The sequence below is a fragment of the Phascolarctos cinereus genome, unplaced genomic scaffold, assembly GCF_003287225.1.
Source record: "Phascolarctos cinereus isolate Bilbo 61053 unplaced genomic scaffold, phaCin_HiC Scaffold_2;HRSCAF=192, whole genome shotgun sequence".
Taxonomy (NCBI): Eukaryota; Metazoa; Chordata; class Mammalia; order Diprotodontia; family Phascolarctidae; genus Phascolarctos; species Phascolarctos cinereus.
This window is the reverse complement of record NW_027555625.1, coordinates 226,967,619-227,111,797: the sequence shown is the minus strand read 5'-3', so window position 1 is coordinate 227,111,797 and position 144,179 is coordinate 226,967,619. Positions and strand designations below refer to the sequence as shown.

The 144,179-nt window shown below is 42.3% G+C and overlaps 3 protein-coding genes and 1 long non-coding RNA gene across 8 annotated transcripts; 2 read left to right on the top strand and 2 right to left on the bottom strand.

Annotated features, from left to right (window-relative positions):
• The first annotated feature begins 29,626 nt into the window (after positions 1-29,626).
• WFDC2 (WAP four-disulfide core domain 2) lies at positions 29,627-37,696 on the top strand. 3 transcript variants are annotated; one of them, XM_020984080.2, is made up of 6 exons: positions 29,627-29,827; positions 30,129-30,194; positions 30,492-30,595; positions 31,042-31,173; positions 34,782-34,934; positions 37,532-37,696. In XM_020984080.2, the coding sequence occupies exons 1-5, from the start codon at positions 29,808-29,810 to the stop codon at positions 34,931-34,933; spliced, it is 474 nt and encodes a 157-aa protein (XP_020839739.1). In that variant the 5' UTR covers positions 29,627-29,807; the 3' UTR covers position 34,934; positions 37,532-37,696. The 3 variants fall into 3 exon arrangements, with proteins under 3 accessions (XP_020839739.1, XP_020839738.1, XP_020839740.1); XM_020984079.2 differs by having other exon boundaries at positions 29,628-29,827; positions 37,354-37,696; XM_020984081.2 differs by having other exon boundaries at positions 29,633-29,827; positions 30,057-30,194; positions 37,354-37,696.
• A 33,368-nt stretch (positions 37,697-71,064) lies between these two features.
• On the bottom strand, positions 71,065-97,500 carry LOC144455862 (uncharacterized). Its single transcript, XR_013484674.1, has 2 exons — positions 97,334-97,500; positions 71,065-72,035 (listed from the first exon to the last, which is right to left on the bottom strand). It is a non-coding gene; the product is annotated as an uncharacterized LOC144455862 (long non-coding RNA).
• Positions 97,501-109,306: 11,806 nt separating this feature from the next.
• On the top strand, positions 109,307-129,158 carry AEBP1 (AE binding protein 1). Its single transcript, XM_020984076.2, is given in 22 exon segments — positions 109,307-109,995; positions 114,154-114,465; positions 117,576-117,650; positions 117,838-117,906; positions 118,211-118,330; positions 118,597-118,671; positions 119,767-119,835; positions 119,966-120,049; positions 120,254-120,310; positions 120,559-120,668; positions 120,919-121,058; positions 122,007-122,091; positions 122,303-122,447; positions 122,824-122,909; positions 123,625-123,733; positions 123,736-123,747; positions 125,302-125,498; positions 125,679-125,858; positions 126,205-126,556; positions 127,327-127,466; positions 127,726-127,825; positions 128,145-129,158. Coding segments are annotated over 22 exon segments (3,390 nt in total). The 5' UTR covers positions 109,307-109,703; the 3' UTR covers positions 128,726-129,158.
• Positions 129,159-129,364: 206 nt separating this feature from the next.
• On the bottom strand, positions 129,365-142,945 carry POLD2 (DNA polymerase delta 2, accessory subunit). 3 transcript variants are annotated; one of them, XM_020984077.2, is made up of 11 exons: positions 142,868-142,945; positions 139,339-139,601; positions 134,817-134,938; positions 134,274-134,397; positions 133,290-133,404; positions 132,804-133,002; positions 131,826-131,906; positions 131,515-131,669; positions 131,086-131,213; positions 130,627-130,728; positions 129,365-129,765 (listed from the first exon to the last, which is right to left on the bottom strand). In XM_020984077.2, the coding sequence occupies exons 2-11, from the start codon at positions 139,556-139,558 to the stop codon at positions 129,599-129,601; spliced, it is 1,413 nt and encodes a 470-aa protein (XP_020839736.1). In that variant the 5' UTR covers positions 139,559-139,601; positions 142,868-142,945; the 3' UTR covers positions 129,365-129,598. The 3 variants fall into 3 exon arrangements, with proteins under 3 accessions (XP_020839736.1, XP_020839737.1, XP_078005969.1); XM_020984078.2 differs by lacking the exon at positions 142,868-142,945 and adding an exon at positions 142,602-142,829; XM_078149843.1 differs by lacking the exon at positions 142,868-142,945 and having other exon boundaries at positions 139,301-139,376.
• Positions 142,946-144,179: the final 1,234 nt, after the last annotated feature.

The following is a 144,179-nucleotide window of genomic DNA, read 5'->3' as shown; positions in this document are numbered from 1 at the left end:
AAAGCGAAAAAGGCCTCTGGTAGGTTAGGAGGACCCCCAGTGGGGAACTTTAGTACAGGCATGGATAAAAATTCCTAGAGTGAGAAGGCATGGATGGTTTGTGATCTGTATAAGTCCATGTATAGTCCAAATACGTCCACAGGTATATGTGAGGATTTACTTATACTTCAGCATATGGATATTTATAGTCACATATAAATAGCTAAAAGGCCATAGGGGTTCACATTCCCATCTGGAAAATGGATCGCATGGCCAATGGGGTCACCTCCCTGTCTGTGGCCAGAACTGCTTTTGCACCTTCCCAGAGAGTTTGCCTTCTTGTATTCAGGAACATTGGAGTGGAAGGGGCTTTGGATATCATCTAGGCCAGGGATTCTTAGCCCTTTTTGTATTATGGGCCCCCTTGGCAATCTAGTGAAGAAGCCTATAGACTCCTTTTCAGAATAATGTTTTTAAATACATAAAATAAAATACATAGGATTACAAAGGAAACAAATTTTATGTTGAAATACAGCTGTCAAACTATTTTAAAAAGCAAGTTCACAGACTTCAGCTTAAGAATTCGTGAACAGAGTTTTCCCGAACTATGTCCAGAGAAATCCTGTTGCCCTTTATAAGTGGGTCATTTGTGAAAAGTGATTAGTTAGTCAGGGTGCCATAGTACTTCAAGGTAATTTTGATTTCTTCAGGGAAGATGCTTCCTCTTCTTATGCCTTAGGAGATGGTTTGAGGAGTTGCTTTGGCTAAAACAAAACAAAACAAAGCAAAACAAAAAAACCAAAAATTTTCCCTCCTGCCAGCCATGCTCTTAGCTAACCTGGCCCTCAGATAATATATAAACCATCACTGGCCTGTATTCAAGTTCTTATCAGCTCAGTAGAATCTGTCAGTCCGAGCTATCACGCCACTGGCATAGTCTTTAAGAGCTTATGGTCCCCTTGGTGTCTCAATGAACCAAAATGCGGATAATGATGAGAGTAACATCGCTATCACCACTATCATCACCAACTGACATTTGTTTTGGAATAACACTTTAGGGTTTACATAACTCTTTCTTTTCCCATAAACAATCTGATGAGGTAGTTAGCATAAATATTATTATCCTCATTTTACAGATAGGGAAACTGAGTCTCAAGAGAAATTCAATGATGTTATAGAATGTCTTTAGTGGAAGATTAAGCATTAACAAATATGTATTACACACAATAACATTTAAGCATGCAAAATACAATAAATTTCTCTTATTTTGCTCCAAAATACCCACATAATTTCTTTCTAGGATATTTCACATCTCTAGGTGCCCCACCTATTCTTGTACTTATGATTATATCAAATCCAAAAGTGTTCTTTGATCAATTAGTCTAGAAAAGGTGATCCATCTGACTCCTTCATTTGACAGATGAGGAAACTGAGGTTCCAAGAAGAGCAGTAAGTACCCAAAGTCAAAGAGTAGTGAAGTTGGGACAAGAACTCTGATTTTTCCCTATACTCTTTCCCCAGCACAACCATTTTCTAATGGTTGGAATAGTTGGATTGGTCTAACCATTGGTTGGAAATGTGAGACAGTCTTCCTAGTGACTAGCCTCAAATTTCTCTTCCAGTAACTTACACTTCTCCCTTTCTCCAGCTGTGCACATTGTTTTACAACATTCTTTTTATACCATGCAGGTTACAGAGAAAATTTACTCCAACCTCTCCTCTATCTCCCCTCATTTTGCTTCTAAGACAGGGGTGGGGAATCTGTGACCTCTAGGTCTTCAAGTGCGGCCCTTTGACTGAATCCAAACTTCACAAAACAAATCCTCTTAATAAAAGTATTTGTTCTGTAAAACTTGGACTCAGTCAAAAGGCCACATCCGAGGACCTAGAAGGTCACATTTGGCCTCGAGGTCATGATTCCCCACCCCTGTTCTAAGAGAAAGGGTCAGAGAAACGTTTCAGTCCCTGGGGTCTCTGCCCTTGGTCACTGAGTTCTTCTCAGCTGGGACTTACTTCATCTTTAAATCCCAAAGCAGACAGTCCATTTGTGTCTCTTTCTGTCTCTGTCTCTGAGGCTGTATTTTGACTTGGGTCTTGTCTGATATGGTGGAATAAGAGCAATGCTGCAGTTCAGCTGTGGAAGTTGTGAGCTCTTAGTCCCGTATTTCTGCCCAAGGAAAATAATACATTCATAGGACATGAGAGCTGGAAGAGACTTAGCAGCAAAACAAAAAGCAGACAACAACAAAAAAACATGGCACATGGAATGTTCAAACTGGAAGGAGCTTACAATACAAAACGCCAGAGCCTAAAGGGACTTTACAACCTAGAAGGCTGGAATTAGAAAGGACCTTAGAACAGAGAATGTCAGAGCTGGAAGGGACTTTACTTAACTGGAAAGTTAGAATTTAAAGGCCCTTAGAACATCGGACATTGGAGCTAGACAGAGCCTTAGGACATTGGACATCAGAACTGGAAAGAGCCTTAGGACATGGGACATTGGAGTTGGAAAGGACCTTAAAGATTACCTAGTCAGGCCCCCTCCTTACTTTATGAGAAGAAAGACAGCCTACAGAGGGAAAGTGACTTGCTTAAGCACACAGAAAGTCAATGTCAGAGCTGGGAAAAGAACCCAGGCCTGCTATCCCTCTAGAGTCTAGTTCTCTTTCCACAGGATGACAAGGCTCTGCTTCCTCAGACCCCAAATTAACGAGACCTGAACAGACAAAGTCAGCACTATGGACTATGCTGAATGAGTAGTCTCACAGATTTGGTACTTTCTTCAAAAGTATAACCCAGGAATGGGGCACTTGTGGCCTCGAGCCACATGTGGCCCTCTAGGTCCTCAAGTGTGGCCCTTTCACTGAATGCAAACTTCACAAAACAAATCCTCTTAATAAAAGGATTTGTTCTGTAAAACTTGGTCTCAGTCAAAAGGCTGCACCCAAGGAACTAGAAAGTCACATGTGGCTTTGAGGTCACAGGTTCCCTACCCCTGGCATAACCCATTCATGCCTTCTTACCTGGTAGGACCGACCCTTAAATCCTCCATGGAAGTCCATACACCTTGGACTTTGCACTATCTCTCTGTCTCTGTTTCTCTCCCTCTCTCTGTCTGTCTCTCTGTGTCTCTCTGTGTTTTTGTCTCTGTTTCTCTCTCTCTCTCTCTCTCTCTCTCTCTCTCTCTCTCTCTCTCTCTCTCTCTCTCTCTCTCCCCCTCCCAACAGAGTGGGTATTAATAGCAACAGAGAGCTCCAGAAAACTGGGCATCTCTGAGCGCATGTAGAAGCATGAGTTGCTGGCCCTGTAGGCAGTTGCAAGCTGGGAGTCAGATGTGGGAGAAGAATCAGGCCTCTGAGAGGGAATTAGTCTTGTGGGGGGGAGTGAGGGAGAAACAGGAAGATTTCTCTTTTTTTCACCAATCCCACCCACATCATTCATATAGCTTTAAACCAGAGCTACTGGGCCAATAGGAGACACTGCATTCATTAGGATGGACATAAACTGGATACGAAGAGACGTGAGGAAACAATTTCAAGAAACGACAGAAAAGAGAGCAGGTAATGGAGAGAAGCAGACTCTGGGATGGGAACCCCGCTGAACCCTGCAGAGATGCTGCGCCTCAGGGATGTGATGACTTTGTGAAGAGAGAATGGACTTCCAGACCCCAAAGAACCAAGGATTATGAGTTGCCTTTGCCACATGTATATCCTACAGATGAATCTCTCTACCATTTTACTCAAAGTTTGAGACCATTCTTCTCAAGGATTCTATATATATTCGTGGGATGGAGGGACTCAGGCTTATGGGCAGCTAGGAGCACAGTGGATAGAGTGTCGGGTCTGGAGTTAGGAAGATCTGAATTCAAATCCAGCCTCAGAAATTTAATAATTGTGTGACTCTTGACACTTAACCTCTGTTTAGTTTCTTCATCTGCAAAATAAGGCTAAGTATTAATAATTGTAATTATGCAATATATAATATAATATAATAATGATGATAATGATAAATAAGGACAATCATTCCTCCCAGGGTTGTTATGAGGATTGAATGAGATACTAACTGTAAAGTTCTTAGCACAGCGCCTGGCACATAGTAGTATGGGGTTCAAAATTGTCCAACCTACAATAAAAGAAACTGAGGCAGAGCTCTGTGCCAATAACACTTTATTAAAGGGTCCCTTGCTCCCTCTAATGAAGTAGACCCCAGATTTTCCTGACAATCTGAGATGCCCTCTTCCCCAGGGCCTTAGTTTTATAGTGCTTGATGCCCAGATGATACAGAAGAGGCATAATAAAATAAGAGCTTCATTGGTTGATAGATCTTGACCTTGATCCTCCAGGAGGGTCTGCACAAAATACAGAATTCCATTGGTTGACAAATGAGCTGAGGAGCAGACATATTTTGACTTTTTAGGAGGTCCTGCTGAACAGATGAGCAGACCTATGGGCTGAGCTGATAAACAGATAAACATCCACATGGGTCAATGGGAAGGTAGGCCACAGGTCGGCAAACAGGGCCACTTGTTGGTCAAGTGCTCGTGGCCATCTCTCCATGTTGGGTAGTAGAGGGATGACAAGTACTGAGGGGCAACAAAAATATCTGGAGGACTTTCCATGTCATTGAGTCCCCTCTGCCATGCTGGGCTTGGTCACCACAACAAGGCAAAAACAAGAGTGGAGGTCTTCTAGTTAGCTTCCTGTGGTTATGCAAGTGACCTTACGATCTGCAGTTCATAGCTCAGGGGCCTAATATACAGAACTTATAATTACTACCCCTATGGAACCACATCAAACTGATTAATACTGATTGGAATAAAACGGGGGTCTAATTGCTCATCTATCACTTCCCCTCCTCAATCCATAGAAATATAGGGATGGGGAACCTGCAGCCTCGAGGCCACATGTGGCCTTCCAGGTTCTTGGGTGCAGTCCTTTGACTGAGTCCAAGTTTTATAGAACAAATTCTTATATTAAGGGGATTTGTTCTGTGAAGCTTGGATTCAGTCAATCAAAGGGCTGCACTTGAGGACCAAGAGGGCTACATGTGGCCTTGAGGCCACAGGTTCCCCTTCCCGGGACTAGTCTTTCTATGGATTGCCATAATCTAGGTACATAGAGGGCAGTCCCCTATGGGTGATACAAAATCAGAAGGGGCAATTAACAGTGTAAAGGGTAAAAGGGAGAGAGATTTGAGTGATGCATTGACAGGAGCCATTGGGGGTTGACAAGTGGGACTTACAGAGGATAATGACACAATCCCTTTCTCAGTAACCCATTCCCTTTGTTCCATTTCATCAGCCCATCATATCTTAAGGTTCAGACGCCTCATTTCATGCAGTTGCCTGGTTTCCAAAACTGATGCAGTTTTCTAGTCCTCTGGAGATCTCTCCTCTTAGGCACACTGAAATGGGTGGGGCTTCAGAACAGCTTCTAGCAAATTTCCTTCTCTGGTTCAGGTCACTTGCAGAGATCTCCTTTTCTGTTAAAATTTCTTACAAAGTAGATCTTAATACAAGTTTGCAGTGACAATAACAAGGTCAGTTAGTGAGAGCTAGCTTAAACCTCATAGCAGTAATATGAACAACAAATTAGTAACCTCTAGACCAGAGAATTTATACTTTTTTGCATATATAATTATCCAATCTTTGTTATTATTATTATCTTTTGTTAAAAAAATAATTTTCAAAACTCATTTACTTCTTAGGAGGATGAGACTCTGCTAAGGAACTAATAACAGAATACTTTTTATAAAAAAAGACCTCTAATATACAACTGAATTCATTTAAAAGTTGCCAAAATAACTACAATTATAATAAAAAGTTCTGGGATGGGCTGTATAAATACACTGGATAAAAAATTTCAAGACAATGCATATTGTGCCGGGAGTGCCTGCGTCCCCGGCTGTGGTCTGATGCCGGCAGAGTGTGAAGAGAGAAAGAATCAAGGGCCAGGTGAGAGCAGTGAAGAACAAACTCTGTTTATTGATCTGAGGGCTCAGGCTTATATAGTACCGGGTCAAGCAATAGTAACATTATTATTCATGAAAAGTACAAATCTAATTAAGTGATTTCCTTACTTCCTTGTACTTTGTCTGTTACATTCTTTCCTGCGTCCTGTCCTGTACCCCATCCATTTCCTCCTTTCCTGCGTCCTGTTCTCAAGAGATGGAACAGGGGGGTGGTGAGCCGACATCCTGAGTTTCACAGCTGTTAGGCTTAGTACAATCTACAGGTAAGACCCGGGCTGGCCTAAGCCCTCCAACTCCCCAAAGCCATCCCTCTACAATATTGAATAAGTTGTTTATAATAAAACATGATTGTACTTCAAGACACAGTCAATGTCCAGGTGGTAATAATAAACCCAAATAAAACTGGCTTTTCCCATTTAGGTAACAGAATATTACATAAATTACTCTCTTCTAAGGAAATTGATCGCACTAAAATTCTTTTCTTCAAACATAACTGAAGATGTTTCTCTTTTAGGCCTAATGATTAATTGGACAATAGCTTAGTCCCATAAACTATTCCATCAATACCCAATTATTCTCACATTAATTTTTAGAAAAGACAAAAATTGCAGCCTAAATAGCTCAAATCTTTTACTTGTATCTTACTATAGTAGCTCAGATATGCTACAGCATTAGCCCATAAGATAAAGATTTAATATTATTTTTATACTGATCACCTGCCATGAATATAGAAATTCTCCATAGAAAGAAAAAGAGGGACACAGCTATAGTAAGTGGGAAAAATACTTTTGTAACTTAATGTCAATTCCAGGTAAGAGTCATATAGATAGCCAATTGTACTGACAAAATGGTATAACTAGGCTTAGAATTTTAGCCAGGTGAAGAAATTATCCATTCAAGAAGAAATACTACATTAAGGAAATTACATCAGAAGAGTCCTAACTCAGCTCATGCTAAAAGTCACTCTCCTCTCCTATTTTTGAGACAAAACTCCACCTAATGTAGCTTGCAGATCTCATTCTTGTTGTCTGCTGGTCTCATAAATAATTGGCGCAATAGCATTTCTTGATGATTATTCTTGGAATCAAACTCAGAAAAATATCAGTTACAATCTCATAAGGTCTAACAGCCAGTTCCAATAATCATAGCTTTGGATGAAATTCAGGTATTAAGGATCACATATCCTTGACGTAGATGAAAAAATTTAAGGGTTTATATTGTACTGAGCTCCCAAACCATGGAATTCTTTTAGCCTGCTTTGTAATTGTATATTGTTGGAATAAACCATGTTCTTAGGTCAACTCTATAAAACAACATGTATTTATTAAATGACTACTACACATGATAAGGAATAAGCTAGACAATGGAGTTATAAAAATAAAAATTTAAAAAAAATCCTTTTCCCTAAGGAGCTTACATTCTATACAAGGAGACAAAATGTACAAGTATATACAAAATATAGGAAAGAAATTTTGATAGAGTATTATTACTAGGTATGTTAAGATCATAACTGTGCTTTGCAAATATTACTCTGGTAGCTTTATGGAGATTGGAAAGGGGAAAGAATCCCAGACAAAATACACCAGAGAAGCAGGATCAAAAGAAGCTTAGTGCATTTCATTCATGCATTTTGCTTTTATTTAGTAACTGTGATGTGTAAGGCATTGAGGTAGGCACTGACAGAGATACAAGGAAGAAGATGTCACATAGTAAAAGGGCAAAGATCAAAGACACAAGAGATGAAGAAGCAAAAGAAAGACCTTGATTTATCTCTCTCTCTCTCTCTTTTTTTTTTTTTACAGATTGAAGAATACTTTTTTTTAAAATTACTTTCCTTGTTTTTTTTTCAGGTTATGTATGTGTAGTCATGCAAAACACTTCCATAGTAGTCATGTTATGAAAAACTAAGTATATTTCCCTTAATCCTATCCCCCCCCATTTATTCTACTCTCTTTTTTTCACTCTGTCCCTCCTTAGAAGTGTTTGCTTCTGATTACCCCCTCCACCAATCTGCCCTCCCCTCTATCATCCTCCTGCTCTATTGTCCCCTTCCCCCCTATTTGCCTGTAGGGTAAGATACATTTCCATACCCAATGGAATGTGTATATTATTCCCTCCTTAAGCCAAATCCAATGAGTATAAGATTCACTCATTCTCTCTCACCTTCCCCCTCCATTGTAAAAGTCTTTTCTTGTCTGTTTTATGTGAGATAATTTATCCCATTCTACCTCTCCCTTTCTCCTTCTCCCAGTATAATCCTCTCACCCTTTAATTTTATTCTCCAGATATTGCCCCTCCATCTTCAACTCGCCCTGTGCCCTCTATTTATCTAGCTATCTCTATATACATACATATAATTTTTTCCCTCCAAATATTGGGTCAACTCTAAAGGGGCTTCTTCCTTCTAAATCTGCTTCTCAGGGTCTAAGACTTGAAACAAATTCAATATAAAATAGATCTATAAGAAGAATCATTATATTAAGAACATGTAATTCACCTGAAACTTCAGAGAATTTCAATTGTTACATCATGAGGGCTCAAATTGGAAAATGAGTCTGTGTTTCTCTCAAGATTATTAGAGGTTTCAAATAATTTTTTACATGTAAAATTCTTAATCTGATCTTAAAAGTTGTGTCACATTTCTCACTAATTCATCCTTATGAGGATATCATTATCATATTAGCACAATGAAAGGATGTTATTTTCTCTATTATTTGTGGTTCTAATGACAACTCAAAATTATCCCTCGCTATTGTGGTACTATATTAGGTACTATATTAATCAAAAGTCACCAATATGATTCATCTCTTTTACACTACCAATGGAATTTACTATGTGAGGAGAATGGCAAGGACATAGGAGCATTAGTTCTGTTTGATTTCAGGTATGCATCATAGGCAACCAATTGTAAGATAAGATGCCATATCCAGGCTCAAAATTAACCAGGTGGGAAAATGTCTTGTATGGTAAACTGAGTCAGAAAGGTCCTTACTTTAGTCGTCTTAAGGTTCCCCCCAAACTATACCCAAGGAAAAGAGATTTAATGGTATGAGTTCACAGATGCCACTCTCATTAAGCTGCTGATATTTTCCTTAATAATGAAGTAGTGCCTTATGAGAGGTTAGAAATTTACATCTGAAATCAAAACATAGTAGTGTGAAAAATTAAAATCCCACAAGAGTCTGCCTCAAATAGAAAAACTTCTTTAATTACAGCTTTGGGCTAGACTGTTATTTTTCTTGTATCCTCAAAATTTCATCTACTCACAACGTCCCACCTTAGTCTGCAGATAAAGCCAAAAGGAGAACATCAGTGCATTTCTAGAATACCATAAGATGAGAACGCACCTCTCACCCCCAGGGTCCACATAAGCAAGTGGGTCATACGTGGACACAATTTCTTTGGTGAAAGCTATGGTATCAGAGGAGCTATAGCTTTAGAAGTAGGGAATAGTTCGACGTTGGTCAAGGACTGCCTTAGACACAATAATAATCTTTTTCTGTAAGTTCTCAAAGAGGGGTGCAAGCTAACAGATGGCCACCAGCAGATGTAGCTTGAAATGCAAGCTGATTAAAAGCTACACAAGTTGGACAAGTGGTTGTTATACAAGTTGCTCCTGGGGTGGTGCCTGGAACAATCCACCCTTGCTTCATTGAATTTATTATCCTTTGTGTGCCACAATGACCTCCCCCCCCCTTATGAACTAAGCAGTAAACCAGTGACAGACTCTCTGGGGAGAAGTGGCTTACTACTTCAGTCACCCAGACCTAAGATACCTGTTTAGCCATATTTTAACTGCTGTTTCCACTTCTTCAGCAGGGGACAGGATGCTATTGTCTTAAAAAGTGTCAAGAATTGTATCCATATACAGTAACATAAGTTCACACACACACAGTAAATAGTTGGATTCAAGGTACAATTTCACAATTCTCTAAATAATCTTAGCCATACATTTCTCCATTTTGGCTGGGAGAGATCCTAGTTCCTTCAAACAGCAATGCTTCAGAGTTTCACAATACCTTGTTAAAAATCTTTGTTAAAAACAAAGAACTTGGAAGGGCACTCTGCCACTCTCTTCTCCCAATGATGAGTTATTATCATTTTCTAACTTATTAAAACAAAATATACTAGGTGATATTAATTTAGTCAAATGCATTTCAAATTCATCAATTCATAGAAAGTCATTTATCTTATAACCTCTGGTATTTTCACAGAATAGTAGTTTAGATAGTGCTTTTCACATGACAGGCCTTTTCTAGGTCTTAAGAATTGCTTTACAGAATTTCAAAAGCCTGTTTTCAGAAGTGCTTTAAATGTTTAGTCTACGATTTTTCAGTTATAATTTGAATTCCTGAAATATATCAGCAAGTTTGTTAACATTCCATGCCAATTAGGAAAAATATCTATGTCCAGTTGAATTCCTACACAATACAGGCACCATGTTATGCACTTCACCATCATATGCTTTCCCCAACAACCCCGGGAATTAGGTGGAAATATTGATTATCCCCTTGTACATACAAAGAGTGATTAAATCTTCTAAATTTACTACAGTTACAATATTTTCAGCCCAATTAATTTTTACTTATAATGGGTAGTGACAATAACTAAACCTCATTTTTCACAAGGGTCCATTGTTTTTAGTTGGCTTATATTAAAAAAAAATCATGGTGACATTCCCAGCCCCCATTGCTGCTTCTTTATTTCTTAGAAACACCTAAAGAGCTAAATCTATTCCTTTAAATTTCCTAAATTAATAATTCTTTAGTATAACTATTTAAACCAGTGCAAAGAAATCATCTTTTCTCTATCAATCAGTTAGTTAACAGGAATTTGTTAAACTTCAACTTATCCTTTCAAAGTCATAAGAAACTAATTTTGTGATCTTGTACTGATTGGGGAAGGGAGACATGCAGCAACTGTCAAAGAGACATTGCTTTAAAAAATTTTAAATCTTTTTTAGTTCAGTGGGATCAAAAATTCTTTCTCAAATCTTCTTTTCAGAACTCCAAATCATTTACTTTCAAATCCTTCATTCACAGTGTTAGGGCAAGCAGATGCCTTTCTTTAAGCTTTCTACCCATTCCTCTCTAGTTCCTACTTACTTACGTTGCCACCTTTTGTCTCATTTAATATTCCTCCTTGATGACAGGCTTCCAAAATTGGACTTTTCTTGTTTCCTTATCCAACATTTCTCTTATTGTCTTCTACTTGCTTGATTCCTCTAGTTTATACTTCCCATCATATAGATTTACTCTTCACTCTACCAAATTTCGCTTTACACTTTAGCACATATTTTTATTACAAAAAAAATTTTTATTGCATACACAAAAATTTTTATCACACACAAAACTTTGTGATACTGTTGCCCTTTTTTGTTTTCTTTGTGGTTATAAATGCACAGATCATTTCAATTTCTTTGAGGTTTATAGTTTATGGCAAATAAATCTTCAGTGAGTTGAATTTGGGCTTAAAGTTCCTCCTAGTTCATCACTGCTGACCTTGGAGAAGAAATCATCTATCTCCTTCTCAAAGTTAACTTATTTTATGCTGGAAAACTATTCATCCAACTATTTCACAAGGGAGTTCACTTAGCAATGAACAAGGAGATTGGCCAGAGCCCAACTATGGTACAGGAATATTACGGTTATTGGTACATTAAAGGGTCTCTGCTACTCCTCTCATTACAGTAAGTTATTATTACTATCTACTTTATTATTCACTCCAAGTGAAACAGTTTTCTACACATTTAAAATGCCCTCCCCTCTCAATACACAGTTCAATAGCAGTGGTCATTGTCAAGTTCCCCTTTTATGGAGTAATTGAATTTTTTGTTCTTATTAAACTCTCCAAAGTTCGCTAGTACCCCCTAAGCTTGCCAAAGTTCTTTTGAAAGTTAGTTTTTTATAGCCTGTTTCTGTTTATGCCAAAAGAAAAGGCATAGGTAAAACATCTATTGACTACGAGTTAGCACACAGCATGGATAGCATAGTACAGACAAAACCAACCCTTTTGTGAGTGGGCCATTTAAAGAGCAGTGGACCAGTTAAAGGGCAGTTCTATTCTTAGTTTAAAAAAAGGAGAAGTCACAGCTGCCAAGCTAACTTACTTTCTAGCATTACAAATTATTCTTCAATCCTTACTTTCTTTATGAATTTTTTCTTTTTCTTTGGCTAAAAATCTTATGTACACAGTTAATTTTTAAATCCATGTGGAAATAGGTGTGCTTTAGCAAAATCTTCCTTCCTAGTTTCCACTAAAAGTTAGGTCCCAAGTGAGACTGAATAAAGCTGAAAAGTTTCAAATATTGTGAAGATGAAGGATTTAGCAATATCAATAGTTCATTTGCTCTCAACTGGATTTGGGAGATTCCCTAATAAAATTCCATAACTTTCTAAGGGTAGAGTAACCAAAAGTCCCATTCTTTGGCTCCAAAACAATTCCCTTGAATCCTTTGTATTCTCAAACCACATCTTAGCAGTTTAGCAACTCTCCCTTTGGTCATCCTCTGCTGCCCAATGGGGATCCTGTAGGATGCATTTATCCTCTTATGCCTGATCCCATCTCTCCTGTGAGCATCCTCAACCAGGAACTTCCCCACTAATGTGAGATTCCCACTAAAAAGGCCTTAACTAAAAGGTTCTTTTCTTCCCCACTAATGTGGAAGTTCCCACTAAAAAAGCCTTTTCTAAAAGGTCATTTTTCTTCCTTCTTATGGAGTTTCCTTCTTATGTGGGTCCTCTCCTACAGCTGACACTCAAATATTTTGGGACATATCTTGGTATAGTTTCCAACACTTTCAATTCTTAATTGAGGTCCTAAGACCAGTGAACTAAGGCCCAAAGGTCCTTTATGAATGAATATTCAGCAAAATTTATACCAGCTTTACTTTAAAACTTCTTAAAACAATTAGCTCTGATTGTCAATAATTGATTTAATCCTAAGAATGTAAGTGAAAATAGCCTTCCTCCCTAACTTTCCTTATATTTGTAAAACTAAAATGAGCCTTCTTTTCAGGTCAGAAGAGGGTGGGATTGTTCCCAGGATGGTCACCCACCTTGACAACTTACCACTGAAGTGGGGAATCTCTTCCCTAAGGCTATCGACTCAGTCTGAATTATTGCTCCCTCAAGGTAATATCAGAGCACTTGAGTGGGGAATCACTCCCCCAAGACCCATCCATCCAAGGACAGGTCATAGGGTCCTTGAGATGGGTTCCTCACCCCACTGTGAGCCACTGCTTGAGTTCTCTCTCAGTTTGAGAGATTGCTCTACTAATGACAAAGATGATTTAATTATTCCTTATTGAAAAATATTCTTTAAAAGGCAAAAACCTGTTTTGATCAGGAATTTTTTTCTAGCTGCTCACTAGCTGGCTAAAAATGAGGAATAACAGTTTCACTGCTCAGTGAATCTCCATAGTCTTTCCTATTTAATGGAATGAAAGTAAAGAAAATGGAGGGAAAAAATATTAGTTTCTGCTTTAAGAATTAAAAAATCATGGCCATATAATTTTTACAAATAATTTATTTAAGTGCTCTAGGGATTATAAGTCCAAATAGTTCCTTTTTTTATTTTGTTTTGTTTTGTTTCTATGGAACATCATTTTTTTTAACTTGAAAGAATTCTTGATAAACAAACTAATGCAATCCTGGACTATGTTAAGAGGGGAAGTTATAGGGAGTTTATAATAATTCTATTGCACCCCACCCTGATCAGTTAGTCAATTATTCGATAAGCATTTATTAAGTGCCTACAAGGAAAGGTAAACAGTCCCTGTGCTTCAGGAGTTCACAATCTCATGGAGGAGACAAGATGCAAACAACTATGTACAAATAGGCTATTTATAGGATAAATTGGAAATAAATAAAAAAAAGGAAGGAATTAGAGCTAAGAGGATCGGGAAAAGCTTCCTGTAAAATGTGAGATTTTAGTTGGGACTTAAAGGAAGCCAGGAAGATAATAGTCAGTCATGAGGAAGGAGAGCATTCCAGGCACAGAGGACAGCCAGTGAAAAATGTCTGTCCAGAGCTAAGAGATGGAGTGTCTGGTTCAAGGAACAACAAGAAGTCACTGTGTTGAGGCCTAGAGATTTAGGGGTGCTGGGACCCCAGAATCTTAACACATGAGTCCTGCCCAAATGAATTCCACCCAAGCCTTCTTTTAGCCAAAGACAAGGTTTATTAAAGATCCATCATATTGGCCAGACTCTTAAGAAATCTGAACATTTGTGAGCTATTGGCTAGATTATAAAGATCTGAGCCCTTGGATAAACTCTTAAAGAATCTGAGCCTGAATAGTTCCTCTTAGCTGAATTGGGGACCTTCCTTTAAGAGAAAGAATTTTAGGCGGTAAACTAAGGCACACTTACTCATCTTGGAGAGACTTACCTCAGGATTGGAGAATATGGATGCAGATGGCAAGAGAAGTCCAATCTCCTAGGGCCAGTGCCTGTGGGGGAGCCATCAGTGAAAATTCATACAGGTGTGCACTTTCATTTTGGGTCCCTTGTGAGGGCTGGCCTAAAAAGATGTGTGTGTGGTAGAGTGTGGTGTGATGTGGTGTGGTATGGTGTGGTGTGTATGTGTGTGTGTGTGCATGCATACATCACTATCCCATCTGAGATGCCATAATGTGGGGTCCAACCTACAATAAAAGAAACTGAGATAGAGCTCTAAGCCAATAGCACTTTATTAAAGGGTCCTTTGTTCCCTCTAATGTAGTGGACTTCAGATCTTCCTCACAATCTGAAATGTCCCCTTCCTCCAAGGCCTTAGTTTTATGGCACTTAATGCCCAGAATCAGGGGTGGCGAACCTGTGGCTTCGAGGCCACATATGGCCTTCTAGGTCCTGGGGTGCAGCTTTTTGATTGAGTTCAAGTTTCACAGAACAAATCCTTTGCTAAGGGGATTTGTTCTGTGAAGTTTGGATTCAATCAAAGGGTCACACATGAGGACCTAGAGGGCCACATGTGACCTCGAAGTCACAGGTTCCCCACCCCTGGCCCAGATGATGTAGAAGAGGCACAATAAAAGAAGAGCTCTTGACCTTTATCCTTCAGGTGGGACTGCATAAAACACAGAATTCCATTGGTTAACAAATGAGCTGAGGAGCAAACCTATCTTGACCTTTTAGGAGGTCCTACTGAGCCAATGAGCAGACCCATGGGCTGAGCTGGTAAACAGATGGCAAAACATCCACACAGGTCAATGGGCCAGCAGACAGGTAGGCCACAGGTCGGCAAACAGGGCCACTTGTCAGTCATCTCCCCATGTTGGCAATAGGGGTGTGACAAGGGCTGAGGGGACTTTCCATGTCATTGAGGCACCTCTGCCATGCTGGGCTTGGTCCTCCTGTTGTAAGAAATGATCTCCCAGTTTGAGTGATTCCATAGGGATAGTGATTATAAGTTCTGTATATTAGATCTGAGAACTATGAATTGCAGATTATAAATTCACTTGCTTAACCCCAGGAGCTAACTAGAAGACCTCCACCCTCATTTTTGCTTTGATTGGTGACCTGTGGCCTCGAGGCTCCCCACCCCTGTTCTAGATCATTTCTTACAGCAGAGTAATATTCCATTATATTAATGCTGCACAATTTGTTTAGCAAGTCTCCTGTTAACTGGACTGGAACCGGCCTCTAATCTGTGAATGCCTGGAGGTGAACAAGGTAGGCCAGAGGCAGGCGTGTCAGGAATCAAGTAGCAACTTAATTAATTTCTGAGTGAGGAAAAATGCTTGCAAGTGAAGCTCCCCTAAATAGAAGGACTTAACTTGCTGGGGCAGGGGTAGGGCCTATATACATAAAAACCACAAGGGGGCCAGAGCACAACACAATCATTATTAGGTCTCCAATAGCAGTTCCTATGGCTGACATTTCCTGGGATAATACAGGTATTTTGGGGTCCCCTGGGAACAGTCTCTAAGTTATATAAGGGCTGTTGAGCCTTATGATCATTCAGCGGGGTACAGAGCCAGAGTTAGCATGGCAGGAACAGCAGTGCAGTACCTGGTTTGGTTCAGTTGGCATTTACAAGAAACAAGGATTGAGAACATGTCAAGAGATGTAAAGAATGGCTTTAGGCTGTAGTACGTCACCTACTTCTGGCTCTCAGGTCTCTGGGAAATAAGGGGAGCTGCAACAAATCTAAAGAGTTATTAATGTGAAAATCATAAATCTCTCAGTGAACATCTGGTTCTAGTCAAAGAATACACTCTGCTAGAGGGTGAGATCATATAGACCACAAAAGTTATGCCAAGCTCAGGGCACAGTCTGCTTGTTGGGGCCTTAGCTCTGGGAAACAGGGTGTCTCCAAATATCTTGACATTTCCCCTTTTGGCCAAAGGGAGGAGGTCTGAAAGAACCCCTACCCTTATGGCCAATAAAGAAGAGGCAGATATAAGCCAAAATGCTACAAGAGGCCAGCTGGGCCAGGACGAGATTTTGCCCAGGTGGTTAGTTCCCTAAGGGGACCTATCGGGAGTGTATGTTCCAGGTTATCATTGCTAGAGCCACTATTTGTTTGCAAGCGGAAAAGAGAGAATGGCCAAGAATGGAGAGGAAGAAAATGCCAACATATGCTTGAATCAGGGCCTTGGTGGTTGGGCACATAACTACATACCCAGAAGCTTGGGAGCTATGAGAGTAGTCAGAAGGACCTGGTAGAGGCCCATAAAAACAATGATTGATTGCTAGTTTTATAACACATATGGGTTGCTTGAGATGTACAGTTGTGCACATAGAGATGGTCCAGTTTCCCAGCCATACAGGGCTAGGCTCAAAGTTTTTCATACAATTTCCATAATTTCATAATTACATTATCAGGTACAGATCAAATTACTTAGAGGGCTCACTAGTTCTGAGAAGAGAGATTTAAATGTCACCAAGGTAAAACATTAACATGCTTGAAACAAAAGACCAAAGCAACATAATAGTTATCACCAATATTAATTAACATAGTCTCCTTGTATCCTGGTAACCCATTCTCAATATTCTTTTAATCAGCACATTTTCAGTTTCAGATGTCTCATGTAGCCATTTGGTCCCTAGATATCTTTTCTTGGACAATAGGCTTTATTCCTGGGACAGCTTTAAAAGGGGTTTTGCCTCTCTGATTCCAAATCTAGAGGTTCCTAGACAGTTCTGATTCTCCAATTTTGAAACTTCAGAGAATTTCAGCTTATATGTAATTTGTTATTTCTATCCTTACCTAAATCCTTTACCTGATATTGTTTTTGTCCTTCATTCTTGATGAGGACCAAATGACATCACTATGCTAGAGTCAAGTTTTAGTGTGTCCAGCTGTGGCTGATCAGACCAATATGAGCTTGAAATGTTCACTCACAGGTTGGGCACAAATACTCCATGTGAACCTTTGGGGTGGATTCTCTTAAGTCTGCTCATCTTGTGTTTCTCTTGAGCTATTTCAATTCTGCTTTGCTCATAGAGCAATTGGGCAAACCATGCTGAGCAGTCCTATGCTAGTGTCTCCTATGTCACAAATCAATTCCAAAGTTTTTAAGAGAGACCTTGATAGTGTCCTTGTATTGCTTCTTCTGACCACCATGTGAACGCTTGCCCTGTATGCATTCTCCATAAAATAGTCTTTTTGGCAAGCGTACATTTTGCATTTAAACAATGTGGCCAGCCCATCAGAGCTGTGCTCTCTGAAGCAGAGTTTGAATGCTTGGCAGTTTAGTTCGAGAAACAACCTCAGTGTCTGGTATCTTATCCTGCTAGGTGATCTTCAGAATCTTCCTAAGACAATTCAAACGGAAGCAATTCAGTTTCCTGGCATAGTGCTGGTATACTGTCCAGGTTTCACAGGCATACAACAATGAGGTCAGCACAACGGCACTATAGACAGTGGTCAATCTAATACCTCTTCTTTCCCATATTTTCCTTTGGAGCCTCCCAAACACTGAGCTAGCTCTGGAAATGCATATGTCAGCCTCGTTATCAATGTATACATCCCTGGAAAGTACACTACCAAGGTAGGTGAACTTTTTCATAGCATTCAAAACTTCTCCATTTGCTGTAACTGATGGTTCCACCTATGGGTAGTGTAGTGGTGGCTGATGGAGTACCTGCATTTTCTTGGTGTTAATTGTTAGGTCAAAATTAGCAGAAGCAGCAGAGAATCGATCCATACTTTGTTGCATCTCAGCTTCAGAGGCTGCACTGAGCGCACAATCATCTGCAAACAGAAAATCATGCACCAACACTCCCTCCACTTTGGTCTTAGCTTGTAGTCTTTTCAAGTTGAAGAATTTACCATCAGTGTGGTAGCTGACTTTGATGCCATGTTCATCCTCCTTGAAAGCATTTGACAACATGGCTGAAAACATCATTTAAAAAGCATGGGAGCAAGCACAGAACCTTGTTTCACTCCATTGGTGACTGGGAAAGCACGAGAGCATTGTCCATCATCCAGAACCTGGGCAATAATACCATCATGAAATTGACATACAATGCTGATGAACTTCTCTGGGCAACCAAATTTTGACATAATTTCCATAAGCCCTCATGACTGACAATATCAAAGATCTTGGTCAGATCTATAAACATTGTATACAGATCTCTGTTCTGCTCCTGGTATTTCTCCTGGAGTTATCGGACAGCAAACACCATATTGACCATTCCTCAGCCCTCTCTGAAGCCACACTGGCTCTCAGGTAGATGACCATCTTCCAAGTGAAGGATCAACCTATTAAGGAGGACTCTGGCAACGACTAAGAGAAAGACCCCCACCGTGATTGTCACAGGACAATTTAGTTCCTTTACCTTACAGAGATGGACAACAAAGGCATCCTTGAACTCCTGGGGGATATCCTCCACTTGCCATGTAACCTGGAAAAATCAATCAGCTTTTGTGTGAGCAATGGACCCCCTACCTTGTAAATCTCAGCTGCAGTAGAATCAGCACCAGGTGCTTTGCCACATGAAAGGAGCCTAATGGCATTCAAAACCTGTTCTTCAGTTAGAAATTCAGCTAGGGAGGGATTGACTTCAACTTGAGGTAAACAGTCCATGGCTTCAGCATTGATTGATGATGGTGTGTTGAGAGCATTATGGAAGTGTTCAGCCCATCTCTCCAGGATCATATCCTTATCACTAATCAATGTGGCTCTATCAGCACTGAGTAGTTGAGATGCACCATAGGTCTTTGGCCCATAAAGAGCCTTCAGGGCATCATAAAAGTGCTTTGAATTGTTACTATCAACATAAAACTGAATTTCATCTGCCTTCTTACTGAGCCATGAATCCAGCATGTCTCTAAGCTTTGCTTGCACTTTACTTTTGATGGAATTAAATGCTGCCTTCTTAGAGATGGATGAACTATCTTGCTGGTAAAACCTGTGGAGTTCTCATTTTTCATTTACCAGTTTCTGAATTTCCCCATATTTTCATCAAACTAGTCTTGATGTTTATGAGTGTTCTGACCTAGATGAGCAACTGCAGTGCTATACATCAAATCTCTGAGAGCTGCCCACTACTTTTGCCAACTGTGTGTTAGCTCAACTTTCCCTCCAAGTTAGCAACAAACTATTCCCTCTCAGAGAAACACTCTAATCTGTTGACATTAATTCTTCTGGTAGTCATTTTGCACTGGGGACGCCGCTTTTGTTGAATGCGAATTTTAGCTTGGAGAGGATAAGTCTATGATCAGTCCAGCACTGAGCCACATATTGCTTCATCACTCTCACATCCTCTCTGTCTCTTCTTACAATCACATAGGCTATTAAATGGCAATGTTTGCTGCAAGGGTGCATCCACGAAGTTTTATTGCATTTAGGTAAACGGAAGACAGTGTTGGTGATGAGAAGGTCATGAGATGCATAAGTCTTCAGTAGTAAGTGATCATTGCTTGTTACTGTTTCCGACTCCACTCCTCCATAGAACTCCCTGCCAAATCTGGTACTCTGTGTCTACTCTAGCATTAAAGTCACCCAGAATTATAAGCCTGTCCTGTTTTGGCATATTGATGATAAGGGCCTCCAGGTCTTCATAAAATTTTTCTTTGGCCTCATCAGGGTTTGTCATGGTGGGAGCATAGGCACTGATGATGGGGGCGTGACATTTTCCTGCAAGTGGCAATGGCATTGTCATGAGCCTGTCATTTACTCCTTTTGGTGGGCATACAAGCTTGTTGACTAGATTAGTTTTCATTGCAAAACCTATATCAGCTTCATGGTGCTACCCTTCACTGCAGCCACTTCAGTAAAATGTGTATACTGCTCCAACTTTAGCAAGCTGGCCTTCATCTGCCAGCCTTGTTCCTGGTTGCTGTTTGGATGCGATAGCTGCTGAGTCCTCTTGCAACAAGAGCTGTTCATCCTTCAGGTCTGCTGGATTTTCTGTTGTCTCTAAGTGTGTGCACGTTCCATGTTCCGATGGCAAGTGGAATCGTCTTTGTAGAAGTTTTCATACATTTTTTGTGTGTTTCAACTGCAGAGTGGGATGCCCTGCCTGCCATGATAATCAGGCCAGGGTTGAGTAAGCAGACAATTTTTAGGGCACCTTTTCTAGACCCTTCTTCACACCAGGAGGTGAGCAGTGCAATACTTAATAGGCTGCTCAGACACCAGGGGGCTGCCGAATCCCACTGCTGCTTCCAGTAAGAAACAACCCTATGGCCTGGGCCGCCTGTGTGCAGGGTTGTGCCTACAGCTTCCACTGCATCTTCACCTGCCACTTTGTCACTTGCCTGTCATGACAGGACTTTGAGATAGGTAAAATGGTAAAATGGTATGGATGATGTCCTTTGGTTCATGTGTAAATTGGATTTAAAATCTTAGAATCTTAAACCTGATATAAGAATCCTTTTAAAAAAGCAAAACTTATGAGCTACTTTTCTATTTCTTTGCCAGCACCAGATAGGTTTGGTACTTCTCTCATTGCTATTGCTAGGATTTCCAATACCATACTGAATAATTTTGGTGACAGTGGGCATCTTTTTTCACACCTGATCTTACTTCCGGCTTATCCCCATTACAAATAATGCTTGCTAATAGTTCTAGATCAGGGTTGGGGAACCTATGGCCTCGAGGCCCCATGTAGCCCTCTAGGTCCTCAAGTGTGGCCCTTTGGCTGAATCCAAACTTCACAGAACAAATCCCCTTCATAAAAGGATTTGTTTTATAAAACTTGGACTCAGCCAAAAGGCCACACCCAAGGACCTAGAAAGTGGGCACGTGGCTTTGAGGCTGCAGGTTCTCCACCCCTGTTCTAGACAAACATGATTTTTATCAGTCTGAGTAAAAACTCATTTATTTCTATATTTTCAAATTTTTTAAAATAGAAATGAGTGTTGTACTTTAGTCAAAGCTTTTTTTTTCTCTTTTGATTTTAGGTATCAGTATTATATTTATTTCATAAAAGGAGTTTGGTAGGATCCCTTCTTTGCCTATTATTCCAAATAATTTATTTAATATTGAAATTAGTTGATCTTTAAATGTTTGGTAGAATTCATTTGTAAATCTCTCTGGTCCTAGTGCTTTTTCTTAGGAAGCTCATTATTATAGACTGTTCTGTCTTTTAAAATTATCAGATACTTTAAAAATGGGAAAAATAATTTCACTTTCTATACCATTATCAATATAATTTATGTGTAAAATCCAATCAATCCTTAATTAATAAAACCTTAGAACTTATTACCAAAACATACTTAAAGCCTGAATTTCCATGATAGATAAATTTGGAAGCCAATCATATACATATGTATATGGATTTCTTAGAGAAAACAGTCTAGTCCTGTTGCTTTTCTTAAAATGGATTATTCCACTTATTTAGAAAATTTTTTACATCACATCTTTTTCTTATTACCTTATCTAATCATTTCCCTCATTTGGAGGATATCATCCCTATATTACAATTGGACCACAAATATAGGTTAAAATTGTTGAGATGTTCATGCTTGAATCCTATTATAGTAACTCAGAGATGTTCCATTGTCAATCTATTATTTAATAACTTTAGTGTTGTACTTACAAAACTTCTTGATTATAGAAATTTGCTATAAAAGGAAAAAGAATAACATAGTTATAACAATGTCATATATCATAACAGGAAGGAAAAACTTCCTTAGCTCTGTTTGATTCCAGGCATGAGTCATATCTGACAACCAATCATAGTCACAGAGTATTGAAGGCAAGGCTCAGGATTAACCAGGTGGGGAATTTCCCTTTTCAGCAAGGAGATAGAACAATGGGGAAATAGAGTCAGGAGGATCCTACTTAAGCCATGTCCGAGATTGTCCCCAAAACTTTTCCCAGGCATAGACATCCACCTTTAGCAATTTGCAGACGGCAACACATGCCATTTACTACTATTGGCTTCATGACAATTCAGACAACTATCCTAGTAATCAAAGTTCAAAACAATGGTAAATTACAATTCCAGGAATTTGTACCTTAAATAGTAAAATTTCACTTACCTCAACTAAGGGTTTGAATATCTTTCCTGATATTTTCCTAACAGTTAATATTTCAGTTATCCTTTACTTATAAATTAAAACTACTGATATTCTGGGGCTTCAGACATAAAGCAAATACCTGATAGTTGACTCATCATTAATATGTTGAAGCTACATTTTAAACCATCATATATACTTTCATAATAGCCAAGATTTTCAAAAGAAAATTTGCTGTTCTGGTAAATATTACTATTATTATTATTAGTATAATTATTATTATTAGTACCTGTTTTATAACTAAATATACCTCATTAAATATTTAACAGTTTTCAAATATCTTTTTTTTTGGTCATGTACTTTTAAAAGCCCAATTCATGTGTAATAGCATCCAGATTGAAAGGGAAGTTTTGTCTAACAGCATTTCTGATTTGCAATGGTCTCTTAAATTTCACAATATAGATTTACAAATACAACACAATTTAGAAATACAATAATAACACAAACAACAAACTTCAGTGACATCAACTGCATTTCCAAATTATCACATATAAAGATCATTGATCTTATTACCTTTGGCATTTTAAAACCACTTTAGAGTTATCAAGTACAGAACCCACATTCAATTAAAGAAATAATAACGTAGCATTTAGCATGTGAAAGTGACTGTGTTAAGCACTTTACAATCATTATATTGATGGAATCCTAATAAAGGTGCCCCCAGATCCAATATTCTAACTTTCTTATAGGCCCCACTGAACAGCAGGCCCACAGCCCCTAACTTCTTCATATATGCCTTACTGCTCACTACAACAGCAGGCGTGTCCATGTAATAGGATCACAGCCACTGCCTCTAGCTAATCACTGTCGCCAGACCCATTCTTCATATTTCCTACAGAAACAGCAGGTGTGTCCATGCACTCAACCACAGTCACATTCATCTAGTCTTAGACAAGACCACACTACTCAGCCAACCAGAAAGCAGCACCACCAGGACGCTTGAGCAGGATGTAGACCCCAAAACAATAGAAGGGATTTTCCCTAAGTAGACACCTGCACAGTAATAGCAAAAGCTGTCTTTTAGGTAAACTTATGATGTAGAAAGGCTTATTATAATATCATTATCATACATACATACCCCCCAAATGGGTTTTTCTGTATGCATTGTGGGAAATTGCATGCACAGTTCCACTGAGGCTGGGACCCCTCTTCTATTACCCAATCCTTTAACAAACCCCTCCTGCCTTTTTAATATTCATAATTTCTGCTATGTAATTGCATCTTTACCCTATAAAAATCTGTCTTGCTTTCACTAAAGTTGCTTATTCCTCTTGGAACTTAGCTCACTTCATGAGAGGCTAATAAATGCCTATACTTGGGTTAGAGGAGGTCTGACTCCGAATTTTTTGAGATGGTTCCATCACAAAACTGTAACAATACCATTTTGATCTCACAACAACAACCCTGGGAAGTGGGTACCATTATTATTTTTCTCTTTACAGATCAGGAAACAGGGGCAAACACAAATAACTTCCCTAAGATTACACAGCTAATATATTTCTGCAACCAAATGGAGAAGGGTAGGCTCACTAAGGGCAGAGGCTCCCTCAGTTCATATTGCCATACTAGGCACTGCCAGGGGTACCTGGACCCTCCCAGGCAGCAGCTGGTAGGGACCTGCCAAGGGCTAGACCCACCTTGGAGACATTGACTGGGCTTTGGGGATGTGTGGCAGAGGTCACTGCCCAGGGTCTGGGGTGCCTGGTGCCAGGACCTTCCCATTGGTGGTAGTTCCTGGCGGCAGGACAAAGTGTATGCTGGCCGTGGGGGCCTGACTCCTCCTCCTCCACCACCCACCCCTGACAGCTACGGATGCTGGGGCCACTTGCTGCTGCTGGGGCAGTGTGGGCAGGATATATTGCACCTTGATGATACCCCCAGGCTTGCCTAGAGGGGCAGGCTGGAGGATGCTGGGGATGGCGGCTGCACATCACCTATTTCTGGCTCTCAGGTTCCTGGGAAATGGGGGGAGCTCCAACAAACCTAAAGTTATTGATTACTATGAAAATCATAAATCCCTCAGTGAACACCTGGTGCTGGTCAAAGCAATACATTTGTGAGATCATCCAGAACACAAAGGATTGCCGTTATGCCAAGCTCAGGGTACAGCTTGCTTGTTGGGCCTTAGCTCTGGTGAACAGGGTGTCTCCAAATATCTGACACTCCCATTGATGGGCATCTGCTTTTTAGTTCTTTGCTGCCACAAAAAAGTGCCATAAAACTATTTTGGTATATATAGAGCCTTGGTTGATTGTTTGTTAATGAGAAACACACCAGTGGGGCTCATGAGCGAGCCAACTTCTGGGTACCTAACCCTCAATATTGAGAGCACATTGGAGACATAGCTTAGAGGGGGTTCTATATATAGAATAATAGCGCTGTTTTAGATTAGAGAAAGGTTGTGTGGCTTACAGCTGTCCTTGGAGTCAGGAAATCTCCAAGGGTTCAAGTTCTGCTTCTGGTACATACTAGTTTTGTGACCACGGATGATTCACATCACTTCTCAATGTCCCAAGGCATTTCACTAAGAAGAGTTGCTGATACATATCAGTGGAGGCAGTTTCCATAATCGCAGGTCCAGACCAACCAGGGGAAAAAGACCATGGGAAAAAAGAAATAGAACAATGCAGAACTCCTCTCCCCTACTTATCCCTTTTAACCATTGAGCTGCATATCTGTGCTTGGCTCTTCTCTTGAACTCTTGCCCCTCCCCCTCGCTGACCTTGGTTTCCCTGGCAGGACTCTGAGATGAGGTCTTGGCTGCTACCATGCTGCCAGGCTTCAAACCCATTTGTGAGTTAGGAGGATGTCTACCTCAAGCATGTGAAGACTTCCCTTTGTGGGATGGGCAGATAAGGATAATTTGCTCCAAATGTCCACAAAGGCAGCTGAAACAGACTGAAGCAAATTGTAGAGCACTTAGAGCTTGGTCAGATATCAAAGACACCAAGGTCATCTGCTATATCTTGGGCTGTTGCCAGTCAGCTTGACTTTTGTATTGCCACTAGATTTCAATGACTCTGGAAGAGAGAGTGAAGTTGAGGACTTTATGCAACTTTGCCTCATTTAAATCCAATTCATAAACAAGTCAAGACGTAATCCTGTAATGTCACTGGTCTCCTTTGAAGATGAAGGATGAACAGTAACAGCATTCTTCAGCACCCTGGGCCTCTGGAATCTTGACTGGTCATCGTGTTGATCAGAATTCTTATGTCTTTCAAAGCTATTGGTCTTTATAATATTGTTATTATTATATAAACTATTCTTCTGATTCTTATCACTTTATTCTGCATCACTTTATAGGCCTTCCCAGCTTTCTCTGGAGCTGCTCCTTTTATAATTTCTTACGGTATTCTATTCTGTGACTATACCATCATGTGTTCAGCCACATCCCCTTTGCATGTATTTTGGAATGAGATATGATAGAATAATAATGAGAGTTGGTCTCAGTGTTGGGTTTAAGTCTCCCCTCTGGAATATACTAGTTGTGTGACCCTGGACAAGTGACAACCTCTTAGTACTTCAAGCAGAGCAGTCATCTAGACCTGTGGTGGAGCTCAGTAGTCTCATTAGTCACAGTCGGACACACTATACCTTGACCCCAACATAGTGATGTCATTTTGGTCCTCTTAGTGAACGAAGGACAACAACCCATCTAGAGGGAGCTCCTTATACCAATACGATGACAGGGCTAGTTTAAAAACAAAACAAAACAAAACATTTGGGGAACGTAAGCTATGTTTCAGAGTTTAAGAAGATAACTTTCCTGAGGAGGATTTTGGTGCCTTCCAAAGTTTAACATGATTTTTTGGATTGGCCGTATCATTTTCATCTGGGCTCATAAGGACAATTGAGAGCTGACAACCTCAGGCAGAGCCCACTGGATAAGGAAGTATTTGAATATACCACCTAGATCCGAAGACTGTCCATTTACTAGATAATTTCAAAGGAAGCAGAAGCAGTGGAGATCCTTTTGGAATCCAGAGAGAAGGGGCCTCTGGTCCCAAGAAAATCCTTAGTAAAAACAGAGAAAATCTAGGTACCAATCACATGAAATGGTCTAGAGAGAGCAAGCGGCTCTATTTTCTCCCTTCAGGGTTCTGTCCTAGAGCAGAGGTTTTTAAACTTTGCTTCATGGACCCCTTTGGCAATCTGGGGAAGGCTATGTACCCTATCTCAGAAAGTTGTTTTTAAATGTGTAAAATAAGATTCACAGGATTCCAAAAGGGAGGGAATTATGTAGAAAAACATTGTAAAAAAATATTTTTTAATGTTTCCACATGCTCAGTGGATAGAACACCGGCCCTGAAGTCAGGAGGACCTGAGTTCAAATCTGGCCTCAGACCAAACACCTGACACTTACTAGCTGTGTGACCCTGGGCAAGTCACTTAACCCCAATTGACTAAAAAAAAAATTTTAAAAAAAGAATACCTGTAACTAGAAGGACAATATCTCTCAGGCTCCAGTTACTCTGAAGCTCCTGGCTTGTTTTTGATTTTGTTTCTTCTAATGTGGCTTGAGGTCTGAAGAGCACTGGTTCTAGATCATGCCTGGAGCAGAGCCTTAAAGAAAATTCACTGTCTTCCCTGCCTTTGTCTTGTAGCTCATGGTCCTTCTACCATTCAGAGGACTCTTTTTGAATTGCAGTGGCTGAAAAAAGGAATGGCCAGCCCTCTAATGATAAGCTCTTCTGCACTCAACTCTCCCTCAAGTCATTTAACCTCTGCCTTGGTTTCCTCAACTGTAAAATGGAGACAATAAATAACACTTATCCCACAGGGTTGTTGTGAGGATCAAATGAGATATTTGTAAAGTATTTAGCACAGTGCCTAGTACATAGCAGGTGCATAATAAATGCTTGTTTCCTTTCTTCCTCAGACATTCCCTCCCCATTTCTTTGCTTTTGCTCAGGCTTTCGTACAGGTTCCATGTCCCTGCCTCCTCCTGCACTCCCCCCCCCCCATTGCTAGTGCCCTCTCCACAGAAATTACTTTGCATACATTTGGTATAATTTTTCTATTTATAAGTCATTTCTCCCCAATAGAAGGTAAGTTCCTTGAGAGCAGGGCCTATTCTGTTTTGTCTTTGTATCTCCAGAGCCTAGCACAGTGACAAGCACTGAGCTTGTAGGTGCTTAATAAGTGCTGGACAAGCAAATTGAATTAACAGAAAGAATTTCCTCATCTACAAAATGATGGCTTGCACTAGAAGGTCTCTGTCAGAACTTTCCAGCTATAGATCTATGACCCTAAATTGGGGAGAGGAAATGAGTTGAGTTTTAGGTAAAAGATTTTAGAGCTGGAAGGGCTCTCCGAGGCCATTTAATCAGATCTGATCACTCTGACCTTAGGGGCACCCTATGGATCTATTTATCTAGGATAAACTATATGCTCCCCTGTTTAGCTTTTAAAATCCTATGTTTGCTGCTGTGTTCAGTCATGTCCAACTCTTCATGACCTCATTGGGAGTTTTCTTGGCAAAGATCCTGGGCAAAGACTTAAAAAATGGTTTTGCCATTTCCTTCTCCAGCTCATTTTACAGATGAGGAAACTGAGGCAGAGTCAGGTGACTTGCCCAAGTCGCGCAGTTAGTAACTGAGACCTAGCACTCTATCTACTGTGTCATCTAGCTGCCCACATAACCTGGCCCCAAACTATCATTTCCAGTCTCACTGGATGTTACTCTCCTTTCCCCTCTCTGCGATCCAGCCAAATATGCCTTCACTCACACACCATCTCCTGTCTTCTCTCTGGTCATCCTCCGTGCCTGGAAAGCTCGGCCTCCTTACCCCTGCTTCACAGAGTAACTCTCTTCCTTTAAGATGCACCTCAGGAACCGTCTTCTGCACAATATTTTTGTTAATTCTGCCAACTGCTAGTGTCCTCCCTCCCTTACTGTTTCATATGTGTGTAAAGTTTGTGTGTACATATGTATATATTTTTCAAATTTTATATTTATGCTGTATATATTTTATATGCACTTGCAGTCCCTCCATTAGAAAGTAAGCTCTTAGAGAATAGAAATTGTTTCACTCTTTGTATTTATGTTTCTAGTGCTTAGCACAGTGTAGCACATTGTAGGCGCCTTGATAAATGCTTTTTGTCTTGGTGACCAGTTTGCTTGATGCTTTCCAGTTTATTAGTCTTTCCTAAAATGTGCTTAGAACTGATAAAACACTTCAGATCTGTTCTGACCAGGACAGAGTATAACAAGATTATCACCTCAAAGGGGTAGCTGGGTGGAGTGGTGGATAGAACTCTGGCCTTGGAATCAGGAGGACCTGAGTTCAAATATAGCCTCAGACACTTGACATTTACTAGCTGTGTGACCCTGGGCAAGTCACTTAACCCCAATTGCCTCAGCATTTAAATAAACAAAAAAGATTATCACCTCACTAGTCCTGGGCTGGAAACTGAATCCCGTCGTTTTAATGCCAACATTCTACTGATCTTGTATGACACAATCTGAAGAACCAAAACGAAGTATTGCACAAAGGGTAATGGAGAAGTGCATGATGGGTATCCTCAAGCTGCACTAGAAAGCCTGGAAGGAACTTCCAAGAAGAAAATGAGTAAAACAGTTCACATAAATTCTTTAAGGAATTTATCATGTGACATGCATTATATTGTCTCTTTGCATCTTATCCCTCATTAGACAAAAGGCATTATGAAGGAAAGGCATGGAGTATGGTAGCCTGAACAAAACAGGCAATAAAGGTTTGTCAGAGAAGGAAGGAATGGCCTCTTTGCTCAAAGATCCTTTCCAAGATGGAGCTATTCGAGGAGAGTAAACGTTGGGACTGCTACCAAGTGGCATAAATTTGTTAAAATTGAAAAAAAAAATGCGAGATGGAGTTCAGAGAGGGATGGGTTGTGCAGAGAGTTTCCTGCTCTTCCCTGTAAACTATTTCTTTGGGGTTTTGCACCCCAAACACACATTAAATGGATTCCATTCTCTCTTCGTTGTCCCCCGACCCCTCGCCCCCATCTTGGAGGGGTGTGGTTGGGTAAGACAAGACTGGGGATATAATACTAGTTTCCTCTGGCCCGGTCTGGTTTCCGGGTTCTGGAGTTAGGGGGAACGAATCCCGAAATTCCGGGATTCTGCAGAAGGGAGAGGTGAACAATAGGGCCCCTGTGACAGAGGCTTCTTGCACCACTAGGTCAGTGCCCACAGAACGGAACCTACCAGCGAGAACCGGCCGCCGCCGGAGGCTCGGTGCCTGTCCTCTGTGTGCCTCTGCCCCGGAGCTGAAAGCCTGCCTTGGGCTTGTCGCTCCCTCCCCCCAATAGATGTTGACTGTTCCCTGACCTCAGAACAAACAGAAGCCTAGCTTGGTCACCTCTTCGCTGCCGTGGGAACGGCCCCTCCCCTGAGCTGGCATGTCCTGGCGTCCCTGGCGGTAATCAGGGGCCAAGCACACCTGATCGGGAAGTGGGGGTGGGGAGGAGCTTCTGAGCTCCTGGTTGATCCCCCACCTTGTCCTGCAGGACCACGTGATAGTGTCCCCTCTCCCCACAAATACTAAACCAAACCACTGGGAGCCAGAATCTCTACTCTCCCCACTGGGGTTCTTTTCTATCTCCTGCCCTATTCTAGTTATTTCCCTAGTGTTCCCCTTTTTTTCCTAGCCCACAGGGGTCCTGGGAATGGGGGAAATGAGGCCCACGAGTGCTTTGGCCCTCAATTCAATTCAATCCCAGCCAAAGTCCAGGACCTGTGCCTCGGCATCTCCTCTACCCTCAAAGGATGGAGTTCGTCATCCCAGGGTGAGTAGGGTGGATACAGGGACCAGGGACTTGGGGGTGGGCCCCAAGTCCAGCTGGGCTTGAGACCGCTCGGCCAAAGAACTGCATTTCCTGGTTCCTACCTGGGCCAAGAACGACACCTGATCTTGGGGGATTGTGAAATGGAATGAGGTGGCAGCCGGACCACACCATCCCCTTGCCCCCACCCAGTACCCCTCCCCTCAGCTAGCTCCCTCCCCGCCCTCGCCTCCGCCCCGGGCCTCAAGCTCTCACTGTTTAAAGCCCTCACTAGGAAGTTCAAATCTAAATCCCTTGCAGCACCACAATGGCCAGCAAGCTCTCCCCTTTCTCAACGTTATTCGGCTGCTTCTTCCTCTTGTTCTTCCTGAGCATGGACCCTGCCAGCCGTCAGACCCACGCTCGTAAGTACTAAGCCTGGGAGAGTGGCAGGGGTGACTAGGGGACAGGATCCAGCACGACTTCGGTCGGTGGGAGGTGAGGGGGCCTACAAGTCTGCGGGGTCGGTGGGAGGTGGGGGGAGCCCCTGGATCTGATGTGGGGAAGGGAGCAGGAGCCTTTGGGATCATCCCCTGGCCCAGAGACTCAGGGACCTCCCAAGGAGACGGAAGTGGGGGACAGGGACTTAGATTTGTCCCATGGGTGTTGATAGAAAGAAATTGGGGGCCGGAGATGGGGGACTCCAGAGACAGCAGGTGAAGTACCTGGGAGCTGGAGATATAATGGGACTCCTGGGTCACCGGGAACCAGAGAGAGATGAAGGGAATCCTGGACCTCGAGCCAGAGATCGAGGATTTTATTCTGTAGGTGGGTGGGGCCCTCCCTGACCTTCCTTTGCTCGGCGGAGCAGAAAAGGTGGGCTTGTGCCCAGAGGTACAGGAGAGCCAGGACTGCCAGGTTGAATGTCAGACCGACGAAGACTGTCCTGACGTCCTCAAGTGCTGCACGGCTGGCTGCACGTCGGTCTGCGCAATCCCCAACGGTAACCTTCCCGTTCCCCCTTCCTTGCCCCCCAGGGCTGTGGAGTCCGACAAGCCCACTGGCCTCCCTAGCCAGGGCTCATGCCCAGCCGTTCCTCAGTCGGGGGGGGGGATACCCTGAGAGAAGCAGGGGCAGGACTTCAGGAGATTTGTCTCCTCAACCCCTCAGGATCCAGAGTGGGGAAGAACACAAAGTTCCTAAACACCTCCCCTCCCCTACCCCCAGTTTGGCTTCCCTCAGCAAGCCTTGCACAGCCCTCCCTAGTCTTTGGTGCGTGACAGTTTCCTGGCTCACGTAGCTGGGACATTGTTTCCAGGAAGCCTGAGGTGGGTGGCGAAGACGACACACCTGGGGAGAAGCCGGGGGGGGGGGGAGCGGTTCGGGAGGTATCTGGGCCGGCTGGAAACGACAGGTTCTGCCTACTCCTATCCCAAATCACCACAGCAAAGTATTTAGTTCCCAGCCTGACCCTCGGGAAGAAAAAGAATCACCCTAACCACCTGGCGGCTCTGGATCAGAATCCGCTTGTAGGGAGGGAAAGACAAAAGGATGGGATTGTATAATTTCCCTTGTACAGATTGTGTAGTCTAACCCCTAATTTTTCAGAGGAAGAAACTGAGAGGGGATGACTGGTCCAAAATCAGTAAGAGAATTGAAGTTAGAAGACCTGGTTTCAAATGAGAGCTCTGGGATTACCAGATTGCCTTGTTTCCATCCAGAATTGTTTATTTTCTGTATCTGTATTCACCAGAGTTTACCTCAGCGCCTGGTTCATAAGCATTCAATAAATGCTTGCTGGATTGAATTGAATGCTCAGTACCATGGGACTTTTGGTTCCCATCCTTTGTTCTGGAGCTTCATTTTCCCCAAGCTTTCAGTCCCCACTCTGAGGCTTCCAGAAGGGCTGAAACTGGGGCATGCTAGGAAAAGAGCTAAAATACTCAAGAGTTAGGGAAGGGCTCCCTGAAGGAGGGTAAAGATACCTGGGGGCAAGTCACTTAGCCTCTTAGGTTAGGAAAGCCTTCTCCTCCTCCTTCTAGGGAGAGTAGAGCGACACCTGTAGGACCTCCCCCCCTCACCCTACAAGACCCCTAACCTCTTTGGGTCTTCCTTTTCTCTTCCATTAAGAAAAAAGGCTGGACTAGTGAACCTCCTAAGATCCCTTCCAACTCTAAATCTATGGTCTCAAGTAATGGCAGAGTTGACATTACAGCCCATTCAAGTCCATTTTTTCTTTCCATTCCATCAAGCTGTCTTCTAGAAGCTAAATAATTAGGGACAGTTATAGGTTAACTAGAAACTGGGGGTGAGATTGAAACCAACAGAAAACTAGACCTGAGACATAGGGGAGAGATGAAAGAAAGAAAGTGGTTCTGAAGCTCCTCTGCAGTCAGAGGTAATGACTGTTGTCTCTAAGGCAAAAATGGATTAACTAAAGCATGAAGAAGAAGTCAGGAAAGTCAACCTAGGGAAGGAACCTGGTATTAAGTAGGCTCCTGCATTAGGGCCAGTAGCCTTTTTCCCATCCCAGATTAGGTCTCCTCACTTCCTGAGGTGAGTGGGATCTTCTTCCCCCTGGTTGATGGTGGTTCTGGGGAATGTAAAGGGCATCCTGTCACCTAGCTGGGGAAAATTTACTCATTTGTGCTGGTAAGGCAAGGAGTTTTTTTAATGACTTGTACGTATATTAATGAATGGTGGAAGAGATATACAGATGAGTGGGTGGGAGTGTTTAGGTGTGTTTAAGGATGTGTGTGTGTGTGTGTGTGTGTGTGTGTGTGTGTGAATGGTTGTGGGGCTCTGTACAAGTTTAGATGAATGGCTTTATCTATGTAGGTTGTATTGGGTATAGTTTAGGGTTACTGGGGCTGTGTATGGGTGAACTTAGAATGTGTAAGAGAATGTAGGTGAACTTAGTGTTGGTAAGTGTTGTGTTGATAAACATGGGTGTGTGAATATGTGTGGTGAAGATGTTGGTGGGGGGTAAGCACAGATATCAGAGTGAGGGTCTTAGAAGGCTCTTTGCCAACCTTAATGTTCAAAGCAACTCCACCTCTGAGTTCCTATACTGGGGAGAGGAAAGCCCTAGCCAGGAAATGGGTTTGTTGGGAACTAGCAAGCATTTTATAAAATGAAACGTTTGGACCAGATGACCTCTCAGGTCTGTTCCAGCTCTAAAGCTGTTATTTCATCTATGCCCTGCTTAGTGCTATGAGGAGATAAGAAAAGACCACCGAGCACAGGGTTTGCAAACTGAGTGCTAAAAATTATTCAGTGAATGAAGATAGGGTTAAGTCATAGCAGCCCTGTGAAGGAGCCAGAGGTTGTCTTTGGCACCCTCTTTTGATGCCTCTCCCGAATACCTGAGGTGCTCATTGTCCCATCTTGACAACTCTCAATAGTTGGATAAAGTGTTTATTACTATGGTCCAGGAATTGTTTTAAGTACTGAGGTACAGAAAGCAGAAAAGAGAATCCCTACCCTCAAGGATGTTATAGTCTGATGGGGGAAGACAATATCTGAAGGATGGTTGGGGAGTGGAGGGTGGGGAGGAAAAGGAGGGTAAGACTCCTGGAGAAAGGCCAGAGAGTAAGGAGTGGAACCAGGAGTGAAGCAGCCATGCCCTAGACATCTTATAAATGATGGTCCTAGATCCTAGAATGTTGGAGGGTAGAAAAGAGTAGACTGTAAAGCATAGAATGGCAGAACTGGAAGGGATTTTAGAGATTGTTTGGTCCAGTCTTCTCATTTTACAAAAGTCCAGAGAAGGAAAATGACTTGTTCAAGGTCACTCAGTTGCTTAATAGCCTAGCTGGACAAGAATTTGTCTCTGGATTCCCAGTTGAGAATTCTGTTTATAAACCCTATACCTATACCTGTTTATAAACCTGTACCTTCCTCTACCCAAATCTGTACTAAGAAAGGCTTTGCTATCAGGTCATCTGTTGATAACCCTTTATGTGCTGACTTCCCCCATTAGACTGTAACTTCTTTGAGGGTAGGGATTCTCTTTCTGCTTTTCTGTGACAATGTCCATCAGTGGGTCTCCTTTCCTGAGGAACTGACCTTCTCAGTTTCATTTCAACTTGTGGGATAAAAGTACTAACTCCTGGGAAAGGGGGTCAGTCATCAGGGTATAGGTAGAATTGGAATTTCCTAGATACCTTAGAATCATACCAAGAAGGCATCGTGACTGTGAGGAAAGCAAGCTCTGATGAAAATATTCATGGTTATTATTTTTTTAACATTCATTTTAAAATGTTGAGTTCCAGATTCTCCCCCTCCCTGCAGCTTCTTCCCCACCCACTGAGAAGGCAAGAATATGATATCCGTTATACATGTGAAAAATGTATTTTAATATTAGACGTGTTGCCAAAAAGATTAGTTTTTTAATAATTTCACATTTCTGTGATGCCTTTCATTTTCAGAGTGCTTTTTTCACAATAGACTCTAAGTGGTAGAAAGTTCAGATATTTAACCCCCTCATTTTCCCACTAGACCCTTCCACTTTTAATACTAAATTGGGGGATTTAAGGCCACATATCTGCCAGGGAGCCTTGTTTAGACTCCAGGTTTCAGGAGCTCTTCTCCCTCTCATTCTTTCCCCAGAGAAGAAGGGTAAATGCCCTATTAATGACAGTAGAATCTCTTTGCTGGGGATTTGCAAGGACGAGTGTTATGAAGATTCTGATTGCTCTGGCTCACTCAAATGCTGTATCAATGGCTGTGGAAACCAATCCTGCCTCACACCTGAGCAATGAGGTGGGTGGGGGTATGAGGGGAAGGGGGCTGGGGAAAGAGCTAGGTCCTTAAAGGGAAAATCCAATGGGGGAAGGGAGGAGGGAATGGACATTTTTTTCCAGGGTCTACTATGTGTCAGGCACTGCATTAAAATGCTTTTACAAATATCTCATTTGATTCTACAGCTCTCAGGGTGGCAGGAAGGCCTTGAGGCAATGCTGGGAGAATTCAAATGGGAACAAAGAATTGGACCCTTTTTGGAAAAGTCCCATTTTCCATCCTCATATATTTTTCTATAGAAAGAGCAAAGGGGGAATCCTTGTCTGGAGGACCCTGGGAACATTTGTGAGCTGAGAGAGCCAGACAGCATGGTATGGTAGAAAATATCTAATGGGATATGAAGTGAGAGCACCTGTATTCAGACCCAGGTTTTGGGGTTTGTAATTCTTGGGTTTGAATCACTACCTCATGATGTGACTGTCAGAAGTCCCTTCACTTCCCTGGGCCTCAGTTTCCTAATGGAGGATGTTTTCGATGACCCTTAAATTCTCTCTGACTCAAGGGTCTGTGATCTCTGGTCCTTTGGAGGTGGTGCTGGAAGGAATTTATTCAGAGTGGTCTGTGTGAGCAGGCAGGTGGTTGATGGTAAGAAGTAACAAGGAAGGGTCTTGGCTTTGCTGCTTCCCAAGGATGGGAGCTGTAGCAAACTAAATCTTTATCTTTCTCTGGGCTTCTATTTCCATTTCTTTCTCTGAAAAAAAAAGATGAGGCTAAACAGAACTCACAGCCTTTATTGCCTCAGTATCTGATATATGGCCTCACCTTCAAATGGGCTTCCCTGAACTGGTCTTGTAGCCAGAAGGACTTATTTCAAAATCTGTCACTGCCCCTGTCTTGCCCTGGGACTCTGAGCAAGTCACTTAAGCAAACTGGGCCTCAGTGTCTTCGTCTGTAAAATGAAGATAACAATACCTGCATTACCTGCCTTCCAGGGTGCTAATGAAAATGCTTTGTAAAAACCCAAAGTGCCAAATTAATGGGGACTCTTTTTACTAACTTTACCCAAAAATTGTTTTTGCACCCACAAATTAGTCACTTTTGTTCAGTCTTGTCTGAAGCTTCGTAACCCCATGTGGAGTTTTCTTGGCAAAGATACTGGAGTGATTTGCCACTTCCTTCTCCAGCGGATTAAGGCAAACAGAGGTTAAGTAACACAGCCAGTAAGTCTGAGGCCAGATTTGAACTCAGATCTTCTTGACTTCCTGCAGTGAAGTGGTACAATGGATAGAGTGCTGAGTCTGGAGTCAAATCCAGCTCAAATCTGACCTCAGACACTTCCTAACTATGTGATCCTGGGCAAGTCACTTAACCCTGTTAGCCTCAGCTCCCTCATCTAGTAAAATGAGCTGGAGAAGGAAATGGCAAACCACTCTAGTACCTTTGCCAAGAAAACCCCAATGAGGTCAGGAAGAGTCGGACAGGACTGAAAAATGACTAAACGAGAACAACTTTCTGACTCCAGGCCCAGCACTTTATCCACTGAGCCCTCCAGCTGCCTCTGCTAGGTCACTAGATTTGTAAGTCACCAAATCTCTTGGGGCCCTTCATTCTGTATCTATAAAATGCCTTGGGCTCTCATGCTTCCAGCTCTGAATCTCATTGATCCTGGGACAGGGCAGAGCTGAGAACTCAAAATCAAGTCCCTTCACTCTGCTGCCTCTCCACCCAAAAATAATCCTGTTTCAATTTCAGTGATGCTCTTCAGTTCTTAAAGTGTGAACCTGTGAGGTCAGTAGTGCAAAGTAAGCATAGATTTCAGAGCTGGAAGGCAACCTCAGTCTAGGCCCACACCTTCACCTTACAGAAGAGAAAACTGAAGCCCAGAGAAGATGTGATTTTTCTACAGCCTACACGGGTATAATAAGTAGCAGAGCTACCATTTGAACCCACGTATTCTGACTCCAAATCCAGTGTACTCTTCTGTACCATACTATCCCCACTTTACTGAGGAGTAAACTGAGGCCTAGAGAGGGGAAAGGACTTGACCAAAGGTATCATTGTTGTCGTTCACTTGTTTTAGTCGTGTCTGACTCTTCATGACCTGTTCTGGGATTTTCTTGGCAAAAATACTGGAATGGTTTTGCCATTTCCTTCTGCAACTCATTGTATAGATGAGGAAACTGAGGTAAACAAGGTTAAGTGACTTGCTCAGGGTCACACAACTCGTAAGTGTCTGAGGCCATATTTGAACTCAAGAAGTTGAATCTTCCTGACTCCAGGCCTGGCACTGAGGCCATCTTGGTGTCTCCTCCACCACATCCCCCAAAAGATGTGTTCATTGAGTGACTTCTCTTGAATGCTTTCAATGAGTAGGAAACTCATTCCTGAGGCAGCCCATGCCACTTTTGGATAATTGGAAGGATATTTGCTCTCACCTTAGGTCTGACATGAGTCGTTAAGTTGGAACAAAGGTCACCCTGATCCTGGGAGCTCCTGGACTCTTTAAAGTTGTACTGAAAGTCACACTGATCCTGCAGCACTCCCTGATGAGCTGCTGGAGCGCAAGGCTTCTGGACCAGCTGTCCATGGATCTTATTATTACCTTTCTTTCCTACCAGCACCTGGACAAACCCAAGAGAGAAAGCTGCTCACTGACCTATCCTCTGCTCTTCCATCTTCTGGGTCCTGGGACCCCATCTCTCCCTCCCCTGCTGGGCTTCAGGCTTCCTTTCTGGGGCTGACCGTGCCTAGCCAGTGCATCAATAAAAAGATCGGTTCCTGTACTAGCAGCTCTGTGGCCTTCTGTCTTGGCAGCCTCCAGGGATGTGGGTGGGTTGTTGTTGGAATTTTGGAGGTGTGCGTTGGGGAGGTGGGGAATTAGGAGCAGTTGGAGAAATTGGGTTGAGTCCTGGGCTGTACCTTGGGCAAGACTGCAAAACCCCAGAACCACAGAAAGAGTAGAAACCTTACAAGTTACCCTGTCCAGGCCACCCCTTAGAAAGAAGCTCCTCTATAACTTCCATGTCAAGTGGTCATCCAGCCTCCATGTGAAGATGATTAGTGGCTGTTTTCCCAGGCAAATCGAGCCCAATATTAGAAAGCTCTAACTGGAAGTTATTACATCTAGCCAAAACAGGCCTCTCTGCAACTCTCCCAACTGCCACCCCATTCATCGCAGAATACAACTAATCTCTCTTTTAGGATAGCCCTTCAAAAACTTGAGGACATCAATCAAAACTCCCTTAGGTCTTCTCTTTTCCAGGATAAACACCTCCAGTTCCTCTTGGTGATTCTCCTATGCACTGAGCATAAAGCATGGAACAGAGAGTGCTGGCACACTTGGGCATATCCAGCCCAGGGTCTATGCACCCTTAGGCACATGGCGGCTTTTCTAGGCCTATCATCATTCTGGTTGCCTTTCTCTGGACTCCTTCCAGTTTGTTAATGGCCTCCCTAAAATGTGGTGCTCAGAACTGAACACAATACTCCACATATAATTTGTATAGGATAGAGGACAGTGGGACCATCAATGAGAATCACTAGAGAACAGGTTAGCTTTTTGACTCGGGCTACTTATCTCTAAGGAAGGGAGACAGCCTGTGAAGGCAGGGGGTTATATAAAGTTTAGTTTAGGGATGGGTCCTGTAATTTAATCTCCCCCCTAATATCTTATAAAATTGAAGATGGTGAGGAAGAGCTGTCTAGATGAGGCCGATGTCTCAGCATCCCCTAAATCTAGCCTGAACAGGAGACTTGCCTGGGACTGCACAGGTGGAGATGGGATGGGATCTGGGCAAGTCACTGGGTCCCTAAGGGCTACCAGATTTTGGGGGATCACTGATTCGTCCTGCCAGAGCTCTTTGATGCCAGTCCTACTGCCCACTAATCAGACCCTGCCCTCTCCCAGGGCACAGGGTCAGAGAAATGAGGCCAAGCACTCAGGCTTCATGAAGTTGGGTGTGTTTCCAGTTGTGTTCAAATGGTGGCAGCACAGACCCATTGAAACCCTACATGAAGGTGCTTTTCCTGGTTTGTTATCTTTTCACTTGACCCAGCTTGAAATGAGGTGACCCTCACCTCCCTTTTTTGTTCAAAATGTGCACACATGTTTTATTAATACAAAACAACAGTGCCAAGTTAAACAAGGCAAAGTTACTGACTTTTCATAGTTCACAAGGTTTAGTTCCCATAGCTCACAGAGGAGTATATTTATACCTCCAAAAAGCCTTTTGTTTCAGGATAGGCAGCTTACAGCATTTGTGGATAAATCTAAAAAGTGACTAACCCCTGATATGAAATTCCTTTACAAATTAGAAATTATTATTAAAACAATGAACAAATATGGAATTAAAAACTACTAAGATGTTCTATTTAATTTTCACTTTATAATAGACTTCATGAAGATGCTTACAAAGCACTCTTTTTTTGTTTTGAATATTTGTTTCATTACATGCCTTTAATGAATAGATTATTACGTGTGTCAACAACTTTTTTTTTGAGGAGAGTCAAGACCTGGGATTTCATTGGTTACTATTGAGGAAAGTCGCTCTGCCAACTTGGAATTGTTCTGGATTTTTACTGTTAAAGAGCCATCTGGGGCATTGAGAGATTGTTATTAGCCTAGCTATATCATAGCAAGTTTTTGAAATCTGCTTGTAAGAAACCAGGTATATTTCACATAGGTAATGCATGGTTCCAAACATTGAAGATATTTCACACAACAGTACCAACATAGCAGTAAGCTTTTGCCAAATGAAAACAAAACAAAAATATTTATCATCTATATATCATAATGCCCAATGGAAATTATATAAACTTAACAGAATCAATAACAGTAAATATAAGGGGGGGGGGAAGCTAGGTGATGCAGTGGAGAGAGCACCGGCCCTGGAGATAGGAGAACCTGAGTTCAAATCTGGCCTCAGACACATAATGCTCGCTAGCTGTGTGACTCTGGGCAAATCACTTAACCCCAATTGCCTCACACACACAAAAAAATTAAATTAAAAAACCGGTAAATATAAGGGAAATAGATTCAAAATGTTTTAGAAGTCATTGTTTTAAAATAGAACTTTTTTGTTTGATTTAGGAAAATAAAAATCAATATAATTTTATCATCCATCAATTGGTAGTACCTCCAAAACTACATTTGAAATAATCAATATTCTCAGCAAAAGGAAAGCAGGATATCTTCACTGATGTAGATGAAGTACAATTTCTTTAGCAAATTCAGCAAGAGTTGTTATGGGGCAAAATGGAGTTCCTTCAGCAGAAAAACATTAGAAAACAAATCCACAAAGTTTTATTGAATAAACAAAGGCTCTACAATTTTTTTTCATTGTTTTTTTTTAGGCAATTGGGGTTAAGTGACTTGCCCAGGGTCACATAGCTAGTAAGTGTCAAGTGTTTGGTCTGAGGTCGGATTTGAGCTCAGGTCCTCCTGACTTCAGGGCTGGTGCTCTATCCAAGAATCTACATTTTTAAAAATGGTATTTTTTCTCAATTACATGTCAAGACAATTTTTAGCATTCATTTTTTACAAGATTTTGAGTTTGAAGTTTTTCTCTCTCCTTTCCCCTCCTCTCTTCCTAAAATGGTAGGCAATTTGATATAGGTTATACATGTGCTATCATGTAAAACATATTTCTATATTAGTCACAGTTGTGAGAGAAGAAACAGATCAAAAGAAAAAAACAAAACAAGAATAAAGTAAGTGAAAAAAGTATGTTTTGATTTGCATTCAGAGTCCATCATTTCTTTACCTGGATATGGATAGCATTTTCTAGTATGGTTTGTAATTGTCTTGGATCATTGTGTTGCTGAGAAGAGCTGAATCATTCATACTTAATCATCACACAATGTTGCTGATACTGTGTACAATGTTCTCCTGGTTCTGCTCATTTCATTTATACAAGTCTTTCCAGGTTTTTCTAAAATATGCCTGCTCATCATTTCTTATTGCACAACAGTATTCTATCACATTTATGTATCACGGCTTGTTCAGCCATTCTCCAATTGATGGACATCCCCTCTATTTCCAATTTTTTGACACTGCGAAAAGGGCTGCTTTAAGTAATTTTACACATGTAGGTCCTTTCCCCTTTTTGTGATCTCTTTGGGATAGACTTAGTAGTAATATTGCTGGATCAAAGGGTATGCACAGTTTGGTTGCCCTTTGGATGTAGTTCCAAATTGCTCTCCAGAATGGTTGTATCAGTTCACAACTCCACTAACAGTATATTAGTGTCCCAATTTTCCCACATTTTCTGCAACATTTATCATTTTCATTTTTTTTCACATTAGCCAATCTGATGGGTGTGAGGTAGTACCTCAGAGTTGTTTTAATTTATATTTCTCTAACCAAAAGTGATTTAGAGCACTTCTTCAAATGCTTATAAATAGCGTTGATTTCTTCATCTGAAAACTGCCTGTTCACATCCTTTGACCATTTATCAATTGGAGAATGAATGGCTTGTATTCTTATAAATTCGACTCAGTTCTCTATATATTTGAGATATGAGGCCTTTATCAGAGACACTTGCTTCTTCCTAGCTTTCTGCTTTCCTTCTAATCTTGGTCTCTCCGGTTTTGTTTCTGCAAACACTTTTTGATTTAATATAATCAAAATTATCTATTTTACATTTCGTAATGCTCTCTATCTGGTCCTGAATCTGTAACTCACTTAACTTCTTTAAGAATTTGGATGCTATACCATTTGGTGCATATATGTTTAGTATTGATATTGCTTCATTATTTGTGGTACCAATGCACTTCCTACTGTACAATGCTGCTAAAGTAAAAAAGAAAACCTGAGATAAGTGAGAGGTATTTCCTTGCAATTCAGTAATGAGGTGAGGGATTAAAACCCATACATATCCTCAGTGGAGGAGGCAGGTAAGGCAGAGACTGCAGTGAGAACTGGGTGATAGGGACTCTTCTGCTGACCTTTGCTTCAAAGAGAAGAGAAAGTATGTGGATGTGAGGCTTATTCTCCCTAGGGGATAGTGACTCACCTGGACTTAAATGTCCCTTCCCTCCTAGCCTAGTGACATATGGAGCTTCAGGGTGATGGGAGAGTATGGTATTTAGTTCTCTCTCTGTCTCTCTCTTTGTCTTTGCTTCTGTCTCCATCTCCCCACTCCTCCACCTGTTCCCTGAATTACTCTTCAGTCCTTTGCTTTCTTTTCTTCCTGTCTGTTCCTCAGTGATTCCTGCAGGATAGAATCAAGAGGGAGGACTGTGGTCACAAGCAGCCCATAATCCATCGCTAGGAGAAGTGGCAGCAACCCTTGGCAGGAGCTCACTCTGTAGACCCCCAGGGGAAGGGCTCCTGGCCAGCCAAGAACCCAATCATCTGCTCTAGTCAGGGAGATTGGCAGACCATGGGCTTGGTGCCAGTCCAATGGAACAGATTTTCCACAGACTCAAGCCAGGAAATCTCTGCCCAGAGAGCAGCCACAACATTCATTTCATCCAAGGGCAGAATTCCCGCTGGCAAGAGAAGGGAATGGACTGGACTATATTGGATTAAGATCTGCTTAAGGAGAGTCCAGGGACAACTGCCTCCTATGGGGCTGAGAGGGGAAGGGATGCCTCTCCCCATCTTGTATTCACAGTGCTGAGGTCCTTCCATTCATGACCAACAGTTCCCCTCATCTCTAGGCTGGATAGCTTCCTATTTCTTAGTCTCTAAGGAAAAGAGTAGGAGAGATAAATGTGGTACAGTAGAAAGGGCTCTAGATTTGGACTCAGAGGATGAGGGTTCCAATCTTGACTCTGCTACTTACTGCCTGTGTGACCTTTGATAAGTTACTCAAAGTTTTGGGTTCTCAGTGTCCCCAAAGTTTTGGAATTGGACTAATGCAAACTCCAGCTTGAAATCTATAGTCCTTTTCAGAGCCTCTAAAGTCATGAACTCTAAGAAGCATGGATCTTGGAACCTAGAGGGTTTTTTTTCCTATGAAGGGGACGTATATCATCTGTGTTTGTTTCTTTCTTCTCTTCCTGTTGGAGCAGGGCTCCAGTCTAGCTTTCCTGATTTCTTTGCATATTATTCCCTTCACACTCTATACTTGAGCCAAACTGTCTTCCTCAAACTAGTCAGTCCATCTCCTAACTCCATGCCCAAGAGCCATTCCCTTCTTCCCTTTGCCTCTTAGTCAGGCAAGAAACATCTATTAAGCACCTACTATGTGCCAGGCTCTGTGCTAAGTGTTAGGGAATCAAAAAAAAGTAAAAGACAATCCCACTCTCAAGTAGTTCATAGTCTGATTGGGGAGAGGGCATGTAAACAGCTAAGTACAAACAAGATATAAGACAGGATAAATTAGAGATAATAAGCCTGAGGAAGGCACTAGAATGAAGGGGATTAGGAAAGTCCTCCTCTACAAGGTGGGATTTTAGCTGGTATTTGAAGGAAGCCAGGGAGGGCAGGAGGCAGAAACAAGGAGGGAGAGTATTCTAGGAAAAGGAGATAGCCAAGGAAAATGCCCAGAGTCAGGAAGGAACTGTCTGTAGGGTGTAAGGTGTAAGAAGACTGGAAAGGTATAGGGGGATGGGGGATGAGTACATAAAGGGCTTTGAATGCCAAACAGAGGGTTTTGTAAATGATCCTGGAGGTGACAGCAAGTTGATTAAGTGGGATGGGGCAGGTGGGGGAGGTTACATCCATACTTCAGGAAAATCCCGTTGACAGCTGAATGGAAGATGGACTGGAGTGGGGAGACACCTAAGGCAGGGAGACCCACCAGCAAGCTTGTGGGCATGAAGTGAGGACAGACTGGACCAGAGTGGTGACATGTCAAAGGAGAGAATGAGACATATAAGAGATGGTATGCAGGTAAAATTGACAGGCCTTGGCAATAGAACTGACATGTGCTAGGAGAGGGGATGGATGGTGAGGGGGAGTAAGGAGTCAAAGATGACAGATAGGTTTCAAGCCTGGGTGACTGGGATGATGGTGGTGTAATAGGGAAATTTGGAAGGGAAGGACTTGAGGGGAAAGCCAGTGAGTTGTTTTGGACATGTTGAGTTTAATCTGTCTCCATGATGTTCAATTGGAGGTGTCTGAAAGGCAGTTGAAAAGCGAGACTGGAGGTCAGCAGAGAGATCGAAGCAGGAAAGGTCAATTTGTCAATCCTCAGCATGGAGATGGTAATTCAATCCAAGGGAGGTGATGAGGTCACCAAGTGAAATAATATAGAAGATGAAGAGAAGAGGTCCCAGGACAGAGCTCTGTGGGACACCCATAATTGCAATCATTACCCACCTTCAAGGATCAACTCATACATTAGCACCATAGGAATCCTTTCCTGAGTCTCCCTCCACCCCCTAAAGGTTGCTAATGTTCTTTCCCTGCTCCTCCAACTGACCTGTTTATACTTCTTTCTTTTTAAATGTTTTGATTGCTGTTAATTTATTTTATAAATGTCTTGTAATTTCCCAGTGGTTTTTTTTAAAGTGGTGATTGGATTAGAATGGATTCATGAGCTGCTGTGACCTTTAAAATTTATCTGTACATGACCAACCTTCTGGTGATGAACTCCCTGGATTTAGAATGGTTGGTCCTTAATGTTCAGCCCCACAATCCATCACCAGGCTAAAGCCCTTTTATCTTGGCAGAACCTGCCAGGGCTTATGTTCTGCTGGCATAGCCTTTGAGAGCACAACCTCCCCAGCTGGTGGAGTATCTAATGGAGTCGAACTAATATTTACAATGTATGCTATAGAGAGCACAATTTGATGCTTATCAAAAGAAAGTAGTATTTTTTGTTCACTCATTTTCTGTCATGTCTGACTCTTCATGACCCCATTTGGAGTTTTCTTGGTGAGATACTTGAGAGGTTTGCCATTTCCTTCTCCAGCTCATTATTTTACAGATGGGGAAACTGAGGCAAACTGGGTTAAATGATTTGCTGAGGGTCACACAGCTAATCAGTGTCTGAGGCACGATGTGAACTCAGGAAAAGGAGTCTTCCTGCCTCCAGGTCTGGCACTCTATCCACCATGCCACCTAATTGCCCACCCCAACCATGCTCCATAGCCTAGGAAGCTGCTTGCACTATCTTCTACTACTACAGGCAGTGAGGTGGTGCAGTGGGTAGAACTCTGGGCCTGGAGTCAGACCTGAGTTCAACTCTGGCCTCAGATACTTCCTACCTGGGTGACCTTGGGCAAGTCACTTAACCTCTGTCTGCCTCAGTTTCCTCAACTGTACAATGGGGATAATAGCACCTACCTCCTAGAGTTGTTGTGAGAATCAAATGAGATAATATTTGTAAAGTGCTTAGCACAGTGCCTGACAGATAGTAGGTGCTTAACAAATGTTTATTCCCTTCCCTACTCCTAGTTTTGCTTCTGGTCTTAGGTCAGCCTTCTCAAAGACACCAGAAATGATTAATATTAGGGGTGAGGACATAGGTCATACATCTGGATCTGGAAAGGATTTCAGAGGTTACTGGCTTTCTCATTTTATACCTGAGAAAAATGAAGCTCAAAGTGACTCGTCCAATATCACAAAGATAGTAGCAGAGCTCAGGCCGTCTGACTACAGATTTAGGGTTCTCTCCATTGTACCATGTAGCTTCTCTACATATCTGGGTAAAAACCCAGTTTGCAATTCCAGGTGGATGGAGTAAAAAAAAATCCAACTTTATTGATAAATCTTACCTAGAGGTTATATATTCACATCTGCACAGTTATTCATTCACAAAACAACAACAACAAACAAAATAAAACAAACTACTTCCTGATCCGGAAGATGAAGAGACTGAGACTGTGAACATGAAATTACTTGTTCAATCTCACAGATAGTATCAGAGATAGAATGTGAACTCGGGCCTCTGATTACAAGGAAGGTGTGCTTTCTACCACATGAATCTGTCCTGTTCAGACTCCCAAAGGTCAGGGACTGGGCCTTAGAAGCAAAGCTTCAGAGAGAATCATAGATTTAGAACTCGAAGGGACTTTAGAAGCCATTGAGTCCAACATCTTTGTTTTTCAGATGAGGAAACCGAGGGATAGGAAAGTTAAATGAATTGACCAAAGTCTCACAGCTAGTAAATATAAATACAAATATAAATATTTGAGGTGGTATTTGAACCTAGGCCTTATTGAATCTAAGTCTAGTTTCTTAGCTACTGAGTACAAGTATCTCCTTCAGCACCTTCAGAATAGGTGCTTGGCAAATTTCCTCACCTATAAAATGAGGGGTTTGGAACACTCACTCCTACTCCTACTCTTACCACCACCAGCACCATTACTACTACTACTCTTACTCCTCCTCCTCCACCTCCTCCTCCTCCTCCTACTACTACCACCACCACCACCACTACTACTCTTACTACTACTGCTACTCCCACCACCACTACCACTACTATTACTACTCTTAACTACTACCACCACCTCTACTACTACTCTTACTACTACTGCTACTCTCACCACCACCACCACTTATTACTACTTTTACTACTACTACTACTACTCCCATCACCACCACCACAACCACCGTCACTACTACTACTACACTTACTACTACTCCTATGACCACCACTACTACTCCTACTCCCACCACCACCACCACCACCACCACTACTACTACTCTTCTTACTACTACTACCACACTACTACCACCATTCCTCCTCCTCTTCCTACTACTACTACTGTCACCTCCACCACTGCTACTATAACTACTACTACCACCACCACTATTTCCATTAGTACTGCTACCACTACTACCACTACCACCACCACCAATGGTAGTAGGAATAATAGTAGTAAGAGGAGTAGGAGTAGAGGAATAGTGATGGTGGTAGTAGTAGTGGTGGTGGTAGTAGTAGTAGTATCAGTATCTTTCTTGGGAGAAGCCTATTTTCTCTGCTGTTCTCCCTCTTCCTACTCAGACCCATGCAGGTTCCCTGGATCACAGGGAAGATACAGGCTTTACCAATTGACCAAGATCAGAAAGGTGGCCTTCAATTCACTTGCCCTGGCAGGCTTTGAAAAGAGTTGCTCTTTGGGTCACTTATGGCCCTGCCAGCTCTTCCCCAGGGGGAGCGATATAAGGGAGGTAGAAGGGGTGGGGGTGGGGCCTAGGAGTGTAAAGATATGCCAGAACTCAGGAGACTAAAGCTATGGGTCTTTTGATCTTTTGGGCAGAGAAAATCCTATAAATAGTTCCCTGTGTGAACAAAAGACATTCCCTGTATAAGAGAGAGAAAGGTCAAGACTCCCCTGGAGCTGGGCAGCTTCCAATAAACCCTTGGGGCCATAGACCCCTAACTCCCAAAGCTCTTTCCTTGTTCCCACCCAGGGAGACCCCCCACAGAAGGTCAGAGCTGCAGTCCCATTATAGCTCCAGGAAAAAAAAAAGAAGCCAGAACAAGGCTTGGAAGTTGAAAGGTCTTTCCAGGCAGCCCCTCTGGCTATCGCTGCTTCCCTTGGGTTCTTTCAACAGAGCTGTTGTGTTTTGTTACTAGTTGTTTCTGCCCATCAGATCCTTGTGTTTTGGATTATTCCTCCCACCCCTCTGCCCCAGATGCATGAGCTTGCATTTTTTCAAGATGAATCTCATCATGTTATTTCCTGCCCACATTTCTAACTTCTTGTGGTCCCTCCAGAACATTCCCCTGTCCTCACAGGCATTTAGGAAGCCTCTCAGGGTAGAGTCTTATGAAAATACTGTTTAATCCTCACGTCCTGGCTCTTAATGAGGACCCTGGAGAAGACGGGGCCTAACCCTGACCCTTGGAGCATCCAGCTCTTCTCCTGGCAGAATTGAAGCAGACCACTCTATTTCCTAGTTGCTAGGCCACGTAACCTTGGCTGGTCCCAGCCAAAGTAAAGGACTGTCTGTCAGTAACATTTCGGCAGAGCCTGATTCCAAATGACCGACGCAGAACATCTGGGCAGCATTCCCTCCCTGCCACAGGCTCCCTAGTTATAAGACAGAGTTCCTGAAAATAGCCACGCCTTTTCAGTCTAGGCTTCTGCTTCTGGCTGGGGTGAGGGGTGGAGGTGGGGGGTCTCCCAGCTAGCCTAGAAATATGAATGTTTCTTTTTCCCAGTTGCCTGGTCTAGTCCACCGCACTTGAAGTGCCTCCAAGAAATGTGCTACAGTAGAAAGATAACTGCTCTGGGAATTGGGAAATGAGGAAGGCTGTGTAGTGGAAAAAGCATGGGACAAGACTTGGAGGACCTGGCTTCACATTTTGGTTCTGCTGCTTATGCACCGAGTGACCTTGAACAAGACTTAAGCTCTCTGGGCTTCAGTTTCTTCATCTGTAAAATGGTCACCTCTGAAGATGATCCTGGTGCTGACAGTCTAGAGTTGATGTCCTTTCAACTCCTCCTTTCAGAGGTACTACCCAACCAGCTCTATTCTAACACTCCCAGCTTCCCCTGGCTCTTTCTTGAAAACCTTGAGTCCTTATTCCAGCCTGTGGCTCCCCCTGAGGCTGAGCTGTACTGTTTGATGGGCAAGGGAGTGAAAACTTCCCCAATTCACTGTATCTTGCTGGATTCAGACCATGCTTCACGTTGCATCTAGCCATCCACCACGAAACCAGGGCCTGCCTGGGCATCTTGCCATCTGCCTTATAGTGTGCCCTGCTGTCCTCTTCCCCCATCACCCCAAACTACTACTACTATTGAAAAGGCCAAAGCTACCAACTTTCTCGTGTCTCCAGTCATAATCCCTGTGACCACGAAGATCCAAATTTCCTTCCCCTAGGTTCCGTTCCTTTATCTGTGTTGTATCTCCCAATTAGAATGAGATTTCTTTGAGAGGAAGGACTGTCTTATCTTTGCATGTGGCTCCCTAGGGTTTAGTGTTATGTGTGTGTATGTGTGTGTGTTCAGTTGTTTCAGTCATGTCTGACTCTTTGTGGCCCCACTTGGAGTTTTCTTGGCAAAGATACTAGATGGTTTGCCATTTTCTTCTCCAGCTTATTATACAAGACAAACAAGGTAAAGTCCGGGTCACACAGCCAGTAAGTGTCTGAGGCCAGATTTGAACCCACAAAGATAGTCTTTCTGACTCTAACCCTGATACTCTATCTACTGTACTACCTAGCTGCCCAGGGTCTAGATTAGTAGATACTTAATGAATTCTTGTTCATTCATTAATGATAAAAAAGAAGGCTTGGTAAGGCTTTGCTGGTCTAGGCAGATAATATTAACTTTGCTTTATTTCCAAACATGGTTGCTGCATTTCTAGAGGGTTCTGATATTCATCTTTTTGTTTCCCATACCCAATCAATCTGCCCTGGGTCTCAGTTTCTTCATTAGTAAAATGGGAACGATAACTGTCTCCATAGGATGTTTTGAGAATTCATTAACTTCTAGAAAGCAGTGGGCAAAACTCTCCCAGACTAGAAAGTGGCATTTGAACAAATAGGTTTTTCCTCTTGGGCTGGACCTCTTCTCTTCTCAGAATACTCTTTCTCTCTCTCTCTCTCCCTCTCTCTCTCTCTCTCTCTCTCTCTCTCTCTCTCTCTCTCTCTCTCTCTCTCTGTCTCTCTCTCTCTCTCTCTGTCTCTCTCTCCTCTCTCTCTCTCCAACTCTTATGCCTTCAGTTATCACCTCTCAGCAGATGACTCCCCAATCTATATATTCAGACTGAACTGAAATCACACACCACTAACTACTTGTTCAGCATTTCTATCTGGATATCCTGTTAGCATCTCAAGCTAACATATCCAAAATGGAATTGATTATCTTTGCCTGCCCAATACCCCATCTTTCAGACTTCCCTATTTCTCTTGGTGTCACCACCATTTTTCTCAGGCCCCTAACCTAGGTGTCATTCCCTCTCACTCCACCCGCATATTCAATCAGTTGCCAAGCCTTATCGGTTCTACTTCTACAACCTCTATTCCATCTGTTTCTTCATCTCTATTCATTTAATCACCAATTTAGATCACTGGATTACCTCTCACACGGACTATTATAATAGTCTTATTCAAATCAATAAGGATTTACTAACCAACCTCCTATTATATGTCAGACACTGAACTAGACACTGAAGGTACTAAGACAAAAGTGAAATAGTCCCTGCCCTCAAGAAGCTTATGTTCTAATGGGGAGTTTATTTTTATGTACACAGATAGGTAAAGACAATAGATTGGTAGATAGATTGACAGATAGGTATACAAATATATATGTATATATGTATATGTGTGTGTATGTGTGTATGCAATACAAAAAAGTAATTTGGAGGAGGTGGAATACTAGCACCTGGAATAATCAGAAAAGGCATCTAACAGCAGATGTCGCTTAAGTTGAGTCTTAAAGGGAATGGGGGAGGGTCAAGCCAAGATGGCAGAGAAAAGGCAGCAGCTTTCCTGAGCTCTCCCCAACCCACCCCAACACCTTTAAATAAAGCCATAAAACAATTCCTGGAGCACCAGAACCCCCAAAAGGACAGGGTGAAAAAATTTTCCAGCCAAAGACAACTTAGAAGGTCAGCAGGAAAGGTCTATTGCACCTGGGTGAGAGTGGAGCACAGTCCAGCCCCAGCAAACCAGGAGCGGCTGCTTCCAGAGCTCTATATGGGAAGATGATACTTGTAACTCACAAGAACTTTCTCATAATTAGGGCAATTAGAAGGAGTACGTATAGACAGAGGGTTCAGGTGTGAGTTGAATATGAAGGGATGACATCTAAAAAAATAAAATTAAGGGGTGAGAAAGGAATGTACTGGGAGAAATAGAAAGGGAGAGGTAGAATGGGGTAAATTATCTCACATAAAAGAGGCAAGGCTCTTTTATGGAGGGGAGAAGGGGAGGGGAGGGGGAATGAATGAATCTTATTCTCATTAGAATTGGCTCAGAGAGGGAACAGCATACACACTCAACTGGGTGCAAAAAAAGTATCTTACCTTACAGGAAAATAGGAAGGGAAGGGCATAAGAGAAGGATGGGAGGGGTGATAGAAGGGAGGGCAGATTGGGAGAGGGGGTAGTCAAAAGCAAAACACTTTTGAGGAAGGACAGGGTGAAAGGAGAGAGAGAGAGAGAATAGAATAAACAGAAGGGCAAATAGGTTGGAGGGAAATACAGTTAGCAACAGTAACAATGAAAAAAAATTTTGAAACAAGTTTCTCTGATAAAGGCCTCATTTCTAAAACATATAGAGAACTGAGTCAAATATATAAAACTAAGAGCCATTCTCCAACTGATAAATGATCAAAAGATGTGAATAGTTTTCAGATGAAGTAATCAAAGCTATCTATAGCCATATGAAAAAATGTTCTAACTCACTATTGATTGGAGAAATGTGAATTAAAATAATTCTGAGGTACTACCTCATACCTATTAGATTGGCTAATAGGGCAGAAAAGGAAAATGACAAATGTTGGAGGGGATGTGGGGAAAATGAGACATTAGTGCACTGTTGGTGGAGTTGTAAGCTTATTCAACCATTCTGTAGAGCAATTTGGAACAATGCCCAAAGGCCTACAAACTATGCATACCCTTTGATCTAGTAATAACACTATTAGGTCTGTATCACAAAAGAGATTAAAAAAAGGAAAAGGACCTTTACGTGCAAAAATATTTATAGCAGCTCTTTTCTGGTGGCAAAGAATTAGAAATTGAGAGGATACCCATCAATTGGGGAATGATTGAACAAACTGTGTCCTATCATTATGATGGAATACTATCGTGCTATAAGAAATGACAAACAGGATGCTCTCAGAAAAACCTGGAAAGATTTACACAAGCTGACATAAAGTGAAATGTATTGTGTACAAAGTAACAGCAATATTGTGAGATTAACAACTGTGAATGACAGCCATTCTCAGCAATACAATGATCCAAGACAACTCTGAAGGACTCATGATGAAAAATAGTATCTATCCCCAGAAAAAGAATTGATGATATCTGAATGCTGATTGAAGTATACTTTCTTTTAGCTTTATTTTTCTTGAGGTTTTTTTTTTTGCCCTATGTTTTCTTTCACAACATAATATGGAAATGTTTTGCATGACTACACATGTATAACCTATATCAAATTGCTTGCCCTCTCAATGAGGGGGTGGTTAGGAGGAAAGGAGAGAATTTGGAACTCAGAGTTTTAAAAGATGAATATTAAAAATTGTTTCCCCATGATGCTGGGGAAAAATAAAATATTAAATAAAAAATACATTAAAAAGATGGCAGAAAAAAGAGTAAAATAAAAAAAGGGAGCCAGAGATTCCAAGGGCAGGGATAAAGAGAGAGAATATTCAGGTATGGTGGACAGTCTGTGGAAAAGCATGGAGTCAGAAGATTGTCTTATGTAAGGAACAGGAAGTTTGCCAGTTTGAACATACCACAGAGTAGATTAAGGGGAGTAATGTGCAATAATATTGTAAAGATAGACTGGAGCCAGATAATAGAGGGCTTTAAATGTCAGACAGAGGAGTCTGTGTTTGATCCTAGAAGCAATAAGGAATGACTGAAGCTTCCTCAACTGGGGCATTACATGGTGATACAATGCCAGTTTGGCAGGTATCTAGAAGATGAACTGAAGAGGGTAGAAACAGGAGGCAAAGAGATGTCATTAGGAATTTATTGCAAGGGATCTACGTGAGAGGGGATGAGGACCTGAATGAGGTGGTTTCCAAGAGAGCAGAGAGAAGGTAACAGATTCAAGAGACGTTATAAAGATACGATCAACAAGGCTTAGCAACTGGGACTGATATTTGGAGTTAAAGAGAGTAAAGAGACAAATATGAATTGGAGGTCACAAAGCAGGGTTGCTGGAAGAATGGCAATGCCCTCCACGGAAATAAGAATTTTAGGAAAAGGGATAAGTTTGGGGAGAAAAAGCATGATTTCTGTTTTGAACATGTTGAATTTGAGAGACCTTTGGGATTTCCATATCGAGATAACAGGCAGCTGGTAATGTGGGACTGAAGTTCAGGAGACAGGCTAAGATCAGATATTAATCTTGGAATCATCTATACATAGATGATATTTCAATGCATGGGTGCTAATGAGATCCCAAAGAGAGTAGGAAACCCAGGAAAGAATTCTGGGGTACTCCCAATGCATAAGGTGTGGAACCACAGGCTGGCATAGAGCCATGGGATGAGTAGGTCATGAGGGAAGGGGGAAGAACCAGTGAGAATGACCTCTTCAGGTGTTCTAGCACACCTGGCCAATGCTCCATAGAGGACTGTGGGTGGGAGATAGATAATGACCCTGCAAAGAAGAATTGGTTAAGCAGGTAGGAAGAGAACCAAGACAGAGGAGTAACAAAAAACCAGACTAGAGAAGGTATCCAGAAGGAAGAAGTAGCCAACTGTGGTAAACGATACAGATCTAGGCAGCTATGTCATGACTTGGGCAAGTCATTTAACCTCTTGGTCTCAGTTTCTTCATCTGTAAAATGGGGACAATAACACCATTCTAACAGGGTTGTTGTGAGAATCAAATGAGACAATAGATGTTATCTCTGCAAAACTTAATGTGCTATATAAATTCTAGTTATTTTTATTAGCTCTGATTTCCTTTTCTCATTCTTCTTCCTTTTTTGATGACCTGCAGCATTTCACATTGTTGGTCACCTTCTCCTGGTACTCTCTGATCTCTAGGTTTTTGTGATACTGGTCTCTCTTGGTTTTTCTCCTTCTTATGCAACATCTCCTCAGGCTCCATTGTTTGATCTTCTTCTATGTCATACCTACTAACCATGGCTGTTTCTTTAACTGTGGTTGGCTAATTGATAATCAAAAAGGAGCATACCAGATGGGGGCTTATAAGCAACAATATTATAAAAATCTCAACTTCCCAGAGTTGCCCCTAGAACTCTAAGGGGAACAATAATTAACTTCCCTTTGGGGACTCAACCTTCCAGTGTTGTCCTTGGGTGGTAATTGGGAAAGTAGGCCTGGAGAGGATTCCCAAATGCAGAGTTTTCTTTTCTCTCCATGCTATCTTGATTGATAATCTCAGCAGTTCCTATAGGTTCAATTATAATTTCTATGTATCTGGGTCCTATATTTATATATTTGTCCCCCATCCCCCTCCTCAGCTCTAGTCCCTCTAATATGCCAATTGCATATTAGACAGCCCTAAATCAAAATGTCTGAAACAGGACTCATCTTTTATCCCAAGCCCTCCCTTTGTCCAAACATCCCTATTAGGTCACCACCATTCTCACAGTCACTCAGGTTTACAACCTTGATGTCATCCTTAACTCCTCATTCTCACTCTCCTCACATAACCGATCTGTTGCTAAATCTTATTATTCTTCCTATTTTCACAGCATCTCTCAAATATATCCCCATCTCTCCTCTCCCATAGTCACCATTCTCGTTCAGGCCCTTATCACCTCTTATTTTGACTAATGTAATAGTGCTCTTCCTAGTTTCTGCCTTGTCTCTTCACCAGCCAACACATCCTGTTTTCAGCTGCCGAAGTGATTTTCCTAAAGCTTAGACCTGACCAAGTCATACATGCCCCATTCAGTAAACTCCAATGGTTACCTATTGCCTCTGGGATCCAATACAAAATCCTCTTTTTGCTTTTAATGCCCTTTCAAACCTGGCCCCCTTCCTACCTTTCCAGGCCTCTTATACTTTATGACTCTTCCACTACAATTCAGTTACACTGGCCTGCCTCATTTACCTTGCACAAGGTAAGTGCATTTTCTATCTTTGTACCAGCTGTTCCCATGTCTGGAATGCTCTCCCTCACCTCTGCCTCTTAGATTCCCTAACTTTCTTCAAGAAGTTAACCCAAATACAACCATCTACACAAGGTCTTTCCTGGCATCCTCAGCTAGTAGAGCTTTCCTTCAATCCACTCTTATTGGTCTTATATGTACCTAGTTATTTACATTTTCCCCTTTATCCCCAATTAGAATGTAAGCTCCTTGAGAGTAGGGGCTGTTTTTGCCTTTCTTTGTATCCTCAGCACTTGGCACAGTGGCTGGCATATAGGAAACATTTAATAGCTCCTTGTTGACTATGAGAGAAATCAAGAAAGATGAGGACTGAGAAAATGCCGTTTATCAGTAAAGAGATATAATTCAGGACCTTGGAAAGAGCAGTTTTGCTTAGTGGTGGGAACAGAAACCAGATTTTAAGGGGTAGGAGGTGAGAAAGTGGAGGCAGTGACTGTTGACAGCTTTTTCCCAGGAGTTTGGCTATGAATGGGAGGAGAGATATAGGAGAATAGCCTGAAGGGATGGTAAGGATTGTGGGAAGGGGTTTGTTTTAAGAATGAGGAGATCTGAGTATATTTGTAAGTAGCCAAGAAGGAACCAATGGATAGGGAGAGGTAAAAAATTAGGGAGGGTGGTGGAGATAATGAAAGAAATAAGCTCCTGTAGAACTGAGGAGGAGAATGAGATCAAAGGTGGAGGGTAGTTTTTGCACTGACAAGAAGGGCCATGTAGTCTTTGGAGGATGGAGCAAAGGAAGATAGAATGAGGGATGATGTTAAATGGATTTGGACTGTGTAATTAGTGAAGAGTAAGAGATCCCCATTGCTGTCCCCAATTTTTTCAGAGGTGGGGTTCCCTTCTGAGAGGGAAAATGAAAGTGGTAATGTGGCTGGAGAAGTCAAAGAGAATGTTTGGAAGAGCTGCAAAGAGGAGGTCTTGGGATTTCCCTTCCTCCTATTAAACGCACACACTTACACACACACACACACACACACACACACAACTGTTTTTATATAGTGTCAGCATAGTCTAACATGTAGAGAGCTGGGCTTACAGCCAGGAAAATCTGGGTTCAAAACCTGCTATTGCTACTTCCTAGCTGTGACCCTGGGCTAGTCATTCAGCCCTCTATCATATATGCTACTCCAAAGTTTTGTTTATAATCTTAAACAAGACAAAAAGCATAGTATGTATCAATAACATCATTATCATTATTTTCATTTACATCTTTACTATCATCACAGCCCTCATTGACTTCACCCATTGTCACCATCATCAGTATTTTGTTTAAATATCTACATCTATTTGATTTTAAGATGCTAGGAGAATTAAAGGGAAAGGCTATGATTGGGTAGTGGATAGTGCACTGGGTTGGGAATTAGGAGGACCTGAGTTCAAATCCAGCCCCAGACACTTACTAGCTGTGTAACCCTGTGCAAATCATTTAACCCTGTTTGCCTTGGTTTTCTCATCTGTAAAATAAGCTAGAGAAGGAAATGGCAAACTGCTCCTATATCTTTGCCAAGAAAACCCCAAATGGAGTCACCTAGCGCTGGACATGACTAAACAACAACAAAGCTATGGGGCTCTGTTCTTGGCCCCATTCTGCTCAGTGGATTTTAAAAAGTTTTATTTGTTTTTAGATCATAGTCATTTCTGGAAATATCTCCCTCCTCCTCCACAAGTTGAACTTTGCCTTGCAACAAAGAAAAACAGCTAAGTAAAAATAATAGTGACGAATTCTGACAATGTGTGCAACATTCTGGTCCCACAGTCCCCCTCCACTCCTACCAAGAGGAAGGGGGTATGTTTCATCATCTATTCCAGGGTCAAGATGGGTTATTATAGAACTTGATTTTTGCACTCATTTCTTTATTTTTAATTTCTTTATTAATTTATCTACCTATTTATGCATTTATGCTGTTTATTTATGTGTTTGTTCATTCATTTATTTAAGACTGGGCTTCCTTATCTCATCCAGACTGGAAATGGAGGGGCTGCTACAGGCCTGGTCCCACTTTGATCAGCTTTGACCTGTTCCATTTCTGACCTGGACAAGTTCTCCCCTCCTTAGGCAAACTGTCAGCCCCTCAGCTGCCATGGGCTCACTGTATCAATGCTTGATTTAGTGCAGGCACCTAAGCAGCATAGTCCACTGTTATCCGTAACTCCCCTACTCAGAGATCTCCAGTTAACATAACCCACAAGTGCTCACCCAGCTTCTGCTATAAAACCTCCAAGATTATGGGAGCTGAATCTAACACAGTAGATTTCAATTAGGATAAATGAAAAATCCTGAAGTTAAAAACAAAAACAAAAATCAAATGTGCAAAGACAGAACGATGAAGGTATGCTTTGATAGTTTATGTGAAACGGGTCTGGGGGTTTTAGTGAACTACGAGCTCAATGTGTGTGATAAAGCAGCTAAAAACAGCTAGAGCGATCTTTGGCCACGTTAAGAGAAATGTATGGTGTCCAGACCAGGAAGGTGGTAGTTCTGTTTTACTCTGCCCTGATTAGGTCACATCTAGAGAACTGTGTTCAATTCAGTTTAGAAAGGACAATGCCAAGTTAAAGTCTGACCAGAGGAGGGCAGAGAAAGCCATATGAGGATTCAAAGGAAGATCTGGGAATGTTTAGCCTGGAAAAGAGAAGACTGTAGGAGGAGGAAGAGAGGGGAGGAAGTTTGGGGCATGACATCTATCTTCAAGTATTTTAAGGGTTATAATGTGGAAGAGAAACTATATAGGTACCTCGAATCAGGAAGACCTGAGTTCAAAGGCAGCCTCAGACACATAACCAGTTGTGTAACCCTGGGCAAGTCATGTAATCTCAGTTTTCTCAACTGTAAAATGGAGATAATAATAGCTCCTCCTTCCCAGGGTCAAATGATATAATATTTGTGAAGTGCTTTTCAAACCGTCAAGAACCAATGAAATGCTAGCCGTTCTTCTGACTTATCCAGCTTGGCCCCAGAGGGCAAAACTAAGCATACAGGTAATAGATGAAATTGTAGAGGCAGATTTTGGCCTAAGATAAGGAAACTTTTCCTGAAGACCAGAAGTGTCTCAGAGTAGAAAGGGCTGCCTCAAGAGAAAGTGAGATGGTCTTTACAGGAAGTCTTCAGGTGCAGATCGGTTAAAGACTGATTAAACACTTAGAGAAAGTTGTTGAGGACATTTCAGCTGAAGGTTGGTTTGCCCTGTGAAGTCCCCTCCAATTCTGAAAGGCTATAGTTCTATGATAAGAAGACAGGTCCCTGACCTAATGTAGTTTACATTCATGCCTGGAAAATATGTAAATATATAAAAAAAATGCATAAACCAGCCCATGATTCATTGCAGTTGAAGGGTAGAGTATGCCAGGGTGGGGGGAGGGAGCATGTGATTGGGACTGGGTGGAGGAGGATTGAGAGCCAAGCCTGGAAGTAGAAAAGAGGGGGAGGGCAGCAGAGCTAAGGGACCAGGATAGGCAGGGCCAGTAGCTTGTCCAAAAATTCCAAGTGGGGTCCAGCAAATGATGGGAGGGAGATAGAGACATCTTTGCCTGGCTGGATTGGAGGGCAGGGGGCCAGGCTGTCATGGAGGATGAGGTCAGTCAGATGAGGGGCTGCCAAGCAGTGAAGGACCTTGAAGCACATGATAGGAACCTGGAGCCAAATCAGAGACAATCTGTCTCTTTAGCCTTTTGCCAAAGGATTCCTTGAACTAGTACGCCTCTAGCTTTCAGTTCCATAGGGGAAAGTTTTTCCCAGTTCCATGGACAGATCAGATCAGCTGGCTCCTAAGGCCATATATGTATCCCTAAGCTAATATTCTTACACCTAAACAGCCATTTCTGCTTCCCTTTGAGGACAATCTTTTGGCCCCAGATAACACTTCTGCTAATAATGATAAATATATAATAATAATAACAAAGAGTAATAATAGCTAGCATTTGTGTGTGTGTGTTGTGTGTGTGTATTGTATTGCCCCTGTAGAATGCAAGGTCTTTGAAGGTAGGCACTGGATAATTTTGTTCCAGTGTCTAAAACAAGGCCTTCTACTTTTTTTTTTTAGCTGACCTATGAGTTTGTGGTAAAGAGCTCCTTCTACCAATGAAAATTGCCACTTGCTCTGCAATCTACAACTCAAGAGAGTTGCCTGGTACATACTGAGAAGTTTGGTGATTTGCCCAGGGTCACACAGTCAGAATGTGTCAGAGGTGTGTGACTTGAAACAGGGGATTCCTGATTCTGAGGCTAGCTCTCCATTCCACAAAAAGTTTATTGAATTAAATTGAATGAGTGAATAAACTGCTAAAAAAAAGTAGTTTTCACAATGAATCTCTAAATCAGTTGATACAAATGGCTAGTCCCCAATTTTTTGAGCCCTTAGAATGGATTTTGTGGTCAGGAGGAGTTAATCAATGCTATACCCTTGAAGGGAGGGTTTGGCTCTTAAAACCAGGCTTCTCAAAATTAAATATAAGATAGGCCTTGGCTTCAGTGAGCTTATAATATCAATATGGGCATGTGTAAAAATGAGAGAACCAAGGCAGACATGAGCCATCTTTGTCATTCTGATCATCAGGAAAGTAATATCAGAGCAGAGAACGGCCACCTGGGAAGGCTTTCTGGAGCCTGTGGTTGCTTGTTGTTATTCAGTCAATTTAGTTGTGCCAGACTCTTCATGACCCCACTGGGGGTTTTCTCTGCAACGACACTAGAGCAATTTGTCATTTCTTTCTCCAGCTCATTTTGTAGATGAGGAAACTGAGGCAAACAGGGTTAAGTGCCTTGCCCAGGGTCACACAGCTAGGAAGTGTCTGAGGCCAGATTTGAACTCATAAAGATGAATCCTTCTGACTCCAGGCCCAGTGCTCTATCCACTGTGCCACACTAAATATGGCCTTGAAGCAAGGGTGGTTAGAATCGGAATCAGAGAAAGGAAGGAGGAAATAATGTGAACAGAGGTGTTGGAAGTAAGAATGAATATGTCATATTGAGTGGAAGTGAGGTGACCAAAAGGACCTGAATTAGAGGGCATTGGACACTTATCTGTGTCTAATAGTAGCCATATTGGGAAGAGGGGAAAGGAAGGAAGAAAAAAAAGGAAAACAAAGGAATTCACACAATAACTTTATTACATATGTAAAGGAATAGAAAGTTGTACACGATGGATTAGGAGATTCATGTGGAATCATCTTTTTTATTATACTGTGTTCTGGAAATGTCTGTTTTATTCCATAAATTTAAAAAAAAAATCAAAAATTTAAAAAATTCTACTGTACCACCCTGTAAGGGTTCAAGACTGAGGATTGGGAGAATGGTAGTGAATGGAGAAGTTGCACAATCTGAAGATGGAAAATGATAAAGCCACTTTGGAAGCTGGTAAGTTTGAGGAAAGTTTGGAGCATCCACTTGGAGATGGGGCTGGAACTGAAGTGAAAGGTTAGGGCTAGAGGTGTAAAATCCACATATAAGCCTGCTTTTATTTCTGATGGATAATTAATAATAACTCCTGATACCTTCCACTTCTGTGTTCATAGGATCAGATAGGATTGTAGATTAGAGCTGGAAAGACCCCAGGAACCTAATTTCTAATTGAGGAAACTGAGGCCCAGGGAGGTTAAATTACCTGCCCAAGGTCACTCAGGTAGTAAAAATTAGGATTTGAACCCATGTCTTCTGATTCCAAATTCTGTGCTGTATCTACCACAAAGTAGGAGAAGGGCATTTGCTGTAGGGAGAAGAGTAGTTTCCATGAGGTCTTTGATCTTTCCCACTTTGGAACTGAAAAAATGTAGATGATTGTAGCAGTCTCCCTGTTCTTCAGGGTAAGGGCCACCCATGAATCAGGGGTCCCCAAGTTAATTAAGCCTTGAGGGGGTGGGTCCCGGACTGTTTCTGTCCAATGGTCCTTTGGGTAGATCCTTTTTTCTTCTGACTAGCAGCCTACTTCCTGTTTTCCTTGGCACTGCTGCTGCCGCCGCTGCTTCTGCTGCTGCTGCTGGGGTGTGTGTGTGTGTGTGTGTGTGTGTGTGTGTGTGTGTGTGTGTGTTTTGTAGCCCCAGGGCAGCAAAGCCAGGAATCAGATCTGTTTCTAATCTTTGTAGCTATGCTGTCCAGGACTTTGGCCCCAGGAGTTTGTGACGTGTATACTCTCTGTTCTCTGCAGTTTTTCCCTTTCATGCTGGCAGGGGAACCAGTCCTGTGACTATAGAGAAGAGGAGGAGGAGGACCCTCCCTGCCTTCTTCCCACCTGCTAAGGGTCTGGGATCTCTCCTCTCTCCTCTGTATTGATGACACTGTTCCCACAGGGCAGTGAGGAGGCTGAAGGGGAGTACTTGGGTTGGGATTTGTCTTCTAATCCTTAATTATCACCACTACCATCTCCTCTTCCTCTTTGGGCTCCACTGTAGTTCAAGCCCTACTTGGCTCACTTTTCACCTGGATTATTGCAAGGGCCTCTTCATTCATTGGCCTTCCTACTTCAAGTCTCTTCCCTTTTCAATTCAACCTCCACACTGCTTACACATGAGCGTGAAAATGGTACTCCCTGATTAACAAACTCCAATTGTTCCTAATTGTTTCTAGGATCAATGTTCTCTATTACTCTCAGGATCTCTTTTTGACATTCAAAATCTTTAACAATCTGGTTCCAACTATATTGCTTCCTTTCCACACTCTACAAGGTGCCCTTACTCTTCTTCATCCATGACATCCCATCTCATTTCTGGGCTTGTTGTACACAGGCTCTTTCCATGCCTGAATGCCCTCTTTTCTCACCTCCACTCTTGGAACCTCTTTCATTAAAGGGGCCATCCCTTGACTCACTCCTTAAAGAGGCCTATTCACTGAATGGGCATTCCCTCACTCAAAGTGAGAACTTGAGAAAACCTTGGCTTAAAAAGGCCAAGGTCTCTCACTGCATCCAGGGCCATCTCCAGTCATCCTGATCTGTATCTGACCACTGGACCCAGATGGCTCTGGAGGAGAAAATGAGGCTGATGACCCTGCACAGCCCTCTCTCACCCAAATCAAAATCATTTGCTAGTCATGTCATCAACTCCCTGATGACATGTTCCTCTTCTAGAATGAAGGACAAACACAACAACTGAGGCCTTTCCTGACCTTCCCTCCAGCTACTAGTGCCTCCTGCCATTACCTTGTTTTTATTTTGTATATACCTATATGTGCATGTGTTGTTTCCTGTAAAGATATAAGCTCTTTGAGGGCACAAACTATTTTTATTAATCTTTATAATTCTAGTACCCAGTATAATGCTTGACGTATCTTTTTGGGGAAAGAAAGAGAACAAGATCTGTGATTTCACCGGTATAGGTAACTTCTGTGTGGAACTCTCTCAATTAATAAAGATTATCTTATAAAATTATATTTTGTTTTTAAAAAGTAGCCAACTATATAAAATGATGAGCCAGATGATTTCAGAAAAACCTGGAAAGACTTATACAAACTGATGCAAAGTGAAGTGAGCAGAACCAGGAGAACATTGTACATAGCAATATTATAAGATGATCAACCATGAATGATTTAGCTATTTTCAAAAATACAGTGATCCAAGATAATTCCAAAGGACTCATGAAGAAAAATGCTATCCACTTCCAAAGAAAGAAGTGAATGCAGATCAAAGAATACTATTTTTCAATTCTTTATTGTTTTCATGTTTTTTTGGGGGTCAGTCTTCTTTCACAACATGTGTAATATGGAAATATGTTTTCCATGATGGCACGTGTATAACCTATATCAATTTGCTTATTGTATCAGGAAGGTGGGAGGGGAAGGAGGGAAGGAGGGAGAGAATTTGTCAACATTTTAAAAAATGAATGTTTAAAATTATTTTACATGTAATTGGAAAAAATAAAATATTATTTAAAAAAATTAACCAAAATCCACCTCCCCCCAACCCCCCATGAAGAAGAAAGAAAAAGAAAGCCCTTGGAAGAAATATGTACAGTCAAGCAAACAAATATCTATTGGTAATATGTATGTATATATATATATATATGTGTGTGTGTGTGTGTGTGTGTGTGTGTGTATACACACACACACACACACACCATTTGACAGCTCATTGAAAGCATTTGACAACATTTGACAACATGGCTAAAAACATCATGCTAAAAAGCATGGGAACATGCACACAGCCTTGTTTCACTCCATTGGTGACTGGAAAAGCACGAGAGCATTGTCCACTATCCAGAACCCAGGCAAGCATGTTGTCACGAAATTGACGTACAATGCTGGTGAACTCTGGGCAGCCAAATTTTGACATAATTTTCCATAAGCCCTCATGACTGACAGTATCGAAGGCGTGGGTCAGATCTACAAACGTTGTATACAGACCTTTCTGTTCTGCTCCTAGTATGTCTCCTGGAGTTGTTGGGCAACAAACACTGTATCAACCATGTTATCAAATGTTTTCAATGAGGATGAACATGGCATCAAGGACGGCTACCATACTGATGGTAAATTCTTCAACTTGAAGAGACAAGCCAAGACCAAAGTAGAGGAAGTGTTGGTGCATGATTTTCTGTTTGCCAATGATTGTGCACTCAATGCAGCCTCTGAAGCTGAGATGCAACAAAGTATGGACTGATTCTCTGCTGCTTCTGCTAATTTTGCCCTAACAATTAACATCAAGAAAATACAGGTGCTCCATCAGCCACCACTACACACCCATGCATGGAACCATCAGTTATAGCAAATGAGAAGTTTTGAATGCTATGGATAAGTTCACTTACCTTGGTAGTGTACTTTCCAGGGATGTACACATTGATAATGAGGCTGATGTATGCATTTCCAGAGCTAGCTCAGTGTTTGGGAGGCTCTGAAGGAAAGTATGGGAAAAAAGAGTTATTAGACTGACTACTGTAGACTGAAGGTCTGCAGAGCCATTGTGCTGACCTTATTGTTGTATGCCTGTGAAACCTGGACAGTATACCAGCACCACGCCTGGAAACTGACTTGGTTCCATTTGAATTGTCTTAGGAAGATTCTGAAGATCACCTGGCAGGATAAGATACCAGATACTGAAGTTCTTTCTCGAACTAAACTGCCAAGCATTCGAACTCTGCTTCAGAGGGCACACCTCTGATGGACTGGCCACATTGTTTGAATGCAAAATGTACACTTGCCAAAAAGACTATTTTATGGAGAACTCACACAGGGCAAATGTTCACATGGTGATCAGAAGAAGAGATACAAGGACACTCAAGGTCTCTCTTAAGAACTTTGGAATTGATCATGTGACATAGGAGACACTAGCACAGGACTGCTCAGCATGGTGTGTCCACATCAGAAAAGGTGCTGTGCTGTATGAGCAAAGCAGAATTGAAATAGCTTAAGAGAAACACAAGATGTGCAAACTTACAGAATCCACCCCAAAAGTTCACATGAGCTATTTGTGCCCAGCCTGTGGTCGAATATTCCAAGCTCGTATTGGTCTGATCAGCCACAGTCGGACACACTAAAACTTGACTCTATCACAGTGATGTCATTTGGTCCTCTTCAAGAACAACCAACCAACCAGCCACACACACACACACACACACACACACACACACATACGTATGTATGTATGTATGTATGTATGTATGTATGTATGTGTGTGTGTGTGTACATATACACATACACATATATCTGCACTCTGAATCTATCACCTCTCTGTCCTGAGGTGGTTATCATGTTTCATCATGAATCCTCTGGAGTCATGGTTGCTCATTTCATTGATCAGAGTTAAGTCCTTCAGAGTTGTTTATTTTCATGAAATTGTTGTTATATAAATTGTTTTCCTGGTTCTGCTCAATCACTCTGCATCAGTTAATACAAGTCTTCTCTGAAACCATTCCCTTTATCATTTCTTACAGCACAATAGTATTCCATCACATTCCATCAATATATAGCTTGTTCAGCCATTCCCCAATTGATGGGCACTTCCTCAGTTTCCAGTTCTTAGCCACCACAAAAAGGTTTGTGATAAATAATTTTGTATATATGTATCCTTTTCCCCTTTCTTAAATGTCTTTAGGATAGAGAAGTAGAGGTGGTATCATTCAGTCAACAGTCATAGCTTAGTAACTTTTGAGGCATAGCTCCAAGTTGCCTTCCAGAATGACTGGAGCGACTCATAGCTCTACCAAGAGGGCATTGATGTACCAATTTTCCTTCTTTTTTGTAATTTTCTTTTTTTTTGTCAACTTTGTCAATCTGATGGACATGAAGTATAGCTTCAGTCAACCAATTCAGATAAGTACCTTCTCAGCAACTTATATATAGTTTTAGAAAGTTGCATGGAGTTTTATATTATATATATATATATATATATATATATATATATATATATATATATATATATATATATATATATATATATATATTATATATATATATATTTATATATATATATTTATATATATATATATATTTATATATATATATTTATATATATATATATTTATATAAGGTTATGACTTGCCCAGAGTCATTTGGCTAGTATTTTACAAAAACAAAACTTGAACCCAGCTTTTCATGACTCTGGAGCCACTCTTTATACAATGCTACATAGCCTCTCCTGCTGCTTAGCACATAATAGATGCTTTTAAAATTCTTTTTTCAATTTTATTATTTATTTTTAGCATTCTTTTCTTTATAAATTTTGAGTTCCAAATTCTGTCCCTCCCTCTCAGCCCTTTCTCCACCCACTGAGAATGCAAGCAATATGATATCAATTAAAAATGTGAAATTATTCAAAACATATTCCCATATTAGCCATATTTCACAAAAAAGCAAGAAAAATAGAGAAAGTGAGACAATTATACTTCAATTTACACTCAGAGTTCATCAGTTCTGTCTCTGGAGGTGTATAGCATTTTTTCATAATGAGTCTTTTCCAATTGTCTTAGAGCATTGTATTAATCAGAGTAGCCAATTCTTTCACAGTTGATCATCATTATAACATTGCTGTTACTGTGCACAATGATCTCCTGGTTCTTCTCACTTCATTTTGCATCAGTTCATTGTCTTGTCATGTTTTTTTTTTCTGAAACAACTTCTCTCTTCATTTTTTATAGCGCAGTAGTACACCATTATAATCATTTGTCACAACTTGTTCAGCCATCCTCTTGATTTCCAATTCTTTGCCACCACAAAAAGAGCTGCTATAAGTATTTTTGTATGTATAGGTCCTTTTCCTTTTTCTTTGATCTCTTTGGGATACAGACCTAGTAGTGGTAATCTTGGTCATAGGGTATGTATAGTTTTATAGCCCTTTGGGCATAGTTTCAAATTATTTTCCAAAATGTTTGAGCCAGTTGGTTAGATTGAGTTCACAACTTAACTAACATTTTCCCCTTATCTCCTCCAGCATTTGTCATTTCTAATAGGTGTGAGGTGGTACATCAGAGTTGTTTTAATTTGCATTTCTCTAATCAATAGTGATTTAGAGCACTTTTCCATATAAGTATACATAGCTTTGATTTCTTCCTCTAAAAACACACTTATTCATATCCTTTGACCATTTATCAATTGGGGAATGGGTCTTATTTTTATAAATTTGACTCAGTTCTATACTCAGTGTATATTTGAGAAATAAGGTCTTTATTAGAGAAACTTGCTGTAAAATTTTTTGATATTGCTTTATTGTCTTTGGTACCTTTTAACAAAATGTAATTTTCATGATTATCTCTTTTAATTTGGTTTATTTTTGCTTTTGCTTTGTTTGAGAACATAATTGCTGTTCTTGCCTTTTTTTAACTTCAACTGAAGCATATTAGATTCTGTTCCAGTCCTTTATTTTAACTCTCTGTGTGTCTTTCTGTTTCAAGTATGTCTCTTGTATTCTATTTCTTTTTTTTTTTTAATTTTTTTTGGCTAGGCAACGGGGTTAAGTGACTTGCCCAGGGTCACACAGCTAAAACCAACAAGGATTGACAGACGACTAGACATGGTGAGGAGGGGAGAGGAGGGAAGTGAAAACTCACGACTGACTCCAAGTTTGTGAACCCAGCTGACTAAAAGTATGGAAGTGCCCTTGACAGAAATAGAAAATGTAGGAAGAAAGGTGTGTTCGGGGGTAAAAGTAACAAGTTCTGTTTTTGGTATAAAATCACAGATCTAGAGAGGACCTCAAAGAACAGCTAGTCTAATCCCCTCATTTTATAGAAGAAGAAACAGTGCCAAGAAGATTAAACAACTCGCCCAAGTTCACACATGTAATAAGCATTAAAAATAGAATTTTAACCCAAATCCTTTGATTCCAAAACCCAGTGATCTTGTACCGTGCCATCTCTTATGTCACATTATGGGACACCCAGTTTGAAATATCCAATAGACAGTTGGTGATGTGGGACTGGAGCTCAGGGGAAAGAGTAGGGCTAGATATATAGATCTTAGAGGCATCAGCATAGAGATGACAACTGAATCCATAGGAGGTAATGAAGTCACCCAAAGCCTAGAGAGAGAAGAAAAGCCAGATCAGAGCTTTAGGGTACACTCATAGTTAGGGTGTAGGATATAGATGATGGTCCAGCAAAGGAGATTGAGAAGGAGTGGCCAGACAAGAAGGTATCAAATATGGGTAGAATCTACAGGACATAATAACCCCGTGGATGTGAATGGTAAAGGAAAGGGAAGTGTTAAAGGTAACACTAAGTGATTGAACAGAAGAGTCTGGGAAAATGGTAATATCAGTGATGAAAATAGCAAAGTCAGAAGGGGAAGCAGGTTAAGAGGAAGAAATCATAAGTTCAATCTGATATGTGTTGAGTTTGATATACTGTGGGAAAGGTAGAGAGATCTAGTTAGCCATTAAAGATATTAATATATGCTTTAGAAGAGAGATCAGAACTACATGTATAGATGTGGGAATCATCGTATAGATGCGGGAGGTGGTAGTTGAAGCCATGGAAGTGAATGAGATTGAACAAAGAAAGAAAATATAGAAAAAAACAGAAGGAGACAAAGGCTGGAGCCTTTTGTGGGGAGCACCCACCTTAAGGATTTAGGACAAGGAAGAGGGACCAATAAAAGAGAAAGAAAAGCAAGATTGCAATACAGATTAAGAAGAGAATTAAGCGAGGGTATTGTCTCTAAAACCAAGAATACAGAAACTATTCAGAAGCAGGGAGAAGCAGAGTCAGCATTGTCAAATGTAATAGAGAGGTCTAGGAGGATGAAAACAGAAGGAAAAGTTTTTAGAGTTAATGATAAAGTAGAAGGGAAAATTAGAATACAAGAGCTAATGCAATCTTGGGCTGAATTATGAGGCATAAACTTCCAAGAATAAGGATGTGATAATCCCATTGTTCTCTGCTCTGGTCAGACCACAACTCTGTTCTGGGGAATGCAGTATAAGAAGGATGTTCATAAGCCTGGGACCATCCAGAGGAGCGTAACCAGGATAATGAATGACCTCAAAGCCATGTCATATGAAGTTCACATGAAAGAACTGGGGATATTTAGCCTGTAGAGAAGTCTGGGGATTGGGTCCTCAAGTATTTGGAGGGTCATCATGTGAAAGAAAATGAAACCTGTTTTGCTTGATCCCAGGCCAAACTAGGGAGAGTTCTCCTAGAGGGGAGATCTAGGTACAGTGAATGGAAGTTTCAAAGAAGCCAATTGGCCTAGACAGATGGTAGGCTTTCGTCTCCTTGGAAGTCTTCAAACAGAGACTGGAAGACCATTTGTCAGTTATGTTATAGTGTAGATTCCTTTATTTTATGACTTGAACTAGATGATAGATGAGGCCCTATTCATCTTTCAAATTCTGTTTCTGTGAAAGGAATAGGAATCAATTAGTGAATCTCAATTTTTCCAAGGACCATTTGTTGGTAACACTTCAAATTTCTTCTTTCAGTTAGCTCAAAATCACCCAGTGAACCAAATGATTTTTGTTTGTTTTCTTAATCTAGCAGAGGTTCCAAAAGTGGGCAATACTGCCCCCTGGGAGGCACTAGAATGATCCAGAGGGGCAGTAGTATCCTCGGGTGCAATTGGGGGGATGTTGAATAAAAATAAGGGGGGGGGTGTGGAAGCATAAGAAGAGAAGAAATTTTTTTAAAAAAACATTTGTACATGTTTCATCTGTTGTGTAACATAGTTAAATTCATAGTGATTACATTATTTTCCAAATAAACATAAAATGAAAGTTATAACTGATCAGTGGTCAAGTCCACCAACAGGTCTTAACAAGCAAGTATTGGCAGGCGAACATGTCGTACATTGTCGGGAAGTCCAACATGCATCTGCAGGAATATATGCATGTAATGACTTATTTACAATATGATACTCTATAGTTATACGACACAATATTGCATCATCAAAATTTCAATGCAGGAAAAAACCCACAAATTTACAAAAAATTTTTAAGTTTAAGATGCATCATTTAAAATATTATATTTTTCTGAAATGACACAAAATTTAAAAAAAACTATTAAAGGGTTAAAGAAAGTAGATTTTCAGGGGGCACTGAGTAATTTTTTTCAAAAGGGGGCAGTCGGCCAAATAAGTTTGGGAACCTGTGATCTAGACCCTTCTAATAGTTTAACAGTATGGATAAAATGCATGTCTTATCTTTTCCTTCAGGCATCTATTTTTCTCTGCAGTTTGAACTCCAGGAAATTCTCAGCCTCACATTTCCATCTCTCTGCCTTGGTTCTTGGGAGGCCTTAAAGGTTGGGACCTGTCCTTTCAAGGACGTAGTGTTAGCATGTACACCCAAATAGTTTTATGCTGAAAATTTTCCTTCTTTGATTTTCTCAAATCTCCCTTTTCAAAACTCAAGCCCCTTTTATGTCTAAAGCTTCTATTCATAGTCTGCGCAGACTACAGCTTTCTTAAACTTCCTCTCCACTTCTTCTTATCCTTACTTGTTTAAATTTTAACACCTTTCCAAAATGCACCTGTATTCTGATCTGACATTTCTCTTACTTTCTCCTATTTGTTTAATTCCTCTAGTCTTTATTTCCTACTCCCATTCCAGACTATCCATAGCATTAATCTTCATTCTACTGAATTTTTCCTTTACAATTTAGCACAAGTTTTTATTCTACAACACCAATTAATTTTAATACTGTCACTTTTGGGGTTCATAAAGGCTTTCAAATACATAGTTCATTCCAATTTCTTTGGGTGACCTTGTTTCTAGTTTACCAGTAAAGTTATATTATTCATAGTACTTAATTGTTTAGGCAGATGCAAATATTATTCCAAATTAAATTTTATTTACTTATTTAAATTATTCTCTGGTTTAAATAAGTTTCTCTCTTTTTCTTTGGAACTTCACCAATACAACTTTCAGTTCCTCTTTCGATCTCTTCTAAAACAAAACTGCAACCCATTTACTTGGGAATGTCAATTCTTTATCAGTGAAATCACCTTGATCCTTTGCACAAAAACATTTGCAGTTTTCTTCCCCCCTTAAGACATATTCATTAAGATATTTCAACATTTATAAAATTTGGAAATTTACAGTAGAGGATTTAATTTAGTTTTTAAATTTGTAATGTTATAAAATTCTACAAATTGGGAACAAAGGTTCGCTTCTTTCTTGTGTGACTCTGTTGTCTGCCCCTCCAATTTGGCCACAGTTAGAAAAGGAGAGGGGGAGAGAGAAAGAGAGAGACAAGAGACAGACACAGACACAGACACAGACAGAGAGGGAGAGAGAGACAGAGAGAGAGAGCTCAGAGGCTTTCCTTGGGTTTTTTTTCAGTTTTAAAAGGCTTTAAAGGTCTCTCAAAAAATATGTATACTCTTTTTCCTCTGGTTGATCAGGCACAGGAAGAAGTTAACACAAACAGAGACAACATGAGAAGACAGACACATAGAAGTACAGTACTTCCTGTCAAAGTTTTCCCTTCAAGGTTTAATTTTTTTAAAAATCAGTGTGCACAATTTTAAACTGCAAATTTTCCCTGGGTCATCCTCAGACTTTTTCTATATTTTTTAAAAACTCTGTGCATCTTGCCTTTTCTTAGAGCATTTCTTAGCTACATGAGCCTCTTTGTTACAATAAAGACCAACTTGTGACTCTTGACTTCCTCAATATGCAATAACCAAAAGTGCTGAATTCAGGCCAGAACAATTTATCAGCTGAATACTTTGTAGTTTTAGACCACATTTCACATAATTTAACTGCCTGCTGTTTTTGTCATCCCGGGTTAAATGAGGAGTTTCCCTCAATTCCAGGATATAAGTAGCTTTTCTAAGGAAGTTCCCCTTAGAATACTGCTACTGGGGCCCATTGGTTCTGTGAGGCATCCCTCATTAGAACTCTCCTGTCCCTTTTTAGAAATCTCCCAAAGGATCTGTCTCTTGTGAGATTTTATAGAGGGGCTTCAGAGTTACCCAGAGTTACTTGAGAAATCCTCCTTGGGAGCTCAGGAATTCTTCAAGGGAAATTCCTACAGGAGTTCAGCACAAGGCAAAAAAAGCACAAAGGCGTTCAGGTGTATGCACACACACACACACACAAAATTTTTTTCAATAACACATAAAAACCATTTTTAACATTTATTTTAAAATTTTTTGAGTTCCAAATTATCTCCTTTCTTCCCCTCTTTCCCTCCTTGAGAAGGCAAGAAATTTGATATAGATTATACATGTGCAGTTACGCAAAACATATTTCCATATTAGCCATGTTGTGAAGACCAAAAAAAGAAAGAAAGGAAGAAAAAGAAAGAACTTTTTAAAAAAAAAAGTATGCTTCAATCTGCATTCAGACTCCATCAATTCTTTCTCTGGAAGTAGATAACATTTCTCATCATAAGTCTTGGATCATTGTATTGCTGAGAATGGCTAAGTTATTCACAGTTAATTGTTATACAATATTGCTGTTACTTTGTACAATGTTCTCCTGGTTCTGTTAATTTCACTTTGTATCAGTTCAAAGAAACCTTAATGTGTGAAAATGATCTCAAATTACAGTGTCTTTTGAATTCAATTAAAGGGGGAAGTTACAGTTTTTTTCTTTAAGTCTCATTTCTTCTTTGGAAGATTTACTTTCCTTTTTTTGAAAATATAATCATTATTGCACAGAATCCAATTTCAAGGCCTCGTTTTCAGTTTCTCTGTCTAAGTATCTCAGGGATTTTCCCACTTGTAGAAGAGATCGTTCTGCCTGCGATAGGGTTTTTCTTAATTGCTGGAGAAATGAATTTCCTACTTCCCTGTGCAGAAGAAACTGCTCTATCTTCAATAGAGAGTCTTCTATAAGTTGAAGAGATTGTTCTACCTGTGACAAGAATCTCATTTCCTGCTGATGAGACTCTCCCATTTAGAGGTTTATCTTGGCTCAAAAAAATTTGAATCAAAGTCAAGGGGAAGTCTGACCTCTGGAGCAGTCCTTGGAGAAGTCCCTCGATGAAAAATCTTAACAGAGTAAAAAGGTTCCTCAGAAAGGGCCGTTTTGTGGGCTGGGGTCCAGTCTCTCAATCACCTGCCTGGCTTGCCAATTGTTGTGATTGAAATCTGCAACAAAGATAAACTGAGGCAATAAATAATAAAACATGATCAATTTATTAGCAAAGCTAGGACCCTCAGTAGCCAAGGACATACCCTGAGGGCTTACAGAGCATCTTTATAGTTATTAATGAGAAACATAGCAAATTTACATTATCTGGGGCAACATAGATGTTACTTCTTACTGATTGGCTGATCAATCAGAACAGAGAAATTGAGGTTGGAACAGAGAAGTTTTGGTCTGGAACATTTGGGCATAGAGAAACTGATTGGAATAAGGAACCTTGTAGCTGTAACATTCCAGTTTGCCCAAAATGTTCTGCCCACAAGTCCCCCATCTCAACCTTGTGGCAAGCACATTCAGGGAATAGAGAGCTCTATGGTTTGTGTTGCCTAGTTTACCAGAATGCAGATGATTTACAAGAAGCTTGGCACAAAATGGAGGACAGTCATTGATTAGGTTTACAAGAAGGAGTCCAATTATAATTTTGCACCCCAACAACTGTGAGGCAGTGGTATAGTGGAAAGAGTATGAGAAATGGAGTTAGAGCATCTGGATTTAAGTTCTGCCTCCTACTAGTCATTTCCTCCACTGGTCTCAGTTTCCTCATTTGTAAAACAATGGGGTTGGACCAGACAACCTCCAAGATCTCTTTCAGCTTTAAATCTATGATCCTAGCATCCTAGAATCCTGAAATCCCCAAGGAATAAAAATTGCAGGTCACCCAAAAGGCAGCGGAGACATGCATAGTAGGCATAAATCTGCTATAGCATATTAGCAATGATAAGTCATGTTTACAGAAGAGATTATCAAAATGATATATGACTGGAAAAGGAGGTAGGCTGGTCTTGCAGCAAATGTTAAGGATAATTGATGGACAGACTTCAAGGCACATGGGTACCCTTTAATTATCAAGAGACCTCCACAATTTGGGTAGATCCCTCTGTGGATGATTTATGGGAAGACATAGACAAGTGGTGCAGAGGATGGCTTGCAATCTATGTCTTTGGAGGGAGTGCCTGCACCAGTGAGGTCACAGACCCAATGAAGGATTCATTCTCTCCCTCTTGAATTATGCAGTATTACTTTGCTTATACCAGGGGCTCTTAACCATTTTTTCGTGTCATGGAGCCCTTTGGCAGTCTGGGGAAGTCCTTCTCAGAAGAATGTTTTTAAATATATGAAATAAGATACATAGGAAGCCAATTCCATTGAGATAAATATGTAATTTTTTTCCCATCAAGTTCACAAACACCCCTGAAATCTATCCATGGATCAGGTTAAAAAACCTTGGCATGCACTTCACATTTTCTTACTTCTGCACATGTTGAATCACCCTAGTAGAATACATGTAGGATGTACTGGTAACTACTTAACAACCAGCTTTAACCATCCCCAAATTCCCATGACACACTTTTAAGTTTAATCTATATTAGTAGCATTTTCTCAATCACTTTTTAAAGCCTAGACAACCAACAAAACAATAAACCAAGTCCTGATTTGTAATGTCTGTGAATTTCTAAGGTGGAAATGCTCACACTGAAAATTTAACAACCAGCTTTCTTAAACCAATTTGAGCTGACCAGTATACCCTTGATTGTAAGTTCCTTGAGGGTAGACATTGTTTTTAACACTGTATCCCCTTATTGCATTGAACACCTGATACGTGCCAGGCATTGTGAGGTATACAAAGAGGTAAGAGTCTGCCCTCAAGAAACATACTCTCTAGGAGCTAATATTTAAGAAACACAAGAAAGAAAATTAAGTCAGATCTATGGATAGGAGAAGAGTTTATAAACAAACAAGGGTTAGGGAGGGTCACAGAAGGTAAAACGGACAGTATTGATTATATAAAATTTAAATGTTTTTAACACAAAAACCCAATGTAGCTAAAATTAGAAAAGAAGTTAATGGGAAAAATCTTTGCAGCAAGTTTCTCTGATAAAAATCGTATTACTAAGACATATAGAGAATTGATTTAAATTTATAAGAGTAAGAGCCATTCCCCAACTGACAAATGGTCAAAGCATTTAAACAGGTAGTTTTCAGAGAAAGATATCTGAGCTATCAAAAGCCCTATGTTTAGAATGCTCTAAATCGCTATTAATTAGAGAAGTGGAAATTAAAATAGTTCTGAGGTATCACTTCACCACTTCACACCCATTATATTGGAAAATGACAAATGCTGAAGGGGCTGTGGGAAACAGGTGTATTAATCCACTGTTGGTGGAGCTATGAACTGGTCTAGTAATGGTCTAGCCACTTGAAACTATGTCCAAAAAGGTCCTAAAGTATGCATACCCTTCAAACTAGCATTATCACTATTGTTAGGCTTATATTCCAAAGAGATCAAAGAAAGAGAAAAGAACTCATGTATAAAAATATTTATAGTGGCTCTTTTCATAGTGATAAAGAACTGGAAACAGAGGGGACACCCACCAATTAGGGAATGGCTAAACAAGTATAGTATATTAATGTGATGGAATTAATATAGAGTTGAATGAGCAAAACCAAAAAAACAATTTATACAACAACAATAGTATTACAAAAAAGCAACCAACTTTAAAAGATTTGAGAACTCTGATTAACAAAATGACTAACTACAATTTCACAGGATTCATGATGAAACCTCTTATCCGCCTCTGTCAGGAGGCAAATTAAGCAAGCAGATTAAGACATATGTTTTTTGGACATGACCAAAGGAGGAATTTTTTTTTTTGCCTAATTACATATATGTGTTAAAAGGGTTTTGTTCTTCTTTCTTTTTCCAATCATGGGGTGGAGAGAAGTGGGAGGAAAAGAAAAGAAGGATGTTGGTTAATTGAAAAAAGTAAAATTTACCAAGGAAAAATTACAGAGATAGTGCCAGGTGGTACAATGGAATGAGCTCTGGGTTTTGTCATAATTGAAATCTGCCATAAAGAGAAACTGAGGCAATAAAGTTCAGAGTACATCCTATTTATTAGCAAGGCTAGCAATTGCCAATAAGTGAGGTCCAAGGTTCCTCAGTAACCAAGGACCTCATGGAGAGTTTATAAAGCTTTCTTATAGTCATTAAAGAGGAACTGAGGCAAATTACAAAATCTTGAGTAACATAGATGTTGATTTAGCATAGAGGGTACTAACCACAAATTGTTATCAGTTTGCCACAAAGTGAGCTAACATATCCTGAGGCATTTTGAACAAGGATAAGAATAGGGAAATCATGTTTGGAAATGGGTTAGAAACAGTCAACCTATTTCTGGAAATGAGGAACTAAAAAATAATATAATCTCTGAGTGGTAAACATTCCTTTTCCCTGATTGGCTAGACATTACAAAAAGCTTACTGATTTTAATAAGCTATTGACAACATCAGTATCTTAGTTTAGCATCATGCGGAAAGTTTACAATTTTCCATGAGTCCAAATGAGGAATTAACTCTGTTACATTTGAAAATTAAGAAAAACTGAGGCACAAAGTTTTGAGGATTATCAGTATATTAGTAGAGCATGAATTTACTAACAAAATAGGTCAGTGGATATCTCTATAATGCCAGAGATACCTAGTGAGGAATGACAAGGTATTTTATAGCAATCACAAAGTGACAAAGCAAAATTTAGAGCTATATAAATGTATCTCCTTCTGATTCGCTATCTATGACATAGTCAGAGTTGAGATTATGTTATTTGGACCTTTCTGAAACCCCCTTAACCACATCCAAGACATATGATTTGAGTCACAAGACAAAGGTTCTCAGGTGATGGGAGGTCTGACCTTTTAGGTTAATCAAATTTCTCTGGAAAGTGGGTGATAGGTGGGGTTGCAACGGTGGAAATACAAATTACAATAGAAGAATGGTGAGACAATGACCTGAGGTCACTTGAGTAAAACTTATAGCAAAGGGGAATATTTAATCTAGCTTGACTAAGCCTTAAAAATAGAAGCAGAATCAATTTTCAATTTTATAGCTCACGTAAAAAAAGGGAACAGAAAAGGGGAAGTTTTACAAAACAAGGGACTTAGACTCACAACAGTGAAGAAGTTAAACTCTAACAAATTACTAATATAAACTAGTCTAATTAAGTTTAATAATTCATAGCAGGCCTTAGCTAAAAATCAAGTCTGAGTATATAGATTGAATACAATTCCCAATGCACATTTCTCAGTTTGGAGTAAAAAAAAGAGTCAAAAGTTGGGTTTGAACTCCAAGTTTCTTATTCCCAGGATGAATAATTTCACCTCTCTGGGCCTCAGTTTTCTCATTTATAAAATGAAGAATAGGGAGAGAGAATTCTGGGAAGATGGCAGAGTAGGTCAGAAAATTCCAAGCTCTCAAGATTTTCCTCCACAAAAAAAAAAAACAAACCCAGGCCTCAGGGCAAACATTGAACAGTAAAAATACATAAAAGAAGGGGCAGAATAGGGGTCCTCCTGGGACAGTCTGAGAAGATCTAAAGAAAAATCCCAGGACAAGGTTTGATCCCTGTGAAGAGTAAACACTTCTAGGCTAGGGAAACACTTAGACAACAGGCAAGCTCTGGGGTTAGTTGTATTGGAAGGCTGCCTCAACCCCTGCCACAGGAACTTTTACTCCTGGAATAGTGAGGGGAGTTGAGTGTCTGAACCCAGGAAGACCTAGGGAACCTCTGCTAACAAAGAATGCCAGACCCAGCCTGGGGCAAGAAGGAACCAGCACATGCTGGAAGCAGTACAGCAGGGAGGCTGCTGGCTGTGGGCGCTTACTGGAGGCTGGAGGTCTTGGTTTGGGTTCAAGATCACAGAGGAGAACTGAAGGAGGATCTGAGGCCAGAGGCACCATCCCATACCCCAGTACCAGAGGTGATTACAAAAATTAACCTATTAAAAATGCACAGGTAAAAGAGAAAGAATCCAATAGAGAGTTAAACTATGGGAATAGAGAACACCAGGGTTCATCTTCAGAGGAAAATACTGAAGCAAAGAAACCCTCTTCTACCCCAGAGAAAAAGGTCAAATGGTCACCTGCCCAAAAAAGATGAATAGAAGAACTTAAAAAGACTTTAAAAATCAAATGAGAGAGATTAAGGAAAAACTAAACTAAAATAAGAACTATCCAAGAAAAGCAAGATTACGAAAAAAAAGTTAACCAATTAGAAAAAGAGATCCAAAATCTTAAGGAAGAAAATGACTCCTTGAAAATCAGAATTGGACAAGGGGAAGTCAGTAAAGTTATAAGAGATCAAGAAACATTAAAGCAAAATATAAAGAATGAAAAAATAGAAGACAACGTGAAACATCTCATAAGACAAACAATTGATCTGGAGAACAGCTCAAGAAGAGAAAACTTAAGAATAATTGGACTACCTGAAATCTATGATCAAAATCTTGATACAATAATACAAGAAATAATTAAAGAAAATTGTCCTGAAGCATTAGAACAAGAGGGGAAAGCAGAAATAGAAAAAATCCACCAATCACCACCTGAAAGAGATTCTACAAGGAAAACCTACAGGGACATTATCCTCAAATCCCAAAAACCCCTGTTCAAGGATAAAATATTATGAGCAACAAGAAAAAAAGAATTTGCAAATGGCAGTGACACAGTTAGAATCACACAAGATCTAGCAGCAGCAACACTAAAAGACTGCAGGTCTTGGAACACTATATATCGAAGAGCAAAAGAACTGGGGTTCCAGGCAAAAATATACCCAGCACAGCTAAGCATAATTCTGAAAGAAAGAAATGGAAATTTAATGAATTGTCAGACTTTCTGGGCTTTGTTTAAAAAAAAAAAGGAGAACGTAACAGAAGATTTGACACACAAGAACCAAGAGAAACATAAAGTACATATCAAAGACCAATTACAAGGGACTCAATAAGGACAAAGTATTTACCTTTTATGTATGTAAAATGTAAAATGTATGTCTAAGATTGTTATTAGCAATTGGGTAGTTCACAAGAAAGACTGAGGTCAGACCTGGGCATGATATGACTTCATAGTACCAGCATGTGCCAGCATGAACTGATAATCAGGCCATTTCTTACGATGTATTACTATATAATTAAATGTATTTATAATAAAAAAAAAGAATTGGAAATTGAGGGGATGCCCATCAATTGGTTAATGGATGAACAAGTTGTATATGATTGTGATGGAATACTATTGTGCTATAAGAAATGATGAACAGGATGGTCTCAGAAAAATCTGGGAAAACTTACATTAACTGCTGCAAAATGAAGTGAGTAGAATCAGGAGAACATTGTGCACAGTAACAGCAATATTGTACAATGATCGATTGTGAATGACTTAGCTATTCTCAGCATTACAATTATCCAAGACTTATGGTCCAAAGCACTTATGATGAAAAATGCTATCCATTTCCAGAGAAGGAACTGCTAAGTCTAAATGCAGATCAAGGGATCCTTTTTCTTTACTTTCTTTATTTTTCTTGTGGTGTTGTTGTTGTTATTGGGGGGTTTTTGGTCTATTTCACAACATAACTAATGTCAAAATAAGTTTTGCATGACTGCACGTGTATAATCTATATCAAATTGCTTGCCTTCTCAGGGAGGGGGGGAGGGGAAGGAGAGAGGGAGAAAATTTGAAACTCTAAATATTAAAAAAAAAGAATGTAAAAATTGTTTTTACGTGTAACTGGGGAAAAATAAAAAAATATTAAATCATAAAAAAACATTATTCTGAGAGAATCCATAAGCTTCGCTGGACTGCCAGTGGGTGGGAAGGCCTATCACGCAAGAAATGTTAATAACCTCTTGAAACAGAAGGCCTGGGATATATCACTGATTCAGGATCTCATCATATTGGTGGGAGCTTCATAGAGTTGCTTTCTTCAGGGGAGGCCCTGGACTTCTGTAGAATTATGGGGTCAGAGAGCCTTCTCTGATGGCTCCTGGGTGTAAGGGTCTCACCCTCTCAAACTAGAACCTGGTTTTGGTTAGTTTATCTGGATTGTGACTCAGCAATGGTTCCTCATCCTTCCTGTGGTTGTTAATGCACTCCTGATGAGGTCATCCTGGGTACTCACCAGTGATTGACTCATCTTGTCTGAATGGGTGAGTGCCCATCTGGTCCCTGACTGGGTAAAGAGGCTTTGTGCTGCGTTTCTTCTGTCCTGATGCTGGACAAAGGCAATAAGAACCACAAAATTACAGTGTCAAAGCTGGAAGGAACCAAAAAAATGGATGAATTGAAACCTTCCCTTTTATAGTTATTTTCAAATTCCGTGAACAGAACCAGAGATAGGTTCTACAACATTAAGAAGGCAGCTAGGATGGTGAAGGGTATCATGAGATAAGTGAGAATAGGTTGGTGTCTTGGGGCACAGAGGGTCCCAGATTTCCCCAAAACACTCCACTGGGGCTTAGAGATCCTCCACTCTACTAAGGAATCACCTCTAAACTCCCCCTCCCAACCCAGAAATCCAGTTAAAGGTCCTGAGATCATGCCATATGAAATATCTTGAGATGTTTAATTTTGAGAAGAGATTTGAGAGGGCAGGGGGACATGCAAGATATCTTCAAAAATTTGAATGGCAGTAACATGGAAGAGGGATTAGGATTATTCTGATTGGCTCCACAGGTCAGAACTAGGAAGACCCACAATGGGTGGAAATTACAAAGTAGCAACTTTGAGTTTGACGTCAGGGAAGCCTTCCTAACAAGGAGCTCCATTCATAAGTAGGAGTGGCCTTAGAAGGTAGTGGGCTCCCTCTCCTTGGAGGTATTCAGTTAAAGGCCAGATAGCCATTTCTTGTCTTTGTTGTTGTTGTTCAATCATCACAAAAGTCATTGGAGAAAGGTGTTATTATCCCCATTTTTGTAAAATGAGGCTGAGAGGCTAAGTTATTTGTCCAGGATCACACAGCTAGTATAAGCTTATGGCACAATTTGAACCAAGGCCTTCCTTTTCCAAGCAGCATATTTAACTTTTTAAAATACTTTTATATTGAGGTATAGTAGAAGAAACTCTGGCCTGGGAGTCAAGCCTGATCTTGACTGTGCTCCTGACTGGGGCAAGTTGATTTCCCTAAGTGGGCCAGTGTTTCCCCACACAGTTAAGATGTTTCTGAGGCTGGATTTGAACTCAGGACTTCCTGACTCCAAGCCTAGAGCTCTATCCACTGTGCCATCTAGCTTGGCAATGGTGTAAAACAAATTCTTGCTCAGATATGGGTCCAATAAAATGGCCTCTGAAGTCCCTTTCAACTCTGATGGCTTTAGAGTTAGAGGACATGGGTTCAGATCCTGGCTCTGCTGCTTAGTATGTGTGTGAAATTGGGCAGATCACTTAACCTTTCTGGGAGGAAATTTCCTTACTGTAAAATGAGGGGGTTAAGTGAGATAGCCTTGGAATTCTTTTTCAACTCTTAAATCTAAGATTCTAAGAACCTGGTGCAACATTTCTTCTTCACCAACCTTGGGATTTAGCAGCAAAAGCAATTTTTAGACTCCCAGGGATATTGCCTTACAAAGTCCATTCTCTTTCTTCTGCTTGGAAGAAGTGTTTGGATCACTTTTTAAGCTTCAAATGTCCACATCCCTTCTCCAAAATGGCAGATTGCAAAATTGCTCATTTGGCTTCACGTTATTACTGGAAACAGTAATAATAATGTTCTGCTACCACTAATAAGTCCTTGGTTTATTTCCCTCTGTAGCCTCTTCTCAGAGAATTGATTTTTTTCCCACTTTTCCAGGATGATCTCACTTATCCTCATAGCATCTCTATGCTATGAGGCAAGGTTAAGTATTTGGTCATAGGCTCTGTGTCATCTGCTGGCCTTCATGTGTCATCTGCAGCTTCCACAAAACTCCTCCAAAATTTCCATTTAATTTTTTATTCCCACCCACAATATATTGAAATCACAATGGGGAAAGTCATGATGTAGAAGGGATAACTACCTTGCACTGATTTTGTGTATAGTTTTCTGTGTATGTGCTGTTTCTCCTAGGTGAATATAAGTTTCTTCAGAGCAGGAGAATTCAGAGTGGTCAAATGCCTTGTCCATAGTCACACAACTAGTATGTGTCTGTTCTTTGGTGCTTCTCTCCCCCCCAACCCCCTTGAGCAGGCTTCCATGGCTGTCAAACCCCTCACCTGAGTCCTGCCATCCTCTGGAAGTAGATTGTCTGGTTTGGGGACGTGTGCTATGTGCATGGGTCACCCCAGATCAGCCCAGGATCAGCTGAGGGGTCAGTTACAAAACCCAGCCCCTAACCTCTCCCCTTTCACTTCCTCTAATAGTAAACTCAATCCTTAGCCTACGCACTTCTTATCTTCATCTACCTTTCCTTTCCACTTTGTCCTTCGGAATGCTCCTTGGTTTATAATAAACTCTCCTTCATTCTAGAGCTCCAACTGGCACCTTTATTCTACTTTCTGGTGCTTGGGGAAACCTTGATTTCTCCAGAAAATGCCTCATTTCTTGGCCCTCTTGAAGGCTGGCTGTCCCTTCCCTTCACTCCAGCCCCACAATCCATCAAGCCAGGAGGGGGAGTTGGCTTATTCCTTGCTCTGTCATTTAGCAGCCACCTCTCCTCCTTTCCACACTTTATAGTTTAGTCAAACTGGTCTTCTTTCTGTTCCTCATATGGAGCACTCCATCTCTTCTCTCAGTGCACTTGCACTGGCCATCACCCACGTCTGGAATACAATCCCTCCTCACCTTGGCCTCACAGAGTCTCTCTTTTCTTATAAGATGCAACTCAAGCACCATCTTCTGCCTGAGGCCCTTCCTGATTCTCCTGGCTGCTAGTGTCCTCCCTCCCTAACTGGCATTTATTTTTTTTTAAAAATAACTGATTTATTTTTAGTTTTCAGCATTCACTTCCATAAGATTTTGAGTTTTAAATTTTCTCCTCCTCCTTCTCCTCCTCCCAAGATAGCATGCAATCTTGTATAGGCTCCACTTATACATTCATATGAAGTATATTTTCCCATTAGTCATGATGTAAAGAACAATTAGAACTAATGGGAGGAACCATGAGAATGAAGTAATAAAACAAAACAACAAAGGAAAAGGAGAGCAAATAGTATGCTTCGATCTGCATTCAGACTCCATTGCTCAGAAGAGCCAAGTATATCAAAGTCAGTCATCACACAATATGACTGTTACTGTGTACGATGTTCTCCTGGTTCTGCTCATTTCACTCATCATCAGCTCATATAAGTCTTTCCAGGTTTTTCTGAGGTCCTCCTGTTCATCATTTCTTGTAGCACGATAGTATTCCATTACATTCATGTACCACAACTTGTTCAGCCATTCCCCAATTGATGGGCATCCCCTCAATGTCCAATTCTTTGTCACAACGATAAGAGCTGCTATATTTTTGTACTTGTGGGTAGCATTTATTTTCTACTTAGTTTATATACTTATATGTGTTCTTACATATAAGTGTATACATATACTTATATTATCTTTTCTGATAAAATATAAACTCACCAAGGGCAGGGACTGTTTCATTTTTTTTAATCCATATTCTCAGAGTCTAACATAATCCCCAGCACATTTACTTAGCATCTACTATGTGCCATCTGTCCTGTCTAGATCCTTGGCACTGTCATCTGTGGTCCTTTAAGTCTCTTTCCTTTCCCCCCTAAGAAGTTCAGTACCTGGATCAGTTTTTCTTTCCACTCCAAGCCTTGCTTCCATCAACCACCCTGGCCTCCTAGTTCCTCAAATTCAAATCCCACTGCCCTCTGACATTTCTCTACCTCAACCACGCCAGAAGCTGTCACACCTCACACACCCTCTGCTCTTCCATCTTCTGGCCCCTATAAACTGAACTTGCCTTGGTTTTTGGAATTCTTAGTTATGGCTCTGGTAGTTATCTTTGAAGCCAGAAAAGAAAGGCAGCTGTTTTGGAACAATGAAGAAGCAGATGGCAAACAGATACTACTGGTGTTAGAACAGCAAAACCCTTAAATGCCACATGGATTGGGGTGAGATTTGGCTCAGATGCCATTTAATCTGAGAGGGGAAGCAGCTGAATTTAATTTATATTTAAGGTCAAAACCCAACTTATCTAATGCAAGTGATCTAACAAGCACCAGACAGATGTATGGTAGATGTGTGTAGGTAGCAACTCATTACCAGTGATGACTGTTAAGACAGAAGTATCTTCTAGTCATCAGTAGGCATTTATTAAGTACTTACTCTATGCAAGGCATATAAAGACAAGCAAAACAATCCCTGCTCTGAAGAAACATATTCACCTAAGAGAAACAGCACATACACAGAAAACTATGTACAAAATCAGTGCAAGGTACAGTTATCCCTTCCACATCATGACTTTCCCCATTGTGATTTTGATATATCGTGGGTGGGAATAAGAAATTAAATGGGTATTTTGGAGGCATTTTGCAGAAGCTACGGATGGCATATGAAGGCCAGCAGATGACACAGAGCCTATGACCAAATACTTAACCCAAATTTTGAATCATTGAATGGGCACTGCTTCAGTTAAAGACCTTTGCTTAAAAAGGCCAAGGTCCCCCACTGCATCCTGGAACCTCTCCAGTTGTCCTGATCTATATCTCACTACTGGATCCAGATGGCTCCAGAGGAGAAAGGAAGGCTGGTGACTTTGCACAACCTCCCTCACTTAAATCTAATTCACTTGCATGTCATGGCATCACCTCCATGATGTCATAGTCCTCTTCAAGAACAAAGGACAAACAGCAGCAGCCCAAATTTTATAATAAGGTACTGTAAACATCCCATTACAAAAGAGGAAAAAAGTGCAGACTTATTCTCTGTTATAAAGGAAGGGCCAAAAATATTTACACTGATTTTCCAGATCATGCAGGTACCCCTAACCCATGAAATGTGGAAGGGATAACTGTCATTTGGTCAGGATGGAGGGAGGGACTAGCACTGCTTTGGGGAGGGGGAAATCACAGCAGGTCTCACATAGGGAGTGACATTTGTGCTGTGCTTTGATGGAAGGAAGGGATTCTTAACAGATATAATCCATATCTACCCAGAGCACAGAGGCAACTGCTGCTGAGACACACAGGGGCACAGGATGCTTACTCTTCCCTCTTCCCCAGCCACGTGGCTGCATAGTGAGTTCATTGCTGGGGAAGTCTGACCTCTCAATCAGAAAAGCAGGTTCCTCAATTCTCATACTCATTGGCACATCATCCCCAGACATCAGAGATTCTGGGAACAATTCTACTTCTTGGCTCTAGTCTGGGATTTTCCCCTAAAAGGGGGAGAAGTTTAAAAGACACCAATATATATATATAAATGAATCAGATATGGAACAGATACTTTATTCTCACATTGAAGAAGGGAATGGTAAGCACAAAGGAATCATAGTGAGCATTACAGAATGATGAGAACAGAATTCAGTAACTTATCATTATTAACACAACCCGTTGGAAGGCTAGGATTGTTGTTGTTGTTTGTCCTTCAATTTTGAAGAGGACAAATGACATCACGGGGTGATGTCTTGACTCTTTTGTGAATTGGATTTAAGTGAGGCAGAATCGCACAAAGTTATCAACCTCACTCTCTCTTCTAGTCATCGAAGTTCAGTGGCAAGACAAAAATCAAGGCAACTGGCGATGGCCTGAAATGCACCTTCAATGTCTGAACAAGCTCTAAGCACTCCACAGCGCCTGCTTCAGCCACCTTCGTGGCCACTGGAACAAACTGTTCTTATCTACCCATTCCACTGGGGAAAGACTTCACATTCTTGGGGTAGACATCCCCCTAACTCACCAACAAGTTTGAAGGCTATTGGCTACCTGCAACCTGGTTTAGACCATCTGCTGAAAGGCTTCAAAGGATAGAGGAAGGTGGATAAAGGGAATTTTTACACACACACACACACACACACACACACACACACACACTCCTCTAGATTCCTTCTACATTCACTTATGGCCCTGAGGACCTGGGCTTCTGATTAGCGAACCTTCAGTATTTCTAGATTGACCCAGGCTCCCGCTTCTGCCTACCTAAGCTTCTGTTCCTTAGCCATCTTCTCTCCATGCTAACTTTCTACCTCTTGCTCTGGGAACAGTAACCATATCAACACTACCATTCCAGAAATGAACATGTCAAATAATCTATGGCTCTATCTACAATCTGCCTTGATTCAAACACACCATCTTGGTCACCACCATATATATGGTCTTCTATTAGAGTATAAGTTCCTTGCATGTAGGGTCTTACTAGATTTTATATTTGTGTCCCTTATGTTTAGGATAATATCTAGCATATGATAAATGCTTTTTCATTCATTCATTCTTTTATTTATTCATTCATTTATATGACCAGATAAGGAAGTAGGGTGGTCATACAGTTGAGATTAATGGACATCTTAAGTGCCATTCTCATACCCACAATATAATTAAAAGACTTAGAGAAAGGCAACTATTGCATTCAGTGAATCCTTTATGGAGGATAAGAACTGCAAAGGAGGAAATAGTGGAGATGGGTTGATCTGCCCTAGTGTTGGAGAGAGGACCCACAATGATGAAATCATGATTCCATTGAAATATAGAGGGCACTACTAGTGAGTGAGCTAAGTCACCCATGGGTTATAGAGATAGGTTAGAATCAAGATTAGTCTTTCCAAGGATTAAATTGGTATAAAGCTATCCATTTTTCATTTGACAATCACATCAAACACAATAAATATTTATTAAACACGTACTATGTGTCAGGTATTATGCTAAGCAGTGGAGATGCAAAAAGACACGACAGTCCTTGCCCTCAAGGAGCTTACAATCTAATGGGGGAGACAACATGCAAACAAATATATACAAAACAAGCTATATATAAGAAAAATGTGAAACAATTAACTGAGGGAAGATGCTAGAATTAAGGGGATCAGGAAAGGCTTCCTCTAGAAGGTGGAATTTTAGCTGAGTTTGAAGGAAGGCAGAGATAAGAAAGGAGAACATTCCAAAAGGCATAGAAGACAGTCTGAGAAAATGAAGTGTCTTGTTTGTAGAACAGCCCGCATGCCAGTGTTACTACAGAAAAGAGTACATGTCAGGGAGTGAGGGATAAGAATACTGGGAAAGTAGGAGGGGACATTCTATTTGAATGCCAAACACAGCCTTTTGTATTTGATCCTGGAGGCAATAAGGAACCACTGGAATGTGTGTGTGTGTGTGTGTGTGTGTGTGGTCAGAACTATTCTTTTGGAAAATTACTTTAGTGGCTGAAGAGAGGATGGATTGGAGGAGACTTGAGGCAAGCAGACTCATGAGGGTCTGCACTAGGGTGTCAGAAGAAAGAAGATAGCGTATTGGAGAGATATTGCAAAGACAAAATTGACAGGCTTTGTCAACAGATTAGAATTGGGGGAGGGTGAGGATGAGAGATAGTGAAAAGTCCAGTATGACTCCTGGGTTGTAAGGGACTGGGAGGCTGGTGTTGCCCTCTATAGTAATAGAGATGGTGGAGGGGGAAGGAAGAAGGGTTTAGGAGGAAAGATAATGAGTTCTAGTTTGAACATGTTTAGTTTAAGATGTCTACTGGAGGTCCAGTCAGTGCTGTCTGAAAGGCAGTTGGAGATGTGGGACTGAAGGTCAGTAGAGACGTTGGGGCAGGAGAGGTAGAGTTGAAAATTGTCAATATAGAAGTGATAACTAAATCCATGGGATCTCATAAGACCACCAAATTGAGGTATAACTTTAACTTCTGTTTCTTTTTACTTTTCCCTCTAATTCCCCTTTTAATCCTCACTTAGTTTTGTTTGGATTAAGGGGAAAGGGTTTTTCTCCATTCCTGAGTCAGGAATCTGGAGGGGAGTGGGGATGGTGGGTGGCTGAGGATCCAAAAGACCAGGCTAGGACTGGGGTAAGAACTGAAGAGCTCCCCTTCGGGCTTGGGGTTCAGACACAGGAGCTGTTATCAGGGTTGCAGATGGCATTGCTTTAACTGTGTGCACAGCCTGCGCTGGTTTCTTTCTACTTTGCAAAAGGTATTTGGGCTAATTTTTGAGCTACAAAATGGCCACATCTCTTCCCAAAAATGTCGACTGCAAAATTACTCATCTGGCTTTGAGTCAGTCCAGGAAACCCAATTCCTTTGTCTCCCTAGGGGCTTGCTCTAGTCAGCCACCCCCGGCTTCTCCAGGAGTGACCTCACCCCAGCCCCCTTCCCCGGATTTCTGCACACACCACTGCCGGTTGGGTTCTGGCCTCACTCTGTCTGCCGTGTGGTGAGTGGAAGGAATTTAGCAAGAACTCTGCACACTCAGCAGCCCCAGGCCTGGAAGAGTAAGGAGCAACACGGGAGGGGAGTGGAAAATACCAAATGGATTTCCTGAAGAAGGGAAGCAGCTGAAATAACTTTCCCCCAGACCCAGTCACCCTGACTGCATGTGGGAGTCCCCTTTGGTTCCAGTGAGTTAACATAGCTTGACCGCTCCCTGGTGGTCCCCAAAGTAACCCAGCTAGGTCTGTAACCCTGGGCATGATGCCTAGGAGGAAGAGGGATTTACAAGCTTTCAGGTGCTATATAAATGTGAATTATCATCGTCCTCATCATCCTGGAGCAAACCTTTGGCCTGCTGGCTGATCTCCTCACTTCGATGGATCTGGTACTCAGGGGGTAGGGCTGATTTTCAAGTCTCACAGGTGGTAAGCATAAAAGGTGGAATTTGAACCCAAGTCTTCTGACCTTGGAGCCAGTGCATTTTCCATCCTATCATGCTGAGTCCTCAGCATAATCAGGTTACTATCTACATCAGTGGTAGGAATACCCACACAGAGAACACAAATCAATTAACACTGAAATTTCCCTTTCTAACACTAAAGACTCCCTCATCTTGGTTTGCTGTGCTAACCCCCAGGCCCAGTTTATGCTTCCTACCTGCCTTCCTTGCTCTGACTATGAGGCTAGGGAGTATGGCTAGAGAAAGACAGATGAGTGCAGCCTTTTTCCCATTACAGATTCATGCTGTCCAATTGTAAGTTAGTCTACCACTCATGTTTTTATTTATCTATTCTTGATGCCTGAGAATATTCCCCACAATCATCTGCCTCTCAGCAGATGACTTTGCTTCGTGCTTTAGCTTCTCCTCCTCCCTACTGCTCCCCAAGAGAAGGTTTTCTTTCTTCTCTAAAGTTGCCCTTCCCCCCTCCCCCAGGGTCTTCCACTTATCATCTCAGAATCCCAGAATTTTACCATCTCAGAATCCTAGAACCTGAGTTAGAAGGGGCCTCAGAAGTCCTGTAAGTGTAACATTTATCCAAGTAGGCATATGTTCTATATAATTTTCCTATAAATTTGCTGACAAGTGGTCATCTAGCTTATACTGGAAAGTCTCCAGTGACAGGGACTTCACTGCCTCCATAGTCAACCCCATGCCACTTTAGGGAGGCTCTGAGATGTCATTAATAATAAGGTTGAATAGTAACAAAAGCTGAAACCAGGGACACTTAAAGCTTATGGGACTCTCTGTGCCAGTCATGGATAGGGTCCTTCCCTTCCAAAAAATATATCCTGAGAGTCCATTATGGGAAATACCAGTGGAAAATACTGATTGGAATTCCTGCATTATGTGCCCAACAGTGGGAAAGATATGAAAAAAATATCAGACTAAGCTCTTGAGAGTGTGACATCAATGCAATGGAGTTTTGTGGTGGAGGTCCCTTAAAAAGGTCCCACTTCTTATAGGGCCACTTCTTCCCAGCAGATATGTATTTATTCCTTCATCCGAATTAGAAAGCTTGGGTGATACCAACTTCTGAAGTCCAATAAATAGGACTATTTCTGTTCCTCGACCTTGGAACTCACCAGGGTAAGACAGGGTGTGTTAGTAAATGTTTAACAAACAGTTCATTGGGTGAGGGTGGGGTTAGGTTGGAAGTAGAAATGTACACATGACACACCTTTAAATTTAATCTGCATAATTAACATTTTCTCCATCATCTTAAGTCTAAAGTCAACAGAACAATAAATCAAGCCCTGATTTGTAGCATTTTTTAATTTCATAGGTACATGTAAATACATTGAAATTTTAACAATCAGCTCTCACTAGCCATTTTGAGCTAGCTCCAGCATACCTCTGGGAACACAGCACTGGCCTTTGCTTATGCAAACTCTAGCCTCAAAGTTCAAGAGGTCCCGTCACCTCCAATGAAACTTCTCTGGGCTATTCTAACCAACAGTGACTGTTCTCTGTCATGGTCTAACACTATGGCTCATACCATACAATCTAGTACTTGACTGGATTCTATCTTTAGTTTTTCTCTAATTTCTTCATGTATGCTAATCTTATCTTCAATCACATCAGTCAATAAACATTTATTAAGCACCTACTATTTGTCAGGCTCTATGCTAAGTCCCTGCCCTCATGTGGCTTACAATCAAATGAGGGAGACAACATATAAACAAATTGCTGCAAATCAAGCTATATACAGGATAAATTTTTAAAAAATAATTAACAGAGGGAAGGCACTGGAATTAAGAAGAGTTAGGGAAGGCTTCCTGTAGAAGGTAGAATTTTAGTTTGGACTTAGAGGAAACCAGAGAGGTCAGTAGTCAGAGTAGAGAAAGGAGAACATTTCAGGCATGGGCGACAGTCAGAGAAAATGCCTCCTTAACTGGGTTGTAGAATTCCTTGTGAGAAGGGATCATTTGATTCAATTAAATTCAAACATTATCACGCTATCTGCCAGGTTACTGTGCTAGAAACTACGGTTGAAAAGAAGAAAGTGTCTGCCCAAAAGGAGATTACAGTCTTCTGGAGGATACAACATGTACACAGACAAACAGATACAAAGTGTAAACCAAGTAAATAACTTTAGGAAGGACAGATCACTAATAGCTAGAGGGCTCAGGAATGGCCTTGTGTAAGGAGGTGACATCTGGACCATGCATTGAAGGAAGGTAGAGACTCTAAGAGATGGAGGTGATGAGGAAAAGCATTTCAGGCTCTGAGGGTCGCCTGACAAGGGGGAGGATTTCAAGTATAAGGCAGTAAGCTAGCATGGCTATAATGGAGAATGCATGAAGAGTAATAATGTGGAATGAGCCTGGAAAGGTAGATGGAAAACACAGTTGTAAGGGCATTAAAGGCGAGGCAGAGGGTTTTGTCTTTTACCTTAAAGCAATAGGGAGGCACTGAAGTTTTCCTACTATTGAAGAGGCACGATCAGGTGATGGCTGGCAGTTCTGTTGAGGATGGATCAAATTAGGAACAGCCAAGAGGCAGGATGACCACTTAGGAGGCTAAGGCAATCATCTCCAGCAGTAGAGAACCTGCAGCCTTGAGGCCACATGTGGCTCTCTAGATCCTCAAGTGTGGCCCTTTGACTGACTCAAAACTTCACAGAACAAATCTCCTTAATAAAAGGAGAATAATAAATTAATAAATAAAGGATCCTTTTATTAAGGGGATTTGTTCTGTGAGGTCCGGAGTCAAAGGGCTGCACTTGAGGACCTAGAAGACCATATGTGGCCCCAAGGCCACAGGTTCCCCACCCCTGAATTCTAGACAATAGGAGGTGAAGACCAGAACTAGAGCAGAATATCTTTGAGTGGGGAGAATTCAGATACATGCCAGAGCTGTTGTAGAGGGAATCCCAACAAGCCTAGCAACAGATTAGCTATATGGGGATAAGAAAGAAGAAAGAATCAAAAGTGATTCTGATGTGAAAAACCAGGTCATGGAAAGATGGTCACTACCCCAAGAGAAACAGTGAAGTTTGATAGAGGTATGGAATTGGGAGGAAATGTAGAGTTCTATTTTAGACATGATAAATTTGACATCCCTCTGGGACAGTCAGGTGGAGATGTCCAACAGGTAGTTGATAATCTGGTACTAGAGTTCAGGAGAGAAATTGGTGCTAGATATACAGATTTTGGGGCAGCTAGGTGTCGAAGTGGATGAAGCACTGGGTCTGGAGTCAGGAAGACCTGAGTTCAAATCCAGTCTCAAGCACTTACTAGCTGTATGACCCTGGGCAAGTCACTTAACCTTGTTTGCCTCAGTTTCCTCATCTGTAAAATGAGCTGCGGAGAAAGAAATAATAAACTACTCTAGTATCTTTGCCAAGAAAACCCCAAATAGGGTCATGGAGAATTGGACATTACTGAAAGCGACTGAACAACAACGACAACATATAGATCTATAAGTCACCAGCATAGGAATGAAAATTGAACCCCATGGGAACTGATGAGTTCACTGAGGCAGAGCAAAGAGGGCAGGACTGAGCCTTAGAGGACTCCCAAAGTTAGGGGTCAAGAGACATATTATGTAGAGCAAAAGAGACTTAAGAAGAAGTAGTCAGACCCCATAGGAGGAGAACCAGGAGGGAGCAATGTTAGGGAAGCCAAGCAACAAGAGAATATGCAGGACAGAGTGCTCAGCAGCCTGGAAAGCTACCAAGAGGTCAAGGAGGATGGGGACTGGAAAAGTCTATTGGTTTTATCGGCTAAGAGATCACTTGTAAACTTGGTGATTACAGTTTCAGTTCGTAGATGGGCTGGAAGCCAGATTGAAAGGAGGTAAAAATTGAGTAGGAGGGGCAGAAGGGTAGGCAATGATATAGATTATTTCTTTTAGGGACTTGGCAGGGAAAAGGAGGAGTGATATTGAACTATAAAAAGGGGGAAAAGAATATGCAAAATTGGAAATAATACAGTAGGATAATGGAAATAGTAATCTATATAACAGAAATCTGTTCAGTCCCAGATGGAGTAGCATGAAGTGTACTAACCTAATCCTTTAGCTAAAGTTTCCCAGGCTTAGCTGGACCTTCATTGCCCTCTTAAGGGCCCCAGCTAAGAAGGTCGTTTTCCACACCAGGATACCCCTGGATGATTTTGCAAATCCCCCACCTGGGCCCTGGGTCAATTCACCCATTTTAAGATCTGCTGTTCCCTTTGGGCTAATCAGGAAGTCTGTTGAAGGAAATGTAAGGAATTGAGGGAGGGGCAGAAAGAAGCATGTTTTGGAGACTCCACATTACTTAAAGAACTTTGTTTTGTTTTGTTTTTAAGTATTAAATATTTTTATGTTTTAACAGGGCCAAACTTAGAAAAGGAAACATGCCAATACAAGTGTTCCCATCACCTCTGACATTGGAACAATCAGGATTACAGGTTTGGAGTCAGAAAAGATCTCAGAGGCCATCTACTCCAACTCCTTCATTTTACAGATGGGGCCACCAAGTCAGAGAGGTTAAGTGATCACTTGCCCAAGATCACACTGATTGTACATGGCAGAGCTGGGATTTGAATTGAGGTCCTCTGACTCCAAATCAGACATGGAGAAAGCACTTTGCAAATCTTTTTAACAATCTAGAGCATGTTAAGGTGACCAACACCTGGAATCTCTGCTGCCAGGGAGGATCTCTTTAGCTCAAGAGTTCCAAGCTGCAGTGGGCTAAACCTATTACATGTTTGAACTAAATTTGGCATGAATGTGGTGAGCCTCTGGAAATGGGGTCTACCACATTGTCAAAGAAGGGCAAAATGGCCCAGGTCAGAAATGGAGCAGGTCAAGGCTCCCAAAATGATAAGAGTGGGGATTCTACCCATGAGTGGTTCCTGCACTTTTAGCCTGTATGAGATACGGAAACCTAATCTTAAAAAAACCCACAATATTATATAAATGCTAGCCATTATTATTAATAATGCATAAGCCCAGAGCTGGAATCTTTATGGCCTGTCTCTGGAAGAGTCATGCTGTATAGTCTACAAATTTTCTAGGTGAAATGAGTCATTGGGTCAACAAACACTTTGTGTCTGACTCTTCATGACCTCAGCAGGGTTACCTTGGCAAAGATACTGAAGTGGTTTGCCATTTCCTTCTCCAGCTCATTTTGCAGATGAGGAAATTGAGGCAAACAAGGTTAAAGTGACTTGCCCAGGGTCAAGCAGCTAATAAGTGTCTGAGGTCAGATTTGAACTCAGGAAGATGTCTTCATGTCTCCGATGTGCCACCTAGTTGCCACCAACAACACACTTACTTAACACCAACTACGTGCTGGGCATTGTGCTAGGCACTGGGGATACAAGACAAAAAAGGAATGATCCTGGCTGTCCTCAAGGAGCTTATGCTCTATTAGCATTCTGAATGAGGGGTAGGGATGGGTGGGAATTGGATGGGAGATGGCTTTCTTCAGGAGATGGGTTTGGAAAACATGTCTCAAAGAGGGAAACAAATTATGTTTTCAGTTTCCTCATCTTTAACCAATCCCCTGCAGAGGGCATCATGGTCACAGTAGGGCAAAACCTACTTTCATCATCCTCAGAACATGCAGAAGGGAGTTACTGCTATTCCAATGAGTGCCTGGGCTGGTGACCCAGAAATAGCAGTTACTAATAAGAATCTTGTTTCACTTATAATGTTTACTTGATGAAATGAAATAACATATGCAAAATGCTGTATAAACCTCAAAGTACTACATAAATGTTAGCTGCTATTATTATTACTATTATTTAACATAAAGCTGTGTAATGCCCCCAGTCCTTCTAAGTGCCCCCTCCTCACTCCCAGAGCCTTATCTTAGATCCCTGTATTCTGTTCTGTGTCAAATTGGGGGTCATAGTTTGAAAGGGAACTCCGAGGTCATCTTATTTAGATTCCTCATTTCACGGATGAGGACACTCAGTGAAGCTTAGGTTCCACAGAATGGGAGATCAACCCCCTTCTCAGTGGGGGTAGAGGACTCTGGTTGGGGATGCTGCATACATGGTTAGACATAGTCACTGTCACTTGGTTGTGCTCGTCTGTTTTTCTCAGTTAGAAGGGTTTGTGTGTGTGTGTGTGTGTGTGTGTGTGTGTGTGTGTGTGTGTGTGGTGGTGATGGTGCAGATTGTAGTGGAAATTATTGTGAAATAGAAAAACAGAGACATCAGTAAAACTCTTTTACAAAGAAAAAAATCCAAAGAAGAGCATTATTAAGTTATTCATTAGAAGCTGGGTGACTTAGGAGAAGGAGCACTAGACCAGGAACCAATAGCTGGGGGTCAAATCCAGGCTATGATATATGATATACAATACGATATAACACACAACCCAATATGTATAACTTGACATAGTATGACATTGTATAACACAAAATAACAACACAACATAACATAATATAACATAACATAATATGACATGACATGATATAACATAACATAATATGATATAACATAACATAACATAACATAACATAACATAACATAACATGTGCTATAATGTAAATCTGTATATGTTTGTATATACATGCATATATACACATAGGTGTATATACATATATATTATTTTAAGATCTATAAGTGCCAGCCATTATTATTGTTATTCCACTTTCTAGCTATTTGGCCTTAAATCATGTTATTTTTATAAGCTTCAGTTCCCTCATCTATAAAATGGCAATAACAGTACCACCTATCAGGTTTGCTGTGAAGACTAAATGAAGATGATGACTGTGGGAGCACTTTCAGTCTTTTACACTGTAAATTTAATTAATTTACACTGTAAATACCATTATTATGATAGTGACAGTGGGGTAGTGGACAGAGTACTTCTTGGGCAGGTGGATTTGTGTTCAAATTCTGCCTCTGATACTAACTCTCTAACTCAAGTCATGTCCCTTAAGCTCCCTGAGCCACAGACACCTCCTTATGATTTATCTAAATTACAGCTGGGGATATGGTGGGATTTCCCACAATATAGAAATCACAAATCCCTTTGTGTATCTAGGTTGTATTCTATTATTATAGTTTAGATTTGGATACAGACTGATTAATGGAATGGGAAGTGAGGAGAAATTCTCTGAAGGGCTGAACTCCATAGTCCATGCATATAAGCCAATCCACTGTTACTAATATCTATTCAATCTAACCATTTGGCAGCCACTAAGCACTGTGCCTAAGTTTTGAGGGGAAAGAAATAAGTCAGAGTTCCTGTTCTCCAGGTTATTTCTACTATTTCACGGCCAAGAAAAGCTTGTCTAAATCAGGAAGCAATTTAAAAGTAAGTACAATTTAATTTAAAGTGATGTCTGTTTTATCATGGTATCTGCTTCTGGTTTGCCTAAACAATTAAGTCATAACTATACTTCTTGCTGCTGCTGCTGTTCAGTCATTTCAGTAGTGTCCAACTTTTTATGACCCCATTTAGGGTTTTCTTGGCAAAGATACTGGAAGAGTTTGTCATTTCCTTCTCCAGCTCATTTTACAGATCAGGAAACTGAGGCAAAAAAGGTGAAGTGCCCAGGGTCACACAGCTAGTCAGTGTCTGAGGCCGGATTTGAACCCCAGGCCTGGCACTCTATCCACTGTGCCATCTCATTGCCCAAAGTTGCTGTGTGACCCTCGGTAAGTTACTTCACCCTATTTGCCTCAGTTTCCTCACCTGTTAAATTAGCTAGGGAAGGAAATGGCAAACCACTCCAGTATGTCTGCCAAGAAAACCCCAAAAGGGGTCACAAAGAGTCAGACACAACTGAACAACAAACAAACAAAATATTTAGTTGCTTCCAACAATCTAGAAACAAAGACATCAAAAAGATATTGGAGTACATCCTAAACTTTTAGAACTCCAAAGGCAACAGTCTTGCAACTAACAACTTGCTCTAAATTGTAAAGGGAAAGGTATAGTGGAGTGAAGATGAGTTCTATAGATAGTCTAGGTCACAGGGGTGTGGAACCTGCGACCTTGAGGCCACATGTGGCCCTCTATGTTCTCAGGTATGGCCTTTTGACTGAGTTCAAATTTTATAGAACAAATCCTTTTATTAAGGAGATTTGTTCTGGGAAGTTTGGATTCAGTCAAGGGGCTGCACTTGAGAATGTAGAGGGCCACATGTGGCCTCGAGGACCCAGGTTCCCCACCCCTGGAGGATATGATTGGGAAATAGAAACTAAAAGGATTAAGTAAGAAGAAGAAAGTAAAAGAAGTGTTGGGTCAGCATATGGAAAGACAAAAGAAAGATGGAGTTTTGAATGGTTTTAATCAATGTCCACTGGAGGACAAAGAAGAAAGAAAGTTTGAGCCAGTAGGGACAAGAGGAGAAAGGGTAGAAAAACTAAATAAAGTCATAGTCTGTTTACATTGAGAGTGAATGAAGGGTCTGAGTGTAAAAGGTTTTTGGAGTTTTGAAACAGGAGATTTGAGGAAGGGTTTTGACCCCACTGAGACAAAGATTTGAGAAAGTTTTAGGGAAATTTCTGTAAATAATTTAAAGAGTACCAAATGAAAACTCTTAAAAGTAAAATTCACAGCATAAAATTATTTGGGTGTACTGAAGGTTTAAAAAATTACAGAAAAGAATAGATGCACCGGGTAAAATATAAGACCTGCACTCTCCATATCTCCCTCTCCCCCCCCACACCCTTAAGATATGAAGACTGGTCAAATTAAGAAAGCAAAATGAAATGATTTGGTTCATGAGCTAACTAAAAAAGGTTGACCTTGAAATTGGAAATATTAACAGTAAATAGCACTTGGGGAAATTGAGGTTCTAAATATTGCTCTTTAAGATTGTAAACCCCAGACTTCATTTTGGTGGTTTCATTTGCAGTGACATATGCTCTCTTATTACAGATACTGCACTCTAATATAGATCTACTTTGCTAATCTATAAAGGAGATAATAATAATAATAGTACCTACCTCCCAGGGTTGTTGATAGGACCAAATAATTGTGAAGTACTTAACACATAAGTGTCTAACTTACTCAGAAAATGAGCAATACAATATCCACCCCTTGTAAGAATTAAATTGGACAAAACATTTCTTTGGTAATTCTCTGCCACTTAGAGAATGCTATTCTAAATTGGCATTGTGCCATGATATTCAACCTTATAAGACAGGTGTCCTCATAAAGGGAATTGCCCTGTGACATACACTAGAAAATTGTTATGCTGATATATTTAAGAAATACAAATAACAACTGAGAAATTCCAAAACAAACATTTTAAGGTACTACAGAAAGCAGGATCTGAAACTCTATAAATTAAGCTTTAAACACCCGAAAAGGCCTATCAGGTTGTAAGCACTATATGAATGTTAATGTTCTTGAATGCAATCAATATAGAATACATACAATCAATACAGAATGCCAAAAGTGATTTTTTATGTAAGATAATGTGGAAGTGCATTCAACTCCATTAATAACTGGTAATAAGTCTTGTTTCACGTTTAAAATACATGTGAAACTTTTCTTATATAGTAAACATTTGGGGAAACATCATATCAGACACACTGTTAAAATAGTAACTTCTCCTTTTAATCCAGATGCTGTTAGATTCTAAATTAAATTGTTGAAATAATGTGGTTAAGATGTTTGAAAACTGATAAATATTTAAGGAGGTATATTTTGTTTTAAATTGGAAAATAATAATAGTAATGACTTACTTTTGGGAGAAAGCGTCCAAATGCCCTCGGGCTATCCTTCTCTGGGAGGGACTTCTTACTTGGTCGAGGTCATAGGATCTGATCAGCCTCACTGACAGCAAGTTATGAAACTCTGAAGTGCTGCAGTTTAAGGAACTAAGACCTCTCTCAGGCAAAGTGGGGAAGTTTACAAATTTAGCTGACAGTAGGAAGAGTGAGTTTCATCTAGGACTATTTATCTACCACTTCTGAAAATTATAAAAATTGTTGTTATTTAGTCATTTCAGATTCTTGTGACCCTTATTGGAGGTTTTCTTGGCAAGGATACTGGAGTAGTTTGCCATTGCCTTCTCCAGTTCATTTTACAGATGAGGAAATTGAGGCAAACAGGGTTAAGTGACTTGCCCAGGGTCACATAGCTAGTAAGTGTCTAAGGCCAGATTTGAACCTAAGAAGATGAGTCTTTCTGACTTCAGGCCTGACACTCTAACAACTGTACCAGCTAGCTGCCCCTCCATCCCAGTGACAAAGTCTACATCAAGAATTTCCAGCAGACCATCAGAACTCAGCCCTCCTGGGAAGGCCTATTCCAAGTACTGCTGACCAGCCTGGAACATCGGGGAATCAAAATGAAAATGCACCCCTTAAATGGACATTGGGAGTGGGTTGCCAGGTTGCAGGGGGGAATTAATATATTAGAATTTCCATATGTATTATCTCCCCTGTTAGATTGTGAGCTCTCTGTGAGCAAGAACTACTTTGTACTCTCACAACTTAACACAGGGCTTTGCATTATTCTATTGTTTTGGCCTTTTGATTCATGGTGTTTATATTTCCTGAGTTTTCTTGGTGATATGTTAATCTCCCCTCTAAAATTAGTACATGGTGGCACCAACGTCAAAAGCAAGAAAGTAAGGACATACATCAGTAACCACATAAAAGAACACGGAAAGGGGGGATAAAGGTCCTCTGATCCATATTTACACACACACACACACACACACACACACACACACACACACACACATACACATATATTCACATACACACACACATATCTCTATCTCTATCCATCCATCCATTCATCCATCCATCCATCCATCCATCCATCCATCCATCCATCCATCCATCCATCTATCCATCGATCTATTGATCGATCTATCTATCTATCTATCTATCTATCTATCTATCTATCTATCTATCTATCTATCTATCTGTGTCTCTGCATTGGAGTAGGCAGCTAGAAATCTCTCACTTGGGACTGAGAAGTCGGCCCAGGCCACAAGTGAATCCATTCACTCCTTTGCAGCTTCACAAGGAAGATCTCATGCCGTGATCAATCGATCCTGTTATTCCTATGTTAATGGATATCAGGAGAGACTGTAACAAGTTTCCACATACTCCAACAGGCTATGACAGAAATCCAGTTGCGTAATGAAGATACTCCACGGTGGGATGCCTCTTCCTGGTTTTCTTGGTTTTTCTCTTGGAAAAGGCATACTAGCTATTCTAGTTAAATATGCTTTCTTTGTTTTAGGCCTCATAATTGTTTTATTAAGTGGCTTTGTACATGTAGATTTAATTCAAGCTTCTTGATTTTATAATTGTCACTTTACCTTCAACAAACTCATAGAATGATACATGGCATTATACAGGGTTCATTAGATACCGATGATTCTCACTTTGATTTATACCTTAGATAATTATTTATGTAAGTGACCCACTGAAGAGGATATTTAAATCTGATATACTACTTTATTTCATTAAGGCTTAATCAACTTACTATGTATTAATGGTCAAGTTGTTATATATTAGTTACTCTCCCTTAGTATGTGAACTTGAATTTCCTCTGACCTGCTTAAGCTTGCAGCTATTAGTTCTCTATTGAGCCACTCTCCACTTATTAAGTTCCCCTCCTCAGGACTTCCAGACACAAAATTCTAATCAATATTCTAATGTATCAAAAGTCAATAACATGTAAATCACAAGCTTCCTGTTCTGTCTCAGAGACTGTCAACCACTGGACTTGCCACCTTATGATAAATTGGTGGAACTTGTGGTTAGTAACCTTTGTAATGACAGATTGATGTCACTATTTTGGGGTTCCTTTGTATGATTATGAAAGAGCCATTTTGACTGTTAGATGTGTCCTTGGTTACCAAGAAGCCCTGGATCCTGTTTGTTGGCAATCACTAGATTTACTAATAAATGGATCATGCTCAGAAATTTGTTGCCTCAGTTTCTCTTTATCATGGATTTCTATAATGAGAGTAAAAAAAAATTAGTTACAGCTCTGCCTTGAGAATTCCTTCTAGGACTTAGGCAATGAGGGAAGGGGGTGCTGGATATGCTTAATCTCTCTAACCCTTTCATTCTATTTTCCTTCAGCACACCCTTTCCCTCCTTCTACCACAGCCCTCTCCCCACATTCTCAGTTAGGATCACAAGATCAAAGGATTTCAAGCTAATTGGGACTCTGGAGGAGCTTGGAAGTCTTTGTACCAGGAACTCACACCCTGAGGAAGTCTATCAAAGTCAGTCATCACACAATGTAGCTATTACTGTGTACAATGTTCTCCTGGTTTCACTCAGCATCAGCTCATATAATTCTTTACAGGTTTTTCTAAAGCCTGCCTGCTCATCATTTCTTCCGGCACGATAGTATTCCATTACATTCATACTACAACCTGTTCAGCCATTCCCCAGTTGATGGGCATCCCCTCACTTTCCAATTCTTTGCCACCACAAAAAGAGCTGCTATAAATATTTTTGTACATGTGAGTCCTTTTTCCATTTTTATAATCTCTTTGGGATACAGATCTAGAGGTGGTATTGCTGGGTCAAAAGGTATGCACAGTTTTACAGCCCTTTGGGCATAGTTTAAATTGCTCTCCAGAATGGTTGGATCAGTTCACAATTCCACCAACAATGCATTAGTGTTCCAATTTCCCACATATTCTCCAACATTTATCATTTTCCTGTTTTGTCATGTTAGGCAATCTCATAGGTGTGATGTGGTACCTCAGAGTCAATCAATAGTGATTTAGACCATTTTTTTCATGAGACTATAGATAGCTTTAATTTCTTCCTCTGAAAATTGCCTATTCATATCTTTGACCATTTATCAATTGAGAAATGACTTGTATTCTTATAAATTCACCTCAGTTCTCTATATATTTTAGAAATGAGGCCTTTATCAGAGACACTGGTTGTAAAGAGTTGAAAGAAATCTTGAAGCCCATTCTTTCCTTTTTCATGTAAGGAAACTGAGGTTCAGGCAGCATAAATGATTTGCCCAAGGTCACAAAGCATATTAATGGTAGAATCAGTTCTAGAGTTTAAATCTCCCTACTTTGGCAGTGATCTTTCTTCTGCCCTGTGTTCCTTTTCATTCATTCAGTAAGCATTGTGTCTACCATGTGCCCAGCTGCTGGTGACACAAATACAAAATATGAAACAGCCTTTGTCCCGTGGGAGTTTATATTCTACTGGGAGGTTCCAAAATTTACACAGACAAATACAACATAATTATATAATTACATGTAATGGGACTTTGACACATGCCCAGATTCCCAAAGATGGAGGTACTCACGGGAAGGATGCCAGGGACCAGCTTCTGGAAGAAGAGTCCTGTGTTCTCCTATCACACGGGTAGAAGCAGCCTCTCTACATTGGCTGCCATAGCCAAATCTTTAAAACAGAAACTTCCTTAGTCTCACTCTCTTTTCTGCAGTCCAGGGGGTAAAGGTTCTGTTCATCTGTAGCATGGGTGGGCAGTGGGGAGGGTTAGTCACCTCCTTCCCTCTAGGCCCTATGTCCCTGAGATACAGAGTTGCCATTTGGGGGTTTCATTTGCCCTTTTCAATTGTAAGCACAGATAATATAGTCCCTGAACCCAGAAGTTCTAGCAATGGCAACTTTGGAAGCAGGATTCCAGACCAAATGTTACTTCCAGCTCAAGGGGGAACCCTGAGAAGCCCAAGCACCAAGATGATAGCCCAAAGAGACTTTTTTTGATGTAGTTTAATAGGACTGGTGCTGGAACAGCTGAACTAGAAGAAAGACGGGGAACAGCAGTGCAGCAGCCCAGCAAATGGGTCTCCCAGTGCCTCCGCAAAAATAAGGGAAGCATCACTACAAAAGGGCCCCAGGCAGATAAGCACCCTGCAGCATTCATCTGAAAGGAGCTGAAGAAAGCAATCTAGAGTCCTCCTAAAGTCTCAGCCTTGCTGATTCCAACCCAACACCAGGTAAGCTGTCAGAACCCAACAGCCTCCAACTGTCAACCAGAAGGAGATCCTGAAGCTCAGGGGGTACAGCAGGCAAACACCAACACCTGGACCTCCCAGTGCCTCAGTGAGGGCAGGGAACCATGGAAACCAGCTCAGAAAACCACCAGGTGCCTTGGCACTCTACCACAAAGGAATCTCCCAGTGCATTAGCAGAAACGAGGGAGGCAGCATTGCAAGGGGGCCCCAGGCAGATAAACACCCTACAGCACCCATCTAAAAGGAGCTGAAGAAAGCTAAAGGAAAGGAAAAGCAGGCAACCTAGAATTGCCTGAAAGTTCCAGCCTTGCTGATTCCAGCCAACACAGGTAAGCTGCCAGAACCTACAGCCTCCAATTGCCAACATAAGAGGCCCCAGCACACAAAGCCAGTGACCAAGACCTAGGCTCCCAACACAAGAAGCTTGGGTCAGTGCCCTCTGTTCCCCAGCAGGAGAGCTCAATCTCTTTAAAGGCCAGGGAATAAAGAAACCATGAGTAAAAAGAAATGTACCATAGATTCATATTATGAGAAGAGTGAAGATCAAGACAGAAATTCTGAAGAGGACAACATTGTCAACAAACCCACATCTGCAACATCAAAAGGGAATATGAACTGGTCTGAAGCCCAAAAAGCCTTCTTAGAAGAGCTCAAGAAGGATTTTAAAAGTCTAATGAGAGAGATAGAAGAGTCCTTAAAAAATACAAAAAAAAAATACACTGAAAAAAACAAGTCCCTAAAAAACACAATTGGCAAACTGGAAAAAAAGTACACTGAAGAAAACAAATCCCTTAAAAATACAATTGGCCAATTGAAGAAGGAAGTACAAAAACTAACAGAAGAAAACAATCTGTTAAAAACTAGAATTGGACAAATGGAAACTAATGACTCTATGAGAGAGCAAGAATCAGTCAAACAGAAACAAAAATGAAAAAATAGATGAAAACATAAAATACCTCATCGGTAAAACAACCGACCTGGAAAATTGATCCAGGAGAGACAATTTAAAAATCATTGGACTACCTGAAAATCATGATGAAAAAAAGAGCATGGACAGTATCTTTCAGTAAATCATAAAGGAAAACTGCCCTGAAGTCCTAGAACCAGAAGGTAAAATAACCATAGAAAGAACACACCGCTCACCACCTGAATATAGTCTAGAATCTGCTTCTAAGTGGAAAGAAGAGTAGAATAAAGGAAAATTAAAAAGGATGTAACAAGATTGAGGAGAGTTAGGGAACAGAGTCTGAAGAGATAGATTCAAAAAAGATTAGGGAAAGATAGTTGGCAAGGCAAGAAAAGAGAACAAGTAGAGGGTAATGCAAATTGATAGGATTAGTGGACAGGGAAAATTGGGAAACACGGTAGATTGGTGCAAGGATAGGGAGGGTCCTGTAGAGTTTTTGAAACCAAGGGAAAGAAAGTAAGTTTTGTTGCCAAGTTTTTAGGAGGTGATAATTGGGTGTAAAAATTTTAACCAGGTGATTAAGATTGAGGTATAAACAACCACAAGTAATTTTTTTAAAAGAAAGCTGAAATGGTCAACCCTTCTCTCATTGGTGAGCTGCTTCTGAGGTCTCCATTTTGGGAAAGGACCTAGGCCAGTCATCCTTCATTCCCCTCTAGCTATGCTTCTGACTCTCCAGACTTTACTATGACTCAGCCTCCTTTTTACTCTGGGGTATTGCACCACCATGCCAGTCCCCTCTTCCATTGGTGAGCTCCTTCTTGGGCTTCTATTTTGAGGAGAAGCCCAGGCCAGTCACACCTTTTGCTTCTCTGGACTTTGCCACCTTGCCCCTGATTGCGTACCTTTTCCTTACCTATCTCCTCTCCTCTTTTCAGTTCCCTTTTATGTCTTGTCTTCTTTCTCCATTAGAATATAAGTTTCTTGAGACCAGGGACTGCCTTTGTTTTGTCATATATTTGCACCCCCTGGCTTAGAACAGTGCCTGGCACACAGATAACACTTGATAAGTGCTTGTTGCCAGTCTTGCCATTATGGAAAGTAGAAGAGACAATGTGGTGACTTGAATTGAAAGTGTGATGTTTGTATTTCTGGCACAACCAAGGGACAGTTATTTGTGTTCCAAGTCTAGGCTAATTTAGGGAGTCAAAGAATGTGTCTCCACATTCCAAGTTGTTAGAATGAAATGTTCGTAAAAGAAACAAGGCTAGAGTCTAAGGGGGGTGGGTGGGATGTGGAGGAAAGGAGGCTTGATCCTTGTCAGGATATTAGATTGGAAAAGTATTACATAGAGGAGAAAGGGAAGGAAAATGATAGCTATAGAATTCAAGTTTAAAACAGATTTGAGGCTCTTCTTGAAGAAGAGAGAGCTGGTTTTCTGAGGAAGAAGAAGCAGATTGTCCTCCAACTCAGAGGAAAAACACAGTAGTAGTAACTCCTCAGGAGTACTAAGGCAACTCTCTGTTGTTGGATAGATGGAGATAGAGAAGTCTATTGTCTTCCTGGGATATGTATCCAAGGCATAACAGAGAACCTGCCAAGACTTATCAAAATGGATAACAACTACCCACTTCTGGTGATTGATTCACATGGGCACAAATGACATCACCAGAAGGAACCTACAAAGTATTGTCAAAGATTATGAAGCCTTGGGCAAGAAACCAAAGACCAAGGGGGGACAGATTGTATTTTCTTCTTTGTTGCCCATTGAAGGCAAGAAATTCAGAAAAGAAAAATGAATTTTAGAAGTGGCTAAGAAAGTGACTTCTGAAGATGGGATTTGTATTTTGGGGCCACAGCTTAAAATGTAGAGATGACAGATTCCTGGCCAGAGATGGAGTACACTTAACAAAGAATGGTAAGACTGTATTTATTAGGTGTCTTGGAAATCTAATCAAAAGAAATTTAAATGAAAAAAATTATGAGGGAAGAAGAAAACTGCCTATACATATACCTCAAATTAGATACTACAGAGAGAAACTATAACAAAAGAAGAATAGTAGTTGAGATACCTAGACAACAGACCTCCTGTTCAAAGGAGACAAAATACAAGAAAGGTCAAAACCATGAAATAGCCAAAACCATGGCCTCAATTGTTCATTGATTCTCTCTCAGCTGTTGCAACCACCTTTTACAGTCACCAAATAACCTATACTAATCCTTCAATACTAATGCTTCTCATTCAATATGCCCCCTACATACATACACATGCATAGACCCCTTTTCCTGGAGCCTGCAACACTTCTCCCTGAACCAATATGTCATTGCCCATTGGCTTTTTTTCATACCAAGGCCCAAATTTTAAGCAACAAATGAAGAATCAGAGGTTCTAATGAAAGAAGACAAATTCGTCCTGCTAACAAGGATTGTGCTGAGCCAGTCTCTAACCGAAGAATGCTCAGAGCCTCTCAGGCCTAGAGATAGGAATGCTAGTAATCAAGTAGTTTAATTAATCAGTTTCAGAGTGAAGAATGTTCTCTTAGCTTAAGTAAAAGCACAGGTTACATATTTAAGTCACAACTAGGGAAAGAGGGAGGGGAAGGTAGATTACAAACAATCATTTAGTGGCTTCCCACGAGAAACCCATAAGTTCCACAATACCTTCAATCTTTGACATGCTTTACTTGAGGTCCAGTGATTGTGAGCATTGTCAGAGTTTTGATTAATCAGTTCAAGCTGCATTGTGAGTCTGACTTCCAAACCAGAAAGGCAGCTCTTGAGAAAACTTAATTCTTAGCATATTCATTATACATGTCATATCAATTAATGAAAATTATAAATTCCTTTCTCAACCTCATAGGCGTCATTGAGACATGAAAGAATAAAACCCATGGTGCTGGATCGGTCTTTGCTTCATCAAAAAACAGCCATCATAGACTTATCTCATTTCCTTTTTTAACAAAATTACTAAATTCAGAGAAGATAGGAATGCTAAGGGTATAGTTTATGCACCTTTTAGCAAATCTTTTGATAAAGCACCTTGTGTTATTCTTGTGGAGAAGAAGAATGGATTAAATGATGGATTAAGAGATGGATTAAGTGAGACTACAGATAGATTTAGAACTGGTTGGATGGTCAGATTCAGAGCAATTGGTAATAATTCAATGCCATTGCAGGAAGTTTCTGATGAAATAGCACAGAGATCTGTGCTTGGCCCTATGCTGTTTAAAATTTTTATCAATGACTTGGATAAGGGCATAGATAACATACTCATCATATTTTTGGATGACACGAAGTAGGAAGGGATAGGTAACAAAAAGAATGATAGAGTCAGGATCTGGAAAGAGCTTAGCAGGCTAGAGCATTGGACTGAATCTAATTAGATGAAATTCAAAAGGGATAAATGTAAAGTCTTGCACTTGGGTACAAAAAAGTCAACTTTACCAGTATAACATAGAGTTATCATGGATAGACAACAGTTGTTCTGGAAAAGATCTATAGATTTAAATGGACTGCAAGCTCATTATGAGTCAATAACATGAAATGGCAGGCAGAAAAAGTAAATGCAATCCTGGGCTGCCTTAAAACAGACATAGCTTCCAGGAACAGGGAGAAGAAAGTCCCACCAACCAGTGTTGTCCCCATCAGACAGAGCTTATTTAGTGCAGTGCATTCAGTTTTAGCACCATGATTTAAGAACGTGGGCCCCAAAATGTCCAGTCTGCAAGAAAAATCCCACTAGGACAGAGATCTGAGCCAATAAGAATTTATTAAAGGGACCTGACCCCCTTTAATGAATAGGATCCCAGATCTTCCTCAAGATCTGAGATGCCCACTTCCTCCAGGGTCTTAGTTTTATAGTGCTATAGGACCAGACAATACAGATGAAACAAACTAAAAATGATGAATTTCATTGATAGATAGACCTTACCCTTGATCTTCCAGGAGGGTCTACACAAAATACAGAATTCCATTGATGGACAAATGAGCTGATAAGGAGACCCTGACAGACTGATCTCTTTTTTAAATAGTATTTTTTTTTTCCAATTATATGTCAACAATTTTTAGCATTTGTTTTTACAAGATTTTGAGTTCCAAATTTTCTTCCCTCTCTCCTTCCCCTTTCTTCTTCCTAAAATGGTAAGCAATTTGATATAGGTTATATGTGCAATTATGTAAAACATTTCCTTATTAGTCACAGTTGTGAAAGAAGAAACAGATCAAATGGAAAAAACCATGAAAAAAATAGAGTTAAAAAAGTATGCTTCTATCTGAAGAGTCCATCAGTTCTTTGTCTGGATGTGGATTACACTTTCCATTATGAGTCTCTTGTACTTTTGACAGACCTATCTTGATGTTTCAGGAGGGCCTACCAATGAGGCCTTCTATCTGCTGATGAGCAGACCCATGGACTGGGCTGATAAACAGATGTCAAAACATCTACATTGGCTGATTGGCCAGTAGAAAGACAGGTCACAGGCCATTGGCCAAATGCTCCTAGCCATCTCCTCATTTTGGGAAATAAGGGGATGACCACTTCTTGGCTCTGTTATAATGGGGATTCCTTCCATGTGCAGGTTGGACTAGATGGTTGCTAAGGTTCCTTCCAACCCTCAAATTCTTTAATGTTGTTGGGTCCTTTTTCTAGGGCCTCAGAAGAGAAAATGGAGAGAACACTTGTTTGTACCTCATCTCGGGCCCCTACTCAACATTGCCTCAAGATTTCCCTCCTGCTTCTTCTCACTGACTTTCCTTCCCCGCCTCCCCCCCCATCCCTGTATCTAATCTGTTTGTGAATGTTCTAGACCTGTGTCTAGAGATGAGTTTGGGAGAGGGAGCAAGAAATGTCTCAACCCCATCAGTGCCCTAGGCATAGGTCACAACAAATATTTTGAGGTGATCCACCTGGGGCTAATTATTTCCTAATTATTGCCATAGGAGCCAATCCTGAAAAAGAATTTCTTCCTCTGTATCCAGCTGCCAGTCCTCGGACCAAGATCTGGACAAGGCAAGGATCCAAGATTGAGGATTAGGAGAGCCCTATCCCCCCCAATGTGTGAGAATAATGATAGCCAAGCCCCACAAAGTATCCCAAGCTATGGCTGGCTGGGGCAAGGCATTTATGGACCTCTGCATTTGACAGCTGTTTCTTGTATCAGTTACTATTCATGGAAGGCTTTGAGCCCACATCTGATATCATCACATAAATTCCCCTCAGTCATGGAAAGCCAAGTTTTCTGATGTTAAACATATATTTATGACAATAATCAATCAACAAGCATTTATTACATACCTACTGTGTGTTGAATATTGTGCTAAACAAAGTGTTAGGAATACAAAAACAATAGCAATAATGATTGACATGCCTATCGTACAGCAAAGTAACAACTGATACATGTGGTGTTTTAAAGTTTGCAAAGCACTTCACATACATGGTCCTACAATTATTATTGCTCCCATTTCACAGGTAAGGGAACAAAAGTTGAGAGACTTGGCTGTGGTCACAAAACTAGTATAAGATGTGGAATTTGAATTTAGGTTTTCTCGACACTACATTTATTGTTTGTTAGACTACAGAAAATATGTGCTTTGGTAGAGCAAAATGTAGGTAGCTTCAAAAGTCTTCCAACAAGGTTCCTCTCATGACACAGAGTGGTACAGTGGGAAAAGCTGCTGCATTCAAGTCCTAGCATGGCCTGCTCTCAAATCCTAAAGTCAACAAACCCCTATTTGAATCCAGACTCTGCCACTTACTACCTGTGAGACCTTAAGCAAGTCACTTCTACTTCCTTGGCCTCAGTTTCCTCATCTGTAAAATGGGGAAAAGTTGCTGTTAGACTATAAGCTACTAAAAACCCTTCCAGCTCTAAATCTGTGGTTGCCTAACTACAAGTTATTGCTCTAACCACCTAACAATAGCCAGCTCATAAAAATTACCATTAAACTGTTCTTCCTTTCACTCTAGGCAACAGTCTGCTTTGCCAAGTCCTACTTACATCCAGCTTTGGCCCGGTCCTTTCTTCGAAGGCCCTGAGCCTTTCCTTTTGCTTCTGGTCACCCAGAAGCTGGGTCACCCAAACGTGGTAGTGATCATCCTCCTCCCTACATACAGTCCGTTCTTTGGCCCGGACAACCATAGATTTAAAGTTGTCAGGGTGCATGGGGATCATCTAGTTTAGTCAAGCCCTCTTATTTGAAAAGATGAAGAAACTGAGGCTTATAGACCGGGAATGATTTGCTCAAGATCAAAGAGGTAATAAGTCCAAAGCCCAGCATTCGCACCCAGTGCATCAAGAAGCCCCTCTCCCCTTCCCCTCTAGAGTCCTTTGCTCTCCCCTGGGTTCCCAGGGGCCAGACTAGGGATTGGGACTGGAGGCGAGGGATGGGGTGAGAGGGGAGGGGACTTTTCCTCGGTTCTGGCTCCAGCATGGCCTCTCTAGTTGGGTCCGGGCAAGGGGGAAGGGGTGCAGGGCAGAACCCAACCCACCAAACCTAAGGCTGGGCTAGGGTTAACTTGGCGGGAGTGGAGTTCGCCTAGGGGTCCCGGGCTGGGGAAGTGTACGTGGCTCAGTCAGGGGCCCCCAGGAAACCCCTCCCGGTAGAGCACGCTCCTTCTGGAGACTTTTTCTTCGCGTGATGTCTACGGAACTTCAAAGCCGCCAGTCTCTGCTGCCGGGGCCGCCGTCTGCTCCGCATTACGCGCCCGCCCACCCTCTCCCCGAGCTGACATTCTTTGGGCCGAGCGCTAGTTTCCCCCATTGCAGCCTCCTCCGGGGGGCGGCTCCGGCTCCTCCTCCTCCCTCTCCCCTATCCTCCTCCTCCCCCGGCTCCAGAAACCGTGGCCCTGCCTGGACCGCTACTCTGCTCGGCGCCTCCCAAGGACCCGGCTGCCCCCGCATCCCGAGCTCAGGAACGCAGAACAGAGCGCAGCCAAGCGCAGCTCACAGCCGAACCGAGCCCGGCGCGCACCGGCTTGCCGCCCGGCCGCCCCGGCGCCTCACACCTGCCCAGCTGGGGAGCCGCGCCTTACGCCCCACAGTGAATAGGCTGGGAGCTTGGCCGGCCCCCGCTCGTGCTCGAGCCCCTCCAGCTCCGAGCTCGGGGCTCTGGATTCTCTCGGCCAGCCCCGCCCCGTCCCATCCCATTCCGTCTCCTCCCATCCCGGTGGTAACTTCGGGCTCCCTAGTAGTGCTGCATTTGGGGAGAAGGGGAGCTGATGGCTATGGCTCGCCCTAGCCCTCGAGGGACCCCATTCTTGTCCCTGTTCTGCTGCCTCCTGGGGTTGCTGATCCTGTGTCCCGGAGGGAAGCCCCAGACCGTGCTAACCGACGACGAGATCGAGGAGTTTTTGCAAGGCTTCCTTCAGGAGCTGGACCCCCAGCGGAAGGAGGAGGCAGAGGGAGAGGGGAAGGAAGTGGAGCAGGAGCCCCCTGAAACCACCCTGACTCCCAAGAAAGGGAAAGCGGGAGGTAAGAAGCCTGTAGACACCGGAGTGGAAGGAAAAGAAGGTAAGCGTCCTCGTGGAAAGGTGTGGGGGGATGGCAGCCTGCCCCAGAGGAGTTACAGGGGCCACTGGAGGGAGATGGAACGGAGAACCGCAAGGCACCAGCCACGTGCCCTGGTGGGGTGGGGGGAGTAGAAGGGAGAGAGGGAGGAGCATGGGAGGCTTGGGGAGCAGGGGACTCCGGTAAGGAGAAGGGCTACTACACACTAAGTCCTCTTAAATGCTGAGTACTGAGACAGGACTTAACCCCAAGATAGTAGGTGGAACGGCCCTAAACAGGTCGGGACGACGCAGCTCTTAGCTGCTTTGCATTCATTTTGGGACCAGGGTTCTCCATCGGGGAGACTTTTGGAAGAAGTGTCCTCAGACTCTTATCCCAATTGACTTCCTTTATGGTTCTTGGTTTAGTCTGATGCACTGACCACACCTCCCTCAACACACGCAACCTTCCCGTCCCTGGCGACCCTCATCTTCTTTGGGCTTGACATCTTGGAGAACCCTCTGTCTCTGTGCCTTGGAGCTCTCTACTCAGGTAGTCTGTGCTAAGAGAGCTTTGAGGGGTTTTCTAAAAACTCACCCTTCCCCATCTTCTTTGTGGAATACAAACATTGTCTTTCGGAGTCAGAGATCACACACACCTCTTGGGCTGCTTTCTGCCTGGTGTCTGAGTAGTCAGGCACCCGCAGTCCTCAGTCTTCAGTCCTCTATCATTTTATGGGTGGTCCGAGAGATGACCCTCCCCACCGCACTGCTCCCGCCCAGATCCGATTGCAACAGTATCTTGTAAAAAAAAAACCCCTCTATCTGGGAGTCTCTCCCTCCCCCTAAACTATATTGAGCACTTGGACCTCACCTTCTAGGAGCAAATGAAGTTTTCTTTGGGGGAAAAATCCTCATAAGGGGAAAGAAAGGCAGTTCTGGAGACTGAGGCCCTCTTGGGTTAGATGGGTGCATGACTGGATTAAAAAGCCTGGACCAGACTGAGATCATGAAATCATCTAGGTAACCTCCTCACTTCACTGAGAAAACTGAGACTGGGGAGTTAAGTTGTTAAATTGTTTGAGGTCATCCGGGTGATGAATAGCAGACCTGGGTTTTGAACTACAGAGCCAGAGTGCTTTTCTCAATATAATTCTGTCCTGCTTTATCATTCTGAATTGGCTGGGGCTGGAAATTGTGGAGCCAAGTTCTACTTTCCTGGTTTAGGATTATTAACTGGTTTGCTAGTCAGAAGACCTGGATTTGAGTCCCAGCTATGTGACCCTGGACCAACCATTTGACCTTTTTGAGCTTCATTTCCAAAGTCTATAAAATGAGGATACTTACACCATTCCTCTCCCAGGGCTATCATTAAAGAAAGTGCTTTGTAAACATGTAAGTGCCACATAACCGTGACTGGTCAGCATTTATTTTTTTTGTTCCCCCCGCAAACCTTATTCTCAATTTCCCTTTTTCTTATTTCCAGCGCTTTCTCCCTGCTGCCCACAAGAAACTCTGACCAGAGTGATATAACAGACTTAGCCATATAGCTGACTTCACTCTTCCCACTTCATTTCAGTGATTCCAAGGATTTTAGCACTGAGAGGGGCTTTAGGGGTCATTTACTATGAACCTCTCATTTTACACATAAAAAAGCTGAGGGGCAGGAGGTTAACTGGTCCCCAGTTCACATAGCTAGTTCCAAAAGTCTCCTAACTTCCAGCTCAGTGTTTCTGGAGCTCAATAATGCTACCCCAGTGAGGCCTTCCCAACCTCCCAAAATGTTCCATCCTTGCAGACTCCTCTTACTCTTTCCTGGATTCCCTCCCACCTGTAGAGGTTGGAGCAGGAACCGTGAGGTCTTAATCCTTCCCCAGCTTACTGCTCACCTTCTGCAGTGCTGCTCCCCCATCTTACAGCACCACCCCCAGCCCTGGATGGTTTGTTCTGGAAGCTTTTGGCCAGTCTCCATCTCCCTTCGGCCCTCACTCAGGTCCCTGCCCCACAGTGCCTTTGGCCACTTCTGTTTCCCTTGGTTTTCCCCTCCCAGGTCGACGTCTGGGTTTTTGGTTATTTTTCTTTAGTCTTCCAGTATGAGATTTTTTTTTTCTGGTCTGGATGAAATTCCCGGCAGCACTTCCAGCCTTTCCTTATAAGTGGCTGAGCCTTTTCTGGGTCAGTGTTTTCCTGTGGGCTTCTCTGGACCCTTGAAGACAGATCTCTCTCACTGTTGCCATCTAGGAATTTTGCTCCAAAGCACTTTTCTCTCCCTTCTCCCCCACCCCTGTCTGTTCCCCATTGTAAGACTTTGGTTTCTCCAACTACCCCTCTAGATTAACTGGTTAGCTTCTCTGGGTCCCCCCCTCCCCCAGTCTCCCCTTTAAGACAATCATTTCCCTGCAGTTTCTATCTGCCTGGCAGTGTCCAATTCATGTGACTATCTCATCCCAGCCAGTTGGAATTCACTCTGCCAGCAGAATGTCCAGAGACCAGTGGCAGTTGCCTCAACATAGCACTGTTCTCATCTCTGTCCAATTAGCTCTTGGGTATGGGTAGCTAGGTGATGCAATGGATAAAGCAGTGGGCCTGTAGTCAGGAAGACCTGAGTTCAAATCCAGCCTTAGAAACTTACTAGTTGTGTGATCTTAGGGAAGTCATTAAACCGCAAAATAATAGCACCTACCTCACAGGGTTGTTCTGAGGATCAAATGAGATGATATTTGTAAAGCACTTAGCCCTGCCCAGCACAGTAGGTGCTGTATAAATCCTAGCTATTATTATACGGAGAAAGAGAAGCCTTCCTTCTACCAAACTGACTGCCCGGACCATACTCCTTCCCCAGTCTCCCTCCTTCTTAGCATGAAGTAATGCAAAGAACAATGAACTTGAAAGTCAGACCTGGGTTCCAGTCCCTGCCCTGACTCTAACTAGCTGTGCAACTTTGGAAAAGGTACTCCACCTTTCTAGGTCTCAGTTTCCTATCTGTAAAGTGAGAGGGGTTGGAGTAAATAGGGCTTTTCCAGCACTGCTGTTCTTTGGTGCCATGTATTATGGACTCAGTGAAAAGAGTTCCCTACTCCAATCCCAACTGGCTGTCACAGGGCTAGCCCAGACCCAGAAAGATTCCTATGTGACATCGAGAAAATTCCTTAACTTTTCTGGCCCTCAGTTTCCTCATTTATAGAATGGAACAGGTGGACTAGCTGACCTCTGAGGTCTCTCCCAGCTGTGAGTCTACTTTAGAGATAACTTTGTCTAATTCTCTAATTTTATGATGAGGAAACCGAGGCTGGGAAAAGTGTAGCAACTTGTAGCATAGCTAGGATTTGAACCCATGTCTTCTAATTCTAACTCTGGGGCTCTTTCTACTACACCATGCTTCATGTTCCTATCAGAATACATTCTATGACATCTCTGCCCTCTCTGTGGCTGATATGCATTATTTTGCTCTGCTTTTCTTATCTGCCCTCCCTCTCTTCCATCCGCACCTTGGATTATTTCTCCTTCTGCCCCCTTTCCCACCCTACCCTTTGCTTCAGCCCCACAGGGGAGAAGTTGCAGGCTTCTCTGAAGTGGCTGAGGGCACTGAGAAGTTTCTCTCCCCATAAGCTAGCTCCATCCCTGTCCCTGAAAATGGCTCCTTACCCAGCTCAGTCTCCCTCTCCCCTTTAACCCCCATCTGCTCTGGGGGGTAAAAAACATGAGAACAGTTGGTAGAATCTCAAATATTTTATGAACAAAGTTAAATTCCAATGTAAACAATAAACCTTGCTTAGTTTCTTCATTCAAATTAATTTCAATGCATGAAGTACACCCCCTTTTTTAGACTCCCAGGATTCTCTGTCCTCTTGTTCTTGCTCACTTTTCCTCTTGATCATAGATGGTAACAGAACAAGGATCACTCTTCTTTCCTTTCTAAGATATCAGTGCCAAATTTTTAAAGAACAATTTTCATGGGATTTACACTCCCAGAGATGGTGTCCCGGAGGAGCAACTGTGTGTTCTAGGCCAGGGTGGTAGGAGGGGATAAGGAAGCAGAAGAGAGGCTGTGGGTACCCCTGATCCTTGGTCTCTCCACTTTGGGAACCCCTCTGTCTCCTCTGGTTCTTAGGGGCCAGGAAGCTGAATGAACCTTTTCCCCTGGTTATATCATGTTGAAATTGGAGTATTCTTTCCTCCATAGGGCCTCCGGAAAAAGCCAAAGACAAAGGAAAGAAAGGGAAGAAAGATAAAGGTCCCAAGCCCACAAAGAGGCCTTTGGAGAACTCCCCGAAACCCACTAAGAAGGGGAAGGAGAAGCCCCCAAAAGCAACTAAAAAGCCCAAGGAGAAACGACCTAAGGCAACTAAGAAACCCAAGGAGAAACGACCCAAGACCACCAAGAAGCCCCCCACTGGGAAAAGTCCTCCCATCCAGTTCTCCCTGGAGGACTTGGAGAGGCCTGTAGCCCCACCTCCTGTCCTGGAGATCTACCCAGATGAGGAAATAGAAAGAGGTCAGTGCCAGGCCCAGAATGGCCTCTATGGACTTGAGAAGTCTTATGGTGAGCCAGAGCTGTCTCACCTACTGCTGTGGGCATGGGTGAAGGTGAAAACATGGTGAGGGCACAGATGTGGAAGAGGCTGGGACCCTAGAAAGGGCAGGGGAGTCAGCAGTGTCTTAGGTGGAAATACTATCTCTCCATACCACCACACATGAATAATGGCTCCTCCTCCCTTCCCCCACCCCCACCAACCGATGTAGTTCAGCAAATATTTATTGAGTCCACTCTGTGCCAAGAAATGTACTAGCAGTTAGGGATACAGAGACGGAAATGAAATTCTATCTGCCCTCAAGGAGATTATAATCTATTTACCTCATTGGAATCATCTCTTATCCTGCTAAGGGAAGCTCCAGAGCCTGGGGTGATGTGGGCAGCTGTGGTTTCTGGCCATCTATGAACCTGAGCTATTCAGTGCCACAGCTCCAGATTCCAGTCCTAAACCTCCCCTCTGCCCAACCCATAGACTCCTAGAGGCCTTCTGAGCTTTGGGAGCAATTTTATTTCTTATTTATTTTAAATAGTTTGTTGATATAGTTTTTATTTAGCAACACTGTCAGTTACCTCCCCATAGAACGCTACATTATAACAAAGAAATCCAGGCTGGCAAAAACAGTACTTTGATGGTGTCTGATGACATATGGCTCATTCTACACCTGGAATCGACTCCCACTGTACCAAGGAGAGAGGCATGTTTCATTTACGTTGATCAGAGCTCTCATGCCTTTCAATGATTTTTCTTTCTTTTGCCTTATTGCAATCAATGTGTAAATTTTATTTTCTTGGTTCTTAGGCACAATTCTACGAAGAAAAAGCTATTTCCATGTTTGTAGCCCTACCTTGTCTATCAGTCTCTTGCCCTGCGAGGTCTTGCTTCTGCCTACCTCAGTCCCATTCATCCCGGGCTCCTGGTCTTTTGTTGGTGGACATGGAGTATCTTTCCAGTCCAGTTGTCCTATATGAGACGGGCCCTGAGCTCATCCCAGGAGCAGAATGAGCAAGCAGTTCATCTTGATGCCTCTGAGGGACTGGGTTTTTTTTCTCCTCTTCCTCAGACCTAGGGCTGATCCCTGGTCCCAGGGATCAGGTTAGGGAAGGAGTAAGGAATGAATACTATGGACAGCTCATTGGAGCCCAGTTATTCCTCCATCTGGTGAATTCTTGAAGGCACTGGCTAAGGCCAGAGGCACAGCTTGGGCCAAAGATATAGAATCATGGAATTAATCAATCAGCCAGTCAATAAACACACCTTAATTAAGGGCTTACTATGAGCCTGGTACTGTGCTAAGCACTGGAGATACAAAGACAGACAAAACAGTCCCTGTCTTCAGGGATCTTGTATTCTAACAGGGGAGAGGAGATATTTATATCTGCATACACACGTACATATATATATATATATATGCACACATATACATGTATACATATGCATATGTGTGCACACGTATATGTATGCATATACACACATACAGACACAAAGTAACCCAAGAGGGAAAGGTACTAGTTACTGAAGGACCAGAAAAGGCCTTTTACAGAAATTAGTGCTTGAGCTCAGTGTTGAAGGAATCCAAGGATTCCATAAGGCAGAGATGAGGAAGAAGAGCTTTCCAGGCATGGGGTCTACCAGTGCAAGGGTATGGAGATGGGAGATGTAGGGTCATGTGTAAAGACCAGCTAGTAAGCCAATGTGGTTATCCTGGAGAGATAGAAAGGGTCCAGGTTGTAAAGAGCTTTAAATGCTGGGCCAATGAATCATATCTGATCTTAGAGGTAATAAATAGGAGCCATTGAAGACTGTTGAGTAGGATGAATGACACGTTCAGACCTGCGCCTTAGGAAAATCACTTCAGCAGCTCTGTGGAAATTGGCCTGGAGGGGGGAGATGCAACACTTGGTTTTCAGCAATTTCAAAGGTTCAGAGGACTTTATAGTTGGAAGAGGCCCTAGAAATAATCTAGTCCAACTTCCTCATTTTACAGAGAAGGAAACTGAGAGTCTTGAGGGAAAAGTGGAATGACTTTCCCAAGGTTACATGGGTAACAGGTAGGTGGCTAAGCTGGGATTCAAAACTGGGTCATTTGACTCCAAATCCTATGCTCTGAGCCACTTTGGATTGGTAAACAGTCCAGCCAAGTCAGGTCAAGAAGCATTTATTAATGGCTTCCAATGTGCCAAAGGGCAGCTAATTGGCACTGTGGGTAGAGTGCCATGCCTGGAGTCAGGAAGACGTGAGTTCAAATCTGGCCTCAGACACTCACTAGCAGTATGACCCAGGGCAAGTCACTTAATCCTGTTTGCCTCAGTTTCCTCTTCTGTAAATGAGCTGGAGAAGGAAATGGCAAACCACTCAAGTATATCTGCCAAGAAAACCCCAAATGGGGTAGAAATTGGGATCTTGAAGAGTCAGACGTGACTGAAAATGACTGAACGTCATGTGCCAGGCACTGTGCTAAGCACTTGGAATACAAGCACAAGCAGAAAGAAAGATAGTCACTGCCCTCAAGGAGCTTACATTCCAATGAGGGAAGACAATACATAAAAAGGAGCTCAAAGGGGGTGGGCAAGATGGTGAAGGTGTCCAGCATGCATGGGGGAATGGTAAAGAAAGTTTTATGGAGGACAGTCAGAAGTGCAACCTGGAGAGGAATAAAGACATGGACATCCTTCTTAAAATGGAGTTTCTGGAAAGAACCAGACAATCAGAAAGAGGCTGCAGAGGTGGAGGGTAGCACCTTAGCACCATTTGGCAATGGGGTAATATCCTGCATGGATCTCTGAGCAGCCAGTAGGACTCTCTGAAAGTGGAATGGACTCAAATAGGTTGAATGAGATCACTTGCCCATATGTTACAGTAGGGATTCCTTTTGAGTATGGTCATTGGACTAGATGGTACCTTTCTAAAATTCTGTGATTCTGTGATTAAGCAGAGAGGTCTCAATGCTTAGGGGGAGTAATATAATTGAGGCCTTGGTCTCTTGGCTTGGGAGAAGGACAGGGAGCCCACTACTCTGACAAGAGAGTAAGATATGATTATGTCCTCTTGTATCTCTGCGTCCTTGTTGCAGGCGGGGCCATCTTTCCACCCTGGGAGGATCAGGAAGGAGGGCATACAGATCTGGAAAGGAGGGAGTTCCAGCCAGGTGAGTCTTGGCAAGACCAGCTACAGATAACCCCAAGCCCTAGAATCCTCACATGTGCTCAGCTAAAGCTCCCACTCCAGGCCCAACATCTCAGCCTCCTTGCCACTTGGGATCAACGGAGAAGGCATCTGATGATGCTATAAGCAGAGTACCCCAGGCAGGGCTGTGACCAGTGTTTTCTCTCCAGAAGAGGAGGAGACAGAGCCGCCTACGTTGGACTATAATGACCAGATCGAGAGGGAGGACTATGAGGACTGTAAGTAGGATTTCTGCCTTTGAGAGGGAAGCAAGGACTGTCCCCAGTTTTGGCACTGGCCAGTGCTGACAGTGCCTGAGCTGGGCATAGAAGGAATAGCTCCTGTGGGATTGGGAACATCTGTTTGGCCAGGGAAACATCTCATCATCTTCTTCCTGGTGTAACAAGTTGTGAGACAGGCCACCCCCACTCTCAGGCCCTGGCACTCCATCTGTAGCTTCATTTCTCTTTGCTTGAGTCTGTACTTTCTACTCAGCCTCCCATCCCCTGGCACCTGCCACCCCAGATACTATTCCTTTCACAGTTGAGTATGTACGACGGCAAAAAAAGCCCAGGCCCCCTCCAAGCAGAAAGAAGATGGAGAGACCTCGTCCACAGCCTCCTGAGGAGGAACTGAAACCAGAGCCACCAGAGGAGAAACCAGGTAGGGAACCTTCTTCATTTCTGGAGCTTGGGGTGTGGGGACTAGAAGTAGGAGGGAGGAGATCAGAATTGGGAGTATGCAGGGTGGTGAAAAGAATGGATGAGATGGACGGAAAGGCAAGACTAGGGATGAAACAGGTCAAAGGGGACAAAATTGGAAGGAACAGAAGAAATCTCAGGAAAATTGAACAAGCAAAGCATCAGAGGAGAGGGACAAAGGTATTTGAAGCTAAACTACCCTTTTCTCCCTGACTTCCTGCTCCATAGACAGCCTTAAGCCCCCACCACCCCTACAAATCCCGGACTACGGAGATGGCTTCGCAATTCCAGACTATGATGACAGTGAGTATTCCTGCCCAGTGTTCTCATGTGGACCCTGTTCTCCCCATTTCTCAGTCCAGATCTACCTGTTTCTTTCATCCCACCTACAACACTCATTTGCCCTCCGGGAAGTGGGGATCTCTGCCTCACAGGTGTCTGGGGAACAGGTGTAAGGGCTAGAGATACCCTGGAATGAGCCCTGTAAATGGACACAGAGAAACTGGTACTGGCAGGGAGAGTGGAATCTAATAGAACAGCTTCTGGGAGTCAATCCGACCCTGATAATGTGAAACTCCTACCTCCTTTGGCTTCTGTGATTTAGTTCATTCCTGACTCTCCTCCCACTTCTCTGATCCTGTCTTCTTTGCTGGTTTCACTTTCTCCTTTCACTCCCCAACAGTGAGGATACCAATGACACCATCCTCTATCCTTTTCTTTCTTTTTTCCCTCTTTTTCTCTTTTTTTGACTTTTACAGTTAACTCTGTTCTGATGACTTTGGTCTGTATCTCCAGTCCTGACCTCTCACCTGGACTCCAGTCTGGCATCTCTTAACTGCCTCCAAAGTGTTTGTATTCAGATGTCTCAGATGCCTTAAATTTACCCTGTCCAAAATGACACTCATCTTCTCTTCCTTTCCATCCTTTCCTCCCCTCCCTTTCCCTCAACCTCTTTCCCACTGTCTTCTTCACCTTTTTCCTTCCCCACCCACAGGTCCACAGTTTCTATCAGTGATACTACCATTTCCTCAGTCACTCAAGAAGAAAACTCAAGCCATCTCTCTGAGTCTTTCCTGTCCTCTGGCTTCATTCTGTTATAGAGCCTCATCAATGAGCCATTAAAATATCATGGAGCCTATAGGCCAGCGGATTGTCTTGTTCTATGTGTTCACATGCTTAAGTCCTAAGGGTCAGGCCAGTATCACCATCTTCTTTGTTACCTCCCACAGTGCTGGGCTCCTAATAGATGCTCAGTAAATATTTTGTGAAAGAGTTAAGAAAGGAGGAAAGTTCTAAGGGCAAGGAGGAGGAAAGTTCAAAGGGTAAGGAGGGAAGGAAGTTGTGGAAGTCTGGGAAACAGGAGTTGTTCCCCTGCACACAGCTGGTTCTTCTTTCCAGTGGACTATTATTTACGGCCCCGGAAGCCAGACAGCGAGTTGGAGACGGATGAGGAAAAAGAGAAATTGAGTAAGAAAATACAAGCCCCCATGTCCTTATCCCTTTTCCTCAAACCCTATTACCAGTGGCCCTTCCCTGGGCCATTGAATAACAATGACTTACATGGCTCTCTCCCTCCCATCCATCCCCTTTTCTGCAGAAAAACCCAAGAAAGAGGGTGGTAGCAACAAGGAAGAGGAGCCAGATGAGACATGGACGGAAGAGAAAGGCAAAGACCGAAAAGGTGTGTGTGTGTGTGTGTGTGTGTGTGTGTGTGTGTGTGTGTGTGTGTGTGTGTTGTATAAAGGAGTGAGGTTAAGGGGGAGCAGGGAGCTAATCCCAGCTCAGCTATGAACAGAAGTCAAGCTTCCTCCCAGGTCCACGCTTTCTGCACATCCCTCACTGCTCATCCTTCACTACTTTGCTCTTGCCTCTCTCTCTCCCACAGGGAAGCCTAAGAAACCCTGGGAGACAGAAGAGGAATGGATTCCAGTGGAAAGAGAGAGTAAGTAAACAGGAGCTAGCCTGGGAAATGGGAAGGTAGACAGGGGCCTATGATATATAGTGGGCAAGAGTCTGCTTAGCCAAGCTTGGGGCCTGGGGGTGGTGCTGGCTCAAATGCTTTGCTTTTCTGTGCAGCAGGAGGGTATCAGCTAGTCCTGAGGAGGCTCTATCTCATGAGGAGAGTAAAGGAAAAGCTCGGACTAGGTGGGGGGGGGAGGTTGCAGGCTGAGGAGTCTGTGTTCCTTTTAGAGTGCCCACCAATTGGGATGGAGTCACACCGAATTGAAGACAACCAGATCCGGGCCTCCTCCATGCTAAGACATGGCCTCGGTGCCCAGCGTGGGAGGCTCAATATACAGGTGTAGTCCTTGAGCCCAGGCTCCCTCCTTTTCCCTGGTGTCCTTAGCCTCCTCCAGCTGTCAGTTTTCTTCACCCCTCCCCCACCTCCTCACCAGGAGGAGCTTCATTGTGTCCTCCATGCTTTCCATCTGTTCCCTTCACTGCATGACCCCTGCTCCCTCCACTCCCTGATCTTTATTCTGCCTTGGGTGTCTGGGTCTTTGGGGTTGCTCCCCCATGCTCAGGCCGTGCCCCTGGCTCACTGGGCAGGCAGGTTCCAATGAGGATGACTACTACGATGGGGCCTGGTGTGCTGAAGATGACACCCAAGTCCAGTGGCTGGAGGTGGATACAAGAAGGAACACCAAGTTCACCGGTGTCATCACCCAAGGCCGGGACTCTGTCATCCAGTATGTGTCCAGAAAGTCAGTCAAGGGGAGAGGGGAATGAGAGTTCCCTATGGATCTGGGCTGCAAATGGGGAATCTTGAAGGCTTTTGATCCAAATTCCATTCTCCCCACAATAAGAAGCAAGCCAAATTGGTAGATTTCCAGCTCTCAACTCAGTTTTTCCATCTATTCCCTGACTCTAGTGCTGAGACTGAGTGTATTCTTTAAGCTGGACTGTCTTGGGGCAGCTAGGTGGCACAGTGGATACATCACTGGCTTTGGATTCAGGAGGACCTGAATTCAAATCTGGCCTGAGACCCATAACGCTTACTAGCTGTGTGGCCCTGGGCAAGGCACTTAACCCCACTGCCTAGCCGGGGAAAAAAAAAAAAAGACTGGACTGTCTTCTTTAGGATATAGCCACAGGGCAGAGGTGGTAATGGGTGATTATTTCTTCCTCTGCCATAGAATGGAGAACATTGGGTAGGGTAGAAGATAAACCAGCACAGATGAGGTTAGTAGACTAATTAGAACCCAAAGATTTTAAGTAGACTTATAGCTGGAAAAGGATCTTAGAGATCATCTCATCCAATCCCCTTAGTATGCAAAGGAAGAAAACTGAGATCTTAAGAAACTAAATGACTTGCCCAAATCACACAGTAAATAAGTGGAAGACTCAGAATTAGAACTCAGGTCCTCTGACTCCACATGCCCTCTTCTCATTACACCACTTGTCAGCTGTTGAGCTCTAGGGCTTGGGCTAAGCTACAGAGGGGAACCAGAAAAGCCAGGTCAAGGTTAAAGGAGAATCACCTCTCTCAACAGAACTCACTAGCCACAGTACTTTCTTCTGGTGTCAGGAACCAGAGAGCAGGGAAGACTCAGGCTAGCTTAGGGGAAATCGAGTCCTTTGGAAAACCAGAGAGGGAGGACAGCTTCTAACTAGAATTTTGCCTTCTGTCTATACAGTGATGATTTTGTCACCACCTTCTTCGTGGGTTTCAGCAATGACAGTCAGAACTGGGTGATGTACACCAATGGCTATGAGGAGATGGTGGGTGTCTGTTCTGAGGTCCTTCCTCTCCTTCCTCCCTGTGCCACCTTTGGGACCTTCTCAAAACCAAGCCCTTGGGGTCCCATCTCCTCTGCCCCCATCTCTCCCTCCCTATAACTGTGCTGTCCTGTGGTGGTGGTGGTGATGTGGGCAGTGGGGGAGCCAGGGCTGACTATTGGGAAGCATCGCTAAGAGTCAGACCTTTCCCCAGACCTTTCATGGCAATGTGGACAAGGACACGCCAGTGCTGAGTGAATTCCCTGAGCCTGTGGTGGCCCGTTTCATCCGCATCTACCCACTCACCTGGAATGGTAGCCTCTGTATGAGGCTGGAGGTGCTGGGCTGTCCCCTGACTGGTGAGCATGGTCTCAGGGCAGCAAAACTACATTTCCCTTTGGGCCAAGAAGCTCCCGTTGGAGAACAGGCATTGAGGCTTTCGGAAGAAAGCAACTTAGAAGATCTCTAAAATTACTCCCAACCCTAAATATTCTATGGATATACTACTAATAATAACATGTTAAAATTTGCAAAGTGATACATATACATTCTCATTTAGGCTCTGCAACAACCCTGTAGGTATAGGAGTTATTATAGTGATTTTACAGATGAGGAAGCTGGATCAGTGGTTAAACATGTCTACAGTCACACAGCTAGTGTCAGAGGTGGGATTTAAACTGAGAGGTGGAGGGGATTGAGGGGTAGTGATGTTCCAAGACCTTTTCCCCCTTGCAGCCATCCACAGCTACTACACACATAATGAGATCACGACCACTGACAACCTGGATTTCCGCCACCACAACTACAAGGACATGAGGCAGGTGGGAATGACGTCTATCTTCCCACATCCTGGCTCTCTCTATCTGAGCATCCTTCCTGTAATCTCCATAGTTCCTTGGTCCCCAGACAAATCCTAGTCCCTGTTATATATGCCTGCCATGATGTCTTCTCTCTACCCCTTCTGTGGTTCATTTGTGGGCTCTGAGAGGCCCCAGTCACCAGCTTCTCAGGGGCCTAATATAGGGCCATGTAGTCAGGGGGAAGCCCTGATATTTTTCTGCCAAGACAAAGCTCTGTGTTGGAAAAAGTACATGCTTTGGTGGGAGCCAGGAAGAGATGCTTCCCTTTCTCCCTGATGTCCCAAGGGTTCCCCAGGTTGGCATTGTGGGCATGCACACATTCCCCTTGCTCCTTTCTTTCCTTGGGGGTCACTAGGAAATTCTACTTCAATCTGGGATGCAAAGAAGTATTTTAAGGGACCTTTAACAGTGGTATCACTATGCCTACTGTGTCTCCTAAGCCCTGGGTAATGGGGACCACAGGCCAAGACAGGTGAACTCACCTGAAGGGATACATTTTAGTGGCAGTTCCTGATCATCATCTACCTTTTTTGATGCCTTAGGGAGGTGGGGGTGGGGTAGGGGTGTCCTTTGTATGCTGCCTTCTATGCTGGGGAGGGACAGGGCTTAGTACTGGATATGTCGGGCAGGTAGAAGGGGGCAGTGATGTGACTCTTGTTCTCTCTTCCCTGCTCAGCTAATGAAGGTGGTAAATGAGGAATGCCCCACCATCACCCGCACCTACAGCCTAGGCAAGAGCTCCAAAGGACTGAAGATCTATGCCATGGAGATCTCTGACAACCCTGGGAACATGAGCTGGGTGAGCACAGCGCTGTGTGGGGACCAAACCCTTCCATCACACGGAGCAAACTTAGTATCCTTCCGCTTGGCCTGAACCATCAGCCCACATTGCCCCCTGGAGGCCAGGCTTGGAAGGGACAGATGTCTGCTGACTCGAACGCTGGTCCTACCAGGCCTTAGGAGAGATATCCATTTACAAGCAGTAATTGAAATTCACTTGGTTATCGTAAAGTCACAGCATCTTAGAATGGGAAAGAACCTATGAGGCCACTGAGCCCAACCTGTACCTTACCTAATAAGAATGACCTGTGCATTTCTAACAAGTGGTCCTTTGAAGCCCACCAGTGATGGGGAACTCATTACCTCTCTTGTGCATACCCGTCCCGATATGGGGCCAGAACCCTCTTTGAGAAGAATGCCATCTATCTCTCTATCTAAATCTTTTATTAAGCACACACACACACACACACTCTCACTTTTTAAACCAGATCTGTGATTTCACTGGTTTACAGAAATACTAATGTGTTAACTTCCTCTGTGAATGTCCATCAGCTTATGCCCTACAATCTTTGTCCTTAGGAAGCTCCCCCCGCAACCCCAAGCTTGGGGTATTGGGAGGTGTAGTGATTTGCCCAGTATATATCAGAGGGAGGATTTGAATTCAGGTCTTATTGGCTCAAGATTAAGTATCTACTACGCCACACTGCCTCACATATCCTTCTATATTTGTATACTCACTCCCTCTCTATCTTTCTCTCCCTAGATAGGTGTCCCCAAACTGCACTAAGACTTTACGGATACCTTGTATATTTATTTACATCTATATGTGTACATATGCATATATGTACATGCATGTGTATACACACACACATGACTTTATGGTTTACAAAGTGCTTTGTTCACAACAATCCTGTGAGGTAGGCAGTACAACTATTATACTGATTTTGCACATGAGGAAACTGAGGCTCAGGTGAAGTGACTTGCCCAGAGTCATACAGCTAGCAATAGCAGAGCTGGGGGCCTCTGACCCTAAGTGTTTCTTTTTTTTTTTTTATCAACAGCTCCACTCATTTTTTCTGTCTACCATGTTCCCCCCAATAATGGAAAGCCTCTTTTATAACAAAGTCAAAATTAAGCTGAAACAGATGGTGCAGTGAGCACCTCTGATAATGTATGAAACGTTGTTCCCAAGCCCTCTCCCTCTTTGGGTAGAAGAGTGGGTTATCCATGGTATTTTCCCTTAAATCACACTACCTCTTAAAACAACTCCCTATGTTTACAAAATGCCTGATGGTTTACAAAGCATTCTCTCATACTTTTCATTTGATCCTCATCATGAGCCTATTAGGAAGGAAGGGCAGAAATTATCATTCCCATTTTTACAGAAGAAGAGGCAGGTTCAGAAAGGTTATGACTTGCTCAAGATGACACAAGTGAGTGGCAGAGCCCAGGATTCGACCTCAGGATTTTGGACTCTAAATTTCACTTTTTTCGTTTGTTATTTTGCTGTACCATATTGCCTTTCAAGCTGGTGCTTCTGCTGACCATCTCCCTTTCTTCATGTTTACCACAGGGGAGCCTGAGTTCCGCTATACAGCAGGTATCCATGGAAATGAGGTCCTGGGCCGGGAGTTACTGCTATTGCTAATGCAGTACATGTGCCGGGAATACCGAGATGGAAACCCCCGGATACGAAGTCTCGTGCATGACACTAGGATCCACCTGGTGCCCTCACTCAATCCTGATGGCTACGAGATTGCTGCCCAGATGGTGGGTGGGGTTGGGGGGGGTCAAGAGTCAATCACTTATGGAGTGAGAGTGTGTGTGTGTGTGTGTGTGTGTGTGTGTGTGTGTGTGTGTGTGACAATATCTATTGCACGAGTTAAGATTAGGGGTAGAGGGACCAAGAGGCAAGGATCGTAGTCACTGACCAAAGCTGGTTCCTTTCAGGGCTCTGAATTTGGAAATTGGGCTTTGGGATTGTGGACTGAGGAGGGCTTCGATATCTCTGAGAACTTCCCAGATATCAACACAGTGCTGTGGGGTGCTGAGGAGAGGAAATGGGTCCCCCACCGAGTGCCCAACAACAACCTGCCCATCCCGGACCGCTACCTTGGTGCTGATGCCACGGTGAGTGCCACAAGGTGGCTCTGGGGACCTCCTGCAGGGCAGAGCAGAGCCAGGGACATGGCATCAAGCAATTCTTGCCCCAGTCTCCATCTGAGGGTGGAGGGGATGGAATAGCAGCCTTGGTTCCATGGTACAAAGTTTCCAGGCTCAGTGTCAGTGGGGATACTGAGAGGCTGCCCCCTTTAGTTTTGTGGGAACCAAAGGGGACAAGTTAGACATCAAAAGGGGTATGTCCTGTGCTTGTTTCTGCTACACAACTAGGTCATAATGGCTAGTAGCAGGATCTCCTGTGAACCGTCTCCCTACCACTCTATCCCTGCTTTCACTTGCCCCCTGTACCCTACAGATAGCCGTAGAAGTCCGTGCCATCATTGCCTGGATGGAGAAAAATCCCTTCGTCTTGGGTGCTAACCTGAATGGGGGTGAACGGCTGGTGTCCTATCCCTATGATATGACTCGGGCCCCCAGCCAGGAACAGCTCATGGCAGCAGCAATGGCAGCTGCCCGTGGAGAGGAGGAGGATGAAACAGATGAGATTCAGGAGACACCGGACCATGCCATCTTCCGGTGGCTTGCCATTGCCTATTCCTCAGCCCACCTCACCATGACTGAAACCTACCGTGGGGGTTGCCAAGCACAGGACTACACAAATGGCATGGGCATCGTCAATGGCGCCAAGTGGAATCCCAGAGCAGGAAGTGAGTGAGGAATGTGGTAGGGGGAGGAGGGAGTAAGGTATGGTTGAGAAAGAAAGAAACTATCCTGTGGCCTACACCCACCACTCCAAGCTCAACATCCCTCAACTAGATAGGTATCCTGGGACTTGGATACCCCCAGCACTTGATGGGAGAGAACCTCATTTTGGTCTTGTAAAATATTTCACATTAAACCTTTGGGTGAATTCCAGTGACAAAGAGCTAAGAGGGGCTGAGTATGGGGACATGTGACCCCAACGTATTCCTTACTATATTACCTACAGTCACTGTCCCAAAGACATGGCTTTAAATTGGCACAGGACAGGCAAGTTCCATGGCCACATTAGGGAATCTGTTCTAGGCCTTTTCCCTATCTGAAGGGGTGGGTTAGAGGGCTACCCGTCTACCCCTGACAATCCTTTGTTACTCCAAAGGAATCTTCTCTCCCAAAGCCAGAGTCTTCCAGGAGTACCCTAATTCACATCAAAGTTCCAGACTCTCTAATACAAAGTGTCACCTGTCCTCCACTCCAAGGCTGATAAAAAAATCGATTCTTGTCAGGGCTGCAGGGATCCTTGAAGCCAACATGTGCTTCTTATCACGGGTCATTGGCTACTTCAGCTTGACCTCTGAGTTCCTAAACACCTGACTGTAAGTCTGTGTGCACAAGTAGTGTCAGCACTGGGCAAGCAGTGCGTCCCCGAGCCCTGAGCTGAGACTTGAAGCAAGGTCACTGGGAAGTTACCACTGTCTCTTTGTCTCCCCATCCCCAGGTATGAATGACTTTAGTTACTTACACACCAATTGTCTGGAGCTCGCTATCTACTTGGGATGTGACAAGTTCCCTCATCAGAGTGAACTGCCTCGAGAATGGGAGAATAACAAGGAAGCACTGCTCACCTTCATGGAGCAGGTGGGGCAAGGAAGCTGGAGTGGGCCCACTGAAAAAGCCTCCAAGGGAGAAGAGAGTGGATGGAGTAGATGATGGAAGGGAACACTTCAAGGGGAGAAGTCTTGGGAGCAAGCTCTGGGTGGAAGGGTCCAGGGCTTCAGGGCCATACAAGCAGTACACGGGGCCATGAAGCTTAAGCAAAAGGAATGTAAAGTAAAGTAAGCAGTAAAGTCAAGTCAGCAGCTTCAGGGCCAAGCCTAAAGCTGCCTCCTTCCTGCAGGTGCACCGAGGCATTAAAGGGGTTGTGACAGATGAGCAAGGCATCCCCATTGCCAATGCCACCATCTCTGTGAGCGGCATTAACCACGGTGTCAAAACAGGTATGTGGAGCATATGATGCCCTTTTTGCCTCTGCCCTCTGTGGCAACCCGACTCCTGACTGTCTTTCTCAGGGAGGTATAGCTCTTATCCATTTCTGAAGTTCTCACCAATAAGGGGAAAAGTGACTACTTCTGCACTGTCTAAATTTGAAAAGCTTTTTTTTTCAATATTATCTAAATAGGGATTGGAGTAATCCCGCTAACCTACAAACCTAGTCCAGTGGGGTCACTGGAAGGGCTCGGGGTTCTGGGAACCCTACCATGGGAAGGTAGAATGCAGTGACAGTTGCCTGACTTGTCCTTGTGTCCCTCTCTGTAGCTGCTGGAGGTGATTACTGGCGCATCCTGAACCCGGGTGAATACCGTGTGACGGCCCGAGCAGAAGGCTATACTCCCAGCGCCAAGACCTGCAATGTAGACTATGACATTGGCGCCACCCAGTGCAACTTCATTCTGGCTCGTTCCAACTGGAAGCGCATCAGGGAGATCTTAGCAATGAATGGGAACAGGCCCATCCCTCGCATTGATCCTTCTCGACCCATGACCCCCCGAGAGCGCTTCATGCAGCGCCGTCGCATGATGTACCGCATCAAGATGCGGGAGCAGATGCGCCTCCGCCGTCTTAATGCCACAGCTAGTACCACCCCGATGCCCACCACCAGCTTGTCACCTACCTATCCCATCTCCCAGAGCACCACTCTGGAGCCCTGGAGCCTCCAACCCCCCACTGCTCCTACCTGGGAGATAGAGACAGAGACTGAGACCTACACAGAGGTCGTGACTGAACTGGCCACAGAGTTAGAACCAGAGCTGGAGCCAGAAGAAGAAGAGCTGGCCACAGGCACAGCCTTCCCCGTCACCACAGCCGAGACCTATACTGTGAACTTTGGGGACTTCTGAGGGCCTGGCTTCTACCACTGCCCCTACCCAGCGCAGCACACCCACTGACCCAGAGCTGGCTGCCACAACCAGCTCGGCAGCCTCCAGAGAGCAGAAGGCAGAGCCCCTGTCCGGGCCCTGCTAGGAGTCACCCAATTTTTCTCCTAGTAGCCCTTCCCCAGGGTGCTGGCTCTCCCCATTTTTAGGCTGGAAAGAATGTGACTGAGATCTACCGAGTGCCAGAGATGATGGGCAAGGGGGCCGCAGGTCTGCCAGTTCCCCTGGCAGTAATCTGGCCTCCAGCCCAGTCTTAGCTGTGGAATATGGACTCCTGTTGTCTAGCAGGGGTGGGGAGAGATGGGATCAGAGCAAGCAGAGGCAGAAGAATGGAGCTACCTCCCCGTCCCCCATTACCATCCTGCTATACCAATAAAATAAGCTCTGATGGCAAACATCTCAGCCTTACCTTTGTGCCTGGCTCAGAGAAGGAGATGGGAATACTTTTATAGAGGCAGGCCCATGGAGAAAAATCTTTAACCCACTTTAGTCACAATAATCTGCCCCCAAAGGCTCGTTTTTTCCCTTTTGAGAAGCTACTATGCCCAAAGGGAGATCTGAATCTCCACTTCAGAATCTGCCCTCAAGAGCTTAAGACAAGTGTGCATAATAGACAGGAAGCAAATCTTCCAAGTTTTATTTACAAAGTTACAAGCTGCCAAAATCCTGAAACATACTAGATTCATTGGCATGAAAGAACCTGATGACCTTTTAGCTCCGGGCCCTACCTTTACATGAGTTCCCTGGCATCATGCAGGTCTTCTCTCTATGTGTAGTTCAGTCTAAGTGACATCACTGTCACAGCTCATCTGTGAATTCAGTTTCCATCTTCCCAGCTCAGGACCCCATGTCCAGGCCTCCTCCCAGGTCATCATCATCCTCAGCGCTGAAGCCAGAGAAGCTGATGGGCTGACAGGCTAGGTTTCGAAGGTTCACCAGGCAGGCAGTCTGGGTGGTGCTGAAGTTGGGAACGGCAACCAGCAGGACAGTTTGCTCCTCAGGTCCTGCAGAGATCAAATGGAGGAGAAATGGGGACTCATCTGAAACCCCTGAACCATTTCAGTGGGCACTGAAAAGGGAGGCAGACCCTTGCAGGCAATCGTTAAGGGAAGAGCTAAGCTATGCCTTCTATTAGGATATATTTAGATGTGACTCCCAGAGCCCACTGGGAACTATGCTAGTTCCAGAGAAACCACAGCAGACAGGGGACTTTGAGTTAATGATATAATCAGCACAAAACATATACATACAATACATAATGTATAATCACCTGTCAGAATTCTCAAAGATCAAGGAAACTACCTAGCAATGGGCCCTGGGCATTTTCAGGTCTTAATAAATAGGTCCAGATTAGCATCTACATTCTTGGTGAGCTAATTGACTGAAAGCACCTTCATTTTACCAAAACTTCTCAGCCCTAAGGCTCCAGAAAGAAGAGCTTGGGCTAGTTCCAGGATAGCAAATATTAATAAAAACTACCACCCTGTATTTATATAGTGTTTTAGCTGGTAAAACTAAACACATCCATAATCTTATTTCACCCTCATAACAATTCTATGAGGTAGGCAGAATAGACATGTTAATGAATTTTACAGAGGAAGAAGGGGAGTTCAGAGAGGTTAAATGATTGGCCCAAGACTATGCAGCTGTTAGGTGGCAGAGCTGAAACTTGAGCCCAGGTCTTCTGATTCCCAACTCTAGTCTATCCACCATATCACTCTGTTCTAGAATGCTAGAAATCCATCCCATCTGTGTGTGTATGTGTATGATATGTTCCAATCTACATGAGACACTAGTCCCAAATGAAGATATACCCCTTATATAGTGGTCTGACCTTTAGTGCCCTTGGCATAGATGGAACTAACCTCTGATAATTTTGGAGCGGAAATTAGGAGTGTTGCCGCAGAAGTAGACATGGGGGCACTCAGGGAAGATGAATGGGTCTGTTTTGTAGAAGGGGTAACATCCTGGAAGGGGAAAAATACATAAAAAACCAAACGGTCAAAAGATCAAAAAGGCATAAAGAGAAAAACTGTCTCGTTTCATTTGATTTCAATTGTATGAGCCCCTGGGGCAGATGGGAAGAGATCTATAGTTCTAAGGGGCCTCAAGTTCCTGACCTTTGTATACAAGAAAAACCGGAGGGTCCTCAGAACTGACTTCTGGAATCAGCTCTGGTTCTAAATCTCCTACTCAAGTAGGACCGTACAAAGTTACTGTTCACTATCATAAAGAACAAAAGGAATATAAATCCATGCTAAAGAATCACTTCCTAATCCTTCCAATGTGCTCAATCCTCTCTACCTGACTCAATCCACTCTTACCAAGAGTGTCAGGTGCAGTGGGGCTGATGTGGCCCACCCGTAGGGTCCATTCTAGGATCTCCAGATGATCCTCCATACTGCTGTACCGGAAAATGTCACTCACATTCTGTCCTGATGTCCCCAGGAACCTGTAAAGCAAATTTTAAGCTGGTTCTATTCTAACACAGTCCTTCTCTGTTCTTGGGTATGACACAGCCACATTCTGTCCTATGTGACACTTACAGGCTTGTATGATCCCTGAAAGACCCAAGTCATTTTGGACTCTTGTGACTGATGTGGTCCAGTCTTGAAATCAGAAAGTTACAAACGCCAGTACCACTTCCTACCTCCACCTGCAATTTCCACTAAAACATGTACCTTCCCCTAATGATTCAGTCTCTAGTAAAATTAGAAAAAGTTTTCAGCTCAGTCAAACCACCTCGGAAGTACCTGACTCCATCAATGGTGGCCTGGTAGGGGTTGGTGACCAGCTGCAGTGTGGAATAGGAAGCCAGTGGGAACATGCAAGGATGAAGTGGCTGTTGAGGTAGCGTGTAGTTTGTTGGGTCAAATTCACCAGGCATCACATCCACAGGCACTGAGGCCTAGCATAACAGAGAACAGGAAAAAAAGTTTGTCAATATTCACCCCAAATCCTTATTCCCAAATTCCAAATTCCCACCAACTATAGACCATTTGTTGCTCAATTCCAGTTCTAAGGATTGATTTCTAACAGTAACTATAGTCTCAGGTATGCTTACACTTAGTTGTAGTAGGATCTCATCCAGCATCTTGATGGCTTCCACACTAGCTGCCTGTGTTTTCTTAGTTAGGTATTTAGCCTGAAAGCAGAAATCCCCATAGTCAATGTCAGTCCCCAAAGAAAGTGTGGATCAAAGAATTTTCCCCAGAGCCTGTCACTCAGGCCTCTTAACTGCACTCTGCTAGAAAGTGCAGAATGGAACCCAGTAACTAAGGACAAAGCCAGAGTCCTGTGCCGTCGACTTCACCATCCCTACACCCATTAGCCCTCTCTCTTCAAAGTAGAGAAGTGAGCCTTATGTCAAAAATCAGTCCCATCATCCATCTCCAGAGAAAGAACTGATGGAGTCTGAATATAGATCAAAGCATACCATTTTTTACTTTTTTTCTTCATAAACTTTTTTTTTGGTCTCTGTCTTCTTTCAGAACATGACTAATGTGAAAATATGCTCTGCATGATTGCAAACCTGTATGAATCATATCAATTTGCATACTATATCAGGGAAGGGAGTAGGTGAGGGAGGGAGAGAATTTGGAACTCAAAATTATTAAAAATGAATGTTCAAAATTGTTTTTATATGTAATTGGGAAAAAATAAAATATTTAAAAAAAAAGAAAGAAACAACTAGGTCTCACTGCCTGAGCTATTTAAGGAGCTGACAAAGGAAAGCATTTACGTTATTGCATACATACTCTATTTCCCTGATAACACAATAACACCAGGCATCCTGGAAAAAGAATCTCTGGATAAACAAAAAGGGGATCCAAACAAAGAAGGTACAGCAGCCACTCTGGGAAATGTATCACTAGAACCTGTATAGTTCTTAATTCCAAATTCTTCAAAGAAGCTCACTCACCACAGAAATCCCCTCCATCCCCCTGACCCCTGCCAAAGCATAAGATAAGAATTTGCAGGGAATACCAGACCTCTCTTCAGGAGAGGGTCCAGGGAGAATTCAAACAGGTAGAATCCATACCTTACTGATGGAGTCTCTGCTCTGGGTGTTCTGACTGAGTAAGTTCCCAGCAAGAATGACACGAGAGATGCGGGCGGCGCTGCTCTGTTCTCCTTCATCGCCTAGCTGTCCTGTCACTACATCCACCATCAACTGGGTCCCCAGCAGGCTCTCACCACTGCATCCACCCAGGCCCAGTCCAGATACCAGCAGCACAAACCTGCAGGAGAAGGTCAGTAGTTTCCTAAGGTTAAGCTGGTGCTAGTACTCTTCTGGGTGGCCCCTAAAATTAAAGAAGGTGGCCTCAGCAGAATTTCAAGGGAAATTTCCAAACTCACTGCAGATGAGTGTTTCAGGAAAACAAGGCATTTGATGTTCTTGGTACTATGAAATGAGACTTTATAGCCCCTGAGGCAGCAGTCAAGTTAAAAGGCACAGCACAGTTTTGAGTCAAAAGATAGCCAAGAGCTGCAACTAAAAGCAAATGTTAAAGCATTAAAACCTCACCTGTCTGCATCAGGTACTGTCATAGGTTTCTGGGGTGGCAGGTCTGCGAAGCAATGATCCTCCACCAGGAACTTGCCATCATCTTGCACAGAGCCCAACACTGCCAGCACTATTCCTGAAGAGCAGGGTAGATCAGAGTTCCAGAGTTAAATGGAAGAGCCTAATGGCATAGTCACCTTCTTCTTGTCAAACAGCAGCATAGCAAGGAAGTGCTCATTAAATTCAGATCCCCAAATTGTCAAGACTATACTAACCCCTAATCATCCTCCACCCCTTAGGGTGAGGGGCTCTCCACTGGAAACTCAAACCAAGTTGTAGCTTTCTTGGTGATGCTCCCACTGGACAGAAGAGAGTAGCCTCCTTCTTCATCCATACCCATCTACATCTTCCTTGCACCTTACAGGTGTGTATTTAGGATTTTTAATCAATCCACAAAAATCTACCTTCTCTTCTAAAATTTCTAAATTCACCCTAAATTTCTCTTCCCTCCTCCCTAACTGAGAATGAAAACAAAACTCTTGTTCCAAACATGTATAGTAAAGCAAAACAAATTTCAGTATTGGCCAAGTCCAAAAAATATATATCTCATGTTGCACTCTGAGTCTCTTACCGGTCTATCAGGAGATGGGTAGCATGTGCCCCAACTAGGTCTAATCGTAACATCCATTCCCTCCATGAGTGCAAGTAAATAAGCACACACTTGCACCATGTTTATTGTTGTTGAGTTGTGTTTAATCATGTCCAACTCCCTGTGACCCCATTTGGAGTTTTCTTAATAAAGATACTGGAATGGCTTGCCATTTCCTTCTCCAGCTCATTTTACAAATGAGGAAACTGAGGGTTAAGTGACTTGCCCAGGGTCACACAACGCGTAAGTGTCTGAGGCCGCATTTGAACTCAGGAAGATGAGTCTTTCTGACTCCAGGCCTGGTGCTCCGTGCACTATGGCGCCACCTAGCGGCTCCATGCCCTTGTACCATGTACCTGTTACCAATCTGGACACATCAATAGTGCCTTCCAGTTTGATGCGTTGTAACTCATCTTCCAGAATCAGCTCATCGTCTGGGTGAATATATTTGCTCCGAGGAGGCTGGGGCAGTAAATTATGCTGGAATATCAAAACAGAGGGTTTTTTTAGGATCAAAGTTCCTACAGCTCAAGTTTCTTACAATTTCTCCAATATAACAGCCCACTTAGCTTTCATACTTAGCCTTGTTCCTTTCTTCCTGTATTCAAGGGGCCTACTGCTCCTTCAAATGCCAGTCCTATTCTTCCTGTGTCCATGCATAAAGCCTGACTTGCAGAGTCCAAAGGGCTAAAGGGCCTCCACATTTGGGCTCCATGGGGTAATGCTGGCTGGATTTGTACTTGAACATATCTTTCCAGGAACAACCTTCTGTAGTGTTCTTCAAACCTATGGCATTCTCCTTCTTCTAATCCCCCAACCAGATTCTTCCAGCTTTAGCTTTCCCTTCCCAAGAGCATAGTAGAGAGGTTAACTTTGTGGCTATGAGGTAAAAAGCTCACCTCTTCACTGATTTCCCGAAGGATGGAAGGCTGCAGCTGCATGGACTTGAAGAGAGTCCCCACCACACAACATTTCTCCCCAGGCTGCAGTTCACAGAGCTTCCTTACACTTACTTCACTGCCTGTGGACAGCAATGGTTATGTCATTTACCAAGGCTCAAGAGAAAGTCAATAGGAAGGGCCATAAAGATTGGACTCAGGACTCCCTCAACCTTTACCCACAGCAGAGGGCCATTCAAGATACAGCCTCACATGAGAATACTTTAACAGAATCCTAATCCCTCAACCAACATGGATGTGCCTTCTTTTCACAGTTAACAAAGAGAGAAAACTTGGCACCCACAAGTAACAACAAAGGTACTCTGCGACAAAGTAGATGAATTAATGATGTGGTCCTGAACTGTGTTCTTCCAGGTAAGGCTTCTCAAAATTTAGAGCTAGAGGAGGAATTTAAAGTACTCTACCTGTGATGTGGAAGCCCAGACCAAATCAAGAGAACAAAAAGATTTGGGAAAAAACATCTTTCCTTAGAATTTTTTTTTCCTTTTGAAAAATAGGGGTGAGGTGGGAAAGGGAGAAAGGATTATGAGGTTTGAAAAAAATAATAATGGGGGCAGCTAGGTGGTGTAGTGGATACAGCACCAGCCCTGGATTCAGGAGGACCTGAGTTCAAATCCAGCCTCAGACACATAACACTTACCAGCTGTGTGACCCTGGGCAAGTCACTTAACCCCATTGCCTAGCCAAAAAGAAAAAAAATAATAAAATGTTTAAGCTCTGGCCATCTTTTCAGACACTTGCTAGCTGTATGATCCTGGACAAGTCACTTAACCTGTTTGCCTCAGTTTCCTCTACTGTAAAATGGGAATAATAACCTCCTAGGGTTGTTGTTAGGATCAAATGAGATAATTACTGTAAAGTGCTTATGACTCTGTGTGTGGCACATAGTAAGAGCTATATAACTGTTAGCTATTACTTGTTGTTATATAGATACCAAGAGGGGGAAAAAAAAAGTTAAAGTATTACAAACAGGTAGTCCCTAATCTGTGCCCAAATTCCAAAAATTAATAAGTAACTCAGAATACATAGAAACAATGTTATAAGCAATGCCAGACTGAAACATTGATACTTATTGCCTAGTAACTTCTAAGTCACTCTTCCTCAATGGCCAACTTAGCTCATCTGGCCCAATCTCTCCCTCTACTGTGTTCTCTGCCATCATCTTTGGTCTTGTCGATCTTCACGTTAATTACCTAATACTGTGACCTCTCGGAACTTTCTGAGCTCATTACTTTCATGACCTCCAGCTCCACTTGATTTCTGCCATCAATGGGCACAGCTACATCTGGGACAGCATCATGACTCAGGGCTCCTCTCAATTTAAGATTCTGAACTTCGGAGTTCCATTCTCTAACCAGACCACACACTCCCAGCAATTTCTCTCATATTCTCCCATGCCTTAGTGAACCTGTTAATCTCTGGGGTGACTTCAGTTTTTGATATATTACTATACTTCCAGTCCATCATTAGCTTTACTTGTCTCCCTACCTACATTGGACTGTGCAGTCAGTATTTCAAGAGTTCATTTGCCACCACCTTAGAATCCCCTGCCTCCTTTACCTGCTACGCTCTCTCTGCTAAACCCCCAGCCTTGGGTAACTCCATTTTTTTTTCCTGCTTTTTCTTCCCTACCACCAAGCATAGCTAGAGGAGGTAGTTAAAAAAAAAAAACAAAACCCTAAGCTGATTAAGTCTACTACAAATGTTTTCTAACTTCATCTAGGCCCTCACTACTGAGTGGCAATTCTTTAAATCATCTCTTATCAAACACAACATCTTGCACATAGTAAGGGCTTAATAAATGTTGATGAAATTGAATTTTTTTATTGCATTATTCCCCATAACAACTATTCTTTTCCACTCTTCTCAGTCCCTTATGCCAACCTCTGCCCACTCTCATCCCTAAGCAGGTTAACTACATCTTTTCCTACTTTACTGAGATCAAGATCAGCCAGTGTGACCTCAACTTTCTTCCTCTATCCCTCAAAACATCACTAAATGTCCAGAGAAGGCCTTCTTCATTGCCAAAGCATTGCCCCTATACTTGTACCCTTGTATTACATCCTTCTCTTCTTCCTCCAGACTTTGCTCCACTAGTCATCCCCTTTTTCTTTCCCAGTTACTTTCCTACACCTACATATGTCCTTGTCCTCATTTTCTTTTAAAAACAAAACTAAAAACAAAACCATTTCCTGAAGCTATTTTCCCATCTCTATCCTTCCTTTCACTGACAAACTTCTAGAAAGAAGTGTCTACATTCACTGCCCTTTAACTACTTCAACATGCATTCATCCCTTAACCCTTTATAATCTAGCTTTACTCTCACCACTCTATAAGTTGCTCTCTCAAAAGAGACCAATTTAATTCAAAAAGTACCTATTAAGTACCTATTACTGTACGAAACCAATGGCCATGATGATAATCACTTTCTCCTTGATCTCTCTTCTCTCCTAGCTTCTGAGGCACTGTGCTTACTTCTACCTCTGATAACAGCCTGTCTACTCTTTCTCCATCCATTCCCTAAATGTAAACAATCTTCAATTCCCTCAGCAATCTCATGTACTCACTCTGACCATCACTTCTATGCAGGTGATTCCCCAAACTGATTTCTCTCCTAAGTTCCAGGCTCTTATTTTTTGTAGCTAACTGCAGAATTTCTGATAATGGCACCCATTGTCCTCCCAGATACCCATACTTGAAATCTGAGTTATCTTTAACACCTCCTTCTTCCTATATCCAGTCATCAGGTCCTACTGATTCTGTCTCTTGAAGCCTTCACATCCTTAATAATCCCCCTGTTAACCACCTGAATTTAGACCATTAATACATTTTGTTTGCAAGGGTCTCCCATCCTTGTAATCCATAAAACACACAAATGCCAAGATGGATCACATGACTCTCCATTTAAATTTTCCATTGTCAATGGAATATAGTCCTCAATCATTAGCCTGGACTTTAAGGCTTTACATAATCTTGCTCCTGTTTTTCCTCCACCCTTATCCCATACTACTGGTCTTTACAAAAAGTATACTACAACCAATGTAGACTAGATGTTATTCTCATAACTCATCCTGAATTTTCCTTTTGTTCATGACACTTTCTATGGCTGGAATGTATTCTCTCCAACCTCAATTCTAACTGCTGAAATCCTATCTAGCTCAAATACCTCCTGTTCTAAATAGCCTTCTCTGCTTCCCTACCCTCCTAGTTCTCCCCCACCCCTAGCCTCAGGACAAATGATCTTGCCTTACTTGGTAACCTCATAATACTTTATACCTTTCTTACAGCATTTATCACATTTTTGTATTTTTCTTTGGGGGGGTAAGGTTTACAAATATCAGCTCCTTTACTAGACAGCAAGGTCCTTGTGGGGATGGACTGCATCTTATTTATCTTTGTATTCTCTTCTTATACACAGTAGGTACTGAAAAAGTGTTTGTTAAACTGTTATTGTTAAACTGAATTGAAAATTGAAATTCAAAAATTGAAAATAATGGCTAAAGAAGCCTACAGAGGAACTGGCCCTAGGACAGAAAACATGGCATGGTAACTATCTGATACAATCCATGTCATACAGAGGGAGAATAAAACACTGGGTCAAAGAGGCTTTCTTGATACAACCCAGCAAACAAGCATCCAAAGGAATTCAGGCTTAGGAAAGAAAATGAATCTAAACATATTAATATGAAAAATACAAAGAAAGAAACTCACATACAAATAGTTACAATAGTAGAGCCTAGAAGTGTATATAAAGCAAAGCCAATGAGGATGGAATCATGCAATTATAATCCATTCTACCCCTCTACCTCTAAATGGAGAAAAAAGAAGCTGTAGGGAAGGAGCACCCAATATGAGCAGAAATAGCGTGAGACATAGGGACCAGCTCCTTCAGAAAGATTAAAGCAGTTGTGGCTAATGGAGAAGAGAGCTATGCCTTACAAGTATGTGTGGACGGAGAAGCAGAGAAGAAAATCAGGGGGAAAGGAAAACTGTGAAAAAAGAAAACATCCAGCAGAAGATGAGAAAAAATATCTCCCTTTGCTAGCAAATTGTGGAATCACTACAATGAAAGACTACAATAAAAGGCTACATAAACAAAGAACGTCTCTGTTTCTCTCTCAGTAACTCACTTTCTAGTGAGTGAAAACATAATAATAACTAATAGCTAACATGTATGGTACCAACTACATGCCAGGCACTGTGCTAAGAGCTTTACAAATACTATCTAATTTGATCCTCACAACAATCCTGGGAGGTAGGTGCTATTTTTACCCCCATTTTATAGATGAGGAAACTGAGGCAAACAGTGACTTGCCTGGGGTCACACAGCTAGTATGTATCTGAGGCAGGATTTGAACTCATGTCTTCTTGACTCAAGGTCTTACACTTTATCCATTATGCCACCTACCTACCCCTAAACTTACAAATGAGTAAAAACATTCCCCAAACTTCTACCACTCACTCCAACGCTGCCGAGCCCGGTTCACCAGGAGGGGCGTCATATGAATAAGGCGGGTGGCATAGATGTGGGCGTACTGCCGGCTGAAGCTTCGCTCCCCCAAACGAAAAGGCTGGGAAGAGTTGGTGTACGTTGTCACAGGTATGCGAGCAAAGGTGGAGGATTCCGTTGATGGGGGGGACAAGAGTGTGTGGGCCCTCTTTGAAGCTTGCTCTGAAAACATGGCCGAGGTCCTAGGGTAGGTGTTTGCCCTGGGAGCACTGCACCTAAATAAAGGAGAAATTGGTTACTGTATATTTTCAAAAGGCCTCCGTACCTGCTCACCACTAGCCTCGTTTAATACACAGTATCAGGGAGGCACATGGGAGGTAAAAAGACAGTTCTAGGAGAAAACAGCTTAAAATTGGGTAAAATATCATCTGGCAAGACTATCAGTTTCTTGAGGGCAGAGACCATTCTTTTTCATTTGTATTGCCTACAGCATTTGGGACCGTATTCACTGCACTTAGTAGGTGTTTATATTCAATTAAACAAACATTATTAAATGTTTGATGACTTAATAATAATAGCTAGCATTTATACAGCACAAAGCACTTTACAAATATCTCATTTGGTGTTCACAACAACCCTGGGAAGTAAGTGCTATCGTTATCCTTAGTTTACTGATGAGGAAACTGAAGCAGTGGGTAAGTGACTTGCCCAGGGTCATATCACTAGGAAGTGTCTGAGACTAGATTTGAACTTAGGGACTTCTGACTCCACGCCCAGGGCTCTATCCATTGGGACACCTAGCTGTCTGAATGAGTGTTAATGACAGGATGAAAACAGTCATTCAATAAAAATATCTATGTTTTTCTCTGATGAAGGGGAAGGGGGAAACCGGGGCCAAGAGCACTTTTCTACTTCACAACTTGATTCAAACTGAGGTGGCTCAATGCAAGTTTACAAAATGATGGCATTAATTATAATCACATATATTTCTGGAAAGAGAAATGGACGAGGAACCAGGAGACCTGAGATCTAGTTCCACCTATGCTATGCCACTTACTACCTATGTGACCTTGAGGAAATGACTTAACCTCTCTGGGTCTCAATTTCCTCATCTATAAAGTAAGGGAATTGGACCAGATAACTTCTAAGGTCCCTTCCTGTTCTAAAACTATCACTCTATGTTGCCTTCAGCAAGCCACTTAAAAACTGTTAGTGTTAGGGGCAGCTAGGTGGCACAATGGATAGAGCACTGGCCCTGAAGTCAGGAGGACCTGAGTTCAAATCTGGCCTCAGACCAAACACTTGACACTTACTAGCTGTGTGACCCTGGGCACTTAACCCCAATTGCTTAAAAAAAAAAATTGCTAGTGTTCTTCATTTATAAAATGAAAAGCCTGGGGAAAAAATTATCCTGATGATTCTTTGCATCTACAAATGTCTAAGATTCCACAGCCTAGCATTCAAGGCCCTCTATTAGCTAGCTGGCCTTCCCTAATTTCTAGCTTCATTCATCATTTTTTTCATACGAAGCCTTCTTTCTGCAGCTGTAGTCAATCAATTTGGCATTATTGGCACACGATTTGCTAGTTTCCATCTTCACTCAGGTCCATCCCTAACTCCACCAACCCATGTCTGCCACTTCCTTGAGGACTTGGCTTAAAGTCTAGTTCCTTCAAGAAATCTTCAATACCTAACACCTAACCCTATTCCATTCTGATCAAGCTCTTGGCTTAGTGGTCCTTAGCCTATGAACTGATGATCCCACAGGAGCTGTGGAGTTATAGCAAAAGGTCCAGGAATTTAATTCAGCTCCAAAAAGAAAATAATAATAAGTGAGGTAACTTAGTATAACAATAATTCATTTATAAGGTTTTCAAAGCACTTTCCTCATTCTATAACAAGGAAACCAGGGCCCAGAAAGATGAAGTGATACGTTTATGGTCACAAACAGAACCAGAAGGTACCTCAGAGGTTATCTAGTCAAGTCCTCTCATTTTATAGAGGAGAAAACTGAAGTAAAGTGACTGGCACAAGGTCATGTAGCTAGTCAGTGTCAGAGATGGGATTCAAAAACCATCCTCAGCCTTTCCAGAATATTAATGACTTAGCTTACTGGTGACAGAGCTCAGGCATTTGACTCTGATCTCCTGAATCCTAGCATAGGGCTTTTCCTTTTACCACAGTACAGTCTCTTTTGGCCTTTACATCTTTTCCTTTTTGTGGTCCTAAGCAGGGAGACATAAGGAGTTCCATACTAGATAGGGCTCTCCCAGTTCCAATCCTCAAGTTCCAGGGCTTTATGGCTGAAGCGGCACACTGGTTCACAAACTGGAACATAGCCATCTGTGTGATGTATCTTTCTTTACATACATTTTTTTAATATTGCTTCAAGGTTCACAAAGCACTTTCTTCACAACCATCAAGGGGAAAATGTACACAGTGAAAAGAGTACTCTATTTGGAGTCAGACAATCTGAGTTTAAATCCTAGTAGTGCTACTTATTACCCTTTGCAAGTCACTTAACTCCTCTCTGGGCCTCAGTTCATAAAATTTGTAAAAATGAGGGGGTTGGACAAGATGACCTCCCAGCCATAAATTCTGTGAGAAGGAGCATGGATGTCATCATTTCCACTTTACAGATGAGTAAACCGTGTTTTAGAGATGTGATTCTGACCCCTGGAGGATTCAGGTCTGACACTAAGCTCTCTGGTATTGAGGAGCAATTTGGTCTCACTGGAAGTAGGTTGAGAGTGAGAAGAGAAATAAACTTAAGAACCAGAAGGGACCTCACATAGGTTAACTAGTCCACCTTCATTTTAGCAATAAGCAAATCAAGACCCAGAGAGGGAGCTTTTCTCATCCAACTTCTTTACTCAAGTTGAGTAAACTGAGGCTCAGAGGGATTCAGTAATTTGCTCAAGAGCATGCAACTAGTGTCAGAACCGGGAAGTAAACTCCAAATCCAGGGCTCTTAGAGTCAGGTGGTAAAGCAGAAAAAGCATTAGATTTGAGGTTGGGAAGAATCCAGCCTCAGACACTATTATGTCAGGGAGGCAGCATGGTACATACGGAAGAGGGCCTGGGTTCAAATTCTGTCAGTGACTGTTAACTTGGGCAAGTCACTTCACCTCTCTGCGCCTCAGTTTCCTCGTTTGTAAAAGGAGGAGTGGGGCTTGAAAGCCTCTGAGGTCCCTTCCAGCTCTGTATCTATCCCTTGGAGAACCCGTAGAATGGGAATGCTGCCGAGGTAACGTTGTTAGTCCTCTTTCACAAACCTAGAAGCGCTACAGAAGTGTCTGCCGGCCACACGAGATGCCCAAGGATCCCGGTCCCCGCCCCGACCCCATCCCCGGCCCGGCTCCGCTCGCGCGGCCTTGCCGCCTCACGCCCGGCCCAGCTGGACCAGGCCAGCGCACTCCCAGCGCTCACTGGCCCGTCCGAGACTCGGCTCCGCGGACTCCAGGGACGGCAGAGCCCACGGGCCGCATCGGCCCGGACTCCACAGAACTGCCGGCGGCCTACACCGGAACCACTTACTCACCCCCGCGCGCGCCCGCCGCCACTAGGACCTCACCACCCGCCAAGCCCGCGATCCGCCCCGGAACAGGAGGCCGGAGCCCCGCCCCCCTCCCCGATTGGAGAGAGACTGAGCTCGTCACACCCCCACTCCGCCCTTGCTGCTGAGAATGGATACCTCTCCGAGGAGCGCCAAGGCCACAGCCCCGCCCCCCGGCATCAGGCCCCACCCCTTCACTTCTCCTCCTGGACCCGCGAGAGAGACAGGGTGGAGGAAGCTGATTCTCGCTATTTTGAGGCTGCGCACTCCCGGGCTCCCGCGCCTAGGAGGGCGGTGTATTTGCATGTTGGTTTTCATCATCATCATTTATGCTTCCATTGCGCCTTAAGGATTAGAAATTTCTCTCTTTTCCAAAATGAACCTAAGTCATTTCCAAGTGTTTAAGAACTCTGATGCGTATTCACAGAAATGCAAAAAATAGGGGTTCACACCCCCTCCCTCCATCTTCCTGATAAATGATGACTGACAGCTGAAAGGTGTGACCTGAAATTTCTATAGAACATCCTCTGGTCCACCTTGGGCTTAAGTCTATTGAAACAAATCAGGAGAAAACAGTAAACCCGACTCCATCCCCTAATCCTGTATAGATCTAGCACAACATGTTGTCCCCCTTACAAGCTTGAAAGCTTCTTGAAGGCAGAGACTGTCTTTTGCCATTATTATTATTATTATTATTATTATTATCATTATCATTATTATTATTATTATCATTATCATTATTATTATTATTATTATTATTATTATTATTATCATCCCCAGTGCTTAGTACAGCACCTGGCACACAAGAGGCACTTTAAAAATATTTTTTGACTAACCTCCAAGACCTTGCTGGGTGTGAAGCTACTTATATGCTCAGTGACTGGCAGAGCTGGAAGAGATTACATTCTTGAGAGGCGGGGGATGGGTAGAGAACAACCAGCATTCCCAACATTTATTCAACAAGCATTTATTTAAGCCCCTATTGTGTAGAGCATTATGCTGGCTTAGGCCAAAGGTGGGAATGATAAAGTTTATATAAGTATATAAAGCTTATATACGGCACAGTTCTTGCCCTCATATGGCTCACAAGCTAACATAACAATTGTTGACCAGGAAAAGATAGACCTGAGGCCTTACAGTCTATCTACTCTGATCCCCTCATTTTACAGATGAGGATGTTGAGGCCTGAGGAGGTGAAGTAACTTCCAAGGTCACAAAACAAGTTAGTAGCAGAGGCCAAATTCTCATAACTCCATCTAGTTAGACATCTGTTTCATTACCTTTTGGAATCATGGTG

Excerpts from the sequence above, each read along its gene's own strand:
- WFDC2 (XM_020984080.2), top strand. The coding sequence starts at position 29,808 with ATGTCCTGGCGTCCCTGGCG. Across the intron at positions 30,596-31,041 it reads CAGCCGTCAGACCCACGCTC|AAAAGGTGGGCTTGTGCCCA; the intron begins GTAAGTACTAAG and ends TCGGCGGAGCAG. Across the intron at positions 31,174-34,781 it reads GGTCTGCGCAATCCCCAACG|AGAAGAAGGGTAAATGCCCT; the intron begins GTAACCTTCCCG and ends TTCTTTCCCCAG.
- POLD2 (XM_020984077.2), bottom strand. The coding sequence starts at position 139,558 with ATGTTTTCAGAGCAAGCTTCAAAGAGGGCCCACACACTCTTGTCCCCC. Across the intron at positions 134,398-134,816 it reads TTCGGGAAATCAGTGAAGAG|CATAATTTACTGCCCCAGCC; the intron begins GTGAGCTTTTTA and ends TTGATATTCCAG. Across the intron at positions 130,729-131,085 it reads CACTGCACCTGACACTCTTG|GATGTTACCCCTTCTACAAA; the intron begins GTAAGAGTGGAT and ends TTCCCCTTCCAG.